At 37.6% G+C, this 113,640-nt stretch overlaps 4 protein-coding genes and 1 long non-coding RNA gene across 6 annotated transcripts; 3 read left to right on the top strand and 2 right to left on the bottom strand.

Moving 5' to 3' along the window:
- The first annotated feature begins 6,463 nt into the window (after positions 1–6,463).
- On the top strand, positions 6,464–32,919 carry PDE6C (phosphodiesterase 6C). The gene is made up of 23 exons (XM_058841437.1): positions 6,464–7,134; positions 15,375–15,527; positions 15,634–15,723; positions 15,955–16,095; positions 16,587–16,661; positions 16,750–16,814; positions 16,921–16,987; positions 17,694–17,741; positions 17,947–18,096; positions 18,753–18,896; positions 18,981–19,049; positions 21,244–21,390; positions 21,766–21,873; positions 21,980–22,089; positions 24,092–24,179; positions 25,911–26,011; positions 27,130–27,237; positions 27,799–27,862; positions 28,636–28,710; positions 28,850–28,933; positions 29,797–29,950; positions 30,657–30,659; positions 32,679–32,919. Exons 1-23 carry the CDS (start codon positions 6,655–6,657, stop codon positions 32,741–32,743), a joined length of 2,589 nt encoding a protein of 862 aa, XP_058697420.1. The 5' UTR covers positions 6,464–6,654; the 3' UTR covers positions 32,744–32,919.
- A 1,360-nt stretch (positions 32,920–34,279) lies between these two features.
- Positions 34,280–54,847, bottom strand: LOC131580213 (protein FRA10AC1). The gene is made up of 14 exons (XM_058841177.1): positions 54,677–54,847; positions 50,311–50,387; positions 48,233–48,325; positions 48,104–48,149; positions 47,197–47,273; positions 46,436–46,519; positions 45,872–45,956; positions 42,671–42,716; positions 39,901–40,014; positions 38,848–38,890; positions 38,277–38,401; positions 37,630–37,668; positions 36,293–36,377; positions 34,280–35,857 (listed from the first exon to the last, which is right to left on the bottom strand). Exons 1-14 carry the CDS (start codon positions 54,707–54,709, stop codon positions 35,815–35,817), a joined length of 990 nt encoding a protein of 329 aa, XP_058697160.1. The 5' UTR covers positions 54,710–54,847; the 3' UTR covers positions 34,280–35,814.
- Positions 54,848–70,927: 16,080 nt separating this feature from the next.
- Positions 70,928–91,235, bottom strand: LOC131580215 (uncharacterized). The gene is made up of 3 exons (XR_009277832.1): positions 91,010–91,235; positions 89,997–90,069; positions 70,928–71,770 (listed from the first exon to the last, which is right to left on the bottom strand). It is a non-coding gene; the product is annotated as an uncharacterized LOC131580215 (long non-coding RNA).
- LGI1 (leucine rich glioma inactivated 1) lies at positions 71,770–84,021 on the top strand. 2 transcript variants are annotated; one of them, XM_058841175.1, is made up of 8 exons: positions 71,770–72,117; positions 72,504–72,575; positions 76,372–76,443; positions 76,547–76,618; positions 80,647–80,718; positions 82,011–82,180; positions 82,598–82,762; positions 82,847–84,021. In XM_058841175.1, the coding sequence occupies exons 1-8, from the start codon at positions 71,927–71,929 to the stop codon at positions 83,662–83,664; spliced, it is 1,632 nt and encodes a 543-aa protein (XP_058697158.1). In that variant the 5' UTR covers positions 71,770–71,926; the 3' UTR covers positions 83,665–84,021. The 2 variants fall into 2 exon arrangements, with proteins under 2 accessions (XP_058697158.1, XP_058697159.1); XM_058841176.1 differs by having other exon boundaries at positions 72,060–72,126.
- A 3,929-nt stretch (positions 91,236–95,164) lies between the features above and the next one.
- Positions 95,165–109,425, top strand: SLC35G1 (solute carrier family 35 member G1). The gene is made up of 5 exons (XM_058841407.1): positions 95,165–95,191; positions 98,343–98,802; positions 98,876–99,526; positions 103,223–103,403; positions 103,897–109,425. The coding sequence occupies exons 1-5, from the start codon at positions 95,165–95,167 to the stop codon at positions 104,654–104,656; spliced, it is 2,079 nt and encodes a 692-aa protein (XP_058697390.1). The 3' UTR covers positions 104,657–109,425.
- Positions 109,426–113,640: the final 4,215 nt, after the last annotated feature.

Raw genomic sequence — 113,640 nt, 5'->3', positions numbered from 1 at the left:
CTTCTGGTGACTTTCAGAATCTTGCTTTAGTCTGGCAATGGTGATACCAGTGATACATACACATTTTTATAAAACCTTTGCAAAATACTCACTGGTCTTAATATATGAATTCATCATATGACTTCAACTGAATCAACAAGGATTTTTGTTCAATGTCTCACATGACTGATAACAATAAGATGGATTATAGCTTAATTCATAAGCTTTGAATCTATTACTTTATTTAATACCAAAGAAAACAACTATTTCTTTATTCTCTGCCATTTTGTAAAGTATTATCATTTCTCCTGTTTGTCCTGTTCAAAAATCTGCATACCGCTTTATATTACTAGAGAGGTTCTTGCAGGATCAAATTTTTCCTATAAAGTTTTTTCAATAGCATAATTGTCTATGAAGTTTTCAGAGGAGTCTACAGTCACTCATCAACATAAGTCAAAACCTGCTGAGATCTGATCACCTCTGAAAATCCAGGTTGGTGTTCCTGTTACACATACTGCTGTTGTCAGAAGATTTACAGATGGGAAATGAAACCAGGTGTCAATGAAACAAAAATTTACTTATGTTAATAAGTTTTAATAAAATCAGTTCTAAATGCATGCAAGAGTTATTACAGTCTCCTAAATTAATCTGATGTAATAAATCTTAATCAGAAATGTGTAATTTTGTATAAGCCATGGCACAGCATTTCTTTAATTGTGTACCTCTACTGCTCTCTGCAATATTTGGCAACTCATATCTGGTGGAGGTTCCTGACAGGTTCAGTAATTAAAATATCCACTCATTCAGGTCTTCAAGTCTGGGATGTCTACAAACTCTAGACAATGCCCAAGGAAACTCCTCTTTTTATGTGTTATCTTTGTGAATTTGGGAGCTACAGTGAAATCACACTAGGATTTCCAGTCAGATTTTGACAAGTGCAGAAGAGAAGCTGGGCAAGTCAGAATGACATGAAAGTCGCACAAGAAGTTGGGCTCTCTGCCTCCTCTGCTTTAGCTATACCTCCCATACTGCCTATCAGAGACACAGCTTACATTGATGAAGTACTTTCAGAGCTACAGATGAAGCATTTCCTTGGTCAGTGGGACAAGGTTTTTAGGCAAAAAGGCTGCTCAGGGTGTGTTGGGGGAGGAATGGAAGGTTTCTGGTAGTCGAGAATCGCTATGGCAATTCAAGGGTGAATTCTTCCTCAGTCCTAAGAGATACAGTGGTGCCAGCAGAACTGTGTAAACTCATAAACAGTGTAAACTTTGCTTCAGTTAAATACCATTTGGATTGACTGGGCTTTGGGTTTGCTTGAGAAATGATGTCAGTGAGTGATCCTCATCCAGACCTAGATGTTCACCTCATAGATTTATACTTCTCATGCAAATGGAAAGGCACTTGGGCCAGTGTTTCAATTGAATCTGAGAGGAATCTGCAAGATCAAGTCAATGATATCCAAAAATTTCTAGGTTCTGGGAAAGCTCAGACAATTATATTCAAAAGAATTATTAAAATATGGATTACTGATTTAAATATTGATAAGCTTCATACATGATTTCTGATACTTGAGGGTGGCAGCATAATATGAATATTACAGATTTTTTTTTTTTTTAAGTCACAATGTATTTTTTTGAACTACATTTAATGAAAGGGAAAGAAGGTCTTCTACCTTTGAATTTTGCCAAGAGGACAGAAAAGGAGTAACTTCTGGCTGTGATTCTGTCACTGGATTCTTTTCTACATTAATAGCATGTAAAATTTTGCAATATTCTCTGTTAGGTATAGCAAGGCAAAAATATGGAAGGAAATTTCTGGAAAAGAAGTTTCATTGTAGGAATTATTTTATTGTTATTTATGATTTTTTAGAAAAAGGAAGAAATTATTCAAATTACTATTTAAAACATTTTTAACACTGCAACTTTCAAGCTTTACATATTAAAATGACTAAAATTTTATTTTTGTTCACAAGACTAAGTCAAACTCTTAGGAGAAAGTTGACTCAAAAACCACTAGTAGGAAATGGATCATCCATTTCTAGCCAGACTAACATAGTTTGAAAGATTTTTTGCTGTCTTCTCTTGATTGTTTATTTATAGAATGCCATTCACAAACATGGGTATCCATTAAACTCTCAGAGGTAGATTTGCAGGCAAATGAACGACCACTGTGTGCACAGAGCAGGGGATGCAAGTGTAGCCACTGTCCTGTGAATCCAGACTCATATCAACAACAAATGGCATGAGCTGAGCCAAGGAGCTCCGGGTACTTTGTAAGGGACAACAGTGTACACTGTCGCCATCACAACTGTTCCTCTTGGTGGCAGTCTGAGTACAGAGGTCAAGGACAGAACGGAATAGAAAGGATTGCCCTTTGCTCCATGCCAGCCTGTGTATTACCTGTTTTTGTAATTTAATGACGCGACATTTTGTTTAGGGAGCAAATTTACACTGAACTCTTTACAAACAGTATTTACTAACAAAACCAGACTAAAATGGCACCTCTATTTTCTTTAGCAAGTCTTTTTGAGGGTTGCAATTATGAATTGAATTTTTTTTTCTGGGCATATTACTAAAATGGAAACAATTTGAAACAAAGACCTGAAGTTCTCCAACAGGGTGGCCAGCCAGGTGAGAATCTAAATCATCTAAATCATAAATGATGGAAGACACAGACATGATGAAGTGAGTCCAGCAATGAACCACAGAGATCACAAAGCAATAGGAGAATCTGACAAAAATAGAGGCTGAGAGAGCTGGGACTCTTCAGCCCAAAAAAGGTTTGAGGGGATCTCAACAACATTCATACTGACAGGAGGACATGAAGAAGAGAGTCAGACCCTCCTTGGCAGTGCTGAATAAACATTCTCAATAGTAAAAACTTGTCAAGTAACCTAAAATCACCAGGGAGTAAGTGTGAGAATGGCTGAGATTAAAAGGCTCCTGCCTTTTGCCTCAGTCTGTGTACTAAAATTCATGCCAAGCTATGAAGAAATCCATGCTTTTGGTCAAAGCTGCAGCACATCTGGCAACCCAGCTTAACCCCTTTACACTAGACTCTCCCCCAGAGTCTATAATCTCTGTTGATTATTAATTTCATGATCCCCCAGAGCTAATAATTGTTAGTTTTAAGAGAACATAAACATTTGCAGCTCTATGGAAAAAGCAATTAACTTACCATCTCCAGCATTTATGTTTTTAAGATTGTTTCTGTAAGGAAAGGGATAGAGAATTATTGTAAAAGAAACATGAAATTAAGGATGTTTATAAGGGTTCCCAGAAAATACCGAGTCAGTGACACCAAAACATTAAAACCTGGCTATGTTACCATCACAGAGTACCTCTTGCAAAAAACCTACAGAATCCGTTCTCACAACCTATCCATTTAGAAAAAAAAAAACCAAATAACCCTAAACATTAATTTCTTGACTCTTCAATGTCCAGATGGTGACCACGATATTAACCCCATCAAAAGTCATGCAATTGAAATAAGCATGTTTGATCTGTGTTTTTTCAGAAAATCTGAACTGAATAAACCACATTAACTGCTACCAGGATGGGCAGAGACATTCAGATACAAACATCGAGCTGAACTGGGAAACCTTATAAATACCTTTGACATTTACGTGCTGCCTGAATCTATTTAAATAACCATGTCTGTCAGTTATCCTTCTTAGGAGTTTCCATGTATCACAAGGGCTCAGGAATGGTCTACTACTAAGAACTACTCCATAAATAGTTTGATTTCTGTAGGTACTACAAACGTCAAAGGCAAACGACATCATATGTATTAAAATCGCAAAGCAAACATACTTTTGAGAGTCTCTGAAATTAAATTAAGTTTAAATACAAATGTGAATTAGCTTTAATAAAGATAAAATGTTCAGTACTGTGGAAAAAAAGGATAGTAAAGGAGACAGAACAGAAAATAAACATCATATTCCAGCAGAGAAACTTAAAAATTCATTACATTTCAAAACTAACTTCTATTGGTTTATGATATTTCTTTTCATGTCATTTCACATTTGACAGTGCAAGAGTGCAATTTTAAGAGTGAATCTAAATTAAGGAAAATGCAATAAGAACTGCTTTATCATACAAGAATGATTACGGGACAGCCCAGCTACATCTAAAATATTTTATTACAAAGAAAATGCATCGCCTTACAGTAGTACTTAATTAAAAAATTCTCTTTATTTGTTATGTCAAGGTAAAAATACTGTAGTTTATCCTTTGTAAAAACACATCAGCATGAGTGAGATTTTGTGGAAGCATGATAAGCATTTTAGGTGATCTTGCATATAGAAAAAAATGATAATAAAATTATATTAAATTTGTTAGTTTACAAAATGTAAACCCCCAACCTTCCTGCCCCAAAAGAAAATGGTATCACTTGGTCAGGTTGCCTGTATTCACTTATTCTCCCTCCAGAGAGTGACATGCCACTCTATTTCACTGAATTAATATGATGACAATATAAATAATTGATGTTTAAACTGATTTATCATGTGTGATAAAGATCTTACATAGAAGTTAATTTTTTAGAATTTTTTAGCTGGGCATGAGACAGACCCTTTATAGGTGCCATCTACTTCAAAGAAATTACTATGCGGAATGTTCCAAAGTCAGTAAAAAAATATGACTGAACACATAATGCAAAAAATGTTACTATTCCTTCACATGATTTCATTGAGGCTCTTCAACATCCTCTTCTTTTAAAACATAGAATTAAAAGTAATGAGCTAGAAATTAGGAAGATGACAAGAAATAATTTAGCTCTATGTAGTTATATACAAAATTATTTTCAAGTTTCTACTGCTTCTATATGTATTGATCAAATATTGAAACTACTAATATTGAAATTGAGTAAGAATAAATGTGCCTTTCTTCTCTGTTTTCTTGCAAACTCTGTGTGTATATAATGGTGAGAACACTCTGCTGTGCTGCCACAAGTTCCTATCACTGGGTCACCTGTCAAGAAGTTGCTGCAAACTCACACACCCACCAGGGAGGGACCTATCCCCGAGGCTGCTGGGGGCAGCAACACAGTCAGAGAAAAATGAGCCAGGCCAAAATGTGTTTGTAATATGCTGATTCTCATGTACCTTTTAAAATCTGTAGAGCATCTGTAGTCTGGCAAAAATTAGTGCCATGCACAGTGTTTCATATCATGGTCAGAGGGAAAAGTAATGTTAGGTGTCATTGAGCACCTATCAGTGACCTGTTCTCTGTGCTCGACAGTATCTGTGTCAGTTGCCCATGTTGATTCTTTGAGATCTGTTGATAAAAACAAATGTCGACACACTGTGGCTTCTGGCAGACAGATGATGTTGTACTTTAGCAATACTCTTTTCAAATTTAGAATGGCCAAAGGGTGAATGTTTTATCTTCTTACACCAAGAATCTCTCATTGCTTCTGATTTGGATGCCATAAACAGAAGAAAGATTAATTGCAGTCCTCCTACTGTGCTGGCATTCAGATCTGTTTCAATGATCACAGATCATTTACTGTCATAGTTGGCACTTAAATTAGGCCTTCTCACACATGTAGATTTGGAATGTTTGCTCCTCAGATTCAACATATTTTCCACCATTCTTTTTCCATACATGTGTGTAACGTAAAACTTCTAATGACAGGAAACTTCAAACATGTATAACCATATATCTGGGTCTATATAGATACATGGTTATCTATGGTATATCTACGACCAAACTCAAGATTCTCTCTTTGCCTAGTATTTGTCAGTTAGTTTCCTTTTAGTGCTATTTAATAGAACAGACATCTCCAACTTTTTCTGAAGAAAGTGTAGACCCTGACTGGATATTTATGCTTATCGAATAAAAACTTTACTGTTTCCTCAGTTTGAATTTAATCAGTTTTCTGATTTTATTCTTTCTTTTGGCTCTCTTCTTTTGAAGGAAAAAAAAATAAATAAAAACCAAGCCATATCTGGCTGTGCTAAGTCAAATTCTTTTATTCCATCGTCACCTAGAAAAATCATTGGAGTGCTTGAGGATTTCACACATTTTATTCATATAGCTTTATAATTATTTACTTTTAGTAATCCAATTTCTATCATCTCCTGACTATTTCAAGGAAATCTAAGTTCTATCATTTAAAAGATTTCACTTTTCACTAAAAGATTCTGTTTTCCTGCCCTTAAGTGCCTCTCACAAATACACGTGTGTACATCTGTGCACGTGTATAATGTGGGGTAAGTATCTGGGTGGAATTTCTCATATGAAGTTTTAATAGGAACTTCTGTGTGCACAGTACAGTATATATACTGTGAATGAAGGAGATAACATACAGGTATGTATATTTACACATCAGACAATTTTATAAGAATTAATTGATTAGTTTAAAATGTTAAAATGATTCCCTGAGGATTTATGAGCTAAGAATGCTCAGGGGTTTAGTGTCCTGACATCTCTTTAATTAGCGGTCTCCAAGATCTCACACTAAGAAGATGCTAAGCCAGTGCCTTCTGTCATATCTCAAGAGCATCAGAAGGCTTGGAAGCCACAGAGGAAGATGAATCTATTAAGTCTGTGAGCTATACAAAATGTACAAAGTACATTTTTCTTCCTAGTAACAGGTTAGGACTTCTTGCTGCCATTCCTGCTTTGATGGTGATGCAGTTCTAAAAGAAATCCTAAGAAAAATCCAGCAAAAATGGGTGAGGTAAATAAAGATGCCGTTGAAAAATACTTGGAGAACAACCCCCAGTTTGCCAAGGAGTATTTCGACCGAAAAATGAGACCAGAAGTGGTGGGAAGTATCTTTAACGTGAACCCTGGAGATGTGAAGGAAGGAGTCAGCTTCAAAGACATGTCCCGTCTGGAGGAGAGTAACATAATTTTTGAGTTGGTAACAGAAATTCAGGATGAGGCATGTGTTATGGAAAAGATGGTGCACAAGGCCCTACAGAGGCTGGCACAGCTGCTGGCAGCTGATCGGTGTAGTATGTTCGTTTGTCGTTCCCGAAATGGTATTCCAGAGGTAGCCTCCAGGATTCTTGATATCACTCCAACTTCCAACTATGAGCAGAATTTGGTGAAACCAGAAAATGAGACTGTTTTTCCTCTGGACATCGGGATAGTGGGATGGGTTGCTCATACCAAGAAGTTTTTTAATATACCTGATGTGACAAAGGTAAGTGACTTCTCTTGGGGTGTGGGGTTCTGTTCTTACTCAGCCTCCTGCCCAGGGCTTGAGGTAAAAAGTTGTTCTTCAGAAAACTCTGAGACCAATACCATGAGAAATACATCAGCAGAGATGGCTTAAAATTCAATAGAACCACATCATGTAGCCTAGTTAAGTGTTTTCAGTGTCCTTGTAGTAATTCTAATGTCAATGACTATAATAATAGAGGAGAATATCAGATTAATAGAGACCATTAAATACCCGAGTTTCTGCTGAACAAGGCAGGCTTGAATTCTGCTTTCCTGTATGGGTTTGCAAGTGTTCTCTGTTATCATTCCATGCTGCCATGCATGCATCTCTGAGTCATTTAATTTGCAGCTTTTGTAATGAAGATGTATCCTTATTAGTAAGTGAATGAGGAAAGAGGATGTCAACATACATAGTCAGCTTCATGTCAGTGTTTGATTGAAAATGGGTTTGATTTTGAGTATGTCTGTATCCAGGGCTTTTGTTCAAAACTGTCTATAGAAGAAAATTATTGAGTCAGAGCTATTCTGACATTTTTGAAGTTCCTGTTGAATCTGCACTGAATCACCTTTATTCTTTAAGGTGCTGATAAGAGTTTATTTATTATTTATTAATTTTATTTAAATCTTTATTATTATTATTTATTCCAAATGTTAATTAAAATGATGAGTGACCTAACAAAAATGAAACATGTATGTATGAGGTTTGCTTTAGAAACTGTTCTGAAATACATGGGGAAACATAAACATGCTTTGAATTTTAATATTTGTTTAAAAATAACTAAGCTTGCATCATCAAATGCTGGCATCTTCATTTCTTTTTAGTCCTATGCCAAAAATCTGAACATAATCAAGTGGTGCTAAGATAATTATCAAGATGACAGTCTGGATTCTCAGTATTTCCTATACAGTCAATTTAAAATTCCAGAATATTTTAGAAATAGAAACCACTAGTCCTGAGCTCCATGCAAATAATCAAAGTATTTATACAGGGCAATTAACTATGTTTTGCAAGAGATAAACCATAAATAATATATTTTATCGTGCTAAAAGTTATAAAGGACTACTTTTAAAGCTCAGAATCAAATGAATATTTATATATATGAAAATAACATTACAACATACAGTAAACTGCTTCAGATGTAAGTAGAAATCACAGGGGCAAACAGAAGACTGACTGATTTGAGAAAACAATCAGTTCATTTTCAACTGCCCACTAATATCCTTTCTTCAATGGCTGCTGCTCTGACAAGAAGTGTCTGATTTACTGCCTCTTACCACCACGTGGGGAGATTGGAGGATAATCCAAGTTCATAAGACTGATTACATGCGAAAAGATCAGGAGGATCAAGAAAGATGTGCCTCCTATCAGACACTGCACTGATTCTTAATATCATTAAGTGAGAAACACCCAGAGCAGAGCTAACCAAATATTTCTGTGTTTGCAACAGGATTTGTTCAAAATTTTGTGACAAATGTTATTTATGTATGCTTAAGTAAGAGAACCTTTCTGTCCATCTGATCCTGCTAGGTGTTTTGCACTCATAAAATAATGTCAGCTGAGTATCTGTTATTATTAAATCATTCTAAGGTAATCTTTACTTAGGCACCCATTTACTCTCTTAGGATTACTGAGGTCTATGCCATTAGGCACACATTTAAAAATGCAATTCAACTATGGTCCCATTAATCTAAGTCTGGTAACTAAATATCATCAGAATATTGACAGTTTATTAGATCATTACAAAACTCTCAGACTTCTTTGGGACCAAAGTTTGATATTTAAAAACAACCCTAAAGATCTCAAAATGTCAGCACTGTCATTCTTTGTGTACAAAAAGTCAGTGTCCAAGTTCACACTTCTCACACAAGCAGAGCTCCCAATTATGTCACCAAAATTTTTATCTCCATAGCAAACCCAGAACTGTAGTTTGAGTCAGTAATGTTTAATGTGTATAATTAGTTCCTGGCAGCAGAAATACACAGCCACTGAAGTCTTTATCACATTTCAGAAATAATTATTTTACAGTTCACTACATACACACTTCAGTCAAACAAGATTTTCTGCTACCCAAATTCTGAACAAAAAATAACAGAAAGAGCTAAGCCAGAGAAGAATTTTTCCCCTAGTGCCTTGTCAGAATAAAAAATGCACAATGATTATTTCTCATTGGCTACAGTACTTAAAGAAGTTACATCTAGACACTTTTTACTGTTGACACAGGCCATATCCAAATAGCATAGTGTTTTTTAAATCTAAAGTACATGACAACATTGACAAAAGCATGGTGTGACATTTTCATGCTTCAATCATTACCGCTTTATAACAAAAGTAAATGCAATAAAAGATCACAACAGCAATAAATCATTGAAAAAAATTTGACTCTACTTTTAGTTCCTGGTAACCAGTTCTTTAGGGATTATCTCCCTCTTCTAACTGGAAAGGTACCAATAAACGTGAGGAAGCTCCTCATCCTGACTAATGCTCCAGAAAATAAAAGGGGAGGAAAAGATACAGACCTTCGATAATTAACTTAGTAGGCAGTCTCCTCCCCACAAGATTATGGATCTGTTGACTGTGAGAGCTAATAGTATTTAATCCAGGATTTAATAGTTGTGAGAAACAGAAGGCCAGGCAGGACCATTAGCCTAATAATTTGTCTCACATTATTCACAGGGTCTAGCAGAGTATGTGCATCAAATATTACGAAGTAAAATAATAGGCTGCAAAAAATTTGCTATGTCCATGAATAAGCTTTTAACAGTAACTGATAACACAGACAACATTATAAAGGAGAACACAATTGCTTTACATTTTTCTTCAAGGCATTATTTCCAAAAAAAGCTAAGAACTAAAAAATAGTTCTACAAGGAGTATGTCTTTTGTGGAGAATCAAAATCTCCCATTCTCAGCTTGTAAGAACCAATAATAAAGACTTTTAAAATTTGCTTTAATCCACAACCTATTTAAATTATTGCACTGTTCCTTTCAATTCAGAGGCATTTGAAGACAAGGATTTAATTAAGGACTGGAAACTCAAGAAATAATATTCTTCATTTTAGTTGAGTATAAAACTATAAAAATGTTGAAAAAATGCTTCAAAAGAAGTGAAGGCTTTTGGCTTAGATCTATAGAGGGGCTGAAATATTTTGATGCTGAATTATCAGCCCTAATTTCTAGAGGTCTTGCAGTGGAACTCACAACCCCCAGTGAAGTGAGGAATCAAGAGACCATCGGAGAGTCCAACTCAGATTAAGCAGCCAGAAGAGTGATTGTTGTGGCACCTAATTTAACCACTGGAAACCTATGGTACAAATCAACTTAAACACATCTTCAAGTTACAAGCACTGGTATCATCCATTCGTAAGCTGATCCAGCTTCAGAACAGCAGCTCTACACTTTAACCCAAGAGTGGGAGAGACTTTAATTCCAGGCCTGTCTAAACTGACAGCAGTTTCAGATTAATGTGGATGTTCTTGTCCCCAGACTCCAGGCTGTCTGAGGTAGCTTTTTGCATGGAATAATATGCACTGCAACTGTTAATGTCTGCTCCTCCATTTTATCTCATCTTGATAATAAACACCAGATTATCAGAAACTCATACTCAACAAATATTTACTGGAAAAATGGAAATGTTCCAATCTTCTATAATGGCAAAGTTTTAGTTGATTTACTAGAAAATATTTTAGCACAGGAACAAATTTATATTAATTATGCCTTCCAGAAGAAAACCCCAACCAATTATTTCCTTTAGTTGCTATTCTAAGAGGAAAGTTTCCAAAACTGAAGGAAAAAACATATTAAAAATTAAAATTAAAAGCTCCCTTTTATCTAATTTTCTTGTTTCATGTAAAAAACCATTATAATACAGTTCCAATTTCTAAAGGTTGCAAAATAGTCACTACTATGGCAAATAACAAGCAGGCATGTCAGTGACATAATTGAAAAGTTCAACCCCCAAGTGCTGTTAAATATATATTAATTTCTCCTTGATTCAGTTTCAGAACTCTAGTTAATAAAAAAGTCAATTTGTTCTGCAATGCTAGTAAGCTACATCTTGAAATTTAGATCCTTTACAATATGTAATTTTTGGAGTGTGGGCTAAGAAAGGGCCAGATAGATGGTAGTATGTGCTTTTTATTTTCTATTCATACTCAATTATATCATTGTGAAACAAAAACATTTGTGACTTGAAATTAGGCTAAGTAGAAGTGATGAAGCATTATAGCACATTAATACCATCTATCAAGTGGTTAAAATTTTTGAGACAATGGAAGACAATCAGTGAAAGAACAAAATATCAGGAATAGAAGAAAATACTGTAGAGCAACCAGAAAGAAATGCGGAGATAACACAAAGAAATATGTGCAGTCTGAGCTCATCTATCCAGCACGGAACCTCCCACCCAATAGGAGCAAAATAGTCACAACTGCAAGGGGTCACAGTAACCCCTTCTTCCTCTGTGCTTTACAAGGGCAAAGAGGTGGACAAAAACAGGCATCTGCTGTCTTGGCCCTATCACCTCACCTGCAGGATTAAGTCTTATCCCTTGTTGTGTTGGGTCACTCCAGCCACAGGCAGCATTGCAGGGAGGAGTGGCTGGAAAGCTGCCTGGCAGAAAAAGACCTGAGGGTGCTGATCAACAGTAGCTGAACATGAGCCAGCAGTGCCCAGATGGGCAAGAAGGCCAAGGGCATCCTGGCTTGGATCAGAAACAGTGTGGCCAGCAGGACCAGGGCAGAGATTGCTGCCCTATACCAAGCACTGGTGAGGCTACATGTCGAATCCCGAGTCCAGTTGTAGGCCCCTCACTACAAGAAAAATATTGAGGTGCTGGAGCATTCCAGTGCAGGGTGACAAAGCTGACGGAGGACCTGGAACACAAGTCCTGTGAGGAATGGCTGAAGTAGCTGGGGGTGTTGAGACCGGAGAAAAGCAGGCTCAGAGTGTCTACAAATCCCTGAAAGGTGGGAGTCAGCCTCTTCTCCCAGCTAACAAATAATAGGATAACAGGAAGTGGCTTCAAGTTGTGCCAGGAGAGGTTCAGATTGGATATTAGAAATATTCCTCCATCAAAAGGGTTGTGCTAGCTGGTCATGCTAGCTTGGTGCTGGAGCTGGCTTCCTGCAAATCCAGGATATGTTGCATATCTCAGGATCTATTTAAAGAACTGATTATTGTATAGTAAATGGCTTGGTATCTCAGCATTAAGTGGAGCTAGTAGGAAATGGCTGCAAATATACTACAGTTAAGGAGTTAGCAGCAGATTTCCTCTCCATAATTTCTCTTTCAAAGCCTATTTTGTGATTTAACTGAGAGCTGAAAGTTCAAAACATTGCTCTAAAAGATAGTTTGATTTATAAGATCAGGCTCAAGTAGACTTAGTCCACATTGATGTAGTCATGGAGGCAACAAGATGTTCTTCTGGCTCTGGTACTGCAGACCACGTTTCTTGCTTATTTGTCTATGAATATGATTTCTTAGATATTGTTGAAAGTGATTTCCTTCAGAAAAAAGAAAGAGCTTATGTTCCCAAGAGAAAATATTTTTAAAACTCTGTTGGAAATAAAGGCTTCAAAACTCCTAGAAATTATGTATAAAATATTTAATAATGAAAAGGCTAAATCTAAGCACAATGTTTTGCTTATATATGTGAATAATGTGAGACAGGAGTCTTTGTATGTGTTGTGGGAATGCTGCCAATGCATTAGAAGGTATTTTTATCTTTCTACTGCACACTATCTAGGCACAGGATGGCTTGTGCTTACTGAACTTTCTGTTTATTAACAGAGACTTGTATTAAAATATTTCTATCCGTTGCAAAAAATGCACAACAAAAATGCTTCTTCTGAACGCTTCTGATCACCACTGCTTGTACCATTATTCTGGAGTTATTAAACAAAGTAAAACATAGCAGCTGAGTCCTGCTGATTCAGCTCATTTGGTGTCTACAGATCCCTTTTAAGTGTTCAGAAATCCAGGAGCATCTGAAATGTTTATTTATTCCTTCAGAGCAGAGTACAGTACCCTAAACCCAGGAATCTGGGCCTTGCCAGGAACGCTAGATGCTCTTAGTGACACAGAGGGACTACAAGACAGGGTCAAGTTACCAGTCTAATTTACTGGGTTTTCAATGGCTGAAACAGTCAGAAACAAAAGCTCAAAACCACACCCAAGTCCAGAATGGTTGTGTCAGTAGGTAATACATCCTACAGACAAACGAATATTTCCATGTAATAACATAATTGTTTAGCAGGCTGCGGGACAGTATTTGATTCTTACACAGTAGAGACAGATTACCTGGCATTTTCTCTGGATGTCTGTTAAATTATATACTCCTATACCTTTGTCTGAGAAAACCAGAAAATAACAACTCAGGGAGTTTGCTGGAAACAGACAAAGCACCCCCTTTTCACTTGAAAAATATATTCAAAAGTGGCTACACTTTCCAGAGATCTAAATAGAGCCTTCTGCATTGAATGACATTTGTAGGGACGACACAGGCTGTCCTTAAGGGAATCAATTCTCTGTAAAGAGAGCCCAGGGCATAAATACAATATTTAAGAGTTACTTCCAGACATTTAATTTGTTTCACTGAAATGCAGCCCTAGAAGGAAACATAAAATGCAAACATAAAAGATGGTCTGCCTAAGGACTATGAAAAACAAGGAAAAAGCCCAAATCCTAATATTTTGATGACATAATAAAATTCTTTCTTTTTAGAGTTGTATATGCTATAAATTCAACATATACTAGAAACAATTGCTAGACGGAAGAGGTGTTGCAATACAACAAACAGGGGCAAAAGGAAATTAAGAGGAAAAATCTAAACTTTAGAAACAAACAATTTTAGTTCTGGCATTTCCAAGCATTGTCATGCTTGATTTTACAACCTAGAAAAAGGTTATTTGTTTGTGGTTTTGTTCAAGTAGCTTTATGTATAATCTATGAAAGCTGAAGTTCCATTTTGTGGCATCCTGCAACATTCTCCAGCCTATCAACAAGGAAGACAGCTTGGGATGCACCACGCAGATCTCAGCTGCCTAAGCTAATGTAGGAATGAATAGTAGCAATATTTGCCAGCTCTGGGGATAGACATGCAGTATAAGTGGGCTCATCTCTGAAGAAATTTGAGTACTGGCAGGTTAGCAGTGAAATGTGAGGGGATGGAAAAAGCTCCATGAAGACAGAGTCTGGCTCTTTTAGCTGCTTAGTAGAACGGCATTTCTCAATATGCACATATCAACAGATTCCAAACCTCCAACTTATAACTCACCTCACTCAGATGCATTTTCTTAATAACATAACAAAATATAACAATCTTGACAAACAGGTTTCTCTGAAGATGTTTAAACCCTTTTTATTAAATTAAAAAGAACACTAAAGCCTTTGAAGAAAACACCAAGAATTTGGATATGTTCTCCATGAAGCATGAACTAGCTTCTCAATATTTTTACATTAAAAAATTAAAAGAATAGCTTTTGCTAAACCCTCCTCAGCATTTGGTTTTAAGGATGAAAATGTAAATATGGAGGAGTGAGTTGTGGCTTATTCATTAGTCACATGGCTTTATTCCCACAGGATCACACGCTCAACAAAAGCAGCTCTTGTCCTATATCCTATATCCTATACTTACATCCTTTCCTTTAACCAAAAGGGCTTGTAGAGCTGGGAGCAACAGGGATGGAAGTGTGTCAGACAGGAAGGAATAAGAAACAGGTCAGCCAGATGAATACTTGCTGGGGATGCTTCTCTGCCATAAGTATTTGTATACAGGACAGGAGGTATTTCTAAATATTGTATGAGGGAAATACATAACGAATTTTACTTACCAAAATAATCAAATAATAATAAATATTAACATAGCTATGACGTAATTCTATAAAATGCAAGCCATATATATTAGATTAATAGGTAGTCGCAAGGTCATATTATTATATTTCATTTATTCTGGATTTCCCATATTTTTAATTCCGTCAGCATTATAATAACAACCTGCACAGAACTTGGTTTCAGAAGCTATCTTCATAACCAATGCCTCAGTTAGGCTTGTACATATAACTCTGCAAGATTGAGTTAAGTAAGGATAGTGGGGTTTTTTCAAAACTGTGAAATGGTGCTCACAGAATTGCAAACATCAGTTATCAAGTGAAATGATAATTTGCTGTTGGCATGGTAATTGTTGTGCATTTAACTTGTGATTTTTTTCCCTTTTCTTTCAGAACAACCATTTTTCTGACTTTATGGACAAAAAAACTGGTTATAAAACAGTCAATATGTTGGCAACTGCAATTACACAGGGTAAAGAGGTGCTTGCTGTTGTGATGGCACTCAACAAATTAAATGCCCCTGAGTTCTCAAAAGAGGATGAAGAGGTAAAATGTCACACAATAATACAGCTTTTAGTTCAACAAGTAGTTTGAGTGACTCTATACCTTAATTTAATACTTTTGTCTTATTTTTGATCTTTGTCATTTTTAGGTGTTTAAAAAATACCTCAACTTTGTATCTTTGATGGTAAGAAATAATCACACGTCGTATCTGTACAACATTGAATCACGAAAAAGCCAGGTATAGCAGGATTTTTTAATAAAAACATTTTATTTTTCTCTGAAACAATTATCATTCCCACTATTTTATATTCTTGCAATTTTATTGATGCAAGAATACAATCTATTTATTCTTTTTTAATTTGTAAACAGTGATGCACCTTATAATTTCACTCTGGAATGCCTAGGATTCATATTTTTATGTTTTCTTACTGTTCTGAACATTATCCTCTTTCTCTTTTATTGTAAATAGATGCTTTTGTGGTCTGCCAACAAAGTATTTGAAGAACTAACAGATATAGAACGACAGTTTCATAAAGCATTGTATACTATTCGAATGTATTTGAATTGTGAAAGATACTCTGTTGGTCTGCTGGACATGACTAAAGAGAAGGTAACAACTATTTTTCCTACTACCTAGAAACTCCTAACATGAAGTATCCAAGACTCAAAGTTACCACGCTTTCTAATTATTTTTTGATAATTTATATAAAATCTAAAAATGTTACAAAGATTACATGCAAAATATAAGTATGGCAAAAGATACAACCAAAATAAAAATAAAGGCAATTCTGAAAAGCTTTTTCATATGCATAATTCCACGTGAGAAAGGGTAGAGGTGCAGGTCTGATTATTGCTTTAGAAATACCTACCTGCTAAAACAACTAAGCTGTGCAAATGTTTAGGGATAAGATTAGCCTGCAATTTGCTGGCAAACATCTCTTGTCTGGAATATAATCACCAATGTTTTCTTAAAATTATCTGAAATATGACCATAGTAAACTATGTAGAAATGAAAATCAAATTGAATACACAATGTGATGTTATCTATGAATACAGAACTGATTTGTTTTTTTCCTTTTTCCCTGTATATCATTTTCTCAGGAGTTTTATGATGAGTGGCCAATCCGGCTGGGGGAGGCAGAGCCTTACAAAGGCCCCAAGACACCTGATGGACGAGTGAGGATATTAATTTTTTTTTCTATGAATCTTAAGTTTGAGATTGAAGTTGTACAAGTCACCTAGATGTTTTTATATTTTTATTTAGGAAGTCAACTTTTATAAGATTATTGACTATCTGTTACATGGACAAGAAGAAATCAAAGTCATTCCGTGAGTATTCATTGGCAGCTTGTGAATCTGTGGTAATTAAATATTGCTGGGATAGAATAGCATGTCTACATTGTAGAAATAAATTCATTCCATTGTCTCTCAAAAGGTCACCTCCAGCTGATCACTGGTGTCTTGTCAGTGGATTGCCAACATATGTTGCTGAAAATGGTCTTGTAAGTTCATAGCAAAACTAAAAACTAGCATTTTAAATCATGTAGTTGTTCTGATTGAACAAAAAATCCCAAAAACCTCCCCATGACCAAAATCCTCTACAAAAATACCATGATACTTCTTCCAGTGCCTTTGGTTCCCAGTGAAATAATTTGAGTCAGTATTTTGGATGGAGACAAGGCCACAGCACAAATGGTGAAAACAGCAAGATAATTTCCCTCAGATTGTGGTGATATCAGAGTAATAATGTGTGTGTCTGATGTCACTTTCTAGGTGTGCTAAAAATGTCAAAGTAAGAAAATCATCACATGAAAGGTTTTAAATTTTTCTTAATTTCCTATAGCCTCTTTCATAGACATACACAATTCAAAGTCAGGATGTATGACAGCTATGAGTAACCATGTAGCATTTTTAATAGAGCCCTTAGGACTTAATCCTTTCCTGAAACCCCCATGCCATTTTAAACTGGAAGTGATTTTCTTAACCATTATGCCTTTGCACTGTGAGACATTGCTACAAACATTCCAAAACTATGTCTGCTAGAATAACCACATCTAATTTAAGTGTAATGGTTTTAGTTTCTGTACTTAGCTAGGATGCTTACTATTGTTAGCTTAGAAAATAAATATTCCTTTTAAAAATATTAGACCAAGTTTTGATGCACATTATATTCCCTTTAAACAATGTGTAATTTTCCTTATGCTGCAGATTTGTAATATGATGAATGCACCAGCAGATGAATACTTCACATTTCAGGTAAATTCAGTAATGTTAATAATTAGAAATATTGTAGAAAAATGTTCTAGTACTCGCCACTAATGGTTATAAAGTAGATTGTATAAATAATTTCTCATTTGATTGTGATGCACAAACAAAATATTTTTGTTACATTGCTTATGTTCATAGCTGTATTATTACTTTCAAAGAAATACACATTTCCTATATTTTGGTTTTCCTACAGAAAGGACCAGTGGATGACTCTGGATGGGTTATCAAAAATGTCTTGTCATTGCCTATTGTCAACAAAAAAGAAGAAATTGTGGGAGTTGCAACATTTTACAACAGGAAAGATGGAAAACCTTTTGATGAGTATGATGAACAGATCACTGAAGTAAGCTTAATAGGATTAGAGGGTTTGAGGAGCTATGTAATGTTAAAAAAAAATACTGCAAAGTAATTTTTATATGTCAAAAATTTTTCAAATAGGCCATATTAACATCTAACCAAGTCTTCACAATGCAGTTGCTTAAGAATCTGAGATTTTATTTCCCTTTATAAAACTGAAAAATTTTGAGTGATCATTTACATTCCAGTGATGAACAAAAGTTGCTTATAATTTTACTTTTAATACTTTGACTTTTTAATGATGGTCAGCATCTCCTAAGTAGCAGGTGTGGTGTGATGCTTGCCAATGGATGCCAAGTCTGTGATCATGGGAGTTCACAGACATAATCACATACACTCAGACAAGATAAGATCCTGCACAGTGTACCCAAGTCCACCCACCTGACTTAAGCTTCATAAGCCTCAAAGTCCTGTATATAAAATGGGAATATTAATTACTTAATTACTAGGCTGAGGCAAACATCATTAGAAGCTGTGAGTGCTAACAGAACTGGCTGAAGGAAGATAAAGGCCTCTAACAAGCAGAGTAGCACCTTGCTTTTCAAATGGCACTACCAGAAATGGGACTTTAAGAAAACTAAGTTCAAATTGTCAGGTTCTGTTGTCATGGCATCATCTCTGCTTTACTTGACTTTGTTGCAGACTCTCACACAGTTCCTGGGTTGGTCTGTTTTAAATACTGACACTTATGACAAAATGAACAAACTTGAAAACAGGAAAGACATTGCTCAGGAAATGCTTATGTACCAGACAAAGGCCACCCCTGCTGAAGTTGAATCTATCCTGGTAAGTTTCTGTCCACAGCCACAAAATTAAAATGGGCAACTTACAACACAAAACCTGAGTTTTCTTATTCTTTTTTGTTTTTAGAAATACAAGGAGAAATTAAATGCAAAAAGTTTAGATGAATGTGATCAAAAGGATCTCATCAGGATTTTGGTAAGTCATCAAACTGAAAATTCTGGTGGTGTATTTATATCAGATAGTAATGTATCCTCACATAGAAAAGGTTGTATATGGTGAAATCCTGATTAATACAATCAATGTTAGCTATCCGTTCCACAGACTAGATGGAGTTGACTTAGTAACACGTCCTCAACCTCTGCTCTCCTGCTATGCTACAGACCGCACTGCTACCTACAGGGAAGCATTCTGTCCCAAATGTACATCAAGACACTTGGGCACTCAGAGTTACATAGACATTTTTATGTTAATTAACATTTAAAGTGTTAAATTTCTTAAAATATTCATAGGGAAAATGCTGTATCTATAACGGAATTTAATTTATTTAATTTTGAAATTAAAGAAGGAATACTGTGGTGAGGCCACTTTCATTCTCAGTAAGAGAATGTAGGTAGAAGTGTCCAGTGGAACAAACCTTCAGATTATTTTTCCTGCATTTCTGTAAGCAGAGAAGTCTAAAGACAGTGACCCATGACTCCACAGTGACAAAACAGATTTGACCTAATGTGTTCTCTGCTCTACTACTCTGCTACTACTAAAACAAATATGAGTTTGTAGTGCAGTCCTCTGGCTGCCTTAGTATTTCAACCTAGAAAAGCAGTGTCTTTGGAAGAAAGCTCATATTTTTGCCCATTTAGTGCACTTCAGCAGTCCTGAAGCATATGAATTGGCCCACTTTATTTGAAAAAACCTCAAATTCAGAGAAAAGCTGTGCTCTGGATGAAAACACTGAATGAACTTCCACTGTCAATGGATCAAAACAAAGCTAGGTTGAAGAAAAAAGGTCAATATACACAAAACAATATACAAATATAATACAAATACACAAATCAAAATACACAAATCTGTTGACTTCCAGTACCAACCACTTCATGTATTTCCTGCTATTACACCACATTGGCTAATGTACACATAGCCATAGGGAAAAGATCTCATGAAACTCTTTTTAGTTATGTACATGTGCATTCTGGAACACATTGGAGTGAATGTTTTACTGGCTTCCACACAACAGATGCTCACACAGCTTGCAAGTGGTGAAATAAAAAAACATCAACAGACAGTGTGTAGCTTCACATGCCTTTTAAAGGAAATTTAATTTAGCAGCATGAAAATCTTCAAAAAATAATAGACATTATAAAATTTCTCCACGGGTAGAGCAAAATCTGATTATTCTGATACAGGCTCCAAATTAAAAACTTAACACTGGTATGAATTTTTAAATCTACAAAAAGCAATTTGTTCTTTCAACATCGTGGAGTCACAAAGTCAAAGGTCTAATATCTTCTGCTATGCCAAGGCCACATGCAAGTGCTTTATCCTATTATAAGACCTGGAATCCCAGATAACTAATAGGATAAAACAGGTGTTTGTAGATCTGATGAATCACCAAGTAATGGGTCTTAACACTGGCCTAGGTTTCTTTGTCCTTGGTCTCAGATCTGAGTAGATATAAAGGAAAAACCCAGGGAGAAGGAAAGGGATGATCAGCCTTATTTGTTGAAATATATGCATACATTCAGTCACCTCTTTTCTTTCTCCATAAAGTGAAGATCATTTATAGACTACTGAGGAGGAAGGGAGTCATTGTAATAATATAAGCTATTTTTTGTGTTGCATCAGACTTGAAGAATTCTTGTTTGGGTTGGAGCACATTCTTTAAAATATGATGCTGCTCTCCCTAGGCTTTGGGAGAGATGAAGAGTGTTAGTGAAGAGTTCACTAATTGCACTATTACCAGTTAGGCTATTCAATGTGGATCTATATCTTATATACAAAATAGGAAATTTAATTTTCTTGAGAAAAGGATGAATGTTTTAACCTTGAGATTATGCTAAAAGTGGGAGAATCATGGGATTTTATATCAGGGAAGAGAATTTCCAAGGACCAAGATTTCTAAGCTAAGGAAATGCTGAGATGGTCACAACCCATTGTGTTGGAATTCAGGGTAGGAATTTCCAGGGCTTTTATCTATTAATTTTGAGAAGCAAGCCAGCAGTATTCTGATTGTACTTCATAATTTAATACACATTAGTTCAGACTGACACCTGAGGACTTTGAAGACATAGTAAGCATACTGTCCTTGAGCATTATTTTTACTGAAGAAAATTAAAAAAGCTTTTCCAACTTTGTTCCTGACAGAAAACCTCTTGTTTTTGATATTTCCTAACAGAAAGAAGAATTACCTGATCCAAAAGATTTAGAACTGTATGAATTCCGCTTCAGTGACTTCCCTGTTACAGAGCATGGCCTGATAACTTGTGGAATACGACTGTTCTTTGAGATAAATGTTGTTGAAAAATTCAAAGTCCCAGCTGAGGTCTGGTTTACTTTTCTTGTTTATATTTACTTCTAAGTAGAAGAAAAATAGCTGCTTTACATACTTTAATCTCGAAGTAAGCAACACTAAAATATTAGTGGTATGGTTAACAATCTTCCATTCTCAATGAAACATTTACATATTTGTCATAAAAACATAAAATTAATCCTGAATTGTGTAAGCTAGGTAAGGAATTGAATCCACATGCATCTATTAAAGAAAAATTTGCTGTTTCCATGTTTAATTCAATGGAAAACATTTGTTTTCAATGAGCTTGTACAGTTAAGTAATTTAATAGTATATTCTAGTTATTTAATGTGAATTCTTTTTTCTGTTTCAATTAACAGCTATCTGACTCCCTTTTGCTCTCAATAGGTCCTTACAAGATGGATGTACACAGTCAGGAAGGGTTATCGGGATATCACGTACCATAACTGGAGACATGGATTCAATGTGGGACAAACAATGTTTACTCTGTTGATGGTAATGTTGCTAATATTAACCCCAAATTCATTAATTAGTATTTGTTCAACTCCAGATGGAAAATTCAGGAAGACATATGCTCAGAGTTACCTGTTTTCTCTTACAGACAGGCAAAATAAAGAAATACTATACAGATTTAGAAGCCTTTGCCATGGTTGCTGCTGCGTTCTGCCATGACATTGATCACAGAGGGACCAATAACTTGTATCAAATGAAGTAAGTATAAGTGATCAAATATATGGAAATGTACTACTTTTAGTAGCAAACAAACAAAAATGTCAAAACTTGCAAAAAAATAAGGTTTATATTCCATACTCATCTGCCATGAATAATTATGCTACAGAAGATTTCTGCCCTAGAGCACTTCAGGCAGTTGAAACACAAAGACAAAATGCAAAGGCATAATGTTAGAAGGATCACCTGAAGCTGCAATCCATTTTTAAGACTCTAGAACTCTAGCAATGCTTGGATTGTAGCAGACAGAGCCTCATGAGCATGAGGACACAAAGAAATTAGTAAAGTAAATTAAAATCCATAAATGGATTACTTTTTCAAGACAAGGCATAAGCACTTTTCTGGAGAGGGATTCAAGATGTGACATAGACAATGGCAGTTTAGAGGGAGACAGAATTTTTTCTGTTTCCCACTGTCTAATTTGACTAGTTCAGTTGTTCTTCCCCACACTCAGTTTCCCGATATAGGTACTCTCTTGAGGTGTAATCTCCTCACGTTATATGAAAGTCTGAGTCAACAAGCTTGAGTTCTACTGCTGGCCCACAGGCCCAGAAGTTATACCTCATGAGGTTAAAGCTTTGCAATTCATGCTTTAATATGTTCTGAGAAAATATGCTAAAGGATTTCTTTGTGATTTTTACCTTGTTTGTTATGAAGCAATATTAATCCATTTATATTTTCCTTTGTATTAAAACATTACGTATCATGGTGAGACCCATTCTTCTCCTGAGAAGTGAACATCCTACCATTTAGTCTTTTACGTGATCTGTAGGGCTTGTTTCCATGTGCTAGCCAGAGAATACATGCTTCTCAGAATGTCATGTATACCAGAAGGTTATAATTTTCGGGCTAGTTTCCACCAGCTGTATCTCCAGAGTGATTGATCCTTCCCCCCCTGACCCTGAATCCACTCCTCACATTTCAGCCTTTTCAGACTGTGCTAGAGCAGTGACGCAAAGGGATTTTCTGATTATTCCCAGGGATTCTCCAGGTGACGTAGGAAAGAGAATGACAGATGCTGATTCTTATTCAGTGGACTGCCTCTCATCCAAACAAGTTTAGGGGGGGGTGTAGTGGGTTGGGTTTAAATCTTTCCACTGTGGTCTTCCCTAGATGAAAACCCTCTACATGCGATCATACGCAGTAAACCTATTTATAGAACCCATCAGGATTTACCATGACAGTCCTAATCACATCAGAATATACAAGCACCATGTAGTAATCCACCTTGGGTTATCTGGGAAACAGAGCTATAAACCAAGGTAAAAAGGAGGAAAATGCACTTCCAAACATGTAGAATTACTTGGAACTCACGTGGGTAGGATGCTTCTCCCTTCATCTCACAACCATACTCTGATGCAGAATTTCCTCTTCCTGAAGCTTAGTCCAATGTCAGGAGAACACTTTAAGACCTGTGGTAAAACTGAGCAAACCTGAGCTATCAGGATTTTGCTGTTCATAAAATGGCAATTTTGGACTGAAGTAGCCTAAGGGCATTAGAGGAATTCAACTCCATTATACTGTTACTTTAGATTTAAGTTACAGTAAACCAGAATCCCAGGGCTCACGGCCTAGTCATTACAGACATACAGGAGTTCAAAAGCCTTGCCACAAAATAAATGCTAAAAGATGGATAAAGGCTACTTTTAAGGTACATAAAAAGAGCATAAATTAAAGAAACAGCAAAACTGAACATGTAGGATAAAATAAAGGCATATTTTAAATATCAAAGTTTTTGAGTTTTGAGGTATATAACAATGACTTCGATTTTCGTGGGCACTGAACACCCAGTGCCCTCCAAGTTCCATCATTACACAGACACAAAAATGAAGGGAAGCAAGTTGGTTTTTTTCTCTGCATCATACCAATAGCTAATGTGTACAGATTACACTATCATACCAATAATATGAAACGTGATTAAAAACTATTGCCTTCAAACTGTATATATATGTTATACTCTATGGAATTGCTTATTTTTCCACAGGTCAGCTGCTCCCCTGGCAAAACTTCATGGCTCTTCCATTTTAGAAAGGCATCACCTAGAGTACAGTAAAACCCTGCTGCAAGATGAGGTATGTCATGGACCTTCTGCTCACACCAATCAACACTGATTAATCAGATCCAATCAAGTTCAATTTTCCAAATTTCACTGAGTCTCATGTATTTCTCTAGGTCCACATCAGAAATGCTAGAATTCAGACATTTAAGCCAAATTCTTATGCATTTTCCACTTTTAGAGAAACATTAGTGATTCTGTGTGGAACAGATTCACCTCAGATAGATAAGCTTCTTTTCTGGGCCTCACTCACACTCAGGTTTTTTTCTGTTTACACAAAACAGCTGATGTTGCAACCAAAGCAAAAAATAAAATATATATACAAATTCTTATCATTAAACGGCTGTGCCTGGTTTACGAAGTCTGAATTCAGTTGCAGGCTCTGACAGCCAATGAACAAAAGGACATGTTCAAGGAGGGACCCCTTGCCCTCAGGCCAGGCCCGCCGTGCACCCTCCCTGGTTAACAGGGCCGATGTTCCTGCTCTGGGCAGCCGCCCCAGCTGCCGTGTCCCAGCTGCCCTGTCCCAGCTGCACGGTCCCAGCTGCCGTGTCCCACCTGCCCTGTCCCAGCTGGCCTGTCCCACCTGCCCTGTCCCACCTGCCCTGTTCCAGCTGGCCTGTCCCACCTGCACGGTCCCAGCTGCCCTGTCCCAGCTGCCCTGTCCCAGCTGCCCTGGCCCACCTGCCCTGTCCCACCTGCACGGTCCCAGCTGCCCTGCCCCAGCTGCCGTGTCCCACCTGCCGTGTCCCACCTGCCCGGTCCCACCTGCCCGGTCCCACCTGCCCTGTCCCACCTGCCCGGTCCGAGCTGCCCGGTCCCACCTGCCCTGTTCCAGCTGCCGTGTCCCACCTGCCCTGTCCCACCTGCCCGGTCCCACCTGCCCGGTCCCACCTGCCCGGTCCCACCTGCCCGGTCCCAGCCCCGCCGCATCCTCAGGCTCAGCTGCCCCTCAGGGTCCTGCTCCTCCACTGGGCCCCGGCCACCCTGCCCTCAGCGGCGTCAGGCTCTGGCCCGGCTACAGCAAAGGCCACTGTTTACACTCTCTACCATGTATTTTGCACGGTGATTTCACAGCAGGGCATGAACACATGCACTCGTTTGCAGCAGAACAGGCACCCACTTCACCCTCACATTCCACTTCCAGTCCCTGTGGTGCTGCTGCCTGATGTCACAAGGCCACAAAATAAATCCTTGTACTAAGCAGTAGCACTGTCTTAATAAAAATCCTAATAGGTTTATGATATAAAAACAAAGACTTTTCCCTTTATTGATGACAATGTACCTTTTCAAATGGGAGATGCCAGGGACTGACTCCTGCTCTTGGGCGGAGCGGCTGGCAGGGCCTCTGGAGGCTCTCACCAGCAGCACCGCTGTGCCCTGGCTCACGCAGGCCTTGTACCTCTGTTAAAGAAGGAAATAAAACCAAGACACTTAGAAAAATTCTGTATGATGGTCTCGTTCCCTCTGCCTGAAGGAAAGGACATTGCACGTACCATGGTAGGACCCATACACTGCTGCAGGCACTGCCGACCCAGTTTAACAGGAAGAAAGGGGAACTGGGAAACTAAAAAATCAGGAAAATTAGGGTAATGGAATGTGAATTTTTAATTTTTATCATTATTTTAATTTAAGAACTGTAGTTGGCCAATCCAGTTGTTACCCTATTCTGTGAGACAATCTGTATAGTACAAACCAAAGACAGTGTTGTAAAAGGAATTGAAATCCTAAACTTTCCACCTTGCAGAGTTTAAACATCTTCCAGAACCTAAATAAGCGCCAGTATGAAACCGTTCTGCACTTATTTGAAGTTGCAATAATAGCAACTGACTTGGCTTTGTATTTCAAGTAAGTACTAAATTCTGTGTAACTTCCTACTGAAAAAAATCAATGCTATTGAATGTATAACTGTAGTGCTTTGTTTTTTATATGCAGCATAAAAGATGTTTATATGCAGAGAACAGAGCTCTATTTAACATTGCCATTGAGTCTAATTCTTGCAAAAACCAGGACATTCTTAGTTTGATTATAAGCTTTCAAATTAGAATGCATGAAGGTATATAATACTTAGTAGGTAATACATTGAGTAGGTAATTCCAATATACTTTTAGTTACAGCACGCACTATATTCCAGAAGTGTGGATTCAGTAGCTGAATCATAAGGTTGTGTGCATGAGTGATATTTAACATACCATACAACAGATACTCAAAGTAAACAGGAGCATGCTTAAAATTAGAAAAAAACAGCAAACATCCACTGATCCCAGTGCTAAATATGCTAAAGATTCCAAATATCAAACTATCAATTCTGTTCCTAAGTTAGTGAATTAACATGCTTGAATAATGGGTATCTCCCTTAAAGATATGTGGAGACTTTTGTTTTATGACTGGGACAATTTAAAGTCAGAAGACAGGTAAAAATTCAGGAAATTGTTTAATAGCAGTTATTAAGATTTAGAGAATAGTAATTCCATTATTTCATGCATTCTAAGCACAAACTAGAAGATTAATGAAGCAATAGCAAGACAGGCTTATGATTTTCAAAGTTCTTTTCAGTCAAGTCTTAGTAATTAGAATTTTTGATGGGAGGGAGTAGCAGAGCATCTATTAATATCTGCTTCACTTTTCCCAATTCATTATGTTACAGGAAGTAACAAACGTGTAATGCTAAAAATTGAGAATGTCACCCCAAAGAGTTTAGTGTGAAGAGGCAGGAAATTGGTTACTTGTTTCTTTGTCAGGAACTCTGACATATTACTTCACATGTCAGTGGTATGTAGCAAAATCGAAGTGTCTAGGTTACATAAAATGTTTGCATTCAACAGCAGGAAAGTATTACCTTGATACTATTATGACTAGGATGGTACTTGGGAAAAGCGCAAATATCATAAATATGGTTATATATTTCATTTTTAATGCAGGAACTCACATTCCGTAATACATGCTTTATTGGTTTGTTTTAACAGGAAAAGAACTATGTTTCAAAAGATTGTGGATGCAATTGAAAAAATGGAAACAGAAGAGCAGGCAATTAAGTATATATCTATTGACCCAACGAAAAAAGAAGTCATCATGTAGGTGGTTAATATTTTACTCCTTATTCAATCAATTATCTAGGACTAGATTTTAAAATAATTTGGGCACCTAGACATGCAAATTTGGACTTAGTGTTATTGTCCAATGATGAGCATAACTATGATTTAAATTTAGAAACTGATGCCTATAATCTTCTTAAAATGTGCAAAATATTAATTCATTTGGTATCTTAAATTCCTTAAATCTAGACCTTTTATTTTTTTATAATCTTTCTAGCATTGGATAGTTAGGGACCTCTGAAGATCATCCTGTCCAACCCCTCTGCCAAGGCAGGGTGACCTAGAGCAGGTTACACAGGAACTGGTCCAGACAGGTTTTGAATGTTTCCAGAAAAACTCCACAATATCCCTGGGTAGCCTGTCCCAGTGCTCTTCTATCCTTAATGGATATTTGTTCTTTCTCATGTGGAGGTGGAACCTCTTGAGCTTTAGTTTACTGTCATTTCTCCTCCCCCTGTTGTTGAGCAGCACTGGAAAGAGTCTGGTACCATTCTCCTGACACCCAAAACTATACTCATGTTTTGGTTTTTGTTTTCAAAGGGCTATGATGATGACTGGATGTGATCTGTCTGCAATAACCAAGCCCTGGGAAGTGCAGAGTAAGGTAGGCACTTTTGAACTAGACAATACTGCATTTACTCTCTGTTTTATTGCCCATTTGGTGCATAATCAATTAAAAAATTAAACCTTTTATTACTTGATACATATTTAAGTACCTGTTGCTTCCAGAAAAGAACCTCTACCTTTTTGTCACTGTGAGTGTAGGAGGTCAAGGATGTCTCTACAGTTGCCAACCCTTCTCTACTTGTCCTTGACTAAAACTGGCACCACTAATTCTGGCAGCTGTTCTAGCTACCCTTAAATATCACTTGATTATTTCTCTGCTGGACAACTTCTACTACTTTCCAGCTATTTTTAAGATTTAACAGTATGGTTTGAATTGTGTTTGTTCTGTAGATCTTGGTGCCATTGCAAAGCAGCTTAAACACACTAAAATTCTGTAATACGGAGTGCTACAGAAGTACTTCAAGTACTCCAGTATTTATTGACCATCCTGATGAAGCTCATCACTTAGCCTTACAGGAATATGTTTTAACAAAGCATAATCAAAACACAACTGCAAATACTTGTTCTTCTAAGTTATACACATTACAGGTATTGCAAGAATCTTATGTTGCTAATATTGCCTTGTTTCTGTTGGCAATAATGTGTTATTTACTCAACATGCATCAAAATATTGCTACTGATAATATGCTGGGAAAAGCCTTAAGTATAGCAGACAGTGTCTAGGTTTTTTCACTTTTCTGGAAAGCCTTGTATTATTTATTTAAATGTACTACTTTCTGCTGACAATTCCACTGAATTGTACCTATTCAGGTTGCCCTCATGGTTGCAAATGAATTCTGGGAGCAAGGTGACCTGGAAAGAACTGTGCTACAGCAACAACCTATTGTAAGTACTAAATAATTTAACTGTGTTAAGCAATATTAACTGTTACTAAAACACTGAATAAATAATGAACCATGATGCTTATGACTATACCAAAAAGCATGATATCTACTTATTCGAAATTACTGCTCTTCTGTTCTAGCCTATGATGGACAGAAACAAAGGAGATGAACTACCTAAGCTCCAAGTTGGTTTCATAGACTTTGTGTGTACATTCGTGTACAAGGTAAGAATAATTCGTTTTGTTTTCCTGTTCTAGCACTTCTGATGGCACAATTAGTGACAAGATGTTGCAGTAAAAACTTCTAGACAGCAGCAGTATTCTTGGTCTCAGGGTGAACAACTATCACAACCAACATAATTTTTCAGTATTTTGTTACATCAAAGAATTGTTGCCATAGAGTAAATTCAAGAGACGTGAAGCAAATTCATAAAAAAGCAAGATTCCCATGAAACTTCAGGGTGCTGAGGTTTTGTTACTGCCTTGAGAAAGTTACAAAGTCCAGCTTGATTCTTCCCAGACCCATTTAATATAAGCAAGCAATGTGGATGGTTACAGAAAGCAGTAAATAGCACAGCAAAGGGAATAGAAATATGCAATATTTGGGGCATGTAGATATGCTGTCTCTTTTGTAAGGCACTGAAATGTCCACATTCCTAATCTCTGTGTAGTTTTTAATATTACCCAAAAATGTCAGGCAACAATGTGATGTGATTTTTAACAGCTTCCGAAATATTGTCTTTTTATTGGAACATATTACAGGATAACAGACTTTTTAATTGTATCCTGATACTGATAATCATAAGATAAAATATCATGTATCATAGTTGTATTATATGAGTCAGTCTATCATATGTGGGATGAGGGAAGATATTAAAATCTGCAGCATATAATTCCAATATTTTCCTAACAGACTATGTGCACAATAGGGCATTGTTATCCCAACACAGTATTTCCAACAATATGCCTTGGAATTAGATGCAATAGAAAAATGAAATGTTTTCTCAGCAGTATTTCTACAATCTCAGACTTAACAATTCATCAGTGCTTACAAATTTCTAATTTACTAATTTCCATTGCTTGTACAGGAATTCTCGAGGTTTCACAAGGAAATTACACCTATGTTTGATGGTCTTCAAAACAACAGAGTTGAATGGAAAACACGAGCTGATGAATATGAAGAGAAGATGAAAGCTCTTGAGGAACAAAAGAAAAAGGAAGAAGAAGCAGCTGCCCAAAAAGGTTAAGTAGCTTCTTAAGTTCTCATTTACATATATTTTTACAGCAGTCAACATATTCTCTCTCTCTCTCAAATTCACACATGCAGTGCATTTGTGCAATATTAGACTTTATACTAATGGTATGCAAGTTCTGAATTAGCCAAATTAGCTTTATCTTTACTTGAAAGAGAAGTAAACTTTGAAGGTTACAAAAATCCAGTACATTGACCTCATTTCTGAACTGCAGAATTATATGACCACCACAAAAGTAAGAGAATGTAACATTTCTTCTATCTAAGGACTTAAAACTGAATCTAATTAAACACTTGCTTATCTGTAGTACAAAAGATGCATCAAAATTCTGTGTCATCAGCCCCAAATGTATTCAGGTGCTTTGTTTTCAGCTGAAAATGAAAAACATAAGGGAACAGAGAGTATGCATTTGGAACATAAAAAAAACCAGTGCAAATCCCCACTTCTCGCCAAGTTTAAGATAAAGCTTTTGGCTCTAGTTTCCTACCACCATTTCTTGGCTGAAATACACTCTCTCATATAACAAATTCAACATTAGTCATCCAAAGACAGACCAATTCCTAAAATTGGAAGCATGGTTCTGCATAGCATAACCTAGAAGAGAATTGGATTTTATAGAAACTTGAAACCTGTCACTCAAGTTTAAGTGTGAAATGAGTCGGTTTCTTCTATTCTTTGTATTGCATGTGGAGCAGCAGGTCTACAGCTCTGCCAATCGATTGAGATGACTGAAAAGGTTCAAAGGTTAAAAAAAACCCATGTGTGATTAAAACATCGATAAATGGTCAGCTAGTTTGAAGAAGAAAAGTTAGTTTACTTTTTCACGTCTTTAAAATATAAAACAGTATTGAATAATTTATTTGTTAATCAGTATCTGTGGGAAATAGGTGAGTATTCTTTACATTTCACATATAAGAAGCTATCCAAGGCCACTGCATCAAGTTACCATCAGTTATTGGCTCCTACAAAACTGGTATTAGGTTACAATAAAAATAAATGTAAAAGAAACAAAAAAAGTTGTTGTAAAGTTGTTTAAGAAGTACTGTAAGTTACATGATTTAATCAAAGCAGATTTTTTGAAGAGTTTAATAGAATGAGTCAAGTATTTTGGCCTGCTCACAATGTGATACTAATTACACGTATTTTCACAGAAATTCCAACCTCCTACTTGCTCCCAAATTTATTTTCAATGACACTTTCATTTTTTTGAAATTATGTAATTTTATTTAAGATTAATTTATTGCTGAGAACTAGCTGGTTGTCAGTATGAAAAAAAGTACTTTTTCCTTACACTGGAACATAAACATCTGAACTTTACAGAAATACCAGCAAAACAAAACAAAACCTGGGACCTCCTTACACAACTTCAAACCTCCTTATACATTTGCTTTCTCAGCAAAGAATGTTACCAAAAAAAGTTACCAAAGTCAGATCCAATGCTCCTAAGCTTCTTAAATAGAAATTAAATAATAAATTTAGGAAGAGTCAGGTATTTCTACACTCATTTGGAAGTTAGGACCATCCTACATAATTGGTATTTTGGAATCACTTAAGTTATTGAATTAATAAGTATTTTCCTTATAGGAAAATAGGAAACCTTACACATGCTTACACAGGCAAGCATGGACAGACTGATTTGCAGAAGCTAAGGATCTGGCCTTTGCAGATCATAATTGGCAATGCAAAACAAAAGGGAATAATTCTGCATCCTTTAAAAACACACACTGGAATGAGGCCATGGACATTTGTGAAGAACAGATCTGACACTGTCAAATCAGGGCCATGTAAATATATGGGTTTGTTAAGTCAGTTCATACAAACAAAAATTTGATACATGCTGAACCATGGTGGTTTCTGTAGAACACACTGACCTGGCTATTCTTAGCCATTCAGTAGACACAAAATAAACATGTTTGCTGAACCACTACAGTGGAAAGTTCAGAACTGAAGTAAAGCAAAATACAGTATTAAACTGAGAAAATCAAATACATAGTTAGTAAAATAGTGTTGAATATATCCACAAATTACAGAGGGTAGGACACTGATTATGTGACATGTTTCAATGCAGGTGGAAAGGGTCGAAAATGACCTAGTAACATGGTGATCCACAGCTTTCAAATGTAAGTTTTAATTCTAATATTGGTATCTTACCTTAAGTGAATCTGGAAATGCAATTTATTACATTGAAAGAATCTTAACTATGACCAATGAACATCTGTGGCATCATTTGAGAGAGAGTAACAGAATCAGTAGCTATCTCTCTCTCTTAATTAGTAATTACAAAGGGATTCATGCAGGGTTGGAAAAAGGTTTATGCAATTAGGTCAAATTAAAGTTTTTGTATAATTTTCTTCAAAAATAGATTCACAGATTATATTGATTCAAGAGTTTCTTTCTTTTGCATGGCTTGCATACCTCAGTTTTGTATGTGTGGGACAGAGTCATATATTTTAATACTGAAACTTTCCAGTAAGAGTGGTTCAGTGTGTGTTTGGTCCCTTGAGAAATGATGGTATCAACTCCTACACTATATACACATATGTATATATAACATGTCATTGTTTCTTATTCCAATATCCCAGACAAGCAGTGAAATTTCAGACAGCCAAACATACATAATATGCATAAAATAAAAGCAGCACTCCTTAATAAGGAATTAGAGCAGCTAAAATTAACAGAAAATACTCATTTTACTTTCCTTCCTTGTTTTTTAACAGAAAGTGCTGCTGCAGGTGGTGGAGGTGGTGAAGAAGGAAAATCCAAAACATGTGTAGTTTTGTAATTCTTTGTCTCAGACACTGTTCCTGCTACAAGAAAAGGCATCTAGAAAGAACTTCAATGAGACCCTGTGGATTCCTGCTTTGCATAGAATAGCATAGATCAATTTCTTAATCCTCTTAAACACTTGCCATTTGTTGGAAATAATTTTTAATGGATTAAAAAAAAATGGTTACTATTAAAAACTGGAAAAAATAATGGTGCAAAATGAGTTAACTGTGTGCTCTAGGTATTTTTTCATGTCACTCAATTTACATACAGTACTTTTACTAAAATATGTAACTTCTAAATACACTGTCCATAAAAAATATAAATAATTTTGACAAATGTTATATTAAATTACTGAATGAAATCTAAGATGTAAACTTCAAACCAAGAATTGCAATATTTGTAACTTGGATATTTAGATTTTTTATATTATGTGTATTTCCTTAATCTGTAATTCTGTCATTTTCCTTCATTCTCAATACTATATAAAGTCCCAGAGTAAAACATTTCTTTCACTTTAGGAATGCACAACACAATTCCCTAGCTCTTATCTATAAAAAGCAGGCCCATGGTACATTGTATTTTTTGCATAATTACCAATGATAAATCTGTAAATTATAGCCATTGTAGCCTTTTGATCATATGCAAATGGCTCTCCCACAGTTCCTAAACTGACCAGCTTTTATTGTAAGAATCTAAAATAGCAGACTACAAACATCATACTTTACACACAAGTAAAAGCTTACTAAGATACACCAGCATATCTACAAGCAGGATTTGCATTCAAGGGCATTTTAAAAGGCTCATGTACTCCCAGTGCATCTCTTTAAAAATGCAATAAATTAAAGTATTTGAAAACAAATTAATTGGCACCAATTTAATCTTCTGAGGGAGAGCAAAGCAGAAGTAACACACACCATATTCCCATTACCTGTCTTTCTACAACCAAGTAGACATTCTGCACACAAATTAGCTCTTCGTGAACACTGACCTTCCTCCCCACACCTTCAGAACAAGTCCACTCCACACCTTCCATTCCGGAAACCAGCTCCTCCTGTGGATGGAGGAAGACAAATGGCTACTATGTTAGGCACAGACCTGAGTATTCACTGGAACCAGTTTCAAATCTAAGGAGATGGATGTCAAATGCAACTCCTGCAATAGAGACATTCAACATTCAGACTCAATCCTGCCACTTTTCCTGCTCCTTTAAACAAAGCAGACCTGCAGTTTTTTTTCCTCTGAAGGACCTTCCACATCCACATGGAAGGGAGAATGAACAGTTTGCTCATATAAATATTTCTAAGAATGCTCTATGAACAGAGATACTGTGTACATGTATCACTCAAAGGAATCCACAAAAATCTCCAAACACTTACAACATTCTCACTTATAAATGGGCCAAATATTTCATGCAAAGTTATGACATAAAACCAGGTATCATGTTATTTTCTGTACTAAACGCCACTACTAAAGAAAACCATTTCAAGATTGTTTGATAATGTAATTTTATTCAAACTGTATTAAATGATGTATTTAATATGTATAGTGTAACTTTTATAACTGTATTTTAAAGACCCAAGGAGAAGCTAGTTATTCAGAACACATACTTAATATGCAATACTTGAAGCAACAAATATAGCAACGCAGTCGACAAAAGCCCCTTTGGGCAAGTTGCACACGTTTAAGCAGATTGCTGCAGATTGGATTTGACTCTCAGCCAAGCTCGCAAGACGCAAGATGACAGAGAATTAACCTTTAAATCCACCTTCTTACCTAAAGAAGCCTTCATGCAAGGATACGTTTATTTCTTACTCAAGGACGCCCTAAATATGTCCTTGTACTGTCATCTATTATGTAAGTACAAAATGTTTAAAATGTAATTATGTTAAGTAATACTTGTAAATAGAGTTCTCAACTTATTCATATGAATGCATGTGAAATGTTCATAAATACACTACAACTATCTCTGCTGTTACATTGTCCACATCAATACTTACTAGAAATAAATACTTTCTATACCTACAGTGAGAAGTACTCATCAAAAATATATTTTATAAACATTAACTTCCTCAGATTAACATGAAAACTTAATTTTAAAAAGTCTGACCTTTGTATCCAAAGTAATTTTCACCAAACAGAAAAAATATAGGCATGGTACCTATTCACGTGCAGACTGTTTCTTTGGAAACATGACCAAATGAATATTTAAAGATGTGTTGCAACTCAAAGAAGATGAATCCAGTAAGTTTCTCAAGCAATACACATGCTTTATTTGTATATTTAGGATTACACGTGAAAGAAGGATTAATGTTCAGTCAATGGAAAGGAGATCAGAAGGCACAGGTAACATAAAAGCCACGTACATCTTCAGTAGAAAGCCACACGTTATTTTTTACACCAAAAATTTCACCAACCAACCAAATTTTTATAGGTGGAATTGTAAGACATATCACTTTACAACTAAAATTTAGAAGAAAGTCACAATAAACTGAACTTTTTAAAGGTGTAGGAAAGATTTCAGATACAGTTTACTTAATTCAAGTAGAACACATATTTGACAAAATTTGAACTTCTCCAATAGCATTTGAAAATATTTAGAGACTAATACCCAAATATTGAAGTCTAAGTAACCAATAAATTTAAAGCTATTAATTCTTGTTTAATAAATTAAAAATATAAATATATTAAAGTATATGGCTTTAAGCTACTCACAGAATCTTACAAAATGCTCCTTTACAAAAATCTCGGAATAACTGAAGTTTGGGATAAAATAAAAGCAGTGAAATCCCTTGTTTTAACATAAATAAACTATATTCTTGGTTTTTTAAGTTTGAGTGCCATATATATTCTGCCCTGAACTGAAAAAATAATTTCTCTTGTTTCAAGAGTATGCAGAGTACACTACAAGAAATTGAGTTTTTAGTTTTGAAACCTTCTACAATGACAATCCACCCAAATGGTCCATATGAGTGACTGTAGAAAATGTGTGCTGGCAGATAGAGGTCTCTGGAAAATTATGACTGGATTTCCAGACTTCCATCTTGACAACTCATGAAGAAAATCAGCCTACACCAATTGCAAGTTTTAGAGAAGTAAGTCTTGAAAATACTCATCAAATTCCTCTTCCCTGTAAAAATGACAAAAAATAAAAGTCAGAAAGTTCTGCTTTGGATGTGTACCCAGGAGATAATCTTTGTGTGAAAAAGTTTTAGCAAACTTCTGATTAAAACTGTAGAAGGAATAGATAATTTTGACTTACTATATTCTAATACCCTTCCCATTTCCCTGTGTGAGCTGACTCTAAGGACCCACCACTAAGGTAATTAATGGTATAGTAGGGGGTAAGGCAGCAGTGGTATGGTAGTGGCTTAGCAAAGGTTTTCCCCAAAAGCTGTGTATGTCTCCTCTTTGGAAGCACATTTTTAGGTTCACTGCATGGAAAGAGATTTGACATAACCTTTTATGTATAAATACTCATTGAAATATCCAGGACAACTGTCTTTGCAATTCTGAATGGACCCCGTACGTATCAGTAGCTGCAAGTTCATTACATCAAACTAACCGTGATTTTTTATCTGCTTCTCGTAGAGAACCTTTCCGAGTGTCAGCTTTTGAAGGACCATCTTCTGCACTGCTATTATCTGAGTCTGTTGAAAAATTGAAAATGTTTCTAAAATAAATTTTAAAATAACTTATCTTTTTTTTAATTAGATGGTATATTGCTAGAAACAATGTTTAATTGCAACCATGAGCATAAACAAAACACTTTGCTTTGCATAAAGTGAAAATGAATATGTTTTGCAATATTAATTAGAATAACATCAGAAAGTTTCTTAGGTAACACAAACCAATGTTTTGGTCAAATATAACAACAATCATGTTGAAACAACGATCTTGACACAACACCAACATAGCATTTTTTTTCTAAAACTAAATAATTACAAACCCAGAATTACAATACAGTTTCAATTTATGATATCAATCAATTACCTTACTTAAATGATAGTTCTTATCAATTGTGACTTATCAGTAAAATTGTAAGAAAACATGTATTTTCTTAGATTTAGATTATTGTATAACTATTTCATATTAGTACACAGGAATCTCATCTCAGAAGCTCCCCCCTTCTCCTGAATCTTCCAATAACTTTTCTGACAAAACAAGTACTTTGGGCATGGTCCAAATCATAAGAAAACTACTTCAGGTCTTTTTGAATCTAACTGGGAAAGCCTAGGGGTGATGACATTCCTAAAAATGTATAGCAGAGCAGAGAAATCATGAAAACAGTCAATCACTTCTAGACAGTCTGCAACAAGAATTGGCATGAACAGGAGATGGGGCCTGTTTCACAAAAAAAATAAAGTGAAGACTGGAATCACTGAGTTACAAGTAGTGACTAAGGTGTCACTGAATGCATCTACCTGCAACAAGCAGTTGGAAAAGACATTAATTAAAGTCTAGGATTTATTTAAATTTTTTTTTTTTTTGAGCGGAGTATCAGTATAACTCGCTGAAGGAAAATGTAGCAGTTATTGTATCAGAAAAGTACTATCTTTACACAGTACAGACTACACAGCATGAAATTATTAACAACGTACCTATTTTTGCACCCTCTACTCTTTTTTGGAACAGCCTGACCTCTCATTTTTCTGGTTATTTCCCTTCTGTAATCTGGCCACACTTCTATTTTTTGATTAAACAATTTCCTCCTTAAAATTCCCTACACTTTTTCTCCAAGACATGTAAGTCATTCATTTGAATCTTTGTATTTCTTTGTTTCAGACAGCATTCTTATCATATAAAATATTAAAACACCTAATAAAACTAAGATCAATGACAACTGTCTATGATATTATACAACTTATTACAAAAACATAAAGGATATTAAAATACCTTTACCTTTATCAGAACTATCTGAATCATCTAAAGATACCTGATCTGTAAAGAAACACCAAAATAGAAAAAAAATGGTGAGCTTCTCTTGGTTTTATCTGTTATCTTAAATTGTTTACAAAGATATTTCTATCACAATTTATTACACTAAACATGTGCACATGCATGCACACACCACATTCAAAGAAAGCAAGTCAACACAATAATAAAAGGATTTTTTTTGCATGAGTACAAAGGTCATCAGTTTAAGCCTAGTTATGTCAACCCAAGATCTCTGGTGTAAAAAGGTTATCTAACATTTTCAAAAGGCTTTCAACCTCAAAGCTACATGGAATGAAATACTTCACAACCCTTTCTAGTATGCAACATCCAATGATTGCACAAATTTCCCTTGCAGTGCATACTTTTCAAAAGGTTGTCCCTCTGTTAAATATAAGAAACTTATCTTTTTTCTGCATCTAGGAAATTTTACCTAAGAAATTTACCTTTTTAACTAACTGTTGCAGTCAAGAAAGTTACATATCTGTATAACTAAATAAATAACTAAATATATTTATACATAATTATATGTCTCTATCTACGTAGATGTAGCAAAACTAATGTTCAACTAACCTGAGTATTTTAACAACTGAAGTTTTAAAGTTTAAATTTACCTTTATGGGTCTTTTTTTTGGACTTCTTTTTTGCTGAACGAGATAATTTTGTCTTCTTATTTTTTGGCTCTTTAGAGTTCTGTGCAGCTGTGCCTCTTTTCTTGCATGTTTTGACTTCTTTCCTCCTTTAAAAAAAAATGAATGTACACCTCCTCTATTATATGTACTTCTTATGCAACAGTAAATCTGAAGTATTTAATTCAGTCAAACGTGTCATTTTTTCAGACACCTATCAGTAGTTAAACTGAAAAAAACAAATTCAGTTGAAAAGAAAATTGCTATTAGAAGCAGAAGAAAAATAATCACTGAGCTGAAATTGAGCAAATGAAATTTCTGCGGTGGTAGGGATGGAATTCTTCCAGTCTGAGGGGTTCTGTGCTGTCATTAGCACAGCATCTCAACCCTCAACAGTGACAAGTCAGTGCCTTTATAAAAGCTCCAGAATATTTATGCTGTTTCAGGATAAATGAAGTTCCTAATCATCTAACTGAAGTTTTGTCCCTGTGTGCTGTTCATCATAATTGTAATTTATCAGTAATTCAGTCCCATTATTTTCAAAATATTTCATTACCGGTGATGGAAGTTTAGTTTGTGGGAACATTCTGGACACAGTCCTGAAAAAGAGAAAATGAGAACATTGCAGCCAAGAATTTGATAAACGTAATTAACAAAACTACAAAACTAGTTAGAGCTAGATCTTTCAATATCATTAGCTTTTTCTTCAAAACACTAGTTACAATGTAATTACAGTCAGGATTGAAAAAAATACATTATGAAAGTCTCCAGTACAAACCCAGATTTTACTAAATGTGAAGGACAATCACAGATTTAGCACTGGCTAAACTAGCTTTTCATTAAAGAAGTATCAGTGCTTCTTATGTACAGACATCCCATTTATGGATCCTTGTGGACAGATAAATTCTTCTGCAATTATACTGAAGACATGTAAGTCTCTTAGAGCTTTGTCAAGAGACCAAATGCTTCCACATGGAGTGTCTTGTGCACAAAAGGAAAAAAATCCCACTACTCACTCATTTTACATGAAGTAACTAACAGTAACAGTAACAAACAATATAAACTGTACTAAATGTAATTATCTGATAAATATATTATCATATACACAATACTGAACTAGAAAACCACAGTTGAGATGTAAGAACAGGAAACTGTTTAAAGATAGACGTTTTCTAAGAAAACACAAATATTTGAAATAAAATCAGTAGAGCTGAATATGTGCAAGAAGTTGTCTGGTCCAAAGCCCTAAAGACTTCTAAGCCAGGTAACTGAATGAGCAATGACAATGCTGAAATTCTTGCAATGCAGTACTGTCCATTAAAACTAGAAATGCTTCTATACAAAACAGTTTATAGCCAATTATTCTGATTTTATGACATGCTAATTATACAGAATAAAGTTCTTAATCTGTAACAACTTTTTCATATATAATGATAACAGCTATTCTCTAAATCGAGCACCATGCTACCACCTGTGATTAATTCAACAAAATGATCTCCTTTTCTGCATTTGTCATGAACTCATTGTCATTGGATCTCACTCAATACCATTCAAAGTACAAGATACTTGTCTTCTTTTAAGTGTACATATCCTAGAAGGGTTGACTTACTCAATTTCACAAGTGCATTCCTCTTTTCGCCATGTTCAACATAACCAAAATTCACCTCCCAGCTCTTCAGGCCTTCATTCTCATCACAGTGTTTATTTCCACAGGAAAACTGACCTGAAAAGAGTCAAAACCAGCAAACCATGGTTCAATGATTAGCATGAATAGATATGGGGCTGTTATTTCCAGTTTTGCTCAGTTTTTGCTTTTTGTTTTCCATTTCCTTCAAATAAAAAAAACCCCACAAATCTAAAAATAACATCTAGATTAAGGAATTAATAACAGGGAACAACAACACAATCAATCATACTTGTCCAATATTGCCTATTTGCAGAGGAAAAATCATAACTGTGTTTTGAAATACGTGGATGAAGGTGTACATTATGAAATAATAAGCCTAATATGAACTCTGAAAAATGAATGTCACTAGGATAGATCCTATACCCTAAATGATTACTTATTTAGCAGAGGATGATGGATCAGAAGTTGTGATTGAGACATGCATCTTTAATGACACAAACTATTTCAAGTATCACATTTGTACAATAATAGGATGCCCATATGCTTTTTACATAACTAGTGTACCTGATATACTGGACATACAATTTGTATTCTAGTGACTATCCATAAACACTTCTCTTTCAAGAAAAGGAAATCCAACTTTGTGAGAAACGTTACATCAGCTTTAAAAGCTTCCTTTGGATCTTTATGTGAAAGAACACTGATTTTAAAACAGATCTGCACATAATCAATTTTGTTTTCACCACTGAAGTCCCAATATTGCAGTAATAAAGATACATGCATTCCTTTTGCAGAAGACTGATTTGTATGCAGAGCAGCAGAAAGGATGTGTATTAATAGGCTCACACGCAGGACTGTTGGTGAACGATTAACCTCAGAAAATTCTGCTTAAGCAGCTAACTAATGGATTGGCAGTGTCCCCAGATACCTCAGTTCTGTAATGAAATACCACTTTCAATGCAAACATTTGAAGTAAAATAACCCCAGAACTCTCATTAAAAAAGCAAGTTTCAAATTAATATACATTAAATATGTTTAACCCAATGTAAGGTATGGCTACCAGTACCCTGTGTCATAGCAATCTCCAATATGACCTCCTTTCAAAACACTTATGGCAAAGATTAGAAAGAAAAGAAGCCAAAGAAATAATTTGGCATTTACAGTTAGTAAAACAAGTGCCACCTCTTCTTTGATTTACCCTAGCCCTTCTTCTTTGTGATCATGCAAAGACAGCCATCAAATGCAAAGCAACCAAGTGTGAATACTGCATTCCTGCCTTCCCTTGTTCCCACCCCCAAACCTTAGTAACAACACACCGGCAGTGGTTCTCATCACCACTGTACTGACACAGCTACATCACTACATACACTAAGTATAATGCTACGGTGCTAATGCTAATTATCAGACAGGTATGTATCGATGTGTTATTATATTTAATTAAAGCAATTTATATGGTTGATTTCTATTTTAAAATAGCTTAAAAGACCCACGGCTTTTTTTAAAGGATTGTTTGGAACCGCACTTGGAGAGAGCGTCTGACACCTGCGAGAGGGTTGGGATCTCGCGCCCCCCCGTGGTGAAAGAGAGGATTTATCCACCCTTACATTCCAATTGCTTTTCATTAGCATTCCATTAAAAAAGCTTGAAATGTGTAATTCTGCACTTTATCCCACATTTTAAAATGTGGAGTACCACATATTAAATGTAAAAATCTAGAATTTTTCTCCCACAAAGACATAAAAATAATTTACTTCTCATTTAATTTTAATTATCCTGTTAAAGTATTCAATAAAGCATGTAATTTTATAACATTATTATAGCATGTAGTGTTGAATGCAACACATGACCACAACTACCTTTACAGTCTTTAATATTTAAAGCTTAAAAATCCCCACCATTAATGTTCTTGCTTTCTACTCTGAATTTATTTTTTTTTAATCATAAATGCATTTCTAACTTTTTGAAATACATTGCAATTCAGGTGTTTACAGAATACATCTGTTTAAAGAACTGTAACTGAGTGAAACTGATCAGCAGTACAACTCCATATAATTTTCTGGCATGTGCATCCATGACTTCTAAAAACCACACCAATACCTCATTCACCTCATTTTCTTGCTTGTTCAGCAAGTTGAAAAAGCCCAAGCACCTCACCCATGGAACCAGGACCACTGTGCAAAGTCCCAGTAACACACTGGTAAGACTTCATACCCAGAATTAAGGCACTGATTTAGAGACAGCATTGGGAGACCTGATAATCATTGCCACTGAAGCTTTCAAAACCAATTTAGCCTAAAATAGGTATCACAGAAGAAACTTTAAGTAAAAAATTTACATTTTGCAGAAAGCAGTGGAGAAACTGTTACTCAAGAAATTCCTGAGGAAAATCACTGAAACTTCAGTTACAGTTATCAAATGCTAACTAAAGAGGTAGAAGAACTACTGGAGAAAAGCAGCTAAAAAACCAACCCATGAAATTCTACATTATCAAACATATTATGGTGGTGTTCATTACAAAACTGACCTTGTGAAAATAAACTAAAGGTTCTTTTAATTGGAATATGTGCAGATCAGTGTGCAATCTAAATCTATGTGGCATAAAACAGCAAAGCTGGAGGACAAGTCAATTTATTGTTCATTATTATCTGATATACCTACCAGTACCATCAAATATTATCTAACAAAATCATGTCAAAAAGCAGCAAGAGGAGCATCAAGAAGAAATGTAACATAAAATGAAAGACAACTTTACCTTTTCCTGAAATTACTTCTTTCTCATGTCGCCATCTAAATCCAAACTAAGAAAAGAACCAAAATTGAGCTGTGAACAGTAAACATTAAACATTGAAAGGACTGATTTCAGTTGATTGACATCCTGCATGTGGCTTATCCATTTAATTCTGGTCAGTAAAATTTAATTTTTTCTCTTTTAATTAAAAATATCTCTCTGCTTCTGCTTGCCAGAATGGTATTTTTATAATAAAAATACTTTAAATATTTTTATTTTTACAGGAAGTCCTCCATGCTGAAAAACAATTATGAAACAAACATATTAACATTTCCAAGTAGAAGACAAGTTGGCCTAGAAATCTGGAAATAAAAACAAAATAATAAAATGTATTTTATTTAATAACCAGGTGTCAAACAGATTTCATTTCTTAGCAAATAGGAGACACTTCCAATCTGTTAAGCTACAAAACAAAGTACAGAGACAGCAAATAAGAAATTCTCTAGGAAAATAAGACAACAAAGGGAACATTTCCAGTCCAGTGCGTATCAAAGTAAAACTTAAATGCAGAACACCCTCCTGTGCTGCACTGCAAAGCTGACAATAGAACTGAACTATCTGACAATACAGACGGTCATTTATCAGCCTCAAAGTTTGCAGACAAGATGCATTGAAGGTTCAAAGACAACCTTGACCTAAAAAATTCTTATCTAGGGAAAATGTCAGGAATAACAGACCCAGCACAAGCAAGAGCTGTCAAGAACATTCTTCCACTCTCTCTACGTAGCCTCACACCCCAGAGGTTCACACTGGCATTTCTGATTAAAAGGAAACACCAGTGAAGGCCAAGCCAGACTCGTCATCAGCAGGTGAAGTGGCCTGGGAGCAAGAAGGGTGAGTGGTCTCCATCTCTGGCTGTGAGAGCACCTGTGAATCTCTAGGAGTGAGAACAGGAGAGTGCCAGCCATGTGTGTGCATGTGAGCGTGAGTAAAACAGTCTGGACCAGCAGCTGGAATGTGCCTGTGGCCTCACAGGCTCATATGTCTTGGGGCTTCTTACTGTTTTCTTTTGAGCTTTGGTCAGAAGGTGGTTCTGCTTATTTTTCAAATTCTCAGAAGAGATGCTCCCATGAAACTGGTGCTTACCATTATCCAATCCTTTGTAAAACAGTGGTTTACTTCAAAAGAAAAGTTCCTAAAGAGATCTGAGCTACAATCTCAATGCAGAGATCTTTAGAAACATTATCTGACTAGAACATTTTGGCCAGGAGCAGAATAATTACAGCTGTGAAAAGACAGATGAGCACATATGCACAAGTCAATCTGTGCAATATATGTATTTAAAACATCACAGATAACTGACCTCCAACTTCTGCTTTGACACCAAGTAGCACAATATAGAATCACAAAATCAAAGAACAGCTCAGGTTGGAAGGCACCTCAACAGACCACCAGGTTCAACCTTCCATGGGGAAGGGAGCCCAGATGAGATTATCTATCCCCTTGGGCAATTGCGTCTGAAAAACCTCCAGCGGTGGGTATTCCACTGTGCTACTGGGGAAGTTGCTCCAGCACCTGAATGTTCTCACTAGAAAAGAATTTATTTCTTATATCAAGATGAAGCATCAACATGCATTGACAGTTAGTACGCAAAAGGCTGACTAGCTGAGAAGCTATTATCTACCCTGCACCTTTCATAGCACCAGCACTGCAAAACAGAAGGCACAGGGGGCTAAAGATATCCAGCTTCCAGTTTCTGGAAATGCAGAAAAAATCTGAAAGCACAGACTGTATTCCATCGGTGGGAAATGGGATGAGCAGCTTATTTAAGACTTCCAAGAAAAAAAGCCTGCTTTGAAATCCTTCTGTACCAAACATGGGCATGGATAAATCAATCACTGAGAAAAATCTATTTTTTTCTATTTTTCTAAGAATTTCTGAGAAAGGACTTTCATATGACCAGAACATCTATGATGTTTGAGAAAAGAAAGCATATGTATTTCACAAATTGCATGACACAGCAGTTATGCTGACATGGAAATTCCAGAAATATGGGTAATGACTTAGGAGCATAAATGGGAACAGAGAGTGACCTCAAAGTTAGGATAGACACACTTGAAGTCTGACAGGGAAATACTGTTCACACAACACAACACAACAAAACACACACACACAAAAAAAAATCTGGGGCAAAACAGTTTCCCACAAAAGACAGCAAACATATGGAAGCTTGGCACAGTAGCAAGAGAAACAAAATCTGTAAGCATGCTCAAATGAAATCAGCTGGGGGGATGGAGCGGACATTGAGGGATATGAAATAGGTACAGGAAAATAAAATTAAATTAACTCAAAAAAGGAGGGAAGGCATCCTCAGTATTTTAGTTTTTGTTGATTTTAATTAAATTTTTGCATTTTGCTGTTGCAATTGTCTTTAGATGACTGCCATCATTTCTTCCCAATGGAGCTAAGCCCAGTCCTTGCAACTATTTACCAGTGAATGTAATTTTCAATACTATAAATAGTCAAAAAGAACTACATAGGCTGGGTTACTGTGTGCTAGAAACACCACAACACATCTGAGTTCAGCACCAGTCTCTGGAAAATCACAATAGAAAATTCATGTATACTCTTTAACTGAGTAATCAGTCAGCCAAAAACTTGAAAAAAAGAAAGACTGTTCCAGTTAAGAAGAAAACCTGGTGCTGGAATTGGGCCATTTCTCTTAAGAAATTCTATTTATTTACAAGGCACATACAAATCCTCTTTCCACAAACAGAAAAAAACAACCAGCAAAAGATGCTGCTTTAGAATCGACTTTTCCAAAATTGTTTCTGTCAGCATTCAAGTACAAAACTCTTTTTAGACTTTTTTTTAACAGTAACATTCCATTGGTTTTTAGGCTTCATCTACTGCTCCTCTCCAAGCAACCTCTTCAGCCTTCTTTCTTTAACCCCTTTGCAGTTTCTGCCTTTCACACACAATGTACCTCTTCATAAAACATCATCTGACAGAAATGTTCCTATTCCCACAGAAGCACATTTTTGAGGCAGTGACAATGCTTGGATTCAAACTGCTGCTTATTAAGTAACTTGATAGATTCTCACAACTCCCTTTCTATGGAAGGGGTACTAACATTCTGGTTTTACAACATATCCACAATCATAAGGCCATTTTTAAAAAGGCTATACTTCAAAACCCAAGATGATTTACACTAAGGAAAGATACCTTATTCTCTTTGTATCTGCTGAGATCTGCTATACAGTATTCTTTGAACAATTTGTCATAATACTTCTTTGCAAGCCTCTTCTCCCTATAACAAAAAGTATTATTTCTTATGAAATATATAAGACAACATAATTCACTTTACATTGTAATGACACTAGCAAGACAACATGTTTCATTGAAAGAACACAAGTTGTAGACTTAGAAATGCAACAAATTAGTCATTAAACTAAGGAGTAATTGCCATAAAACTGGAAAAATAAATATAAAATAAATCCACTGTACATACTAAACTGTATGTTTTTCAAACTCTGTTTTCTTCAGAGTTTTTGAACAGTCATTTGGATCTCAGAGAATCACTATTATTTATTAGTTCTTTCTGTCATGAATTCATGTAGGCATTTGAGCAATATTACAATATGAAAGACCTTCTAAGGGTCTTTCATTTTCAAATCATCTTTAAAGAATGATCACCAAGTATGCACAGTAATTCTTAATTAGTAAAGGAAACCACAAATTTAGTACAGGTTATCTAAAAACAACATATCCTATAATAGTTTCAGGTACCAATTCATGTCTGCTTCATCTTCTTCATTCCACAGGAACCTATGGTTTTCTCTAATAACATCAAGATCCGTCTTGTCATTTGCTCTATAAAAGGACACACCTATTTTTAGTATAAGGTAACATTAAAATGAAAATCCATTAAATAATAATTTGGTAAGCATCAATATTTTACAGTTCTGGTCTCTACCTCACAGCATAAAGGAGTACATTTCTATGAAATAAAACTATCAAAAATGAATTCCCTGGCATACCTGTTCCCAAATGAAAAAAACTTATGGTGGAAAACAGCCATATTTGTGGATGACTTGATCCTGTCTGAAAACACTTTTTATACTCTTTATTTGAGACAGTGATGTTAAAAGGCAGTTTTGTAGCTCTACAGAAGTTATTATTCTGGACAATGGATAGCAATTCTGCACATTCAGAAGTATTTCAGACTGTTATTTTGAAGATACTGACAGATATTTCTCAATGTACCCTCCATTAATGATCACCTGTCATCCTTCTTTTTACATAATAAAAGAAGAATAATTCAGCTCATGGTAAGTTCTTATCTAAAAATATGAAAACAAAATGAAACAAGGCAGTTGTGTGTTTGGGTATTTCCAATTTCTGTAGTTACCATTTGTGACCAAAATAATTAGTAATTTGATACACAGCTCCAGCCATTTCTGGCCCCAAAGCTATAATATATATTTAACAGCTTTACATAACACAGGAGCTTTGAGATCAAGAGGGGAAAGGTTGCTAAAGGTTCTCACCCAGATCTTCGGAAATCCTCTATTTTGCCACCATAGTATAAAATGTAGTCATGCACAAACTTTTTATGTCTTTCATACTGAATAAGGCAATTAAGGAATGTTTCAGAATTTATTTCCTTTTACCACAGTTGAAAACAAAACAAAACAAAAAACCCAACCAAAATATTTTTATATATTTAAGACAAAGACTTTTCTTCTCACAAACAGTTCAGTAATTTCCAAAAAAAAATAGGATGGAATTAATTAGGAAGTTTTACTTAATAACCTCTCATAGAAGCTAATTTCCAAATACAGGAATTCAAGGCAATTTCATCTTTAAAACCTCATTCATCATTTATAAAACTGTCTTCCTTTATCAAATATACTCTGTACACATATACACAAACTTGATTCATTTTTTCAGCTATGATTTAGACAACAGCTTCTTTGGACTGCAGTTTTTGTTTAAAACAGGTTTGTACTTTTCTATTGTAAAAACAGCCTGGCTACTAAAATGGAGTAATTTGTTACATTTTTACCACAAACATACAAACAAAAGTTGTATGCTTTAGTTTGGAAATGAAAATCATGGAAAAAACATGTAATGCTTCTCAGAACACTTTGGCCTCAGTGTAAGGCCGAAACAGAAACATAATTTGAAACACATTTTGTACCATAATTTGAACAAAATATGTAATTACTTATTCAGGAAATAAGTGTCTTCATGAATAAAAACTTTATATATGGCTTCTTAAAAAGATTTTCAATTAACTTTTATCTCAACAGCAAAAAGAAGCTCCTCTGAAGAATGACTCAGTATCTGGTGCTGCCCTGTCACCTAATGTGGTAACTGAGAAATCCCAGTATTTTACCACAATGGATAACCTGTGCCCCATCTTCAAACATGAAAAATTAAACAGAAGGATACAGCATCCATCGATATCAAGTGAAATCTTCTTTTTCTTGCTTCTTCCCTGTTAATAACAAACACATTCCAGTGAAAACTATCTTTCCATTAAGAGTAAAATGTCTCAAAAAAACAATATATAACAGATACCTATCACATTCTTCAGCTGCAAATTGTCTGTGAACCACACTGCCTTGTTTTGCTTTTTGGAATGGCTTTATCAGAAGGGCATCTTCCTGTGTTCTAAAGGTGAGAAAAAGGAAGAAAAGTTAGTAAAAAACTTTTCATAAGGAATAAAATTTTCATATGCTAAACCTTGCACTATTTTGAATAATGAAAACTGTTATATTGCCATTTTCTACAAGAATAAAATGAAACTTCAGAACCAACATCAGATCAGACTTTGCCTAATCTGCAGAACAAAATCAGAATGGCATTTGCTTCCAGCTGGAATTTAAAGGCAATTGCTTAAAACACCAATTTGTAATATTTGTTATTATTAATATTATCACTATAGAACAATGATAAAACCTGGAAGATTCTTCAGTTTCACTCTGACATTTAAAGTCCTTTACAAATCTCAGCTACACAGCAAAGTAGGAACAGGAAGGACAGGGCACTCACTGAAAGAGAGTGACTGGCAGTAACCCTATTCCACCCTTTCAGGCCAATGTCTCAACACCTCATTAAACAGCTCTGCCTCTTGTAGTGCAACCACCAGAATCACAAATTTAAAAGTCAGTTACCGTGTATTGAACAGCACTTGTCAGTAGGCAGCTAAAATTACTTTCAGAGTTCAACAAAGTAATAAAAAGTTAAAGATATACATTTTAGCTAGTAAAAGGTATATTTAGTTAATTTCATTCATGAATTGAGGTGAAGAAAAGATTTTTTCCCATAATTATCAGTGGGCAGAAAACATGGAAATCAGAAACCAGAAATCAGAAAGGCAAGCCAGGGAATTTGTTTCTAGCCATGGAATATAGGACTCTAGAAACTTAAGGTATCATTTACTCAAAAGGATCTGTAAGAATCACAAAATTCCATAAGAAGGGTCTATAAAACAGCAATTTGGAGAAAATTTAAGACTACTATTTTCCTTAAAGTGAAAATAAATACCATGATGGAGCAAGAAAAGGAACCCATGTAAGAGCCCTACTGGGAATCAGCAGTGGTGTGCCAGGACAAGGATAATGGTGGTATTTTTGAAAGGTTCCTGATGGTTAGTTAATATTCCACCTAGAAAGTGGAATGGTAGAATGTGCAATGGCATCTAAAGAAAATGAAATCCGAACAAAACCAGTCAGTATTTTAATGGAGAACAGCTATATTTATAAAATAAATTAAATGGCACAATGCCTGCTATTATTCCACAGATTAAAACATGATTTTTTTCCCCCAGAATGTAATCAGACACTACAAAATTCATTCTTTCAATTCTTCTATAAAGAAAAAATATGCAAGAGTCCTAGGAAAGTTTCCAGAAAGTCTTTTTAAATAAAGTCCAATAAAAGAGCAGGGGAGAGACAGGAAAAAGTAAGAAAAGTAAATGCAAAATGTAGGCCAAATGTTCAGTATAGTGCAGAAAGTGTCAAGGAACTACAGTACAAAAGCAAAATAAATACATAAATAAATAAAAATCTTTACAATAGTCAGATCAGACTACAAAATTCCATGTCACTAACTGTGCAAACCACTGAAAGTATTGGCCAAGGTCATCTCAAATAAGAGATGTACAGGTGCATTTCAAGGATTGATCACAACACAATTTACCAATTCACAGGTCTCTTCACAAATTAATAATAAAGAAGTTCTTCACTTTATATCTCTATGTGTTTTATATCTACAAAGCTTGCTACCACTTGGCCTTTTTTGCCTTGCTCTTCTGGCAGTTCCATTTGTCCTGATGGATCACAGTGGTGTGAACAGCGCTGCCAAAACCCAGCAGTGGATACTAATGCTTGGAAAAACAAAACCCTCTGCTCCAAGCATTGAGGGGCAAATATACACCAGATGGAAATGGCAGAACAGATCTTAATCAGCTGCCCCTAGGAGATGACAAGCTTTGGCAAGCTTGAGATGAGGAGATGCAGAAATCAAAGAGATTGATTTTTTCAAAAAACATTTCAACACCAGACCTTACATGCAACAGTTTCATCTTCTATGCACACTAAGAGGCCATTTGTACAAAATACATCATGCAAAGTGTTAATTCTGAACTACATTACCTTTTAGTCTTTTGCAGAGACGTCTCTCCACTCTCCTCATCACTAAAATCAGAATCATAGCCTCCATGGCCACGTGCCTGAAAATAACAGACCAGTCAATATATCTGCTAATGTAATATGGATATGGCATAATTACAAATCAGTACTGTCCATCATGCATAAATAAAAGACAGAAAGAGAGCAAATGAACAAGTGCAAATTCTCACATGTCTAAGCCAAATAAAATTCCACACACAATGCAGAGTATATTTCATATAATACAGGACAAAGAAAAATCACTTTGTAAAATAGATTACTTTATAAATAATTTATATGTATATGTCCTCATATTTAATCCTCACATAGATGCAGCAAACTGAAAGCATGATAAATACCTTGGGTGTTTATTTTCTAAACAACATTATTTATGTGAGACAAAGGTGAATGTCTTCCCCAGGAACTAGTCTTTCAGGGGGCTGGAGAACAGCAAGTGATATGCCCACATTATAAATGAAGGATAATTGGAATAAAAGTTTCTTGGGCTCTGATGCAGCATTTTAGATCATCAGATCTTACACCAGTAGCTGGAAATCTGATTGAAACAATAACTAAAATGAAATCTTCTTTTTCACACACTTTGGGACTACAATGTCAAATTAATGCATATAAGAAAACCAAAATATCCATACCGTAATCCTTTCAAATAACCAAGCACTGACTGATGCCCAGATCTATTGCCTCCATTTTTCAAGGCACAGCTCTATGCTCAATTCCTTCAGGAGATGCGATGGCTTAAGGAGATCCCATCTCCTCTCCCTCACTCCTACTCTGGTACCTTCCTTCCAGGTGCTCATTTACAATTGTGAAAGTACACATGAACCAGATCAAACAACTCACCCAAGTTACAAAGGAACCTATGCAAAAAAATATTATTTTAACCCACATAAGTTTCCTTAGCCCTCCCTGAGCACCCACAACCTACACCAGCCAGCTGAAGCGACAACACAGGGAGAGAAAAGCCAGAGCTGGCCACTACATAAACCAGCCCCGACTCCAAACAAGCTTTTACACAACTGAGGTAAAAATAAGAGTGATGGTTATTAATACAGCTGCATGTGGAAAGGTTCCACACACACTATCAAAGTATCCTGGTAAGTGAGACTGTGGATAAGAAAAGACAATGGGTTAGAAAAGAAGTGTGTTTGATTCAGCTAATTCTTATATTACCTACAGTTATATTCTTTCTCAGCCAAAAAGCTGAGAAAAACAAAATCTGAAAAAAGACACAACTCCTCAGGATGATTTTGATGAGGTGCCTTCTCTTGATGCAAATGCTTTGCAGAAATGCCATGCTGAAGAGTCAGCTGTATCCTCTACTGACACCAACAACTGGTTAGTATCGTGGACAATATGTAAAACACTATCTTCTCAAACTAACAGTGAAGGACTCATTTTAAGTTTTTTTTTAAATCCTGTAGTACTATTATTATTAAATAATAGTAATAAACAAATACTGTAATGTTCCTCCCACTCTTCTGGATGCTTCTGAAGAACACGTAATTCTCCTACACATATGTATTTAAACAAAAGCAAATCAGAACTTTTTCTGAACTATTTTCTCTTTCAGACAAGACATAAAAATTGTCCATTACCAAACAAACCAGAAACAAACAATAATAAAAAAAAACACCCCCCCCCCAAACAAACAAACAAAATATAAATAAACCAAATAAACAAGTGCAGCAGATGTCTGCTGTAAACCATTCTCCTGCACTGGCAAAAAAGTGGCAACAATGTAGTCCCATAGCTAGGTGGTTCTAGCAGCCAGCCTGTCACTCACTACTTTTGTTAATGAAGCTTATATGGTCTTTAGAAAAGTCTGAACACGTTTTGAGTATGCAGCAAATATATTTATCCTTGGCCTTAAAATTTAAAAAATATCATGCTAATCTGGGAAGGTTTTAAGTGGCATTAGTAATGCTTCCCAAATGAACATTGAGAGCTTCCTTCACGCTCAAAAGAGAAGTCTCAGCCAACACCATGAGAATGAAAGTCCTAGACAGATGAAATACTGAAACAGTCCAGAAAAGGAAAGCTCAAATGAAAGGATATTTTCACAAAGCAGTTGACCTTGGATGAGGTACCCCAGGAAAGAATTAGACATCCCCACTATTCAGCTCTCAAGTGATTCCAGGAGTGACTCAAATAAAAGAAAAAAAAGACGCAAGAAAAGCTGCTCCAGCAGAGTCATACTGTAGGGCTCTCAGAAGCTGATGACTGCCTTTTGTAAAGCTGACTGCGAATATAAGGACAGGTATGGCTAAGGACTAGGCTGCTCTTCCAACAGGAAAGCTCTTCTCAGCCTCAGACATTCCTCTGAATCACTACAATACCTCACAGATAAATTCAGAGTGAAAAAGAATACAACCCATGACTGATGTCCTGACACTTCTGCATCACTCCTCTGTTGAAGGCAACAGCAGGACAGACAGGTACTGCACTGGTGCTGGGTTTGACAGCAGCAGCTCCAGCAGTGCTGGACCACACTCACAGAGACTGAGACTGAATGATTTCTAACCTGACACCTTACGATGATTCCAAGATGACCAGACTTTTCGTAAAATATACTTAGTTCATTTCATGAACTCCATCAAAGAATCTCATCCATAAATGAATCTTGCCATTTTGGAAGGATGATGTAAACAGACACCTACTTAATACTGTAAAGTTTCATGACAGATCTTTCCCTTTCTGCACAAAAAAAAAAAATAAAAAAAAAATATATATACTTAATATTTAATTGTAGAAATAGAGGAGCAGATACCAAAGCTTTGTGCCAAGCCTAGCAGATATTGACATGGACATGCATAATCATCAACAAAATTTAAAATAACTACTTTCACGATTTAATAAACCCTTAAATATAAACTTTGCTTTTATGGAATTCGTCAGACTCAGAATGCCTCTAGTAAATTATTCATACAAAAACCAAGTGTTTTATCAAAACACAAACCTGAAAGCTATGTAACTTAAATTGTTCTGTGTATTTTGCTGTTGCACCAACTTTTAGTTTTTTATTCCCAAACAACAAAACAAACTGAAACCACAAAATTAAAACAAGCACAAATATGCTTCGGGGTACATTTAGCTCACATTTAAGTAATCCAAACATCTTGGATTATTTAATAATGAAACAACTGGAGACAGAACAGAGTCCACTAAACTCTTGGCTCTGACAACCCACATAAAACATAGTAAATGCATGAACGTTGTACACAACACATGTCAGACCGAGGTACTAACTCTTAATGTCAATATAGGACACTACAAACTGCCCAGCACTGCATTTACAGCAGGTATTTGCATCCAGAGAAGGCACCTCCTTTAAGCTTCTCCAAGGGGGTAAACACACGCTGGTGAAATGTGCACATCGAAGTTTGTGTTGACTCCTGACCACAACACGTGGCTGAACACGAAACAACAGTCAAAAAGAAGAAAAAAAGTCAAAACAATCCTATAAAATATTCCCAGCTGGTGGCTCCTGGCCTCGGGCCCAGTCTTGCCACTGCACTCATAAGCCCTGCTCCCATCCTTCCCTCTATCTGCCCAGCACGCAAGTCTGTGGCCGTGTCTGCTCACAGCCCAGATGTGGCCCAGAACAGCTCCGAGTGCTTTTAGTATAAACTGTTTGGGGAGGGTCTGATGGGGGCACGGGATCTGTAAGAGGACTTGAGGAGCCATCCTTGATGGATAAAGGATGCTGTGTGGAAGGTCAGAATGCTTCACCTGCAACGTGCTCTTCCCGCCTTGATGCGGTCTATGAAGCTTTGCCACCTCACTTGGGGAAAAAAAACTGAGAATAGGTAAGACTAGCTTCAAACCTATTCTCCCTTGTAAAACCTATTACAGGGAGTGCCTGTATATACTATACAGTGAACGGCCCTAACAAAGAGGAAAGGCACTCGCAAGATACTGCCCCTTTATTATAGCTATGAAAGAAAAAGTAGGAGTAAAAGGTAGGTAACAGAAGACCACGACATCGAGGATCAGAGCTTTGTGGAGCTCCACGGAGAAACTGAACACCGGCCCGTGTGGGTCGGACGCAGCTTCCGAAGCGGTTTTTTCTCGCTTGCTTTCCCGCAGGTGGCCCAGTGCCGTCCCGGCCCGCCTGACTCTTCCTCCGCCGCCGGAGTGGGGCACGGGCACGACGGACCCCGGCTGCCCGCCCGCCGCCCGGGGAGGACGGCTCGGCCCTTCCCCGCACGGGCACGGCCGGGCCCCACCGCCCGCCCCGGCCCCGCCGCCATGGAGGCCGCGGCCTCCGCCGGGCCTGTCCCCGCCCGCTTCTGCCGGGCCCCCTCCATCCCTCCCTCCCGGCCCCACTCACGGCCGCGGAAAGGCGCAGCTGGTTGGGCTCCATGGCCGCGGCGCGGCGAGGGCCGCCTCCGCCGCCCGGCCCCGGCGCTGCTGTGCGGGCCGCTCCCGGAAAGCGGGGCAGAGGCGGAGCAGGGCCGCACCGAGGGCTCCCTTCCTCCCTCCGTCCCTCCCTCCCTCCGCCGCGGGCGGGCGGCGCGGGCCAGCGGGGCGCGGGGGAGGGCGAGCCGGCACGGCACGGGAGGGGAGGGGAGGGGAAAGCCGCTCATCATGTTTAGGGGCGAGGGGAGTCTCCCTGCCCGGGAACCCGGTCAGCGGCCCCGGCTGCCGCGGTCTCCGCCTCTGGGAAGGTAGGACTCTGCCGCAGGGGCTCAGAAAGGCCCGAGTGCGCCCCTCTCCCCGGCCCGGTTCGCCCCCGCACCATCCCTGGCGCTTTCGGGCAGCGCAGTCCCTGTTGTGGGGGCACGGCTTAGACCGCGCTGCGGGAGTCGGGGCTCCGCGGAAATGGTCTCTCGGGATGGATCGGGGAGGCGGGGGTCGTTGTTCGGGAGGGGACCTCTCGCGGACAGGGGGACCCCTCAGGGAGGGAGGCCCCGGAGGCGCTCTGCGGTGGGCAGCAGCTGCCAGCCGTGCCCGGGAGGTGCGCGCTGCCCTCGGCAGATCGAGATCGCGGCCGCGGCACGGCGATCTGTAACTCTGATTGCTGCCTGTGCCAGCGGCTTCTCTTCTCTTCAGTCGCATCTCGCAGTTAGAAGAACGAAAGGCAGTATGTGACTCAGTTCCCCTGTGAGGACCGACGGCACCTGGGCGATAAGAGTTTGGGAGTCTGTGGGTTGCATCATAAAAATGGAGCTTTATAAGCCAAAAATATTTGCTGATAAAGTAGCTGGGAAGTACCAATCTTCGGCATTAAATCGAAGATACCGCAACTAGCTGTCAATGAATTGATAGTTTCCCATCAAACACAACCTGAACTGCTGAGGTCTGAAATGCTGCAATCCATCACAGGTACTTTCTTCTGGACTGTGTTAGAGTTTCCAGTTGTGTTATTGATTCCTGGATAGTTAAACCACAGATACACTTAATACAGGGAAATATTAAAAATTTAAATACTACTGCTGTCTTTGTAATATGCTAGTTGTAAAATACAAGTTGTAGATAGTTGCTTTTCTGCAGTAAGGCAATCACACACCATAGCTGACACTGTATCTCCTTACCTTGGCTACTAAATCTCTGTTTTCAGATTTATTTTTTTTCTCCTGACCTACTGTTTGTGTTACTTGTTTTGTCATTATTGTTGTGAAGGGATGCAAAGATGATGCTAAAGTGTCCCATGGAAAGGAACTGAGTGGCACTGTGCATATTTCAGTGCATGCAGTATTCTGCTGAAGTCCGACTGAATGCAGCCCATTTCCTCTAAAGGACAGAGACTCTGTTGCAAAAATGGAATTATCCTAATTAATAATTTAAATATATCAAAATAAATAATGTATACCCTCAAAGCTGTAATAGCAGGCATCTTTTTGTTGTTCCTGTCTTATGGAAATGACAGACTGCTTTAGTGTGAATGAATCCTGACATGATTCTGGAAACTGGGCCAACATATCATTGATTATGCACTTTGAAGAAGAGTGGGAAAGGTAGAGGAAAGATTTACAATTCTTGAATCTCTTGGCATTGTGTTGTGGCCACAAAAGCCTGCATATAGAAAAAATACAGTTTCTGGGACAGGAAAATTCTGCAGTGAGTCCGACTACAACAGCTGCTATAGATGCTGAAGTTACGTTCTAAACAGCTTTTCTGAGAATAGCAGCTAGATAATTTCCTCTTGCTATGCTATGCTTTTCTGATGTCTAACTGTGTTGCTTTAGAACATCATCTAACTGCATTTTATATGTGGGCTACAGTAAGCTACAGCTGGAGTATGGGTTCAGAAATGGCCTCCTAAATAAGCTGGAAGGTGAAACTGAACATGCCCTTGGTATATGCATTATACTTTGCTCCAATGGGAGTATCTCCATATTTTAATTGTAGCAACAGTATTTTGACACCAAAAAGGTACTTTTCTCATATGAGTCCCACAGGATGGGAAGGAAAAAGAAAAGACGAGATGGGCAGGAGGTGCTATATTTTAAATTTGATTTCAATGACTGTACAGCCAAACCTTAAGAGCACAGCTTTCCTTCACAAGTCAATCTATGCCAGTCTTTACAAGTTAGTCAAGCTGCCACTGAAGAGAATATTCTTCTTGAACTAGCCCTAGTGCTCATCTGACCATTCCTGCTGAATTGCAGAAGTTAATTTTCTTCCACCCTAGCTCCCGTGACTGTCCTGATGTGGTGTCTGGATGAGTAACCCTGGTGGGGCAAAAAAATGTTAGGGATGGACGGATGGGACAGGCGGGAAGTGAGAAATGAAAGGGGCTGGAAGTGAAAGTGCTGAAAGGGGCTGCCCTTTTCAGCAGCAGCTCTCCTTTAGATCAGGCCAGCAGTAATGTGAAACAATAGTCTTAAATTACAATAGCACTGAACTTCGTGGTCCACAAAGGAGAAAACATCACTGGAGCTTTAACTTTAGTTCTGCACTAAATCTAGAATGGGCTAAAGTATGAGACCTGGTGTATCCAAAAAGCTTAAGTCAGTCATGTTACATACATCATAGAGATGCAGAATTCAAATTATATATCTGCCATACTTATTGAGCTGCTTGTAAAACGTTCTAGTGTAGGAGATTTCACAGCTTAATATCTATTAACCTCTTAGGTATAAAGGGGTTTTTCCTACTATCTAAGAAAAATCTTCTTGCTACTTGAGTTAATTTCTTAATGCCCTGCACTAGCTTGTGCAGAAAGCAAGAAGTGATGATCATATGAATAACGTCTTTAAATTCTGGAAGACATATATTCCTTCAGTTTTCCCTTTTTGCAGCCTGAGAAAGTACTTCAACTTTCTATATAGGTTACATATTGGAGAGCTATTATATTTGATTGCTCTTTTTCAGACTCAGGTTTCTCTATGTATTTTTAAGAAATATGAAGCATAGGTGTTTACTCCTTAGCAGTATTTAGCCAGGAATCAGCCTCCCTGCAGAAGATGATTGCTTCCTAAGATCTTCTGGTAGAATTGTTTGAACTCAACAGCCTCTGATCTGTTGAATCAAAATTAGTTTGGCTAGCCAATTAAAAAATTGTTCCAATTTTTAATGAAGCAAATCAGAAGGCTTTGCCTGCAGACCAAAGATGCAGCTACCACTGGTATGGAGAGCAAGGGCAGGGCAATCGCTGACAACTACATCTATTGCGAGCTTCTGCTGGAGACTACATTTGAGTTTGATTATGACACAGTAATGTGGAATGATCAAGAATGCTAGTAAAACTGAGATTTTTCCTGTTTAATCTTTCCTATTTCTCCATTAAGTCAGTTCTTTTGTTGACAAATTTGGAGATTACTTTCCAATGCTATTTGATATTGGCACCTTCCTATCTTCTACATGTCTATGAAGTAAGTTGCCAAATCATTTATTTTTGTGTCTTCATTGTACAAACAGTACTTTGGCATCTGTCATGTTCTGATTTTTATTTCCTCCTATTTGAAGCCCCTAGTAATTTGTAGAAAAGCAATTAAAGCTAAAAATGGTTCACAAATGCCAGTAACATCACATCCAGTAACTGTAGCTCTTTTTCATTTAGCTCTACTCATGTACAATTTCAGGGATGCACTGTGCCTCCCAACAAGCCCTGAGGAAGGTATACACTACAACCAAGCAGCTGATTACCAAGCTTAAGACTTCCTGACAGTCAGGGAAAACCAGTGGGGCTGTACATGAGGGGCACTGGCTCACGCTCACCAGTTCCCATGACAGGTACTGGTCTCTCCAAGCTAGTCATCAAAGACTAACGATATTCTGTAATCATCTAGAGGCTATGTGGAGATAGCAGGCAGAGCATATATGCTTTGTCAAATTCAATAAATGGTGTGATCCACATTTTTTTGTCATACAGGGAATATTAAACATTAATCTTAATTAGCCACTAGATGTCAATGTTGCTGTGCTAAAAGGCAAATGCAGTTTTATTTGTTTGGCTGATAATTTCCTCAAGAAAAGTTCTTCTGTATTTAAAGATATTTCTAGTATAGAGTCAGTGACAAAAAATAATCATAGACAAGCCCATGCTGCATCCATTATTTCAAGAGCAGCTATGCATTTTTTTGATATTTTGAAGTTGCAATTACCATTTCAGTGCATAATCATTGTTAGAAAAGTGCCTTTGAAAAAATAGCATCTGATTGATCATCAGTTTCCTTCCTTGTTCTAAAATCCCAGCCTTTGTATAAGTAGCTACAATCATTTTATTGCATTTCACTTGTTAATAAGACGAAATAGAGCTAATAATATAATATTTAATCCTATTATAAAAGTATTGAATTTCCTAAATTCCAGTTATCTGTGGACACTTTCCTCTTTATTATTCCTGTTTAACACCATTGGATAGCAATGTCAGATACATTGTATGGAGACAGAATTTCTAGAACACAAAGACTTCTAATATGATAGGCAATTTGGAAAACAGTTCTTTTGAAAATGAGTATATCTAAAGGCAGATCTGACAGATCATGGCATTTTAGAAGGACATGTGAGGTAGAATTTGACCCATGGACCTTTGTTATTCCTGGCTCCTCTACCTTTTGTGTGAACAAATCACTGCCAGTCTCCACAATGACTTATTGCCAAGTGCACTGAAGGTGCTGGTTCTATTATCTGTGTACAGAGCATTTATTTTGAGACCAAAATTTGGAAGTTGGTTTAATAAACAGTCATGGAAAGCTGAAGACAACAATGCATGTCTTGAATTCAGATTAAATTTGTTCCATTCTTAGGATAAAAACAAATATCAAAGGCTCTTATTAAAAATAAAGATGATACTTCCTCTTGATCTGAATATCTCCCAAGAAGTCAAAGATGTGGAAATTGCACCCTTTTTCTCAGCTGATCAGTTTGGTAAACAGAATCCCAGTTTAGGTCACAATGTTAGAAAATACAGCCTAAATAACCTGATTTATTCCTTTAGCTCCAGCTCCTATGATGCATATAAGGCCTCTCAACTTCATACACAATGCACAAGATTTTTTTATTACCATTGACAGAAGAGCGGCCTTAGTCTTGATTATCATGGACTGAAGTAGTTGAGATCCTGCTCCACATTTTATTTAATGGTACCATTACTTCCACTCTTAACATGCTAAAGAATCACAGATACACTATAGGACTGTAACTTTTAATTCCTAACATCTATTTTAGTTTTCTTGCCTATGACTACAGAGTTATGTAAGAATCTTATAATAATATCTTGAAAACCAGATTGCTTCATTCATTCATGTTGTTGTAATTAAGGGAACTCTCAAAGCACCAACCTTGATCCAAAAACTTCTGTGTACTTAAAAAAATTTCATTAAAATAAAGTTTTCTGCAAGTCCTTGTTGAGATGTATAGTGTAAATAAAAGCAGTATGATCCTGTAAAGACTAACTGATTCAGTTATGGAGATAATAAATCAGACTTTGATAAAAAAAATAATTCTTAGAATCAACTCCCTGTATGATCTCTAAAGTTTGGGCTTTTTTTGGAAAATGTACCGAATTTTACTAAATAAATCCCCTAGAGATACATAATGTAGACTCCTATCTAGTGTCCTTTAATTGTCACTGCTAGTTCCACATATGTTTTGTGGCAGGTGATTTTGGGGTCCAGAGCTTAGTCTGGCAACTCTGCTCAGAACAAAGCTCACTACAAGATTACACATGCATGTAGGCATGCATAAACTTGAGTAGTGACTTCAGCCTATCAGGAATTTAATTTAAAAGTAATTACCAGTATGTACAAAATACTACTTCTTAGTTTTATCAACCTGCATTTAAGTAAGTGGAATACAGAAACTTAACTCCTCCACCATGTTCCAGTTTTCATTTGAGGAGATTTTAGAAGTTCATTGTGCTTTAATTCCCTGAAGTATGAACTATTTCCTAAGAGAGCAAAGAATGCCTAATCTTACTTTTATGGCTAGATCTGCTTTGGTGGAAAGTGACTGATGGCATCCAATTACATAAATACAAGAGAGAGGCAAATTTGTTTTTCCAGTTTGATATCAGAGGTATTATAAAAGATGAAAAAAGAATATAAAATAATAAGCAAGAGAAGGAAAAACGAGTTATGTGGAAATAAATAAAACAACTGACAAGCAGTGTACTTATTTTCTTTAAATTACATAGTTTCCCACTGGATTTTTTGGAAGGGGGAAAAAAATACATGAGCAAAGTGACAGTTGATTGCGTTTTTAAACCATAGTGGAAAAGATATACATTCCCTCTTTTCCTAACGTGCGTTTTTGTGCATAATGTCTATCATGTATATATATTCATAATATTCACTCATGAGAATTGAGGAAAGGTACAAATCATTGACAGGGAATGTTTGGAATCTGAAGTCTTCTGTATGAAAAGGTGACAGACAATTCCCTGTCATCTGAATTACGCAAGCAGTTAAGCACTATTTGTGTACCCAGCATTCTGTGTAACCTGGAAAAGAAAGGTGCTTCAAAGTCTTGAATCTAAGGTGTAATGTTAATAAACATGTATGGTCTCATTCATGCTAACATGTTCCAGAAAACACCTGGTTTTTAGAGACGTGTTTCATCTTAACTTAGAAGTTGAGCTCTTAACGCAGGAATCCAGAAGGCCAGTTGTGAAAACGGTACTGTGGAGCTGGTAAGATGAGTTCATCACAGTTTTTTCCACTGGTTGTCCTTAAGCAATGAAAATAAATCAGCGATTATTGGCAATATACAGTGCTGCAGTCAGTTTGGAATCTCACAGTCAGATTTTAAAAAACTAAGGTATAAGAGCGTAATATAAAGTAATGATGACAGAATCGACTCTCACTTTATCTTACTGGTTCAGTGGGATTACATAGTAAAGTAGTACAGTAGCTGCATGTAGAGGCTGTTAGTATCCAGGTTGAGGTGATCAATAACTGATCCTTCAGTGAAAACTGAAGGATACAGGGATTTTAAAGAGCTGTTCTGAGCACTGAAGTAGGATGAATCAGTGGAAAAATCCTATTTCACAAATTTTAATGAACATGCTTATAGACTACTGTGAGATCTCATTTAATTAATAATACCATGAGCCATTCTGCTAGAACTGACCTTTTATTAGTAAAAGTATACTACTGGTCACCAGGGTTTGGAAATAATAGGGATTATATTTCAAATTAAATACAATTTTATGTTATTTAATCACCAATATCATTAAGACATGAAGTACTGAAATACTGTCAACCTTTCTATTGAAAGTATTGCCAGGACACTATTCATTCCATGCCACCTAAGTGGAATGGAAAAGATAAGTATCCTAAATGGCAACCATTAGTCTAACTTAGTTACAAATATCAGGTTATGATATTTATAGCCAGCAACACTGAGCTGTGCAATATCCACAGCTCTAGAAGTAAAAATGGCAGACTCAAAAAAACACAGAGGAAAGTTATCTACTACAAGTAAAAAGAAATATTGCAGCTTGTACCCTGGGGGAGATCCTGCTACTTGCTGAAACCACATTCAATTTGCAAGTGGTAAGTCAAAATGTTAACAGTTATATATCTAGATGACTGCCTTTCTTGAATGGAATCAAAACATAACCACATGGAAGATAAAGGTCAGGATGTGAAGTGAGATTTGAGTGAAAAAACATTTCCTTTAGCATTTCATAAAATATTGTCTCAAGTTTGCATTACACTGGCCTTAAATATATTGCTTATAAAAGATGGATTGTGTTATTTAGATTTATATTAGGATCTGTTTTAATATTTTTTATCAATCTTGGTTTAGTAAATCCATGTCACTCTTTCACTGTACAACTTTTGAACCTCAGCCTTATCAGAGTCAGTATTTGGCAGGTTTCTATAATATGAGTCTGTTAACAAAAGGAAAATACTATTTTGACTACCTCACTTATCTTGGATATGGTCCTAATCCAGTCACAAATGTTAAGAACTAGAAAAAGTAAGAAGACTAGTGGAACATTTTGATATTTTTCTTACTTGAAGACATCAATACCCACAGAAAAATTTGCCCATAGAACAGAATACTAAATTGTTCTCCCAGTTAAAAAGAAGCTAATATGTGAATATTAGCTTCATTAATATATGAAGGTACTGTTGTATTGTGATCTAAAACTACAGTATGAAAAAATAGAAAGCCTTAAACTTATGATGACATCCATGATTTGTATTGATTTGCAGTTCATTGCAGCTTTAAGAACAACACAAATACCCCACCCCTGGAGCCTAAGAGCCTCTATGAAAGAGCATCACAGCCCTGGTCACATATGCCCATCACATGCATCCACACGGATCCTCAGCAAGGAGGGATTTGGCTGTCTTTGGAACATCACCCATTCTGAATCTATAGCAACCCTCCTGTAATATGCGAAGCTATTTTTAGCATCAGGGCAGCCTTGAAAACAGCAGGTAAAGCATGAAAAGAATGAATAAGTGGTTGTGGTGCTCGCCTGTGAATAGAAGCTATATATAGCTCTTGAGAGAGATCTTAATATATATGTGTATATATATATAATGTGCATATGAAGGGATAACTGCCTCCCTGAGGGGGAAGCAGGGGTGTCAGAAACATAGAGTAGAGGATTATTACTATTTATGACCTGAGCAGTTATCTAAAAAGTCATTATTTCCAATTGTTCTGTTTAAGAAATTGTTAATAGAATTGGGTATCTTTGATCCAGTCTTTATTTACAATAAATGTATAGCCTTCATTTCCCTGAGTGAAGAGAAAATTTAACAGCAGGAGACTTTGCAGTTCCAAGATCTTTTCAGCCATTACTTGCTCTAAGAAATTCTCTAGTGACTTTCTCAGGTCCCCCTTTCCATGTCTAGAAGCAAACATCTCAGTTTCTGTGATGTTAACTGTTCTCTTGAGTTCCCAAACCTGTTTTTTCCATCCTTGTCTTTTTCTCTTATATATTCATCCATTTGCTTCTAAAAAAAAAAATGTTGGGAAAAAAGGCCACATGTGCCTTTGTTTAATGAGTACTGTGTGCCATTTATTTAGCCGGGGAGCTATACTGCTTCATGAAGGAGCTTATTACTTCTTACTGATGTGTTATATTGAGGCTGGGAATTAGGCCCTCCAGTTTTAATGACTCTGCCTAAATCACAAGGGCAGGAACAGTGGAAACTTACAGATGCCTACAAGTGAATGGTGTCAAAAAGGAAGTCAGCTGTATAATATTTGGATTATTGTCTTAGAAAATAGATAATTTTGAACTTAAAATGTGAATGTCACCATGTTCAAAGTAGGGAAAAGCCTTTCACTTCTGAGCAGTCATAACTAAAATGTGTATTTCTCTGTTGCTATGAAAATCATATTTAAAACTACTGTCAGTTCTTAGATAAAGATGTATTGGTTTTGTTCTCCCACTGCAGAGGGAAAGGGCCAGCAGCCAAAAGAGCAAATCTTTTCTTTAAGCTGTACTAAATATGTAGCATATTGACATATGAGCAAACAGATGTAATGAAATTTTCAGCCCTCCAAAGTCTCTGCAGGGCGAATGTGGTTTGTAAGAAAAAGGGACCTTGGAGTTCAGCTTGATGCAGTACTTGATGCAGAATCTGTGCTAGGCTTGTGCAGTGGCAGCATGCCTGCCATAATGTAGGGTGGGATGTCAGGCATATTTGGTTTTGCTTAAAGTAAAAAGGATTAACTCTTACTGAAATAAGGTATTTTTCCAAATTTCTTGAGTTGTTGAGAACAATAAAAACATCAGTAAAATACACTTGTGGAGCTTTCACCAACAACCCCTTAAAATGTTTCAGTACTGATCCAAATCTCTGCTTTGTAAAGCAGGTCGATTAGCAATGATGAAACAATAACGTGTTTGATGAGGCACATCCTTCCTATTGTGCAGTTCATTATGTCCATAGCACTCCAGCAAGGCTTCTACTTGAAGTACTTCAGTGACTTCAGTGGCACTAAGATTTCTTTCACTGTAAATTATTCAGGACATAGAAACCTGTTTTTAACAAGTGAAGACTTTCTCCTCAAAAGCCTGTTGTCTTTGCCATGTAACAAATAAATTTCCTATGTACATTTAAATAAATAATATTTTGTTACTTCTTTTCTGCCTTCAAAATGACAAGAAAGATTAAAGACAAGTTTATGAAGATAAGAATAATTCTTCAGGGAGCCAATGCCATGAAAAAGTACAGAAGGGCATGTAAGATAGCACAGGTCAAGGAAAGGATTTTGTAACATGCTGTCTGTTTTTAATTAGCATCTTGGCACACTAGAAGAGCTCAGATATTTTTCCATGAAGAAATGTATTATAGACTTTTCTAGCTGCCAATTAAATGGCATTTAACTACACTGACAGTAGTATGTTGTTTTGGGTCTGTAGAAAGCACTTGCTCATGCTAGAAAATCTGGGACATTTTGTTTTGTATACAGGGTTCTTACTGGACTGGATTTTCTACCCCTCCTATTTTGAATGTAGGCATGAAGGATACCTTCTATGAATAAATCCCAAATTAAGAGTGCAAGGAGCTGGCAGAGTGGAAATTATAATTATGAAGTGTCAGTTTGTATACATCTGTTGAAAGTCTGTCCTCCATTTAGATGATAATTTTTAAACAATGGTAGCTACATACTGGGGTGTTTTATGAGGTTCATATTTTGTCCTGTTTGGTAGAGACTGAGGTACTTTGTCACCAGTTCTGTCCTATGGTTCATTTAAATATGAGCATTTGTAATATGAAACTGCTCCTCAAGTGTGCAGCTCCCTATGCATTTTCTCTAACAGTGAAACCAATACTGTCTGCCCACTCCTGTCCTCAGCTGATTGTTTTGGCTCTGGCAATTTTTGGGGGGGGGTTGAAAGATTTGGGCTTGTTTAGGGTTTTATTTGTTTTCTGGTTCTTTTACCAGCTAATTTATTTAATCTAGTTTAGAGAATAGCATTAGAACAGAAACACCAGCCGTGTGTTCACAGCAGTGATCTGTGGAAGAGAGCAGAATCAATAGCACTTGTAAGAGTTGCGAAGAGAGAAACCATCCTATTAAGGAAAGCGTTGCACAGAAATATGCTCTTAAAATCACCATGCCAGTTCTGAAGAAGCTGGCAATTACAAATTAACCATAGATTCTCTCACTAGTATCATGGGTTTTATGTCTGATAGAGCTATGTAGGGGAAAAAAAGGCAAAAAGTAACTTGCATGTTTGAACAAGACTTCTTGCTGAGAGGTTCATATAGAGGACACTTAATCTTATAGTGGGATGTATGCTAGGTGAGGAGTGTGATGCCAGTTCCACTGAAATGGATGGGCATGCTGACTGTCTCAAAAGTGTCCCCATTTCTAACATGGGAGAAGTTGATCTTCCCTGAGTAACCTACAGACAAATTTTCTTGATAGTTGTCTTGAAAGAGTGAAAAAAATCCAGATTTCTGCAGCAGGTGAAAACCTCATGTTCTTTTATATTGTTTTTTTTCTTACACTTCCCGCTATCTTAGGTGTGGTATCAGTTCCTGCTGTGAACCATGAAGTAACACAGCTTCATACATCTTTGAATTGGGCTCTGGTTTGCTCCTGAGCTTGTATGTTTGCTCTTTCATTTCCCCCCCCAAGTTTAAATATCCATTGTTAGCATTTTCAAGGCAAACACAGACAATAGAAGCAAAGCAAGAACTATTTGTGTAGGTCTGGAGAAAAGTGGCTGGTTATCAAGAGAGCAGTAAATGTGATGCTGCTGGGTTGGGTGCTGCAAAGCACACTGGTTTATAACAGAGCTTAGAAACAAATGAAGCATCAAGAATCATAATGATGTTGAAAGTTCTTAGTTGCAACAAAATAAAACCTAGAAATAGATTAATTTTGCCTGGCTTCCCTTTGAAAGAAATACACTGTGCATCTGTTTTTCTTAAAGAGAGATCATTCAGATACCAATACATCTCTCCTGACATATTTTTTGTCATTGGTCAAATTCAGGTGTACCTAAAGCAGCAAGCAGTTCCAGAGACACCTGCACGTTCACCAGGATATGCTCAGTGGAGCAGGTGTTGTACATCACTATGAAATTTTGGCCATGAGATTTCACTTCAGAGGTGATCACTTCTAAGTCTATAGTGAACTGTGAACTGGCTACTTTACATAAGGGAAAGGAGACCACCCTCCAAGTCTTTCTTTCCTCCAAGTTGGCAGCAGCTAAGCAGCCATTTCCTCGGCTTTTTGACACGGGGACTGGCCTGGTTGTTCTGCTTTTGTTGAAACTGGTATAATAAAGAATACCCATAATACAAACCTGTATAGACAGGATAGGGCAAAGTCAGCAGAACTTCCCAAATAAAAAGTTTTCGGCAGTCTTGTGATTGTTCCCAAGCTTGTCTATGCTATGAGCTGTTGTAAAGGCATCTCAAGTTTTATTATGCCTAACCTGCAGAAGGCCTCTTCCTGGCAATGACTCTTGGTGCCAGATCCACCAGGAAGCATAGTCTTTTCAGAACTGTTTAGAATTCACAAGACTTAGTTTTGTTTATTGAAAGTACAGCCTCATTCTCAGCTGCTTTAAATTTGCCATTTGCTGCAGAATTTGTTAAAAGGGTGGAGCCAAGAGAGCAAAAACTCGGACTCATGAAATAGTTGTAGAAGTCTTTGATCTCAAAACCCTTCTGTTCCAAACACAGTGGTAACATAGCAATGACAATGTTTTGTTCTTTAGGAGACACGTGAACACTGGGTGTGTCTCGGGCTATTGCCATCTGTGTGGTGTAATATTATGGGCTTAACACCAAGCACAGTAAAGTCTCATCACCATCAGCGGATTTTGGATTAGGCTACATACGTGCAGGCAGCTCACCCTGAACAGGGAAAAGGCAACACGGTTTTCTAAAAGCAGGATGAAATTCCGGGTAACTGTAACAGGATATGGATCTGCAAAGGGAAATGTACTGAGCATGAAATCACAGGAAACTTATTAATATTTTGTCATACGTTGGTAATGAAAATATTCTAGTCTAATGCAAATATGCAAATATATGCCAAAATATGCAAATTAATGTGGAGTTAATACCTTGAAAAATATTAAGTATTTTTTAAAATAATTTTTGTTCTATGTTCTGACCATTTGTGTTTGCTGTCCTCAAATATTTTCGCATACAAGTTTACTTGTAGAAGTATTAATATTTTAACAAGATATTGGAGAATATGTGCTAAAAATATATGCGATGATGATGACGACGACGATGATGATGATAATAATAATAATAATATTACATATGTTTGCTCTTGAAACAAAGTCATGGAAGTTGTGCTAAGTCTGACCAAAGAACACGAGCAGCGTTGCGTGGTGAATACCTCTAGTGGCAGCAGGCAAAAGTAGCTTTAATTTTGACTGTCACATACTTGCACCAGGATTTTTACTAGATAGTTGATTATCATCAAAAATTGTTGTTACCAAACAATTTAGATAAATTGGAAGCAGCAGCAATTTGTTTCTTACAACGCAGAGCTACTGCGTGGGAAACCGTCGGTCCCTGAGGCGTAGCTGCCTCTGGTCAGCCCGGAGAGGTGAGCTGTGCCTCGCGCAGGCAACACCGCAGCCGCCCGCCGTGGGCCCGCCAGGCTCCCTCCCGCCGCCACAGCGAGGGCCGGCACGGCAGGGGCCGCGGGCCGATGGAAGGCGAGGGGCGGCCCCCGCTCTCTCTCGGGCCCGGCCTCGCCCCCGCCCCGCCGAGGCCGCTGAGGGCGGGCGCCGCCCGGGGCAGCCGCGTTGCCGGGATACGGAGCCGCGGCGAGGCGGTGGCGCGGGGCCCGCGGCGGCCCCGAACGGTGTTCCTCAGTCACTGCCCCTCAGGCAGTGTCCCTCGGCCAGTGTCCCTCGGCCAGTGTCCGCCTGCAGGGTCCCCCTCTGCGGTAGTGTCCCCCTGGCCGGCCCGGAACGCGCCTGAACGCCGGCCCCCTCCGCGGCACGGCAAGGTGCAGGGTTTTCGGCTAGAACGTCAAGTGATGGGAAGCAGACCGAGGAACGCATCTACAACTCCCTCATCCCCCCTGCTGGAACCTTGCAGAAAGAAAAATAATTAATTTTGAATGCCATTGTGCCTACTCAGTACCTGAAACACCCGGGAAAACAAGCAGGGACCGAGAGGCGGGCGCTGGTCCGTGGGCGCAGCAGGCCGCTGCCTGCTCCGCTGGCCTGCAAACAAACAGCGATGGCATCGGCAAAGGGTGAGCCAAGTGTCGCCGGGCTGGAGAGAAGCTATGCCACTGAAAATCCATGAACCACTTTGTTTTTAAACTGCTACATGGCAGGAAGTAAGATGCTGAGCTTGGCAGAAAAGGACTTGTCCTTTCTGTCATTATGCCTCACTTTTGATGGGGCTGTTATAAATATTCATAATATTGCAATTTTGGAAAAAGCGGTTGTTTTGGCATGTGGTTTGGAATAGAAAACTAACTTCCAGGCTGTTCTCTGCATGGACAAAACTGGAGTCAGGTTACTGCTCTGCTGCAGAATGTGCTTTTGTAAACGAAGAAAACACTACACTGTGAAGTTTTCAGGAGGTTCACAATGTGGTTGGAGTATTAATTAAAGAGAAATGCCTAGGTAATTGATGGTGGATTTCAGTGAATGAGCCAAAGGAAATGAAACACGGGGTTTCACCATCAATGGGAAAATATTGCCATGGCAATGGGTAGCTTTGCCAGGAATAAACAAACAAACAACAACAGGCCTCTTTCAGAAAAAAAAAAAAAATAAAAAAAAAAAAAAAGAGAATTTTCTGTTCTCACCTCACCATGTCTGTGCCATTGGACATCTTGGAGAGGAGAAGATGGTGTGGTCTACTTATGCAAATCCTACAAATCCAGCTTCCTTCTCAGTAGGTACAATTAGATCATTTCCACATCAAGAAGCCTTGATATAGCCTTTATATTGGGGACTGGGAAGGCATCAACATTTGCTTAATAATTATTTCAGTGCCTTGGCTACTATATTTATGTTCCATTTTCTTACAGAAGGTGGATGGGCTTAGAAACAACCCAGGTTTCTGTCACTCTTAGTTGGTGCTGCTTCAGGGAGAGACTGCTGACAGGGAAGGTTTTCTTAAGAACAAAAACATGGGCCCACACTTAGATTAATAAAGACCTTTACAAAAACACAATGGAGAGAGCAAGGGAGCTGAGAAAGCATGAGCTGCCCTTTCTTCCATGGGCTCAGATGCCTGGTGGCAAGTGTGTCCATGCACAGGCAGTGCTGTCCTCTCCCAGCAGGGCTTTTGAAGGTGGCCATCTGCCTCTGAAAGCCTTCTGGGGATTTCTGGCTGCACCTAGTCCCTCAGAGGATGCAGTCCCACCACCTGGTGTGAGCTCTGGGTGTCTCCCCTCATCCCAGGATGATGGACCTTAGCCACCACCCAGTAAAGGATTCAGCAGTGCTGGAATCCTGCCTTGTATCCATAGACTGAATTTCTTGCAGTTTTTCAGGCTGTTATTCTGCCCATAGCCTATCAAATCCCTTTGGGGATTTGTATCCTTTTGGGCACCTGGATACACACTAAGGCCTTGCTGGGATTGTTCCTGAGAAAGATAGACATGGCCTGATGTTGATCTTGTGATTTTTGTGGCTTGTAGAGCAGGAGCAATGGGCCAGAGCCAGGTAGCCATGTGAAATCAAAGGATGGGGAACCAGAAGTCAAAAGAGATCTCCTCATCAGGAGATCAGGTGTCTTCTGGTGAGGAGACAGCACCCGTGTGAAGGAGCTAATAGTGATCCTGACTGTATTAAATATCTGTACCACTGGGCTGACCCAGCTGTGTTTGTGAGCTGTCTAATGTAAACAGTCCAACAGGGAAGTGTTAAGACCTGGTAAAATTTGCAACACTCATCTAATAGCAATACTATATTAAACAAAAAATCATCCTGTATGGCTTCCCGGGCATTTGGCATTTGTTAGTTTTGTCTTACCATTCTTAAAGTAATACTTAGGTGCTGCTTAAGTTTCCATTAAAATGTTTAATGTAGTTTACTGTGAAGTCTTCAGGCTGAGGACTGTATCTGACAGACCACTCATACCACACCTAGCACTCATTTCGATTGCAGCCTCCAGGCAGTTTTGTAAAGGTTCATTATTATCACCAAGATCTGTCCTTATCCTGTCACTCCTCAAGGAAGGTCCATTCTTAACTATGGGTTTAACACAACTGGTATTTAAATGCCAATTTTATTTTTTTCCATCTAAATGATCAAACCAGTTCCAAGAAAATACATTTTTTAACTTGAACTTTAAATTGATGTTGTCCATATAGAACTGTGCTTGGTCCACCTATGCCTTTATTTCTCCAGCTCAGAAAACATGCAAAAAATAAGAAGCATTCTTTTTCTGCGGGGAAAAGAAAAAAAAGGGGGAAAAAAACCCGCTGTATTTGGGGTCTTATTTTGCATGAGAAAATATTTTGTTTGGGAATTACAGTCAAAGGCATTCTCTCATACATTGTAATATTTTCCATGTGTGGCAGCTTGTTTTTCAGTGGTACAAATATGTGCAATAAAGGCCGAGGATAAAAATTAATCTAACAGTTTTTGCAGCAATGCTTTTGATGGTTTCATTCGATTTCATTTTCCTGTGGATACTGCCATTAGTTCTGCCGCTTGCAATATGTGAAGCATAATTCTGAAAGGTTCATGAGGTTGTAGGATCCAGTAAGAGATGACTGATTTCTCCCCCCACACACATACACTCCACCCCACACCCACTCACCCACCCACCAGCAAAACATAATGCTGTACTATTTTTGGAAACAGGGAAAGGGCCTCCCTGTGAAAACAGAAAGCAGTGTATTTCTCAGTTACATCACTTTGCAATCTAATGCTGTGTTGTGCTCAGTGTTTTTGTGGTGATGCAAGTCTTTTTTTTTTCTTTCCTTTTTTTTTTTTTTCCTTCAGCCGGTTGGATTTTCCCCATCTTACAGCACCTCGCAGGTCTCTTCTCTGAGCAGTACGTTGCCTGAGTGAGTGGAAACATACAGATCAGCTGCAGGTTTCTATCTACAAAAACAGAGTGAAAGAGAAAGAAAAGGGTTGGGAAAGCAGAGACAAATATTGACCTGGACTTAGAGAAAGACATCCAATGGCTGAATAAAGAACCCTGTTCATGTTTTGGGATATTCTTTCAACTGGCTGGAACGAGAGCGGATCAAAAGAATGGGAAATGCCAGCAGACCCTTTAGAAGAATTGCTTATTTCTTATGCCTTTTATCTGTGCTTTTGCTGACTGAAGGGAAGAAACCAGTGAAGCCAAAATGTCCTGCCTGGTGTACTTGTACCAAAGATAATGCTTTATGTGAAAATGCCAGATCTATTCCTCGCAGCGTTCCGCCTGATGTTATCTCACTGTAAGGGCTGTAAGCATTTGGTTATTTAATTTATGATTTAAAATGAACTAGGATGTGTGGTGTTTTCAGTGCATACAGAAGGATGCTTGCTGCAGGGAGTACCTCCAGCATTCAGAATCATCAGCTAATGTGTTAAAATTGTGCTGCATCCTTGAATCCTGATTTTTATATCTTTTTCATCTGTCTGTCTGTCTGTGTATGTGTACACATCTCATTTTATACCTTCTTGTATAGTACATGAAACCTGTCACATTATTTGGGGGGGGCGGGGGAAGATTTTTTTTTTTACTTATATAAATAAATTTCTCTGTGATGACCAGATCAGTATTATAACCATGGATATATGCAGCTACATTAATGTATGGTTGTTTTTTTCTTCTTTACAGATCCTTTGTGAGATCTGCTTTTACTAAAATCCCAGAAGGGAGTTTTTTGCTCACACCATCTCTGCAGCTTCTGTGAGAAATTTTTATATGATATGATTTTGTTATGAAATGTATATGTATTCATAAATATTTCAGAAAGGGTCTTAGTATTAATTTTATAAGAAACAGCAGCAGACGATTTATTAGATCATAAAATAGAAGACTTTTTAGCAATTTGAAAGATAGTGCATGTTTTATTTTTACTTAGCATTTTGCAAGGCTGTCTGTTGTCAGTACTACTTTGGATGCTTACATGCTGAAGCTTTTGGTGACAGAATGCATGCTATCTTCATTATACTTTAATTAACATTACAGTAAGGACTTAAATATTGCAACAACTATTCTTGTTTATTTTCTGCATTCCTGGGACCTGATCCCAGTATAAAGCTATCCATTTGCAACTCCCATTGACTGTGAGCTCACGGCCCCTCAGATCAGGCCCATCATTGCAGTGGGACAGGTCCTGAAGTCCTTTTCCATGTAAAATTGCCATTGACTTCTGTGAAAGTTTAGTCACTTCAGTGGGAGTTTTGCCTTCATAGTACCTGGATTTGACCCTGTTTGTTATTTTGCAGTCTTAAAAGTAATGACGATTTTCTTCCAATTAAAGACTGAAGTAGTTATTTCAAAGTGAAATACTGTGATGAGGTATACATGGAAAGAGAATATTTTGGGATATTTAACTATTAGCTGCATTTCAACATAGGATTTTTACAGGCTTGCAGGCTTTCCTAGAAATGTGGGCATACGATTATATAATTGTGAGCTATACAGAGGTAGAGGGGGTGTAACCTGAACTGTTTATAGTGGATGTGCTGCCAGCCTGACACACACCCAGATTTGTCTCAGAAATCCGGCAAGGCAGACTCCCCAGTGTGATCAAAACCAGAATCGGATGTCTGTCCCAGCCCGACTTCCCATGCACTCTGGATGTGGTCAGAGGTGTAATGTTGATGTACTGGAGCTCTCTGGCTGTTAAATTAAACCGGTGATGTACCAATAGCTGAAGCCCTGACCCTGGCTGTACTCTGCTACCTCAAGTGGAGCTGATAAGGAGGTGCAGACATACTGTACAATTTTGGATACAGAGTAAATAGGTAAATGCAGTTACTATGGAAACCTAAATGCTTTTCCATGGTGCTTTATTCCAGAGAAGCTTTTTTCAGGTGGTCATAGATCACAAAAGGGACACATTTCACATGATTTCTGCAATGGGCCTTTGAAAAGAGAGGAAAAAAATAAGCAGCAACATTGGTGAGGCTTGTATCTGAAGAGAGTGAGTAGGACATCATCTCTCTTGGCTACGATACACCACCTACACTCAGTAATCCCACTGCAAAGCAGGCAGAATTGGGCATGGTAGAGTAGGACAGACACAGTCATCTTATTTTGAGCTATTATAGTGCTTGGCACAGTGGGCTTGGGCAATGTCTTACGGCATTTTGGTAATTATAATAATTTCCATTTCTACTGTACAATGAAATGCACATTCTACACTGCTGTTCATAAATGTTGCAGTGAAAACTATGACCTCAGAAAAGCAGAGTTTGTTCCACTGTGGGCTTTGATGAGTGATCTGTTTTCCAGATGTATTTTTAACATGGCAGTTGAACTGCTTGCCATCCTTGGAATGTCAGGCTGCTGATCTAAGGCAAATGACTCCTTAAACACAGGCCATAGGAGCAGGATTGTATCTGTGGGGACAACACTCCAGTTTGTATGTGGGAAAGAAAAATTTTCATCTTTGGCAGAAGATAGTAAGGGAAATAAGAATATGAAAAACTTACATTAATTTAACATTACAGGAAATTTTAGCTTTGCATGATTATAACTGTATTGGTAGGTTTAATTTAGCCAACAGCAACATTTAGCAGCTTATATGTATTTCTATAATAATAGAATTTTATATAGAATATAGAAATTTCTATAATAATAAAAATACATATAGAAATAGTCTCCAGCATTACATTTTTGAAGTCCAAATGTAATTGGATATCTCCAACACACCAGTCACAGATTCCTAAATATGGTATAATTCTGCCACTATTATTATTTACTACTATTTTTAATGTAGTACCACCAATGATCTCTGGAAAAATCACAGTCTTGAGCTAAACACTACTCATAACTCCCAGTCCAGGAGAGCTTTTATTCTTGTGTAGTATGGATGGTATGCTCTGTGCTTTTCATGTGACAACAAAAATACAAGGAACCTACACAGCTATGGTGAAGTTCCAGCAGGAGTGTTAGTGTTCCCTAAATGTAGAGAAAACCTCCTAACTCTCATCTTCAGCACTTTTATCTCTGTGGATCAGCAACGTGCTGAGAGTGCCCTTATAAACTGATGACATGAAAGCCAGCAGAAAGGAGGTAATCACGGCATCAGGATTTGTACCTGCACTGTTCTGTTCCTGTCAGGTAATACAGTCCCTAGCTACAGCGCTGTACCTTCAGCCTCTATACCCAAAAGCAGAAACTATGGTGTTCGAGGACAAACTGGGGAATAAAAACACTCTTTGTGCATCAAATACATCTGATATAGCCATTGGGGAGAGGTATGAGTTGGAAGGCAAATGAGCTCACCAAGTGCAAGACCTATGCTGTAAGCCTGGCAATCTCTAAAATAGCAATACTATTTAAAGAGGTACCACTCTGCTCTCTAAATTATAGAGTGCAGAAAAGGAAAAATTATCCAATAAAATCACATCAGAAAAGTAAAATTAGTTGCAGGATTTAATCAATTTGTCTTCTGGTTCAATAATTCTATAAAAATATTTGTTTTCTCTAAAACTGAAGTATTTTTTGATTTTGACAAAAAGGAAGAATCTCCTGCTTGTATTTTTTCATACACTTCATATAGGAACATACTGAAAGTGGAAAAAGCACCATCTACAACAGCCAACTAAAAAATACATTACCTGCAATTTATTCTGAATGTAAATGTCAAAAAAAGAGATTAGTTCATTAAGTGGATTAATTAGTACTTGGAAATCCTGCATTCCTGAATATCTAAGAATGCCATAGTATGAATCTATTTATCCGTCAGGTCAATTGATTAAAATATAGATGTTCATGTAGTATTCCACTGGGGTAAAGTTCATCGTACTTTATGATGTCTCACCACATTAAAAGTGCGGCAGACCAGGGCTAGATTGTAATGGACAAATGCAAACATGGCTGATAAGCATAAATAAAGCTGGAAAAATCAATGCTAGTCTACTTTTAATGCTTACAAAATTACATCAAATTAAATGTGTTGCTGGTATTTTTACCGTTAGATGCCTAACCTAAGAGGATCTCCAAGAGGTATAATGAAGCCTTAAAAATAATTCTGACTCAAGCACTGTCTGAATTGAAGAGATTTTTTTTTTTTTCCCAGTAACTTTCACTACACTTGGGTTAAATACACTCAGAAATTTAACTTAAAGGATTTTCCTTCCTGTCAGTGTTGCAAATTCAACCTGATGTCTGGCAAACCAGCAATTTAAACCAAGACAATTTAAATCTCTGTAGCACTTGAAGATTTCATTATTGGCCTAGTATATCTCCAGAGGCACTTGTACAATCCCATTGTTTTACTGGCATGATAAACCCACGTTTACATCCCACAGAAGTCAAAGGAATTTTATCAGATGGCCCCAGTAGACAATTGTTGGATCCTTCCCTTTGCATCACACTATGGTGCAATACATGAGCCTTACAGTCCTATAGTGCTTGCACAGTAAAAACATGAAACCACAGTGGAAATTTAGCCTATCATGGCTTGATGAACCATTTTCTTGAGCTGCTGATAACCTAATGGTCTTTTGTTTTGCATCTCTTTATGCAGGTTGTTTACGTCCAACACTTTTGATGTTATTAGCGATGATGCTTTCATGGGCCTTCCTCATCTAGAATATTTGTGAGTGGAAAAAAGTATATTTCCTGGCATTATTGAAGAGAGTGGGTGGGCTTCCAAGTTCCAGGCATTGCTTTGACCAGAATCACTTTACGACCCATTACAGGTTCATAGAGAACAACAACATTAAATCAATTTCAAGAAATACTTTCAGAGGACTGAAATCTTTAATTCACCTGTAAGTAAAGTGATTGAATATATTAGTTGGTATATTTAATTTAGTAACTGAACCACTGTGTTGTTTAATTCCTCGTTTTCATATATAACTGTTCCTAGTAATTTAAGTGTTATTAATAGTAATTTATTTAGAATGTTAATCTTTATGTTTCCACCAAAGACTTCCAAACTGTGGTATGTGTAGAAGGCAAAGACACAAACAGCTTCCAAGCAGTACATGTTTGGCAGTAGTTCCCTGACTTTCTCTGCTTGGAGCACAGGGGATTTCCAGCTGAGCATGTAGGAGCAGGGAGGAGTATGAATTGGGAATCTTGGCATTGATGAAATGAGTCCCAGTTTGGGACTTGGAATGGAGGGAGGTGGGAGCTGTGTCAGGAATGTGAGAGGCTGAGGGATGAACCCACACCTCTTCCCAGGTACCCCAGGCTGACATGGATCCAGGAGAATAGTGGCCATGTCCACTTAAGACAGTAATAGCATACAGATGAATTTTACTCAGTCAAACTTGAAAATTCCACCCAGAGCAATTTTAAATAGAAGACTTGCAACAAGATGTATTTGTTATGGCTTACTGATCTACTTCTTCCATTCTGCACCTACCCTACTCTGCACCCTGACCTCTCCTGCATGTGAGCAGGAGCTTCCCACAGTCAGGATCTGCCATACATTGACAGTGGGATCTGCTTACCATTCCTTGTGTGCTGCTCAGCCCTTTGGCTATCTTGGAAATACAGCCAGCTGTTGCCCTCTGACCAGCTGCAGCCCCTTGCTGCATTAGCTGGGAGGGGAAATTAGTCCAAGGCACTCTGGATGCCAATATGCTGTAGGAGCAACGCTCCCCATGCCCTCACCTGCAGGAGCATTTCTCACACTGTACTCAGCAGGTGAGACACACATTGGCAACAAATAGCTGCAACATTTCACTGCAAACATGAGTAGATTCTTTGTCTCTGAGCTAGGGAGACAGTTTTAAACAGGCTTTTGTCTCTTATCTTACAACAAGTTTATCTTTTAGCAATAATTTAATTTAATGAGGAATAAATTTTTTAAAAGCAAAATAGAAGAAAACAAAAAAAATAAAAAAGGAGAAAAGTAAAAAAATGAGGCTAAAACATCTGTGGTGTGCCTGACATGGGTTTATACCCTGTTCTGAGCATCTGCATTCTGAAGCATCACTTGTGTATGTCATAGACAGTGGAGTGGATTCCAACCTTTTGGCCTTAACATTATAACCTCTAAGAAGGTTTTGAAACAGGGTCATTTAACTTTTTCTTTCATGTATTTTGACAGAGCAGAGAAAGCAAAGTTCCATTTTAAGCAGTTAATGCTTAAATATAATAGTAGAATTGCAATTCACCACATCTTCACCACCTAGTAAATGTACCGTAAACATTTTATGCTTTCCATTTTGGTCAGGGCAAGATTTACAGCTGGATGAAAGCAAGCCTACTGTGACTACTTGTGTAGATAAAGTTAAATATGGAATGGAGGAAGAGGAAAGAAAGAGGAGAGGGAAAGAGGTACATAAAAAGGCTGTGCGCATCCCATAGCAATCCATATTAGAGGTACAGGCAGAATTATACTGTTGTTAGAAAAATGATAGCTGGATAAGGCTGGTAACTGGGACCATATCTTCAAAATATTTACGCACATGAATAGCTTTATATTCACAAATGGGCCCAGTGCATTATTTATAATATTCATTTACTTATTTAGTAGCTACTGCTGCCAGTGAACAAATTGCTTTTCTAAAACAGAGGAAGGCACAGTTTCTTTGCCACAGAGCATATAGTCCAAGGCTAATGTCTTTCTTGTCTGTTACATTGGTTTCTGGGGATGCTTCAGGACTTTCACAAGAGAAAACATATGCAAAAGACAGAACTACGTTTGAGGAGCAACTGCCATCTGCATGCACATTTTTGGGACATAGATTTGTGCATCATGCTGCTATTGTCCATGGAGCACTAGTCACAAAGACAATGAGAAATTTGTGGAAAATCACTACAGAGGCACCACTAGTTTAATCTGCTTGAAGAACCACTCCTCATCTTAAGGGAAAAATTGCACATACACTTTAAGAATGATCATTTGGCAGCCTGAAGCACTTTTCATTTAAGAAACAAGAGAGTACTTGTATACATAAAATATATTAAAAAGAATGATAATATATGAGCATGCAAATAAGTCCTATGAGGTTAGATAAGATGAACTTTGTTCTATTTATTCTATTTACTTCCTTTTTGCAGCATAAATTTTGGAATGCAGTAAGCTATCCAAACATTTTTACTTTTATAATGCAATTAACTTCAATAATTACAGTTTGTCCTTATTTAAAAGAGACCCATCTAGAATTCATTATTGTGCAACAGGATTTATTTTCTAGTCAGAGTACATTTAAGAACAGAAACATTTTAAGATTGCCTTTTGTTACTAATTTACTAATTTAATGTCAAAGTCTTCCAGTTAGCATTGGATGGTAATTTCTATGCACAATATTTTTAATTTTGATTGCATTTCTCTCAGAACTGTCACCATTGCATGTTTGAGTCAACATTTACTCTCTTATTGTAATCCAAATACCACGTACAGCACCATCTAAGCAAGACAGTGTTTTCTCATATGTATGCTTTTTAACAGTGGACTATAAAATCCATAATTTTCATTCAAAAATTGGCAAATGCATAAACCTTGCTTAAATTTTTCTGTCAGTCATGTACCCATGGCAGCAGTGAACCACTCCTACTTCCAAGTACACTCTCCCTTTTAGTTTGCTATATAATAACATATAAAAGCAAAATAGGGCATTAAACTTGTCTCAGCTTGCAAGTCCACACAGCTTTCTCCATGTTAGTTACCTGACTTTTAAAGAATTGCTCTGGAGCATAAAATTGCACATAGGTGAAGCACATGATACATTCACATACAGTGTTACAATCAGATGTACTTTGAAAGTAGTGAGGTCAGAATGGACTAATGGATGCATCCCATATTTACTATTACTGATCAGATAAACACTTATTTTTAAATGAGGCAGCAGACCTAGGACATCTGGGCTTGTTCTTGTGTTTAAGTATGTGCCTAAATGTCTTTGCTTGGCTAGAGAAACCGTGGCTAATAAACAACATGTTTACAGTTACAACAGAAGAGGTTCTAAGTCTTACTAGCTACAGATTCTAACTAGGATCTTAATCTAAAACGATTTCTTTCCATTTTTTGTTTCTTCTCATAAGTAATAAATAATTCTGTTAATTGGAAGAGGCATAGACTATACCCTACATTATTCTTTTTCTGTCACGCCCTCTGCGACATCTGAGGTCTTTGGCAGACTCACAGAGACAGTCTGACTGAAAATGTAATATACTGTTTGTTCAATGCCTGCTCACATTTCCTTGTCACTTTTACTAGCTGGAATACTCACTGAATTTAATCAAGTTTTCCCAACATTGAAAACTGGGAATTAATAACATTTTTTTAGTGATCTAATACACTCACACACACATGCACAGGCCAGGAAAGCAATTCACACCGATCAACAATTTGTTGCCTATTATTGCATGTTTTCAAAAACTAAACTGTGAGCTAAACCTAAGTCCATCAGCCCATATTAGTAAGATTTTCCTTCCAGAAGAGGTACAAGAAAGTGGGGAAATTGCAGTGATGTGAGCACCATGTATTGGGATCTCATAGGGAAAACATCAGTAGATCCAATCATGACTAATTGTTTTCAAATGTTAAATGGTATTGGCAAAACACCAAAGGTGATAGCACTTTTTACTCTGCTAAGTGAAGTATCGTAAATGCTACTGGGCTGCTGAAGGGGGAGAAAGCAGAAGGAGGCATGGCATTTTAGTGGAAGGAAAAGTCACAAAGTAAATGAGCTATTCTTAAAAGCAAGCTTTTAGAATAAGTACTGGAGAATACCAGTGTTGTTTTCTGTAAGTAAAAATCCCCACACGGTATATCACAACTTGCAAAAATGTGTAGTTTCATGAACAACTAGCACTAATACTGAAGTGTTTTCTTTTACAGGAGTCTCGCAAATAATAATCTCCAGTCACTTCCAAAAGACATATTTAAAGGCTTGGATTCTTTAACAAATGTGTAAGAAAGCAATTAATTCATTTTTTAATTATACCACAAGTATAAAGAGATTACTTTAGAGGACATTCTGAATAACCATTCAAACTAGTAGCCAGTAATGGATCTTATTACTGGGTAGAGACTACACAGTATGGGCAGGCTTGGTTTTTTTGTCTGCTGTTGTTGAGAATTTGTGATACTTTTGAATATTCCACCAGTTATGAAGATAAGTAATATTGTTAGTAGTAATGTAATAAAGCTGCATGTTAAAATTTCGTGAATAAGAAGGGAGGATGCTTAGGGATGCATGAGAGAGCAAGGCATGCAGGGAAGGTGGAAGATATTTCATGGAGTAACATTTTAATGTGCAAGCAATTCCTGGGAAAGCTATCTTTTATCAATAGAGCATGTGTATAAGTAAGTATCCCATACTAAATCTAATTGTAACCAGATCAAACCATCAGCTTGTTTAAATAGATATCTGTGTATACATATACATATATATATGTGTGTGTGTGTGTGTGTATATATAAAATACCAGTAAAAATACAAAATATAGATAAACAGATAAATCTTAAAATTTTTTTAGTGAAATAGATCCTGTTTACAATATAGCAAATCCTGTTCCATCCGATCTGGGATAATAAGCTCAGAAAATCCTTTGCCTGCTCCCAGTATGAACAAGGTAGGCTGAATCCCTTGAGCAGAGCTGCAGCAGTAAGATGTGGCCATGGCCAGCATATCTGGAGCATTACTTGGCACGACTGATCATGGCCAGGTGGTTACACAGCTTGGTCCTGGCGCTTGCCCGTTCCTGTACATACGATCTGAAATCTGACTGAAGACAGCTGTAAAAGTCTTGAACAGAACTCCTTTGCTTGTGTCTCCTGAAGCCCTAAGTGAGTGTATCTAAAGGAGATAGTGAATACTGACTGGCTGATCATCAGGTTACATTAATTCTTATTTTGTTATCTAGAATGCTCTTACTGAGAAAGGGTAATCCAAAGGAAACAAGGGTCATTAGTTTGGGATGCTTTTGCATACCTGTAAAAATTTATTTTCCCTGATGGGGAAATCAATAAAAATTTCTGACTGATCACCAAATTAAGGTCTCCTTGATTACCTTAATATAATTAAATCTGTGTGGGTTCTGGTATGCAGATTTAACTATGGGTCAGGACTAATAAGCCAGGAAGGCCTCAACTGAGAATAAGCAAGAGGGTACATATTTAACAAAAGCCTGTTTTGTTGTCCTCAAGGAGAAATAAATTTAGCTGACTACTTATTTTCAATGCATGATTTATTTGTTGTAGAGATCTTAGAGGCAATGCATTTAACTGTGACTGCAAACTGAAGTGGTTAGTGGAGTGGCTGGGCAGCACCAATGCAACTGTTGAAGATATTTACTGTGAAAGCCCACCAGAATACAAGAAGCGCAAAATCAATAGCCTCTCTCCAAAAGAGTTTGATTGCATTATTACAGGTAATGTGCCCCAAATTATTTAATCTTTTTAAAGTCAAAGCTATAGTTTTTCATTCTAGATCCCATTTTTGCAGGAATGCTGCATTCTGGATGGAAATTCTACTAAAATCAATATGAACTCTGCTGGTTTAAGTCTGACATGGGAATCATTTGGGAGCAGGGTCCTATATTTCAGTAGCTACTCAAACTTTAATGTGTTATATAATGATTTGGAAAACTGGGACATAAAACAGTACCTCTTTTTATTGAGAAAGATTGCAAAACAAATTGCAGTGCTCCTTTATAAACAGAAAAATTGAACTAGTGATGAAATCACTAGTAATTTGTAATAAATTGGTATCTGATAAGCATATGCTTTTTTCAGTACATGATGGAAAGTATCTCTGTGATTATCATCTGTTGTGTGCACTTTTGCAGAATTTGAAGTTTATCAGTCCCTGCCATACCAATCTCTGTCAGTAGATACTTTCTCATACATGAATGATGAACATGTGGTTATTGCTCAGCCTTTTACTGGAAAATGCATCTTTCTTGAATGGGACCATGTGGAAGTGATGTTCAGGAATTACGACAATATTACAGGTATGAACACTGGTTGACAAATATCATTACAACAAATTATCCAAAAAGTGGTACTAACTCTGTCTTTTACTTTTCTTTTTATAGGTACTTCAACTGTTGTGTGTAAACCTATAGTTATTGAAAGTCAGCTGTATGTCATTGTCGCACAGCTGTTTGGAGGCTCCCACATATATAAAAGAGATATTTTTGCTAATAAGTTTATAAAAATTCAAGATATTGAAATCCTTAAAATCCGAAAACCCAATGACATTGAAACTTTCAGGATTGCTGAAGACTGGTATTTTGTTGTTGCAGACAGTTCAAAGGCTGGTTTCACCACGGTTTACAAGTGGAATGGGAATGGATTTTATTCCCATCAGTCTCTGCACGCCTGGTACAGAGATACTGATGTGGAGTATCTTGAAATATCTGGCAAACCACATTTAATTTTGTCAAGTAGTTCGCAAAGACCTGTAATATATCAATGGAACAAAGGAACAAATGAATTTGTTAAGCGGTTTGATATTCAAGATATGGAAGATGCATATGCAGTGAAGCATTTCAAAGTGAAAGAGGATGTATACATTTGCTTAACAAGATTTATTGGGGACTCTAAAGTAATGAAATGGGGTGGTTCAGCATTTCTGGATTTACAAAGGATGCCATCCCGAGGGTCAATGGTATTCCAGCCACTTCAGATAAATAATTATCAATATGCCATTCTTGGAAGTGATTATTCTTTCACTCAAGTCTATTATTGGGATGCGGAAAAGGCAAAATTTGTGAAGTTTCAAGAATTAAACGTACAGGCACCAAGATCTTTCATACATGTCTCCATCGATAAACGAGATTTTCTCTTTGCTTCAAGTTTTAAGGGAACTACATTGATTTATAAACATGTCATAGTTGACTTAAGCGCATGACACTCATAATTCTGAGATTACATCAGACTTTCTACCGTAAGTGGACAAAATGAACTAAATGCATGATGACTCTCTTATCTTACTTCCAAATGAATGCCTTTAAAAGTTGAGATTGCTAGAACAAAGTATTACTAGTATCTTCATCTTTAATTGTCAAGTCTAGTGGTGTTGGAAGTTGCATTTTTTAACAAAAAGAAATTAAATTAACTGTTCTTTGCATCCACAATATGTAAATACATGTGCAACTGCATCTGTTGCTATAAAGAATATTAAGATGTACTTTTCCATTTATTTATTCACCTGTTTGAAACAACTGCCAAATAAAATGTTTACATTTTGTGTCTTTCACATTCCAAATATTATTTGCAGGTGATACTTTTAATTTGTGTATATATTATACACATATAAAATAAAGCCAAGAAGGCATATTGCCCACTGCAGTGTTGTACTGCATAGAAGATGCACAATATTGAAGATCAGGTGGATTTTACTAATAACAAGAAGTTCTTGGTAACAATACTGCATTAAAACACAAGCCTATAAGTTATCACCTGGACAATCCTTGCACTTACATAAAGCTTCACTGACTTAAGCAGAACTCTAACGAGAAAAAAGAATTCAGTTATCTAGATGTGCTTGTAGGATGAAGGGTTCAGTTTTACACATCTAATTGTGGGATAGGCCTTTGTACTGTGTATAGCTGGATGTGATTTTCTAAAAATTCACAAAGAACTTGGCAGAATGAAAGACAAGGTAAAGGTCTGTGTTTCTTCACCTGATGCTGAAACAGCATAAAACAAATCTCTTGTACAGCACTGGGGCTGTTACTGTGCTGAAAGCTAGAAGCAAAGCTTATTTTTCAGCTAGTGTTATTTCTATAGCTGAACTGTCACACATCACTTGCATGAATTCTGTGTCCTTGTCAAGTCTTTCCACTGTAATTGCAATTATTTAGTCTTCAATGAATTTATTCCTTATTCTGAATGAAGCTAGCGCATGGGAAGCAACTTTTTTCCGCTACCCTGCAATGAATCTACCAGGTACTTCTGAAATTCAGGGAACTTTGAATGTGGCAGGATACAGTCAGTTTGTGTAGTGTATGCAACTCCAGGGGAGCTAACTATATCTGTTAAATTGTGCCAAATCTGAATGTGGCATAAAAATCTATTACAAGCTCAAAGTTAAAATAGTCTTTTGTTTACATACATCTAGTGCACTGCTTGAGAGAAACCTACACTGATGCTGAAGATGATTTGGTGCAGCTCAGGAAGAAAGCTCAAGTTTATTTTAGGCACCTTTGCATTCACTTAAATCATCAAGCATTATGCTTCAGTGCCGTCTTCAAAATATAGACATGAATACTGTGTTCATTTCTAGACATTTCTACCTTTCACAGATGTTGATGGGTGTATAAAACTAATCATACAGTGCATGTCAGCTAATCACATGAGCTGATTAATGTATATTTAGGAAGCCAGTCCTAAACAATATGCTTCTGTAATAAATAATGGAGATTGTTTCCTAATATTTAACGTTATTTGAAAAGAAAAATATCTCACCTGAACAATACTACTCTAATAAGTTAATCTTTCTGATGCCTTTTTATCCCTAGCTGCATATGCTCTGCTAAGCATTTGGCTTAATAACTACCTACTCCATAAGTATTTACAATGTGAGTAGAAAGATTTTAAACTATGTTTCACTGCTGAAACATCCCAATTTTTTTTCTTAATAAATACATTTCCAAAAATCATCTTAATAAATAATCTCATTTGGCAGTTTCCTTTTTATGTCAAACCATATTTCCTTTATATAGTTTTAGCTGCTAAATGAGCATGATTTCAAACCCCAGATGAACCCAAATAATATTTTTTATTATTTCTCAACGTTGGCTGCACATCTGTGATTGCCATCTCAGTTTGTCCATTTCTTCTTCAGTGCCCTTTGCATGACAAAGTCATGAACCCATCTCCAATCTACCAGCAAACTATCAAGTGTTTTCTATTTCTTCTTGTCTTCTGTTGTAGTCTTTTACTTAAGGTCCTATTGAATTATGTCCACTGGTTTGATCTGTTTTTTCCCATTATACTTGCCTACATGCACTCTCTATCAAATTATAAAGATAATGGCTGTGCATCCTTCTTGTTATGAACATATTATAAACATCTGGCCAAACTTAAGTGGAGTTGGAGAACTTGCTAATCTGCTACCAACATTTATTTACAAACAACATATTGTCTCACAGTGTACCTTGAAAAAGTTACATTTCATGGAAATGTATTTCAGAGCCAGCCAGCTATGCTGGGCAAGGCATATGCTATCGTAGTGCTATGATTGTTCTCCTGAGTTACATCATTCTGAAATAATGTGACAGACTTATGGGAATTCACTGTTACTCCTGGGTTTAAAGGAGGAATTTAAATGCCTGCAAGGGTGTGAGTCACTAGAATTTTACATTTACAATAAATATAAAAGTAGCCATGGTACAGTGGAGGGTAGCAAGGGATCAGTGCGCTGGAGAACGCAACTGCAGTATCAGTTCAGTTGTTCCTTCAGAAAATTTTTTCCTGTAGTCAAGCACTAGTGATTGGGGAAGTTCTTAATGCCCATATCATTTTTGGAAGGTCAGCTAATTACTATAAAATGCTGAATCAAAACCTGCTCTCTTTTGAAAATCCCTTTTTCTGGTCCGTTTATGTCAGGTGGAGACTCACAGGGACAACAGCCAGTTCCTTATTGTGGGAGTATAGAATTTCTTTGTACCACATAAGGAACTGGGGTATTTTTAGAACAGAACTCATAATCCTTAACGTAGAAGAGCGTAAAGGCTCATTAGGTGGCTCCCTGTGCTGTTTCTTCCTGATTTCAGACTGGGCATTTTAACGGCTCATCTGAGCATAAGGCTAAGGCCATATTCCATCCTGGGTCTCTGCTCAGTACTCTTGATATCAGTGGAAGAATCAGAAAAAAACTAGAATAAAACCTTTTATCATATATACATCGATACTTTTTAAAATGCTGTTTTAAAAAACCTATTCCTTTCAACAAAGTCTATGTTACTTGTGGCTGACTGGTTGTCTTCTGTAGTTATAATGGATTTTCTAAACTCCCTAATTGTTTTGTTTATGACTGACAGAATATGTAAGGTACTAAATGTATTATAAAAGACAGTATTGAAGGTTATTAATGGGTACTGCTGATCCTTGATGCTGCTTAGTCACGTTAATGTCTAAGATAAAAAGAGCACTAATGGAATAGTATTGTATTCCTACAACTACTTGATTATATTTTTAATAGAGCACAAATATAAAAGAATATGCACCTCTCTACTTGGGAAGAGATATATAAAATACATTCAGAATACCTGACACTATACCATGTGTAACTTTTTTTTATTTTGTCTATTGCAATGCCCAGAACTTGCAGGTTTTTTGTTTCTACTTATTTTCTATTGAAAAAATATTCCAAAAAGCACTCTTCCTAGGAAGAAAGAAATTCAGTAAGGAAATATTTTGTTGTGTAAGATAACAAAACAAACAAAAATGTATTATTGGTTTGAATTTCATTTTAATTATAACTCCTCCTAATGATTTTAATTTTTTTAACTTTATTTGAATGGATTGTAACAGCCACTCAAAGTACGCTTGAGGATGGGAAACAATTATTAGCATAGTTAATAACGTGTGATATGCTTTGATATGTTCTAGTGGGAAGCTCACTACACTGTATTTATGTATATAAGCACTAAAATATATTGTGTTAGCATTCAATGGATAATAAAGAATATTTAAACAATAGAAGTAACAAAAAAGTCCTCAGACTGACAGTAGCACCAAGAGAAAGCAGAGAAGTCAGCATACCCAAAATGTTACAACTAGGAACAGAATACAAGCCCACAGCAAGTTTCAAGGGAGTGGAAGTTTTCTCTTTCAAGGAAGTATTTTCCTTTCCATGAAACACATAATGTATTTCTCCTCAGTGGGGACCCCTGAAAATCCAGACAATCACCTAGTTCTTGCAAAATGCAGTAAAAGGCTTACAAACTTAATGCACTACATTCATTATCCTAATATGTGGATTTTTTTTCCTTTTGACACCTCTCTTCTACATGAGTCTCAGCTGTGGTGGCACAAAGGGAGTGGTGAGCATGCTGCTGCCCACCGAAAGGGCCAGGGCCCTGCCAGGGCCAGACAGAATTTAAGCCAGGTTCAGCAGATGGAAAATGCAAACCCAAGCACTCAATTTGCTCAGCTGTTAATGCCTCCCCCACTGCCTAGCAGGTTTGCTCTCTGATTTGTTATACATATTGCCAACAGTTCCCACCACCTTTCATACGCCTGCAAGCCTCTCATTCTTGCTGATCTGAGACCTAAGCATGGTATTAAAGCTGTGATTTAGACTCCTATTGATTAGAAGGCTGAATGTGTTTTTGTGGCTGGGAACTCACCGATAAATGTCGAGGTCTTGGGGAGTTCAATTCCTCCAGACCGATCTGCGGTACACTGCCTGACTTACTGCTAATGGCAACTTTTCTTCCTTACTGATGACTCTGAATTCTAATGGCTGGTGTTACAGGCATGTCTCTGTTTATAGTTCACTTAAACAAAGTGCTCACAGGCAAACCTAACCCTATTTCTATTCAGGAATTTTCCTGAAGTGAACTGCAACTACAAAGACCTCCAGTGTGCGATACAGAAGTGGTGTTGTATTTGTGCTTTGAGACTTTGAATCGCCCCAATTAGTTATGGTAGTGTAATACTTCTGTCTTCAAATTTGTTACAGTAGAAAGCAATTTGCCCCTAAATATGCATATTTATATTCATAGAATTGTTTATTTATACTCCAAATAAACTGAAGTGGATGATGGCAATAATTATGTTACTGTTCCCAATCTCCCATTCATCAAATCAATGTCTGGATTCTCAAAAGTTGTTTTCAACTCAGCCTTACTTTATTCTTCCTACTGAATTATTTCAATTGAAAAAGGACTTTCTGACCCATTCTCACTTCCTGTTTGAAGGCCTGGATAGTGACAGCAGTATGTTAACAAGTTGTCAACCTGCCCAGATGGTGAGCATCCAAAAATGCTGAAAGAGGTTCAGAATAAACAGGCTGATCTGCTAACAATACACAGTCCTTCATTAGAAACCATTTATGTGCAAAAGAACTAGAAGTAACAAATATTATATCTATTTTTTCTAAAAAGTTAATGGAATAACCAGGGAGATTTCAGACCAGAAAGATCCACATTTATCTGAAATTATAAATGAAAATGGAAGAGTAAAATTTCAGAAGAAATTAGGTAACTAAGCAAGTGGGACAGGCTGACTAGTGAAGTTGAGGGTCCAGAAATGCAAAATACTATAAATAAGAAAGAAATGCTCACAAAGTTTAACATTAGCAGTAAAGAAAGTCAACTTGACATCGTTGTGAACAACTCAGAAAGATACTCATCTCAATATGCAGCAACAGGGAAGAACAAACAGTGCTACCACATGTGCAGGATAATAGGGAGAATACAACACTGTATGTCAGGGCAAATCACTGCCGTTGCCTTATTTGAGATACTGCATGCAGTACTAATGTAGCCATCTCAAAAAACTCTGCAGGGTAATTAAGGACTCAGAGAGATGTGGAAAAATTCATTTTGAAGGTGTGGAATAAGATGGCACTTGACACTATCAAACCCCAAGCCATAAACCAAAACATCTTCCCCCACAAATTAAACCGTGGCATTCCCTGACATAGGTAGTGACATAGAGAAAAATAATACAGTATTCAGAAAGTCAATCACGGATAAATTACATAAAAATTTTAATTCTATTTCTTTAGTACTGAACAAAATTGCTCTTTATTAGGCAACATGAGAGTCTTTGCACTTCTGTCAGAAACATCTGGCTGTAACCATTTTGGATGAAAAGCCAAGCAGCTGGATAATGAATGTGCTCCAGTGTTGCATTTCCTATTTTCAGTTCTTGAGGCACAGTGCTCAGAAATTAGTTCAACTTTGTTGCTGAGGTCCACAAAACAACATAAATAAGATGTGCATTTGACACAGCCATTCAGAAGCATTTACAATACTGAGAATGTGAACGTTGAAGAAAATCTGTAAAATACCAGCAACATAATTCCTTGAAATTATGTCAACAATTTAAAAATTTTGGCAAACAATTTACAAGTACTTGAGAATATAATTGCACAACTTAGGCTGGCTTCAGCTATGTAACTCATGACAGAAGTAGATTCCCATGGGAAGGACAGAACTCAGCTTTTCATAAGCTTATTATTAAGATTTGACTATTAGAGCTGTAGGAATATTAGTAGTAAAGTACCTTATGATTAAGCAGGTAATACTATTGTCCTGTGAGGGAGTAATTTCTAAACCACAGGAACAGATCAACAATTCTGGAAAAACAAACAAAGAAACAAACAAACAAACAATTCCTATTGTCACAATTTCCAAATAACTGTGTAATTTGAAACCCTTATCCTGCTCCCTTTTTGTCCTCCATATACAAAAACATAAAGATACTATCCATTCAGGAAAAGCACTGTACATATGTTGCTCCAAAGGAGCAAAACAAATGAAGATACAAGGAAGAAAAAGGATAAATATGGATCTGAAAATTTAATTGCACGTGTGAATATCTAAACTTTCTGATATACAGATTACTACTAAAAGCAGAACATCCTTTTAATGTTTACACTTGAAGGCATTAGCTACCTGGATTATAAATTGCAAACTCAAATAAAAATCCACTGCTTCTAAATAAATCATATGCGCTGACAAAAGTCCAGTCTTAAATCCTAGCTTTAACTTTTCCTTAGCATTATTTAAGATAACAATGAGTCCTTCAAACTAAACTCACTTTAAGGCTGAGACCAAGAAATAAATATCTGCTACAGCAGCTGTTAGAAAAGCTCTGCCTTTTTATACAGGCTTCTGGAGAACATCAAACTGCAAAAACACGATGATAATCATATTTTTTTAGCTTGAACTGAATTGGAAATGAATGTTTGTTCCAAAGTTACAACTCATTTCAGAATTTCTGTAAAATCATTTTGAGAGCAACGGCACTAACAGAGGATCTAAGAGTAAGAAAAAATGAAGCAAATTTCAACTGTTTATCAAAAAGTCCTGTGGGTTTGGATGTGACTTCATCTAAAAGTTGTATAAATCCAATAAAGTACAATTGCAAAATAATCAGCAAAATAAATTATATGAACTGCAAAGTGTACCTGGAAAAACTATTACAAATAAATTATGCCAGAGCAATATCACTCTATACATACAGAGCTCCCCTGAACCAGTAAATTGCAAAGGTCCTTCCTTCTCTGAGAATACCTTAAAGCCCCCCGTGTTCCTGCACATGGAGCAGGGAGCCCAGAAGCTGCCCTTGGAAGAAGGGAACGAGCTCTGATCATGCCTGAACAGAAATGATTTCCTTGAAGTACAGCCACAGACCAGAGACATTCCTCCCAGTGACAAGGACAACTCAGCAAGGTCTTGAGGGCACCAGCTTGTGCATGTCAAAACATTCCCAGTTTTGCTGGTATTTCAGAGGTAGTAATCAGCCTGTGTGTGTCATCAAACCCGAGCTCACTTAGTGCCCACTTGCTGGGGAGCCAGGAACAGATTGCAGAGGTCAGCACACGCCGCAAAAGCGTGCTCAGCCCATTCCTAGGGGGCTGCCACTCTGGCACTGTTCACAGGATCTGATCTAGCTGAGGTTACAGGGACATAAAAATAACCACTTGGAGTTAGCCCTGGGTTCCTGTGCTCCCATGCTCTGCCTACTTGGCCAGAAGTGATGCTTATTAGAAAACCCAACAGCACGGGAATTACAGCACTATGATTTCCCAGTACTCCCTCTCAGCCTCCAGCAAGAAAGGAAAAGAAACCCTGCTTCTTGCCTTAAGGAGGTGTTCTTGTGGACAGCAAAACGCCTAGAATAGGTACATCCCTCATGCAAGGCAGCAGCAGGGTTTTTGCTCTAATGAGGAGTGCTTTTCTGCATTGCGGCTCCTGGAGGTAATGAAGGAGCACTGACTCAATTAAAAAATAATGAAAAAAAGAAAGACCCCACTTATGTCTCTGACTCTGACAAAGGCAAAGGGCTTTAAAATCTGTGTTGCAAGGTTTCTTTCCTTAACAAAAGCTGGAGTTGCATTTCAGATCACTCCCCTTTGAACATACTAGTACAAGCAAACTGAGAGGAGTGAGCATTGCACCAGCTTGTAGGAATAAGGTGAGAGGTGCACAGGCTGAATGATGTTGGTGTTTCATATGTTTATCATGTGCCTATATATAAATACCAAACACAAATATGCTTGATATAACAATGTAACAATAGAATAAATCATTCATACATATAAAAATATATAAATGTATTATAGAGTCCCAATACACTAATACTGACCCATCACCTGTCACAAGGTTATTTACATTTTACATAATTTTTGTTCTGAGGAAAAGTGGAAGCTAATGAAGGATAATCTCCTTCTACTAAGGAATATAAACAATTGCTTAATAATTCATGGGAGTGGCAAGTAAGGAAGCTTCCCCCTTCTTGCCCTGCAGAGCAGCCCCAGGCAGATAGCTTGCAGAATAGGAAACATACTGTGTGAATGCCAAGAAATGCAGCTGATTGAAATAGTTCTCTCCTATTCCACAAAGAGAAACTACACATTCAGCCATTTTTACTGCTGTAAAAAGTCAGTTAAAGTGACAGTGACAAAACAGAATTGAACAAATTATCTTCTTTTCACAGTCACAAAGGGCATTATAGAACAGAACAAACTAAGACAAGCAAAAATGCCAACTATGAGCTATTTCCACTTTCCTCCACTCCTCCTTGGGAGCTCTGACCCTCAGTGGCACTCAAGCTGTACTTCTGTTTTCTGATTTTTGTACTGTACTGCCTGCCAGAAAAGAAATCTCTGGAAAGTCACCACCACAAACTTTAAAGTTACATAATATTTTATTTCTCTTTTTTTTTTCTCCATGGTGCTGCATGCTATGACAAAGAAAGAAATACTCCCTCTTGTCTGCTACTCATTCTCTGAGTAACTTAGAAGGAGTATGTATTTAATAATTACATCATTTCTATTCAAGCAGGTTGCAAAATGGTAACTGATAACCTTCTGCCTACTCCTTTTTCTTCTATCTGTGTTTCAAAGAATATCTGCCCTTCCCTCTTTCAAACCCTTTGGCTTTAGTAGCTGTGTTGAACAAGCTTTTATAGCAATTTCAGTTACAGATAGTGGCAACTAAATAACAGGAAAAATTATTTCCAAGATTTCCAAGAACCTCTCCCAAGGGAGAGGCAGAAAAAAAACAAGAAAAGTTAGTAAAATTCCCAAACATGTTTTTTTGAAAGATACAGAAATTTGGATAGATTTGGGAAAGAATTTTAAATGAAAAATATGTTTGGGAATTATATTGTTCAAACATCAAATTTAGATAGTTCAGAATAAGGCACTTTATTTTGGAAATATCTAAATTTAAGCAATTACCAGGAGGAGAGGCTTACCAGGAGAAGCACCTACCCCAGGCAGTGCATACCTAAATTCTAGCATGCTCATTTCTTCTTTTTCATAATCACATGCCATCAATTTTTGATTTTTTTTCTGGATTCCTTTTAAAGATTCTTCTATTTTCCTTCTTTTTTTTTTCTACTGTGCATCTCTGTATACATTGACTGATCTTAATCTTAATGGGTAACAACTTATCCAAAGGGAAGAGAGCTTTACTCAGTTTTATGGCTAAACTCATAACTCATAACTAAAAATAGTACTGAGACATCAGGAAATGAAGTGAGGGAAAGGGAACATGCTAAGGTTGCATTCACTGCATAAATGGGTCCAATAAACAACTGGAATTGTAAGAGTTGCTGTGCTACACTGAATCCATATTCCTCTAGCATCATAAAACAAAAACAAAACAAAACAAAAATCCCCTGCACCTTCCTGAAAGTTTTTTTATGTATGGTGAGTACTCAGATACCATCAATCCACCAAATGAGACAATATGCCTGAATAAAACCCCACCCACAATTCTTTCGCCAGAAAGGAGACTTTTCCAAATTCAGATTTTCACACTGGTTGCCTTGCCAAGTTTATATTAAAAATATATAAATTATCCTAAAGAAGTTGAAGTAACAGCCTTGTACATGTTTTATCAAGCACTGCCAGTTTGAAACATTAGGAGTTCTGTTCACTACCTGCACTGTATCACAGCATAAACTAAGAACATACCTGTGTATGTGTATGCACCTGACATGAGGAGCTACACCTGAGAGAGAGGCAGATTTACAGGGTGTGTAAATAAACATTTACTGTTAAAAGCTCCTTTCATTGAGATTAGCATGCTATACCTGTTATGTAACAATCTATAAAACTTCAAGTGCTGCTGCTTCCTCAGAGTAGCAGGCCAAGACCTGAATGCCACCCACCACCACTGTGCTTTACAAAACTTACAGTGTCTTGGCCTGTGGCAAATACAAATGGTCCATAAAACCAGTACTACTGTTCATTTTCTTTTCTAACAGTGAGTTACTGAAGTTCACTCTATTGGTTTTCTTAGATATTTGTGTTCTCCGGTGGAAATAAAATGATGGAGAAATCAGATTTTTCATTAGGAGATTAAAAGAATATATATATTTTTTGCCCGAGATGTATTGGAATAACAGCCTTTTCCAGATGCTTAAATAGAATTAAAAAATAACCTAACTTTTTCAATATCATGAAGGCCATCTAAATTTACATAAGCTCTCCCGACATTTATGTGAAATATGAGAATGAAAATGCTACGGTCTTCAGAGAATGTAGAAAATTATTTTTAATTTATTCTTCCAGGAATACTAGCTACAGAGACCTGATTGCTTAGCAAGCAATGCAGTTAAGCCATCTGAGGACAGAAGCATGACCTTTATGTGACCAAAATCAGCTAAGCAGTACACCTTTAAGACTGGATTGAAAGCACTCTAGCAAGTATAGAAGCAGAATTTGAATACAGTCTTGCTTATCCATTATTTTTCAATCCTTCAGAAGTAAAGAAAATAAAATCATTCATTCTGGAGACCACAGAATTTTTTGTTACTTCTTACTTCTACTGTATTTACCTATCTCAATACTTTCAGCATGAAAGTACATGAACAGCAACTGCTAATAGGGCAATCTGTAAAACGCAGTTAAAAAGAGCCTCAGGATATCTCCATTACATTGACCATAATTGCAGGATTCCCTATTATTTCAGTGTTCCACCCCATCTCCAGTTTTATAGTATTATTCATTACAGCCACCAACTCAGGAAGAAGAAAACTCTGATATTTGGAACATACTGTGACACAAGGTTAAAATTTTTGTCTAACAGTCCTAATATAAATGCGGAAGCAATTTGTGGTGATGGCAAAATTTAGAATCATTCACCATTCACCTTAACAAGGAAGCTGAAAAATACAGGTCTCTTCTAACACCTAAGATGGACATAAAACCGACTATGACAGACCGGAATTTTGATGGGCAGGTAGGAGCTCATATGAACCACATTTCCACTGGGCTGCAAGACTAGAAGTGTTCATTCATTTGAAATGTAACTTACGTTTTTCTTTTTTTTTTAAAATGTGTGATTGAACACAAGAGCATGTTTCCCAGGGAGGTGGTGCAGTCTCCCTCCTTGGGGATATTCAAAATCCCAAGAGAGAGAGAGAGTCTTGAACTTCAGCTGACCCCGACTTGAGTGGGGGGGTGGAGTAGATGACCTCTCAAGGCACCAGATGTGCCCATCAACCTCAGCTATGCTGATTCCCAAACAACTCCGGGTTGAACAGAAGTTTGAATGAATGACCAGGACAATGAAAGTCCTTGGTGCTGCAATAATCATCTGTTTTATGGCACTCGGGTGCAGAGGTAAATGGTTATTACAATGCACTTAAGAGCTGGATCCATTTCAGAAGCTGAGGAAGTAATTCTTATCTGGTTGGTTTTTTTTTTTTTTTTGTTAAACCTTTTCAGAAGGAAAGGAAACCATGCAAGTTTATCATTTATTTTGTTACTTCCTTTGCATTAGTCTATATTTCTTTGGATGAACTTTTTCCTAGACAACTTAAACTTTAAAAAATTTGTTTTACAGAATTGCAATTTTTACAGAATAAAAGCCATTGATATGGGCTACTGTTTTGATTTAAATCTACTACTTTTATAGCTTAAGCAGTATGTAACAGTGCTGACACAGCTATGTTCAGATCAAACTGAGATAGACGTCACCAGGGTGATCCACGTGCCGTACCAGGAATCCAGACATCTTTCCTGCTGGAGCTCTGCAGAGCTCTTAGTGCTCTTCTAAGAGAAGTGAGTAAGGACCAGGTCAGTTCCAGGGCACCCTCAGTTTATATTATTTAGTTCTCATTAAACCTCCAAGAGCAGCAGTGTTCCAAAAAGCTTATTGGAATATATCAGCGGTGGATAAAAGAAATTATGTGATAGTGGAAAAAGTGCTCATAATCTCATAGAAAAGTCCCACGGTTCTCCACAAAACTTACTTAATTGCTTTGTCATTTGTGCTTGTTAGTGTTTCTGGAAAGCCACAGCACTTAAAGGGGGGAGATGGAAACCAACGGGTCCCTTACCAGGCACACAGACTGAAACCAGTGACTCGCTACAGGACTAAAGTCCCTACCAGACCTGTATCTCAACCTGCTGCGCAGTACTGGCTTGTTCCTGGCATTTATAATGACAAAACCTGTGCCTAAATTCTGGGTGAGGATGATAATACTCTTCCTTTGTAAAGAAAGCTCCATGTGTGGAGAGCGTTGGCTATACTTTCTGCTGTTATGATGTTATGGAAACCAAATAAATGGCATTCTAGCCGGTGCTGCAGTTTAATTTCAATGGTCAAATTGCCCAAGTTTATTAATCCCTTTCTTATGGAGTTCGCACTCAGCAAAGATATTATAGGTGATGTGCTGGAGAAAGGAACAGCTAGTTCTGGGCACAGTATTACACAGATGAGACTTAATCTGTGCTCGAAAAAGCCACATAAGACATTGACCTGTCACATTTAAACAGGGACTTAATTTTCCAATCTAGGGCAGCATGACTGCAAATTACATTTGCCTGCTGGTTAGTTTGGGCAGCTGCAACTGCTCTGTTTCCTTGTTCAGAGAAGAGGGCTGTACTTTACAAGGAGAACTTGGAAGCTCTCTGGCTGAGACAAACCTGGCAGTTTGACCAGGAGCACACAGAACACTTCATGTATCTTGGCATAAACAAACACTGCCCTCAGATGTTCCCTTTCAAAACCAGACATGGAGGGGTACGGAGGGGGTTGCTGCAGTCTCTTTGGAACACTCTACAGCTCTGTACTTGGCACTGTGGCACTTGAAAAAATTTACTATTATAAAATAAATATATCATCTGCATATTTTAACAAATAGCCAGAAATTGTAAGAACTCACTAAAATTTATTCTATATCCGTACTGTGGACCATGTTTTGGCTCTGGTTTTCTTCACTGAAGACCTGAGTTAGCCAGCTGCTTCTGCTTTACTGACTGCAGACACAACTCACAGAGTGACTGTGCAGACAGCCACAAAAATTCGGGTGGGTGCGCTCTGCAGCATCCCCACTGCCCAGGGCATGTGCCAGGTCTTCCTCTGAGACACCTGTGGGACCACCAGCCAGGGATGGCTGCTGAGAGAGAATCCCCGCTGCCCTTCCACCAAAACTTGTCTGGGGAAGTACAGCTCTACCTTTGTGTTGGCGATTCATGGAACAGTGGCCTGTGAAAGCTGCCTTGGACTGCAGAGAAGTGTAAGCTTCTTGAGGCTGCAGGTTAACTTGCACCTCCCTCTCGAAATTAAAACAAACTCTGAGGGACAGAGAAGTCCATTAAAAAAAATTAACCACTTAATTAAGAGTGTCTGGTTTGGAAATTTTTCACCTCCAGAGGAAAGATTTAGTAAAGCTTTCAGTAAAGACTTTGTAGAGAGCTGTGTTGATAGGAACTGTAATAGGAGTTGTTTATAAACAGTGCAGCATATATTTAATTATTTTATTGGTTTACAGCAACAGCAGTTCAGATGATGTAAATATTTAGAAATAATTTTGATTTCAACACAACCTTATTGATTTCTCTTATTTTAATAATTGATATGGTACATCTAATTTTTAGTTAAGAACAATTTCTGAAACAATTCTGGTCATATTAGTCAAATGCTGACTCCAAGATAATGAAATACAGCCTCTGGTGGGTTAGCATGGGCTATAAAATGTGTTAAATTAGAGACACCAAAAGCTTGAAATAGCTTTTATGAGTTAGCTTGAGGGAAAACTTAAAATCATTTGTATGAAATAGCTTTTATCTAACATTTGGCATTCATTTTGCTAAAGCTTTAGATTACATTTCCCTTTGTTAAGAACAAAGAAATAAACACAGATTAATTTATGCAGCTAAGAGATTAATGTGAGCATAAATATTTCCTTTCAATAGAAATTCCTCCCATTTTAATTATTGATAACAGTTCAACTTGCTCAAAAGGGGAAAAAATAGCGTTTTAAATTTAATCTGCCTTTCTTACTCTGTACTTTTTCATGGGTAGGAAAAAGGGCTACTCCTGTTTTCCTCTCTACCCTTTCCGATTCCCCTGCCCAAAGGCATAGGCGGCATTGTTTTCTTAGGGAAAGCCTACGAAAAGGCGGCTAAATTATTTCTGCACCTTACTAACAATCCTGACTGAACTGCCCACCAGGATCCCATCTCCATTTTGCCCGAGAGTGCAGCTGGAGCAGGCAGCAGCTCTTGCGGGGAGTGATGCTCTGTCCCTGCCCACGGACACGGCAACACTGACGGGCCCACCGGGGGCCATCCCGGCTCTTCCAGGGGGCGCGGAGCCCGGTCCAGCGGGAATTCCCGCCAGGTGGGTCAGTTATCCCGGGTCAGTTATCCCGGGTCAGTTATCCCGGGTCAGTTATCCCGGGTCGGTTATCCCGGACCGGTTATCCCGGGTCGGTTATCCCGGGTCAGTTATCCCGGGTCAGTTATCCCGGGTCGGTTATCCCGGACCGGTTATCCCGGGTCGGTTATCCCAAGAGCGCGGCCAGGCCGAGCGGAGAGCGCTCAGCGCCGCGGACACACAGCGTTGTTTTCACTTCGGGCGCGCAGATGACGCAACAACGCCCCGAAAATAACTTTGCGTCCCCTTTTTCCTGAGTTTTGTCTCCCCTGCTCGGGAACGGCCGCGGCCTGTGCGGCCCCCTCGCTCTCCGGCGGGGTCAGAGCTCCCCCTCCGGAGGCACCACGGCGTCGCCGCTCCCCGGCACCGCTCCCGCTGCCCTGGCCGGGTCCCTCTCCGGGGGACGCCAGGAAGGAAGCGCCGGGGCGCTGCCTCCTGTCCCGGCAGGGGCGCTCGGCTGCCGCCGGGCTGCACGCAGGTACCCGCCGCGGGAGGGACGGGCCGCCCGGTGGCTTCCAGGCGGGGCCTGGCGGGGGGTGGCGGAGCCGGGACCCGGTGTAGCCTCCCCCGCGGGTGCTCGGCGCTGCGGGCGGGCGGAGGGAAGGCGGCGGGCGGCGCCGGGCGGCCGCACCGCATGCGCAGGAGGGCAGGTGTCGCCGGTAGCCGAGGAGCCGCCGGCAGCATCGCGGCAGCCCCGCGTCCTCATGGTGCTGTGTCAGGGAGGAGAGGGCGACGCTGCTCCGGCAGCGAGCGGCCAGGAGCCGGAGGTGCCGCCGGGCCAGGAGAACGGGCCGGGGGCGGTGCAGCCGTGCCTGCCGGCGCCCGGCGTCGAGGCTGAGGGCGCCGAGGAGCGCCGCGCTTGTGGCTGCTGCTCGGGCATGTCCTGGCCGTTCTGCTGCGAGGCACCCGGTGAGCAGGGGGAGTCCGGCAGGCGGGGCAGGGGGGCAGCGTCATCCCGGCTGGACTGCCCGCTCTCGGGGTGACATTGCCGGGCCGCGGGCGAAGGAGAAGCGGCCCGAGGGCACCGGGCCGTCCGCACGTGGCAGCGGGGCGGGGAGCGGGCTCGGGCGGCTGCAGAGGGCGCCCGGCATCGGTGCCCGCCCCGCCGCCGGCAGGAGTCGCCTCGCCGCTTCCGAGCCGTCCCTGGCGGCGGCGGCGGCTCGCACCTGGTGCCCGCGGGTCACCTGCGAGCGGGCTCGGCCTCGCCCTCTTCCTCCCGCTCCTCTTGACCGGACAAGCCGGCCCCGGTGGAGGAATCAGCGGGTCTCCGTGAGCCCGTGCCCTGTGCCTGAGTGCCAGGCGCGGCTCGGGTCCGGGGCCCGCTGCCCCCCACGCCCCGGGAGCGGGCAGAGCCCCCGGAGCGTCCACCCCCATGGCCGGGCGGCTCTGTCGCCTTTAGAGAACCTCGGGAGCGAATATTCTGGAGGAAAACAGTACTTCCTGTTTTTAAAGTTTTAAAGTAAGGTTTGACGGGGTGGGTAAATAGAGGTGCCTTCTGCCTCTGAGCTTGTGGCACTATAAATGTGTTCGAGAGTGCACTTAAGTTAGTCCACGTACTTGGGACTGTGACTTCTAGGGCAATTCTTACATTGTTTTAGTCTGAGTGTAATTGTTTTGTCCTAACTTGAGTCACTTCTTGATTATTTTCAATTGATAAAGCCACAAATGTATTGTGAGATAGGGAACACATAGGTTTTAAATGGAGTTATCTTAGAATGTAAATGCTGTCTTAAAATAATTTCTGAAGTTATCTGGAGTACTATTTTTTTTTTAACTATTTCACTGAAAATGTGTTTGTCATTAAATTGACTATAATTGACTTTCCAGCCGAAAATAGATTTGTTAGTGAGCTGTGGAGAGGCCAGAATTCTTCACCACTGAAATTACATGAGTGGCACTTCTAAAACAAAGCTTGGGAGGAAAAGCTCAGTGTTTGAAATCCTGAGAAACTTTCATTAATTAACCAGGAAGAGTACTTTGGTTTTGGGTTGTCTGTCTAGCAAAATTGTTGACTGAGTCTATGACTGAAGACTATGAATCATGCCTAGATCTTGTCTGCATGACCCTGATTAGTTCCAGTGCAGGCTGTTGTGCTCCTGGCACTTTACAGGAGTCAAAGAGAGCTCTTTTGCTTTTTATAATGTGGAGACTTCTGCCTTTCCTGAAGGTCTGGGAGAATCATCTTCTTGCTGACCATCTTTCCTATTGCCAGTACTCTTCTGCCTCTGCTGCTGTTCCTGAGATGTTTGTATGTGAGAAGTATGATTTTCTTCATTGCTTGCATTTTGCAGGTATAAAAGCTTTTTGGAACAAAGTACAGCACTAAAAACACAATTAGAATTTACACCTAAGACAGGGTGCAGTGGGAGGCATTTACCTATCACTTAAAACAGGAGTGGAAAATTGTTTGAAAGCATTATGTGTGGAGATGGCCAGGGAATAAAACTGGAAAACCAAATCTGTAGCCACTCCAAAAAGAGGACTTGAGTACTGCTTGAAACCTTCTAATTTTTGGGCTGTTACATTCTTTGAAAGAAGCATAAGTTCTTGACTGTTTTGATGATGTTAGGCCAGTATTTCAAGGCTTAATATTTTGTGGGGTGGGAATGTTATCTTAACCTAACTTCTCCCTAAAACTTACTTTGAAATAAGTACCGTTCAGAACTGCAGTTCTTGTTTTTGGTGGAAGAACTTGGACCATTTTATTTTTAAAAGGAAATAAAACACTTTCTCATTGCACTGAGTACATGCTTTGGCAATTCAAGATGTTGATGGTTTAAATTCTAGTATTACAAGATTCTGAAAATTCTGTTTTTGATGGGCTTGGTATATTGGGTAGCTTACAGAACTTAGTTCCTTCTGATTTATGTTTGTTCCTTACAATCCAAACCTTAGTTCTGGGTGTAAGATCCTTTATGCTTTAATTTGATTTGTTTTCCATTTCAGCACTTCCTTTATTTAGGTTGGCTTCATTCTGTAATAATCAGAGAAGCTATCATGCCTGAAATAAAAGTTAATAGTTCTGTTTGTGCTGTGTTCATCTGTAAGCCAGCCTGGGTTTGGATTTTCCATTTCAGTTATAGGCCAGTCTGATTCCTCTTGTTTCAGTATTAGAGACTGTTGATTTTGTAGTTCTGTTATGTGACTGTGTGGATTAAGGCATTATATAGTTCATGAACATTTTAAAAATCCACTTTGTTTCATAGTTGGTAGATGTCCTGGTCCAGTGTTGGTTGGTGGTAGTTTTTATAGTCAGTTTTATGTAAGAGGCTGTTGTTAAACAGAAATATTTCGAGTAGAAGCTGTAAATCACTTTCAGCTGCAGTGTGGCAGGATTCCTTGAGAAGCAAACCTTTTGCCTACTTCAGGTTGTGGCTGCTGTTGTAAAGCCCTAGGACTGTCAGCCTGCAGTCTCCCCTCCTAGGCAGTCAGATGCAATTTCTCAGCCTGGAGTGCTGATCTCAAGGAGGATCAAAATGGTTTGTGACAAGTTTTGTTAATTTAAAAAAAAAACCCCTCTCAAAACCATACTTAGTTGCTAAGCAACTCGCAGCAGTACCCAGCTGATTGTGTTTTAGAGGATCCATAAGGCTCACAGTCTGCCACACTAATGTGAGAGATAAAGCACCCTTTTATCAAAACACTGCCTCTGGGACATGGAGTTCTTGCTCCTATCTTTAGAGGGAGTCACAGAAGAAAAGGTACTCAACACAGTTCTCTGTCTCACAGTTCTCCCTCTCCTTGCTTTTTTTAATTTATTTTTTTAAATAGTTCAGGGTGGAGAAAATGAGTGGAACGAGGAAGAGTATGTTGTTGAAGAGAGCCTGAGGCAATGGGGAAAACTTGAATAGAAGGACTTTCCCAGGAATAGACTTGGGAAATTTTTAGGAAGGGGAAGTCTGATAAATAAGCATAAGCTAAGGTCTTCATGGAATTATGACAGGTATCAGGCCTTTGATATTTTAACATTAGTTACTTAAATTTATTCTGCTTAAAAATGTGTATTTGATGCCGGTTTGAAGAAAATATTTGAATTCTTACAGCAAGATAAAAATGTTATCAGTATAGTTCAAATTTAGGGTGATTTAGCTGCAAAATAAACATGAGGTATAACAAAAATGATGTTCTGTACACAGATTTTACATTGTGTATTTGTGAGAAAGGAAATGGAATTTTTGCTTAGGAACCTTAGTTAATTAAGCAGCTGATTCCCAAGATAATAGTTTCAGAACCTGACCATGAACTGTTTCATAGAATTGTCACAGAATTGTGACTAGTCTCTATAGTAAATCACCTGTACTAGTCTGACACCTACAAGAAGTTAAATCTACTAACTTGTGTGGAACTATGATTTTGTATCCCAGATGTTAGAGTTCATCTCTTACACCCTGTTTTAAGGGAAAAAAGAGGACCAATGATGGTCAGTGAAAAGTATTTTCAAGGTAGGTCTGGTAAATACATGTAATATTTGCATTTGTTTCTTTGGTTCCCCTGTTCTCCATCACAAAAATCACTACAGATACATGGAGTACTGCAGTGTGTGGACCTCCCTGATCAGAGAAGTCTTCTAATAGATCCTTATTAACTGTAGTTTATCTATTCCAGGGACAAAGAAGAAAGCTGCGTGCCCAGGACTCGGTCTGTTTTATACCATACTGTCTGCCTTCCTTTTCTCAGTGGCCTCTTTATTTCTTAAAAAAATAGAAGATGTACATTCAGTGGAAGTGAGTGCATTTCGATGTGTTTTCCAAATGGCATTTGTTCTTCCTGGTTTAATATACTACAAGTAAGTGTAAAAAATATTTACATTTAAAGCTATTTTTTAAAATTAGATCTAGAATTATCACTCAAATATGATTGCAATGTTATTTTAGTTTGGATTTCATTTGCATAACTTCATTATTTTAGATTAGTTGATAGTTTCTTGATACAATTCAGAAAACTGAAAATCTTTGACTCCCTGAATGGTAGAGGCTTCTACTAGGATTATTGTATCAAATGCTTTGATTTCCATGAAGGGGTGATCTTAAAAAGCCAGAAGGTAATTTGTAGATACTCTTGGGTTATTTTGCAAGTTAATCACTAGAAGAACAGGTTCTGGACTTTGAATGTGATTGGGGGTCATAATGGAAATAAACTGGTCTGTGATCAGACAGTTAAGAATATTTGGGTATTAAACTCCCTTGTCTAGAAAGGTGTGTACCATACTTAAATATGTTTGGATATTAGTCATGAAATAAGCAAGACAGTGACATTAATGTGACATTTCTGTTTTTCAGAACAGGGTTTTTGGGACCAAAAGGTAAAAGAATTTTTCTTTTCTTCCGAGGATTCCTTGGCTCTACTGCAATGGTTCTTCTCTACTACGCTTACCAAGTAATGCCATTAGCTGATGCCACTGTTATAACTTTTACCAGTCCTGTTTTTACATCGTTGCTGGCGTGGATCTTTCTCAAAGAGAAATACAGCCTTTGGGATCTTCTGTTTACTCTCTTTGCAGTCACTGGAGTGATTCTTATTGCCAGACCACCATTTCTGTTTGGCTCACGTGTTTCGGGGATTGAAGGAAGTTACTCAGACCACCTTAAAGGAACTATAGCAGCAATTGCAAGCACGTTATCAGCAGCTTCAACTATTGTTATACTAAGGAAGGTGGGAAAATCTGTGCATTATTTCTTGTCAATTTGGTATTATGCAGTCATCGGATTAATTGGATGTGTTATAGCATTGTTTGTTTTGAATGAATGGCGTTTACCACACTGTGGTAGAGATAGGGTTTTTCTAATATTAATAGGCTTGTTAGGGTTGGGAGGTCAGATATTTCTCACAAAAGCATTACAGATAGAGAAAGCTGGACCTGTATCAATAATGAAAACAATGGATGTGGTGTTTGCTTTTATTTTACAAGTTCTTTTTCTCAATCATCTACCAACTTGGTGGACTGTGGGTGGCGCCCTTTGTGTAGTAGCCAGTAGTTCTGGAACTGCCATTCGAAAGTGGAGACATAGTGTGAAAAAAGCTAAACAGGGGGAAATCTAACAATATTGACGCTACTTCATTACAGAAACAAGCAATCTTCAAAGATATATAAATACAATATTTATTTTTATTTATTTTAAACATCCCATTTACCAAATTGTAGTACCAATTTATATCTAATAAAATAAGTTGACTTTTTTTTTCACCAAAATTTAAGATGTTTTAGCAGCTGATGAGGTATATATTTTCCTTTCTTACATTTAGGCATGCTAATATGGGCAGTAGAAAGATACTTTAAAATTTTTGCTTCCTTTCAAAAGTGGTCAATATGTATTTTCCTAAAGTTCCTGACTCTCCATTTAGACTCTCTCTTTATTTTTCAGAGCAGTGGAAATAAGTCTCCCAGACTTAATACTATTCTGTGCTTGATTACCACAGGTATCGCAGTACAAAAGTTAGAAGGGAATGAAGAGTTGATAATCCTTAAACAACCAGCTCTTATAGAACAGATAAAGATTGTACTTCTATAAGCATTCTAATTATTATTTTGCACAAAACAGATGCTAAATGAGGATTTAATTTTAATTTGGATTCTAAAAGAACAAAAGCAATTTCATTTTTCCAAGTAATATAAAGAGAAAATTAACTTGTGAAAATTACCTATCAGCTTTGCTTTTTTAAAAAAAGAATTTTAAGTGTTTGCACTTAATTTACAGATACAGTGAAACAACCTAATGATTTTCTTTTTTTTTTTTTTTATAGTGATTTTCCCTACAAACACGTCTTTAGTTTTGTAAGACTGCAGTCTCAGTGATGAGAGACAACAGTTAATTCTATGCCATGCATAAATTAGCCCTTCTGGTATGGAATGCTGTGCTGTAGCTGCACTTTTCTTTACTCTATGCAAAAGATTATATTTTTTAGGTATTTAATATAGGTTATATTTAATGCTGCTTATGACCCTTTTTAGATTCTTCTATACAAAAGTCCTTTATGAGACCAAGTTTGAGTCTCCTTTGCCTACATAAACGTTGGAGGATTTACATTAAGCTTTTGCCTGTTTTCTTAAGAGTGTACAAGAGTGCAGTGTAATTGCAGTTCCACAGAAAATGCAGGTTGGCCAAGGTCATACAGAGATTCTACAGAAGAGGTTTGAGGAAAGCTTGGTGGAAGGGTGATGCTATGCATACACATCACATCCAGGCATCCACACTGCATCAGAGAGTGCTGGTGAGCAACTTCAGTCCCACTTCTCATGCTGGCCCTTTTGTGTCTGTATTTATCACTTCTCTTACACATCTTCTCACTTTTGTCGGCAACAAATACTAAAGAAAAATACTTTTATTACTGATCTTGGTGTCCTTCACATTTTAGGAGGACTAAATGTTTAGTATCAGAAAGTGGGATTTTCCTAAGTTGAACATTACATATTTTTGGGTCTTGTCTCAGTAAAGTTCAAAGAAAATTTTAACTTGAATCTTTATTTGGTTGGTCCTTTGTATCTTGAGGGCGTTTTGAGTTACTTCCTCACTCTAGTGTTTTTCTAAAAGAGAATGCTGCGTTCTCTACACTTGATAGATGTTTCTTTCTAAATCACTAAAGGTGGTGGACATTTTCTTATTTTGATTTATTGATGTCTGGTCACATGTCTTTTCTTTTGCCAATAAGCATTTTGTCCAGAAGGATGCTGTGACAGTATCAAAAGCTCTGTTGAAGTCCATAAAGATTACATGTACAGGCTTTCCTAGATTGACTAGGTGGGCTACCCTGTAGTAGAAGGAAATCAGGTTTGACAATCAAGACTTGGATTCATAAAGCTGTGCTGGCTGGGACCAATGATTGAGTTGTCCTCCAGGTGTTTTTCATTACCTCACAGAAAAACCTTTTCCATGTACCTGGATATGAGGAGCTGTCTTTGTCCAAGTTTCTGTAGGTAAAACCTGTACCCTGAATCTGAATGTGTTTATGGATATTAGAAGATTCCACTTAAGTGGTAGAATCAGTTCCTGCTTTGAGCTGTCTTTTGTCTGCTTTTCCTGAATGCTGAAGCTCAGCTACTGCTGACAAGGTCAGGAAACTGCTTTACTATCTCTTAAAAGCCTCACATAACAATAAAATTCCAGTTTGGCACCCTTTTTGCTTAATACTTGAAACTGAACTGGTATTGTTTTTCTGCTGCTTGGCCATCACTGCTGTTGAGCAACAGCTTTCAGGGGAGGGAAGGAAAACAGACTTCGTTTTTTACTGCTTCACTTAATGTGTAATATGCATGTGTTTGAATTGCCACTTACAAAGGTGTGGTTCCAAAGCAGTTCAGATTGATGCAAACTGGGATTGTCAGCTAGCCCTGCTCTCTCCTCTTGGCTCAGTGCTTATGTGGTTATGTGATGAGCTACCCCTGGGAGCTGATCCAGTACATATCTTTTTAGTAAGGCTGTTGGAGAGGGCAAAACCAGAGTAGCCTAAACTTGATGACAGTATAAAAACATTAGGAAATATAATTAGGTAATAGTTTAAATTACAGCATAAGAATGCTGCTTTGTCAGTACAGAATAAAGATTATGTGGAAGTTTACATTAAAAAACATCTTTAGTTCGGATGACTTCAATGAATCTTGTTTACACCTAGTAGAGAAGAACAGATTACTGAAGAAAGGATTGTTTTCTTGCCCTTAACACATGCATAAATGTAGAAAATATGCTACATGGCCAGAAATCAACATCTAGGTAGAGTGGTTTGTAATTTTTTGTCTCAAATTCTAGCAGAAACTTGCAATATATTTCTTGTGCCAAAACCCCCAGATGATTGGTTTTTTTTCTTTGTTCAAACATACAGGGTTTCCTTATGGCTTCATCTGCTTATTTCCTCTTGCTGTTCCTAAACCTTGCTAAATATTTAAGTTGTTAAAATAATAATCTAAACTACATCCTATGTTGGAGGATGTATGTTTTGGAACATTGTTTTGATTTTGATCAATCTTCTATGGAACTGTTTAACTGGAATGAGAATGAAGGACTTGACTAAGGCTTCTCTATCCGTAAAGCAGGACAAGCTGGTTTCTGTAATTGGTTTCTCTGGATGATGCTGGGAAGGAAAGACATTTAAGCTTTAAGTTCTTCAACCACCTCCATTTTAAAATTTTTCTTCCTTTCAAATATGGACTGAAGACCTAAATATTAGTTGCAAGCCTTAAAGATAATGAAACTACAAAAATGTAGATACCATGAAATGGTGGGATCTTTAAACTGAGAATATTTCTTAAGATTTCTGTTAGGATGGTAAAACTTTTCTTCAAAGCTTAACAGTTTGAAAATCTGAAATGAAACTGGCTGAGCCTTCATTCTTTTAGACTCTGATCTTTTTTAGCTTTTTAATACAGCAAGTTTCTCAGGGTCAAAAGTTATTTTTCTGAGCTTTGAGTCAGAAATATATTGATGTTCATTGTAGTGTCCCGTTGTGATCTTTACTTTAAAGCCGGATAAATATACTATTCTAATAGAAACTCCTTTCTATGTAATATGATGGAATATTTTTGCATTGCAATTGCTTTGTTATAATGTTAAGTTTCTCTTGAATTTCAACATATTCACTCAATGTTCTGATTTCAGTGGATCCTGAATAGAAAGAGTAATAACTAATTACTGGTTATTTTGCACAGAAACACAGGGATAAAAAGATTTAATTGTTACTGATGCATCATAAGTTTGGTTCCTATGTTCTTTACTATGCAAGACACTGTAAGTGCTGGTAGTCTTCAGTGGGACTTTGCAGCCTTAAAGCCTTATGTACCTAACTATTCTAGAGAAAGCTGATGGCTTTGTACTGTCACTGTGCAGCAATTTCTTTAAGGTTAAGTTGGTTGTTTAAAGTATGCTCTAAAAGCCCTTTAAATAAGGGTGTTTAAATGCGTCTACACCAAGAATTTGACAAGCTCACTGTGTAGACAAGAGTGGTCTATATAATTAAAATGGATTCCTGGCATTTGTCTAGCACCAGGCATGAAGTAACCTCAGCATAACAGCATTGGTGATATTACTAGTTAACTGTGTAATTTTTATTCTGAAAACAGATTCCCAATTGCAAAATGTGGTCCAAGATGGTGCTTCCTGTAATTGATAATAACAAAATGGATCGTACTTCCCTTGATCTTAGTTTAAAATAAACAACTACTCCCATGGTATTCTCTCTTCCTTGAGCTCTTGTTTAAGAGCTGTTGGAAGGTTTATTTCTCGGGAGGCAGCCTCTTTAGAAGTAATTTCCTTGCTAACTAGCAGTAGTTACCCAGGAAGAGTCTGTTTTTTAGTTCTCTAACCATGACTGCCATGGTAGGCTCATCTGTGCATCACCTCACAAGGGTAATAAAAACATTGTTGCTGCACGGGTTCAGTGTTGGCACTGCTGACAGCAGATGTGGACACTGACTTCAGCAGGACATTGCAGCTACCAGCAGAATGTTTTTGGGGTCATAACTGCCTGTCCATCCAAAGAAAAGTTGTGGCTTTATGTTCCTGCAGATGCAGGTGACTTCAGGGGGGAACACACATAGAGTTCTATGGTGATAACTTCTGTATATCAGAATAAGTAATTTCCTATGTTGTGTGAATTACTGTTTGACAAAAAGGGGGTAAAAATACCCTCAGCATTAATTAAAGGATTTTTGCTATGTCCTATATATTGTTAAATATATGTTTAATTATATGTTTTGTAGAAGTTACTGGCTTTGTTATGTAGTAGTATATTTTTATAGACAATTCTTATATATTGAAATGTTAAGAATATTTTCATAAGAGATTTATATTTCTCATTGCTAATAAAATGATCCTGAAGAATTAATCTCATGTTTTGCTTTGATTAGTGGAATATAACTGAATGCATTGATTGTAAAACTTAATGAAAGAACTGTTAATCAAACAGCCCCTGATAAACACCAATATAGACTTCAAATTCTGCTAATATTATCATGCTGCATCACTTTTTATGCCTTGCAACTAGCTAGTGACAAAATGAAGCTTCATCAACTTCCATACATTATTTTTCTTAACTGGAAACACTGTAGCATTGACAGATCAGTAAACTTTCCCGTGTCCAAGTGGCAGTCTGTGGATTTTTTTCTTCTGTTTTATTACTATACATCGTGACTGGAATTCAACTCTTGTCCCACTTGTCACAAGGTGACATCCTTGTGCTTCCCATTATCTAGTGTGTTAATAATTAATTTTTCACCAAAGAGGAAAAAATTCATATTTGCTAAGTATTACAGAAAGATTGCTAATTTTTCTTATCCTTACAGCAGTGCTGCTTCCTACAGTGTTGTCAGTTCTTGTAAGAGGAGAAGATAACAGAAGTGGACTTCTCAAGCACAAGCTTGAGAGCTTTGAGAGGAGGTGACAGATCTTTTTTTCTGGGTGTAACTTAGGGAAGAATAGATGAGGGACTATGAGTTACATGGTGGGGAATTACTGGTGGTGTTGGCCTCTCTATATCCAGCATTCTCATCACTTTGTATGCTCAAAAATCAACTCATTGTAGGAGAACTCGTCACTGTTTGTTTCACATGCTTTACAGTAAAGGAAAATCAAGGTACTTCCAAGAGACCCAACTGTGCCAGGCATAGGCAAGGGAGGGTTATTTGTGAAAGAAACTTTGCCACTTTCTCTTGGCAGCTCTGTGTGTTCTTTGGAACAGCTAATCTAATAGATAGAAATTCAGTCTTGGAGGGAAGGGGTGGGGGGAAAGAGCTTTTTGAATAGTATTAAAATCTTTATTTAGAAATAATTAGTGACATAGCATAAGATACAAAGGCTATTACTAGAAAATAAAACTCTTGAAACAAAATTACAGAAGTATGCTATTCACCCCCACACCAAAAAACCCAACAAAACCAACAAAAAACCCCAAAAACAAAACAAACACCAACAAAAACCCCACAGAAACACAAAACAAAAAGAAAACACAACCAAAACCCAGCAAATAAAACCCAAAAAAACCAAACCAAAAAACCAAACAAAACTCAAAAGAAAAAGAGATCAAAGGATTTAAAATTAAAAAGCATTCCCATTATTAGAAAACAAACTTCACTGAAGTTGCAAGATACTTATGAACACTGCACTTCATTGATTTGACAGTGTTCTTATAGTCCTGAGCACAGGAAGTAGTACATGAGATAACATACGCAGATGAACTCTTCAAATAGGTTTCAGCTGATTGTCCTTCAATTAGCTTCTGTGGAACTGTATTTTCTGACACTACGGAATATAGTTCACACATTATCCTGTCAAGGAGCAATGAATTCTAAAAAGGATAACAAACTGTTTTTCCAGCTGAGTTTATATGCTGAGCAAAGGGAAAAAGAGATTTGGGTACTTGTGGTGCTGGAATGAAGTGTTTTTGGGGTCTGTACGAAAGAGGTAGAAAGAAAACTCATGATTTTCTAGCCAGCGAGTAAGTTCATTTCCCTCTGTAGTGTGACTGTTCTGTCAGCAGGTGGGGCTGTCTTTCTTGATTTATTCCTTAGGGTGTAAGATTAAATCGTTTTAAAAATCGAAATCCATAGATCTAGACATTAGAAGTTTCAGTACAATGATGTAAATATTTAGTGCAAATATTAAGTAGGATTCCAAATGCTATTGAAGCATTGTATTGACTACACAGAGTACTGCTCAGCAGTATTGAATAATTTCTTAAACTCTTAAACTCCTTTCTCTGATGTTTTAAACTATCCTGCACCTCCCCAAAGCAAAAGATTCTAGGTGGTGCTGGAGGACTTTGGCAAGGCTCTCTCTGCAGTTCTAGGGAGCAAGGAGAGAGGGTCTGCCGCCTTGATGTGAACATCAGTGAGCTGGTAGGGATCTTGTAATGAGATTGGACATTTTACCAATAATGATGGTACTGGGTATGATGCAGTCCAGGTATCTAGCATATGTCCTAAACATTTTTACTATTAAAAATAAATAAATAAATAAACTGAAAAGGGAGGGATAACAAGTACATCTTTACTGTACGAATTGCTGTGGCAAGTTGTGGTGGGCTAAGGTGAATTTAAGCTACAGGTTCTAATGTTCCACAGAAACAGAGCACATATGCTGTCTGAGCAGTTGACCTTGTTGCTCTCTTTCTCCTGTTTGGCTGGGGGACTTAAAAATATTTCTGTCCCACTCTTAATTTTTATTTTGGGGCTGGGGTGAGACCCCTGCATAGTACTTGAGCAGGTTGTTGGTGCATCACCTTATACATCATCTAGTACCTCATCCCCAGGCGCTGCTACCAAATATTTCCAATGCCAGGGTTTCCCAGAAACTGCTGCTCTGGGCTATGGACAGGAGCAGGTGTGCTGCAAGAGGCTCTTCAGGCAGAGCAGCTGATTAAATAAGGAAGTTGTACAAGCTTTTGAGCATAGATGCACCATACTGTGCATAAAGCCTGGTAGACTGGGAAAGGTTGTACCAACTTAAATTAAGGGAGAGAAATACTAGAAAGGGAGGAGGTGTCATGGCTAAGTACTACAGAGAGCTAGAAAAGAATACTTGTCAACATGTTTTCCATCGGAGGGTTGGCTGGAGTATTTTTTGCTGGTGTTAACTGGCACTCTTAGGTGTTGTTCTACTTCATAGCAAGTACTGGACAGTTTTTGGGAAGCTGAGTAATGTTAGAGAAGAGGAAAACCTTTTTAATATTATTTGGAAAGGCTACGTGGCAAATCCATTTTATTTTATAAAAATACAGTGCACTGTGAATCAGATATTATTTACTTTCTTGTTTTCCAATTACAACTTTATTACATAAAACAAATATTCCTTTATAGTACCATAAAAATTGTTCAGTCACTATTGAGTTTTGATCAGGAAGTGAAGGAAAAAGCTGTTTGCTTTTAAAAAGTAAACCTGATTCTACTGGGTTTTTTTCACTTTGCCAGAATTATTTCATGTCAATCCATGCCTTGTAAAAGATGTGTGTTGAATTTCTTCAATAAACATCATCTTTATGTTCTGTGAATCAGACCCTATGTTCTGCCATTTGTAGTAATGTATGTAGGGAGTCCATATGAGAACACTTAGGTGATGTTCTTTATTCTTGCCATATGACAAAACGTTTTTTTCATTATTAAAAATGGAGAGTGATAACAAAATACTACAATCTGAAATCTCTCATGGGAGAGCTGCAAGTTGCAAGACAGCCTTTTCTTCCCCAGAAGCCTCGTTTGCTTATGTGATTTATTTCCCTTTTCTGCTTTACCTGCCAGAATCATGTAGCTGTATTTTCTTTGCAGTTTGTTACTTAATTTGCAAAAAAGGTGGCTAATTTCAATTTCTGATGTTATCAGCACAGCTATGTTGTTTTTTCAAGGAAGGAAGGAAAGTGTGAAATATACACATATACATGTATTAAGACAAGCTATAAGCTTTACAGATTAACCATATTTTTTGCATCAAGAAGACTTGTACATTTTAATTTCAATGTCTATCATAAATCATCTTGACACGGCTTTACAGAATGGTCTCTTGTATCTCTTATTTTTTTAGGAGGGGGAGGGAAGAGGGAGAAAAGGGATAGGAAAAGTCTGGGGGAAAATCTTTGTTCTTTCATTGGCAAATTCTCTGTAGCAAAGCTGTCCCACTGAAGCCTGTCTGTGTGATTGGGTACAGATTTAAGGAAGGGAAGGAACAGTTTGTTCTCTGCTGATTATATAAGAATACCCTTGACAGCATGTTGCTTGCTTCAGATTACAGCCCGTATCCCATTATTAGCATGGAAAAAAATAGGAAAACTAGAGTTATAACCACATTTCTATTTCTTTACTATGCCTTTTTTTAAATCTGGAAACTTTGGGCTTAAGGTGATGGACAATATTTTAGCCTGTAGCACTCTAGATGTCAGTTTTGATCAAGAAACTTAAATATTTTTTTCCTCAAGAAAAATATGTTTACCAGCTTGATTCTGCTCTTTTAAATTTTCTGGAGGATTCTGGTCTTCCCAAATTCTCTGATGCCCACAGATATTTTTGTAGCATGTTTTTCTAATTTGCCTTTTGTCTCCTTAGATATTTA

Source organism: Poecile atricapillus, chromosome 6 (assembly GCF_030490865.1).
Source record: "Poecile atricapillus isolate bPoeAtr1 chromosome 6, bPoeAtr1.hap1, whole genome shotgun sequence".
Classification (NCBI taxonomy): domain Eukaryota; kingdom Metazoa; phylum Chordata; class Aves; order Passeriformes; family Paridae; genus Poecile; species Poecile atricapillus.
The sequence above is the reverse complement of the archived record's forward strand: the minus strand, read 5'-3'. Positions and strand labels throughout refer to the sequence as shown.

What these genes read in the sequence shown, in the direction of transcription:
- LGI1 (XM_058841175.1), top strand. Translation starts at nt 71,927, where the DNA reads ATGGGAAATGCCAGCAGACCCTTTAGAAGAATTGCTTATTTCTTATGC. An exon ending in CCGCCTGATGTTATCTCACT is followed by an intron (nt 72,118 to 72,503) that starts GTAAGGGCTGTA and finishes TCTTCTTTACAG; the next exon opens with ATCCTTTGTGAGATCTGCTT. An exon ending in CTGAAATCTTTAATTCACCT is followed by an intron (nt 76,619 to 80,646) that starts GTAAGTAAAGTG and finishes TTTCTTTTACAG; the next exon opens with GAGTCTCGCAAATAATAATC.
- PDE6C (XM_058841437.1), top strand. Translation starts at nt 6,655, where the DNA reads ATGGGTGAGGTAAATAAAGATGCCGTTGAAAAATACTTGGAGAACAAC. An exon ending in AGGATCTCATCAGGATTTTG is followed by an intron (nt 19,050 to 21,243) that starts GTAAGTCATCAA and finishes ATTTCCTAACAG; the next exon opens with AAAGAAGAATTACCTGATCC. An exon ending in TGCTACAGCAACAACCTATT is followed by an intron (nt 28,711 to 28,849) that starts GTAAGTACTAAA and finishes CTTCTGTTCTAG; the next exon opens with CCTATGATGGACAGAAACAA.
- SLC35G1 (XM_058841407.1), top strand. Translation starts at nt 95,165, where the DNA reads ATGACAGACCGGAATTTTGATGGGCAG. An exon ending in ACCGGAATTTTGATGGGCAG is followed by an intron (nt 95,192 to 98,342) that starts GTAGGAGCTCAT and finishes TTGTTTTCTTAG; the next exon opens with GGAAAGCCTACGAAAAGGCG. An exon ending in GTTCTGCTGCGAGGCACCCG is followed by an intron (nt 99,527 to 103,222) that starts GTGAGCAGGGGG and finishes TATCTATTCCAG; the next exon opens with GGACAAAGAAGAAAGCTGCG.
- LOC131580213 (XM_058841177.1), bottom strand. Translation starts at nt 54,709, where the DNA reads ATGGAGCCCAACCAGCTGCGCCTTTCCGCGGCC. An exon ending in GATGAAGCAGACATGAATTG is followed by an intron (nt 45,957 to 46,435) that starts GTACCTGAAACT and finishes TTTTTGTTATAG; the next exon opens with GGAGAAGAGGCTTGCAAAGA. An exon ending in GAAGCAGATAAAAAATCACG is followed by an intron (nt 35,858 to 36,292) that starts GTTAGTTTGATG and finishes TCATTTTTACAG; the next exon opens with GGAAGAGGAATTTGATGAGT.